This window comes from Marmota monax, unplaced genomic scaffold (assembly GCF_021218885.2).
Source record: "Marmota monax isolate L192 unplaced genomic scaffold, Marmota_monax_Labrador192_F-V1.1 WCK01_AAM20220418_F8-fsc00050, whole genome shotgun sequence".
NCBI lineage: Eukaryota > Metazoa > Chordata > Mammalia > Rodentia > Sciuridae > Marmota > Marmota monax.
The window spans coordinates 7,869,117-8,013,295 of NW_026694552.1; the positions used below are offsets into that span (position 1 = coordinate 7,869,117).

The 144,179-nt window shown below is 36.2% G+C and overlaps 1 protein-coding gene across 6 annotated transcripts; it reads right to left on the reverse strand.

Annotated features, from left to right (window-relative positions):
* Positions 1-11,766: 11,766 nt before the first annotated feature.
* On the reverse strand, positions 11,767-102,438 carry Acsl4 (acyl-CoA synthetase long chain family member 4). 6 transcript variants are annotated; one of them, XM_058571624.1, is made up of 17 exons: positions 102,281-102,436; positions 86,997-87,162; positions 75,752-75,801; positions 62,231-62,761; positions 61,825-62,002; positions 59,971-60,080; positions 52,110-52,248; positions 48,995-49,145; positions 48,114-48,237; positions 44,162-44,233; positions 40,186-40,325; positions 38,947-39,119; positions 36,957-37,031; positions 34,914-35,105; positions 32,691-32,805; positions 30,603-30,760; positions 11,767-14,627 (listed from the first exon to the last, which is right to left on the reverse strand). In XM_058571624.1, exons 4-17 carry the CDS (start codon positions 62,579-62,581, stop codon positions 14,470-14,472), a joined length of 2,136 nt encoding a protein of 711 aa, XP_058427607.1. In that variant the 5' UTR covers positions 62,582-62,761; positions 75,752-75,801; positions 86,997-87,162; positions 102,281-102,436; the 3' UTR covers positions 11,767-14,469. The 6 variants fall into 6 exon arrangements, with proteins under 6 accessions (XP_058427607.1, XP_058427610.1, XP_058427609.1 ...); XM_058571627.1 differs by having other exon boundaries at positions 62,231-62,467; positions 102,281-102,434; XM_058571626.1 differs by having other exon boundaries at positions 62,231-62,470; positions 102,281-102,434.
* Between the last annotated feature and the right edge of the window lie 41,741 nt (positions 102,439-144,179).

Sequence of the window (144,179 nt, forward strand, 5' to 3'; positions counted from 1 at the left end):
AGATCTCGTATCTTTGGTCTACAGAGAAGTCCTGAGTCATTCAGAATCTCTCTTCTCCCTACTGATGCTTCCACCTTCTCCCAGTGCTCATTGCAGGTACATGAAAACCCCCTTGCCTGCCAATCCCCCTAAAGCAATGGTATGTATTGCACCTAGCATGCTCATCAGATGGCCCCTACTGCTGGCAGCTGGAAGTTTGCTGGGGCCCCTACCGCCCTTTGAAGGGCAGTTGTTGTATTCACCTTGCCTACCACAGTGCCTGATGCACAATAAGTGCTCAGGAAATATTTGCATAGGTCTGGGTTATGCCTTCTTCCAAGAAGCTTTCCAAGTTTGAAAAGGAGTTGCTCTATGGAGTGTGTGAAACTTGGTGGTTACATGGTTTTTCAGGCAAATATATAAAATTTTAGGGCTGAGGTTGTAGCTCAGTGGTAGAGTGCTTGCCTCACACTGAGTTCAAGAAACAGCACCACATAAAAATAAATGAATAAAATAAAGGTATTAAAAATTTCAAAGATACAGCAAAATGGAAAGAATTTTATATGCACACCTTGTTACCACCTAATTTCCTCCACTGATATTTACCTATACCGGCCTTATCTATTCCTTCCCCAGCCACCCTTCCTTCCATCCACCTACCCATTATCTGATGTTGATACAGTTCACTCCCTAGCCCTTTCCTCATTTCTGTGATTAAGTAGAGCTTTATATGTGCTTATTATTCTTTTTTCCTTTTGAAGCAAAAATATATATACAATGAAATACATAAACACTGATTGTACATTTTCTGAGTTTTGACAAATGTTACCCCTACTAAATACAGACCCCTACCATCACTCAAGAAATTTCTCCTTGTCCCTTCCTGGGGAATCCCCTCCTTCCATCCCCAGAGGCAATCACTGTTTCAATTTTTCTGATATTGATTAGTTTTGACTGTCATAGAACTTCATAATAAATGGGATCATATAATATTAACTTCTTTAAATTAGATTTATTTTTATTAACACCTATTAATTGTACATGTTAATTAGATTCACTGTGATATTTCCATATATACATATAGTGTGCACTGATCGTATTCATCCACCCTTCCTCCACCCTCTCCTTCCCCCAGCACCATGCAAGTCCCTAGTAATTCCTCTTCTACTTTCAGATTGACCCTTTTTTAGTTTCCACATATGAGAGAGAACATGTGATACTCATCTTTCTGTGTCTGGATTATTTCAGTTAATATGATGTCCTTCATTTCATTGATTTTCCTGCAAATGACAGGATTTCATTCTTCATTAAGGATGAATGATCCTCCATTGTATATAAATACCATATTTTCTTTATCCATTCATCTTTTGTCAGGCACCTATGCTGATTCTATAGCTTGACTATTGTGAATAATGCTGCAATAAACATGGGTTTGCAGATATCTTTTTGTATACTGACTACTTTTTCTTTGGGTATATACCCAGGAGTGAGAGATGGAACACATAATATTTCTATTTTTAGTTTTTTTAAGGAATCTCTGTATTGTTTTTCATAGTGTCTATACTAATTTAAATTCTCACCAACAGTGTATAGGAGTTCCATTTTCTTATTTATTTATTTATCTATCTATCCATCTATTTATTTATTTTTTATTGTTTAATTTTTTTAATTTTTTTCACATCTTCATACATGTATTTTGTATAATGATGAGGGTCTCCTTTCACCAGCTATTTCCCTTCTCCTTCTCTTTCCCTCCCACCACTATTCCCTAGAGGTAATCTTCCTCCCTTGCTTTCCCTCCCAACCTCATTTTGAGTCACCCCCCTTATATCAGAGAAGACATTCGGCATTTGTTTTTTGGGGATTGGCTAACTTCACTTAGCATAATCTTCTCTAATGCCATCCATTTCCCTGAAAATGCCATGATCTTATTCTTTTTTATTGCTGAGTAATACTCCATTGTGTATAAATGCCACATTTTTTTTTATCCATTCATCTACTGAAGGACATCTAGGTTGGCTCCACAGTTTAGCTATTGTGAATTGTGCTGCTATAAACATTAATGTGGCTGTGTCCCTGTAATATGCTGTTTTTAGGTCCTTTGGGTATAGTCTGAGAAGAGGAATACTGGGTCAAATGGTGGTTCCATTCCCAGTTTTCCAAGGAATCTCCATACTGCTTTCCAAATTGGTTGCACCAATTTGCAGTCCCACCAGCAGTGTATGGAGTGTAACTCTCCCCCCCCGCCCCATCCTCGCCAGCACTTGTTGTTGTTTGTCTTCATAATGGCTGCCACTCTTACTGGAGTGAGATAGTATCTTAGAGTAGTTTTAATTTGCATTTCTCTAATTGCTAGGGATGGTGAGCATTTTTTGGTATATTTGTTGATTGATTGTATGTCCTCTTCTGAGAAGTGTCTGTTCAGGTCCTTGGCCCATTTATTGATTGGATTATTTGTTTCTTTGGTGCTTATTTTGTTCAGCTCTTTATATATCCTAGAGATTAGAGCTCCATCTGATGTGTGAGTGGTAAAAATTTGTTCCCAGGATGTAGGCTCCCTATTCACCTCACATATTATTTCTTTTGCAGAGAAAAAACTTTTCAGTTTAAATCTGTCCCATGTATTGATTCTTGATTTTAATTCTTCTGCTATAGGCATCTTATTAAGGAAGTTGGGGCCAAGCCTCATGTGATGGAGATTAGGGCCTACTTTTTCTTCTATTAGACGCAGAGTTTCTGATTTAATTCCTAGGTCCTTGATCCATTTTGAGTTAACTTTTGTGCATGGTGAGAGATAGAGATTCAATTTCATTTTGTTGCATATGGATTTGTTGAAGATGCTATCCTTTCTCCAGTGCATGGTTTTGGCACCTTTGTCTAATAATTTGTAATTCTGTGGGTTAGTCTCTGTGTCCTCTATTCTGTACCATTGGTCTACCAGCCTGTTTTGGTGCCAATACCATGCTGTTTTTGTTACTATTGCTCTGTAGTATAGTTTAAGGTCTGGTATAGTCATGCCACCTGCTTCACTCTTCTTCTAAAGGATTGCTTTAGCTATTCTGGGTTTCTTATTTTTCCAGATGAATTTCATGATTGCTTTTTCTATTTCTATGAGGAATGTCATTGGGAGGAGATCCATTTTCAAAGAAGACCGCTTTTACTTGGCCTTATATTTTTGAGGATCATCCATGATGCTGTATCAGTAACTTTTTTTTTATTACTGAGTAGTCACTAGATCACAGTTTATCTATTCATTCTTCTACTGGTGCACACTTGGGGGTGCTTCTAGTTTCTAGCTATTAAAAAGAAAGCAACTGTGAATGCTTATACAAATCATTTTGTAGACATATTTTACTTGTTCTTAAGTTAATACCTGGAATGGAAATTCTAGATTGTTGGAAAGATGTAGTTTAGTTTTATAAGAAGCTGCCACACCTTTTCCCAAAGTAGTTGTCTTTTACACTGCCACAAATAATGTATGAGGATTCCAATTGTTTGTGATTACTTTTGCGGACCTCTGCTTCAATCACATATTAATGTTGTCTTGTATCCATTGAATGCATTTACCCTTATATTTATAGAAGGGCAAAGCCTAACTGTGCTTTATTACTTAATTTCCCACAGATTTGATAACTACTAAATATTCATCCAAACTCTAAAAAGTTGCTAAAATATTAGTGCTAGCTCTATATGATAATTGCTTTTATTGAAAGTTTATATACGACAGGCACCTGTGTTAAGCTCTTTTCATTCATTATCTCAATCCTTAATGACAATTCTGGGAAATAGGTACAGTACTGTTCCCATTATATGGTCAAAGAAACAGGCCCAGAGAGGTTAAGTAATTTGGCCAAAGTCACATAGATCATAGATGGCCAATCTCAGAGTTGAACCAGAGTCTATAATCTTTATTTCCATGGCATTATAATTATAATGCTCTTTTTATAGAGAGTAGCTGGGGGAAAGTTCCCAATAGATGTTTAATTCAATCTTTCATTTTACAATTGAGGATGAAGTCCTCCATTAGTTAATGGCAGAATCCAAATCTCCTGCCTCCCTCCCATTCAGGAAACCTCCCATTCTGGTGCATGTCCGCCTTCAATGCTTTCGGCAATTCCGATTTTATTTCTAGCTTTTTAGTTGTGAAAAGGATCTGACAAGCACTTAAAGTTCTTTGAAAGAAGTGCATGAATGTAAAAGGGTAAAGTAAGGTCAATCTTCCCTTTTGGGTCAAGACATAAGGTCATAAATGAATTTGTCGAACTTGTGTCAATTCCTGTATGAACATTATCTTGAAATGTTTCTCCCACTCAGTCTTCTCTAAAAACAAGGGCAGAAAACATTATGGAGTATTCTGTGGGAAAGGTAAAGTCCCCTAAGGCACTTCTCTCTTGGATTGCCACAGCACCATCTGGTGGAAGACTGGGGTATTTTTTTCTGTTCATTTGAGAATGTTCTACAACTCTAATGTTTACTGTTTCTGGGTTAGGCGCTGGGGCTCTACATAAAACTTGGTGACTTGCTGGGATAGAGCTAACACTCTCAAGGGGTCAAGGGAAAGGGAGACATCAGGCCAGATCATTACAACAAGGTGTGGTGGAAGTGCTGTTAGAGGTCAATAGCAGAGCACAGTGCTGAAGAATAACAGCAGCTCCAGCCTCAAACAAACCTTCCTTTCTGCCTTGTCCATCTACCAGCATGTTACCTTGAGCAAATCACTCAACTGCTCTGTGTTTCACTTTCCTTATCTGAAAAATGGAAGTAATACTACAGTGCTTACCACAGGATTTTGTGGCAAGGATTGAATAAGGTTCTGCTTATGAAATACTTAGCATAGCACCTGGAACATATTAAATGCTCAATAATGGAGGCTTCGGTTGTTATTTCATTATCAACAATAAGCATATGGCACCGTAGAACCAGAGAAGCATTTAATGGTCTCAGAGAACTCAGAGTAGACTTCCCTGAAGATATGCCAACTGAGATGAATATGGAACAGGGAATAACCATTCAGTCCTTTTTCCATGTGGAAAGCAAGACATGTAACATCAGGGGGAAGAAAACAACAGGGTTCATCTCCCTTCACTCCACATCAGGACGGATGGCATAGCATCCTTGACCTTGGGTATGCCAGGAGTTTTCATGAGGGCTTCTGAGCTGGAATGATATGGGATCATTGAAGAATTATTGCAATCAGGCCCCAGACCATCAGAAAAATTGTTCCCATGGTGTTAGGCAGAGCCTGACTTGAAATTAGATGCTCACAGAAAAATCAAGACCATTTGTATCAACTCCCATCTGTTTGTTTGAATTTTGATTTTATTCTTGTGCAGTAATGCTACACTGGCTCATTATTCATCCAACGTTCTGTTACATAGGCATGATGGGGCCTGATAATTGCCCACTGCCTCAACACACCAACAACTCTGAACCCTCAGCTGCTCTGCAAACAGCCTGGCACTTACCAGTCAATATCACAGTCTATTACTATTATTCAACTCCTCAGCACACTTTCAACATTTCCTTATCTAAATTTTACTTGTCCTACAAATCCTGGACTTCCCAATTCATTCAGCCACTCATTCATTAGATGTTAGGGACAGTGAAGGAGACTGGAGATGTAAGAATGAATGATATAGTGTCTACCTTCACAAAGCTGAGGAAAGTCTGCCTGAGACTACAGACAAGAAAACCAATCATTCGGACCATGTATTATCAATGCTCTCCAAGAAGATAGGTGCATCTAGAATAGTGTTTTCCAACTGTCACACACATAGATAACATATATTGATGCGCTGAGATAAGAAGGCAACCTGCCAGGGACCTCTGGCCACTCCAAGAGATGAAAGCATCAATATCTCATGCACACACAGAATCTCTTGGAGGTCTCTGTTCTGAACCTCAAGCTAGGCCCATGAGTTTCCTCTTGCTGTCATACCACTTAGTCCTTGAAGGCTGATGGGACACTGAGGTGATATTGCTGGGGATGGATGCACACTCATTACTAGCTGGAATTTGGTAACTGTGGCCTCTTCAGCAGTAGGCTCAGACTAGAGACTTTCAAGAAAGCATTCCCAGACAACTGAAACCTCAAGGGTTCTCTGACTTTTCCAAATTCCTACATATGTAGAGTCATTACCTCAAAGTTCAGCTTCTAATTCATCACCATGACCTTCTTTGGTGTCCCCATAGCATCTGACAGGACTAAACAAGAGACAGCCCAGAAGCACTTCTTAAATGTCATGTTTTAAGTCAAAGCAAATCTAATAGTACTGGAACTTAACCGGGCTTTGAAACAAAAGTGGCTTTGTTATCTAAGAAAAGGTCAGCACCTGTCCTGTCTTTACAAACTTTTAAGAAAGTTCCCAGGTGTTAAGAGAGAAGAAAATCAATAGCTCAAGCTAACATATTTTTACAGCCTTACTTCTGGATCCTAAATCCCTGCAGTTTCAGGTCAGTTTTGGAGCTTTTCTTCTCTGAGCAAACCTAAAGGTCAATTAAGATAGTCCACAACCCTAGAAGATGGGAGTCAATAAAGCTATTTTTTATACCATAAGCAAAAGGGAAGAGTACATAAGCAGAGATTCCGTCGTGGGTGGGGGAATGCCTCTTGCAAAGAAAAAAAGACCTCTGCAGTTCTGTATCCTTCCCTTGGATTCCCTGAAAAGATTAATTCTGGATGAAAAATGATGCCACCTAGAGGAAGAATGGGGATCATGTTTTACAGATTTGTTTCCTATAGTTATTTCATCCTTCAAACAGTTACTGTCTGAACAGGAAGGCTTCTGATTTCTTTATTTGTTCCTTACCTGCTCTCGGGGAGCCACATTGCTATTTTCCTATGTTGATGTGTGCAATTTACCATCCCAAACTGATTGTAGAGCCCTATCCTAAGGAACACTGCAGACACAGCTAAGAAGAGAAAGGCATTTTTAAGAAGAGCTATTAGACATGAGGAAGAAAATTTATGTGGATATGTCTTTAGCATATGTGTATGTATATGCATATCTGATTCTGAGCTTCTTGTAACTCCATGGACTAGCAAAGAGCTGAGCAAAAGAATAAATATCTGACTTCAAAAGAATGATTTTCAGATTTCCACTGTGAAAGTCACTCTGGAGAGACACATGGATAAGTAGATTTCAACACTCTTTTTTACCCTCTTACCTTTTCCCCTATGAGTCTTTTGATGTCTTTTGACAGATTTCTTAAACCCCAAGGCAAAAATACAAATTGGGATAAGTTGGTGTTTGGCATTCCCAAGTGTCTCATCCTTTACTAGAGCCCATTTCTAATTCTTGATACCCTTAGGAGTATCTTCCAAGAAATGCCCTGGTTCTATATCTCATCCTCTCAGAATCTCTTCTTTTTAGTGTCAAAAGAAATAGGTAGCTTGAAACAGCTAGCTAGTGGAAGAAAAAAATGAACCCTACACAAACAGGGGAGGGTTGGGGAGTCAACAATTAATCAACAGACTCTGCCTCTGGCAACCTGTGAAGACAATACCCTCTTCTATGAATTGTTCTGTGGTTTAATCCTAAAGATAAGTGCTACTAAAGAAAATTGAAAGATCTAGCAGGAAGGTCCCCATTGTCCAATGAGAGAGGATGGGGCATGGGCACTGTTTTTGTTATTATTAACATATCCGAGTGATTCCCAAGTATGCGTAGGGTGAAGAACCATGCAGAGGGATGATTGTCATACTGAACGTAGAAGTGAAATAGGTGCCTTCTGTAGAGAGGGTAGGAAGCCTAATGACAATGAAATAATGCTTTCTTTTTTAAAATATTTTTTTTTCGTTGCAGTTGAACACAATACCTTTATTTTTGTGTGGTGCTGAGGATGGAACCCAGGGTCTCACACTTGCAAGGCAAATGCTCTACTGCTGAGCCACAACCCCAGCCCCTGAAATAATGCTCTCAACATGGAAAAGGAATTTTGAATTCTACCCCCAACCGAATTATCAATTAAGGTCTCAAAATTCCCTCTATTATAGGATATGTTCCATCAAAAAGAGGCAATAATCCAAGTAAAAAAAAGACATAGGATATAAGAGACAGAAAATTCAACACATGCTAAAGGGAAAAGTTCATCTCAGGAAGATGGTGACAGTCACATTCTAATGACTGTGTACCAGGGAAAAGAGGGCAAATGACCTGCACTGGAGTAAAACAGAAAGTTCTGGATTTATTCCAGGTGAAATTGTTAGAATTCTTGTTACCTGGAAGTATTGTTATTTGAAGTGCCTGGAGATCAAAACCCATAGCTTGGTGCATGCTAAGCAAGCATTCTACCACTAAGCTATACCTCTAGCCTTGGGTATGTTGAGAAAAGCATTAAGATTATTGGTGGAGAGGAAGGTGTTAAATCAGTCATAAGTACATAGAAAATGAAGCATATTGAAGAAATAAAGAAATTACACAGGGTTAAAGTGCAGGAAAGGAAAATTAATCATTTTTTCTTACTATATCTTGCAGCTTTGAACGATATAGTTATAATAATGTAAAGATGGACTGATCTTACTACATGTCTACACTTGGAGGATGAGAGGTGTGCCTATATGTAGTGAGAGGTCAAGAAATAGTGACAACATTAAGAAGCAGGGTACAATCGTGTTATTTAGATACAACATTGTCAGTACCAAAATAGCCAACAAGAATTGAAAGTGGTTGACTCTGGGACAGGGGAAATGGAAAAAAGAAGACTGGAGACAGCTATCTTTCATAGGCAGCAAAATAGCTGACTTTAAATCTGTGCTTTGTATATTGTGCCTTGTAATCTCTCTACAGGTATGCTATCCAATATGAAAATTACAAATTCAGTTCCTTAATCACACTAGCCACATTTCAAATGTTCATCAGCCACGTTTGTTCACTATTATTACAGACAGCACAGATATAGAACATTTTCAATTTCAAGGAAAGTTCAGGACAGCGGTATTTTACAGGTCATTAAATCAATTTAGTGGGCCACAGCCAGAATTTAAATAAATAAGAAATCCATGTGCATCTCACTAATGTTTTTTTTATTCATGAAAATAGCATTGTAGGGGCTGGGGTTGTGGTTCAGTGGTGGAGCACTTGTCTAGCATGTATGAGGCCTGGGTTTGATCCTGAGCACCACATAAAAAATAAATAAATTACAATGCTAATATATATATATATTAGCATTGTAAAATACTGTTTTGCATACACACAAGTGTGTGTGCACAGCATTGAGGATCACAGTAAAAAACAAAATTTGGAAGAACTGCTTTAAAAACCTTAACCCTAGGGCTGGGGTTGTAGCCCAGTGGTAGAGCACTTGCCTAGCATGTGTGAGGCACTGGGTTGGCTCCTCAGCACCACATATAAATAAATGAATAAAATAAAGTCCATCAACAACTAAAAAAATATTAAAAAACAAAAACCTGAACTCAGAAAGCCAAGGGTCAAATGTTTTCTCTCATGAGAAGGCTAGAGCAAACAAGAGGAAAAAAGTGGAGGATCCCATGCAAACAGAAGGCTGTTCAGTGGGGTAGAAGAAGGAAATATGGGGGACGGAGAGGGGATAGGGAAGGGAAGAACAGTGGAATGAAACTGATAAATTATGCTATGTACATGCAGGAATATACCACAGCAAATTCCACACTTATGTATATCTATAAAGCACCAATTAAAAAAAAAAACAATACATGTACACAAGGAAGAAAAGTAAAACAGAGGAAGAAGAAAAAAAAATATGTATGCACAGCCCTGATTAAATAACAGTGACACCGGCAGTCAATTATTTAGGACTATACACAGGAAGATTTCCTGCTTGTACACCATTATTCTTTCTTTTACCCACAAAAGGCCTTGTTTAGAAAAGAATTTCATGCGGATTACTGATATCCAATTATCTTAGTGAAAATGAAAAAAACAGATAGCCTGATTTCATCTGGTAAATTTTTCAATGCTATATTGACATTTTTTAGGGAGTATGTTGTGTGTACATGAAACTTAGTTTTTATTTTTATATTGGCCTTTTCTGTCTCTTCCTCTACTTATTTATGCAATTATTGCTATACTAAGCAGCTATAAATTATGTATAATTATGTATTTTAATGCTGAAACACATTGGATCAATGATTGAGCAGACCTTTGAACTGACACCTGGTATGTTATATTTAAATATATCAATTCTTAGGGAAAAAATAAATAACAAAAAATAACAGTGACAGAGCCCAGCATGGTGGAACATGCCTATAATCTCAGGGACTCGGGAGACTGAGGCAGGAGGATCCCAAGTTCAAAGCTAGCCTCATCAACTTAGTGAGGCCCTAAGCAACTCAGTGAGACCCTGTCTCAAAATAAAACGCAAAAAGGGCTGGAGGTGTGATTCAGTTGTTAAGTACTCCTGGGTTCAATCCCTGGCACCTAAATAAATAAATACACAAATAAATAACAGTGAAAGACTCCTTGTACCTAGCAGAATCCTCACTTCTTCTGATAGCATCCTCCACAGCTTTACATCCCAATGGGAATCTTGGGACCTAGGGATCATTTTAAAAATAAATAAAACTACTTTGGGACAGCAGTATCACAATGCAAAAGCACAGTACAATAAATCTTATGGGCGATCACATTTCCTATTTCTCCTGTCATTTGTCTTTCTTTTTTGGCAAAGGCCATTTTTAGTCCAATTGTATTCCAATGGTAAGAAGAAATTAAGATAAGAAGGCTGTTGGAAGATTGGCTCATGGTTATAAAGCTAGTGATACAATGAGCCTAGGTTTCCTGAAAAAGTAAAAAATCTTCAGGGTCAGGAAATTCTATAAGGTCTTCAGATGCTAGTCAATACTTTAGACAACCTGACTGATGAGTTCTGACTGCATACAATAATGATTATGATAATAGCTAATTAAGCTATTGTTCTCAATACTTTACATGGATTATCTCATTTTAACTCTCACAATAACCCAATGATAGATCCCTTTATCAATCAATACCATTTTTCCAGATGGAGAAATGAGGCTCTGGCATGTTAATTAACTTGCCCAAAGTCACAAAACTAGTGAGTGGCAAAAGCAGGAAATACACTGAGGCAGTCTGGTTCCAGAGTTCTAAATACCATTTTGCTAAGAGCCAAGTATATGATGCATGGCATTTTTGGTTGAAAGGTGACGCCAGCTAGCCATTGAGATGATATGATTATGTTAAGATTTGCATTCATATGGATATTGGACTCCTGCTGTTCACCTCGGCCTGCTACGGGACTCCTGGAGAGTTCCCATTGGTTGGGGAAGTACAGTAGGAGGGAGTTCCGGGGAAGGAACTTCCTCTGGGGGTACTGGGAGAACTCGGCGTGTGTGGATCGGCGATCTTCCTGGGGGCGTATAGAACATTGGCGGCAGTTTCAAAAAATAAAGTTTGTTCCTGCTTGAGTGGCTCGTGATTTTGTGCCCAGCCAGACTGCGGCAATATTTTATATATACTCCCATTTAACCCCCCAAATTAATATCTTCCTAATAACCAGCCTAAAAGTAATAGTTCTCATTTATTAGCACCTACCAATAATCCATGAAATGTGATTACGATTTGTTCTACAATATTATTGTTACAAAGGGATTCTATTCTATTTACTGTATTAAAGCAGGAGTTTTCAGTTCAAATAGTCCATACTAATGGATAGGACTTATGAAAGCTGGGTTAACTGCTTCATGTAATTCCATAAACCAAGAGAATTTTAAAGATTACATGCCTAAAAGTTTGGGTCATTTTCAAACTTATAGATTTCATCTCAATGCATAAATAAGTACAAATAGGCTTGATAACATGGGTGGATTTATTTCACAAGATTCGAGTGCAAACTTAAAAATGACAAACAAAGCTTTTCATCAAGAATAAACACAAAATCTAACAATCCTGCAATCATGCATTTTAACAGAAAGTACAAATATGAATACATTATAATTTGGAACTACATTCAAAAATTAAAACATTTCTCTCTAAATCCAAAACACCGTGCAATCTTTAACCTGTTCTCATCTTGTTACCTTAGAAACATTTGTCATATGCTATTAGGAAAACATAGGCAGGATTACTAAATCATTCTTTGTGATCAAAGAAACATTATTCTCCTTAACTTCTGACTTTTTGAATCATTCATCTGTTTTTCGGTTCTGAAAAGCCATATGATACCTCCATTCTAGGAGAAAAAAAACATGAATACAAGTATCAAGTAGGCAAGATACTTTCATTTGATTAAAGCAAAAGTCACAAGTGTTTGACTTAGAAATGCACATACTTGTAATAAATTTATTAAGTACACTGTATTTGATGACTTACACATAACTATGAACAATTTAAACAGGTATAAAAATGTGAGATCAAAATCTGTAGGCTCCAATACTTAAAAAGTCACTATGAATATGGAAAGATTTCCATTTACATAAACATGTATAGTTTTAGATGAAAAATCAGGGGGTAGTGGCATCTCCCTGGTCCCTTAACAATATTTGGATTTCGCAAAGAATTAGCAGCACCCAACCTTAAGTGTTAATTACTGTTTCTAAAGGACCTATTCAACAGATTAGTTGGCAGTGTTCCAGCTTTAGGGAGATGGGGTTGAGTAGGGATGCAAACATCTGAGATAAGATAGTATGCATGCACTCACACATTTAAAATCACCAATCTAAATGGGCTTGGGGATCACATACTGGAAAAGTTTAATAAAATCATCCTTAAAGGATTAACTGTGGGCCGAGAGTAGTAAAAGTTGATTAGTAATCTACTTGATAATAATGGTGTTTCACTCTTCAAAGGCAAGTTGGGAAGAATGAGAATACTCATACATAACTTTAAGAAAACTTACCTAGAATTTTACTTTGCAGAACACTGAACAGAAATCTTTACAAAAACCTTCATTCTTGCTTATAATACCAGATGATTTTTTCCTTATTACCACCATATACATAACATTTAAATATTTTCTTTATAAATATTTCAGAGCAAAAAGAATTCTCTTTGTTGCAGTGGTGGCCCACATCTGTACAAAGCAATGTAAGCAAAATATATATATATATATATATATATATATATATATATATATATATATATATATATATTAAGAAAAGTGCAAAGAATAACAGTATTAAGAATTTTTGCTTTTTACAGTAACTATGGTTCAAGTGTGAATATCTAATCCCAGATTTTAATTAAAGATTTAAAAAGAAATCCACACTCCATGTTACTGCACAAACATCAGTCCCTTATCAAGTAACTCTGCCCTTCTCCCAAATGTAGCATTTCCAGTTTCTAAACTCCTCACTAACAGGAAAAATATGGTAACAGTGTTTTCTTCCCTTTAACTTCCCAAAACTCATCCAAGACAATTAATCACCCGTAGGTTTGAACAAGATATTGGGGAAGTCATTCATCATAACCCGCTTTCCTAAAATTAAAGCAAAATGAAAGGCTCTCTGAAATGCAAACTACTGATCAAGAATCAAATCAGCAACAGCAAACAGATCATAAATTACAAATGTAATTTAATATGAGTACATTTTCAAATCAATCCCTGTTATCAAAGATAAATTCAGAATCTAAATCTCTTTTCCAGGTTCAGTGCTATGCAAGGTTCATAATTCTAAATACTTAAGTTTTCATCACCTTTTCTAACAGAGAAAATGCTTCCTGTTAAATTTTGATTAACTTTCCATCATTTTATTCTTGGTCTCAGTCTTTTCATTTTGTACAAACACAGAAAGGCAATTTTCAGCATTTTAAAAATTGTACTTTCCTCTTTAGTCATTCAAATAATTATAGTTACTGATCTCAAAGATTTAAATAGCTACTCAATTCCCCTTCAAATGTGTCACTAGATATTTTTGGTATGCATATGTTGTTTTATTCTTACTTTAGGCACTGTAATTATTCACAATATTACAATGACTCTACATCTAACCTATGTAACAATTGTGGTCTTAAAATAATACCTCCTAAGGTATTATTTTACCCTACTATATCATGACTGAATTTTCCCTTCAAGATAAATTTTAGTTAGAAGAGAATTTTAAAGCCCTGCAGCACTTCTGCTTTGAGTAGTGTTAATACATATTTTGTCATGCTTAATATTTAAACTTCAGAACTAGGAAGACAATAAACATTGGAAGCTGCAAATTTCCTCAAACTACATTCTACTCCAACTCCAATTTACTTCGTTCAACATCAAATACTTTGATTTATGGAAAAAAGTGTATCAAGCTTTTTTTTAAACAGAATTTCTGCTCTAAAATTAATAATACATCTAAAGGGAAATAACTTTTCAATTTCAGCTTCACTAGAACTATGCAAAACTAAGTTAAAGTAGACTCAACAACTATTGTAATCAGGAATATTTTTTTACTAGATCTTTAGAATGATACACCTACATTCTAACAGACAGTTCAACAAAGGCTTAAACTCTAGAACAGAAGAAGAACCAGGTCACCCTCTGTGCAACCTCTCCTATGAGTAGAAGAGCAATGTTTTATTTGCCCCCATACATTCGCTCAATGTCTTTGAGGTAATGGTTCTTCAGTTCCTTCCTTTTCAGTTTGAAAGCATCAGTTACCAAACCAGTTTCAGGGGTCCATGGTTCTGGGCTTAAGCGAACCTTGATTGGAATTTCAAATCGCTCCAACTTCACTGAAATGAGAAGCGAAGGGAAGGAGAAAGGGAGAAAGATGGGAAGGCAGGGAAGTAGGGGAATAAAGAGGAGAGGAGAAGAGACAAACAATTAATAAAACATGAATTTTGTAAAATTTACCTAGATGACACACGTTATGAGGTAATCTATTTAACGGTGTCGGATGGTTAGTAATGATACCACTATCTTATCATTTATTTTATATTTCCCAAAGTACTCATGAATTGTTTCAGTTAGATAGTTTTAGTCTGTGGTTATTATTTATATAAATATACACATGCATACCACACCTTCCTCTTCAGAGGATATATTTGTTGTTCCCTTGACCTGGGATGGTCTTTTCCAATATAGTTGTATGGCTCAATTCCTTACTTCCAGGTGGCTGTTCAAAAGCCACCTCCTCAGAGAGGATTTCATGACCACTTATAACAAAAGAGAAGCCCTCTTGTCTCTATATCTTCTTATGCTATGCTTTGATCAAAGTACTAACCCCCACCCAACACATTATATGTCACCCACTAGAATTCAAGTTCCATGAAAGCAGGGTTTTTGTTTATTCATAGCCATCTACAGGGCTACATCCTTAATAAATACATATAAGTTTATTAATTTATTCTACAAAAAAATAATCCTTTAGACAAATATTCTTTATAAGCTCTGTTATAATATTAAAACACAGACCAAAAAGGGAATTGTAAATATCAATTTCCTTTAAACTGATGCAGCACATGTACTTAAATTAGTCAACTCAACATACGTCAGAAATGCAAGAAAATAGGATACAGAGGTAATGAATACAGTATCCAAAAATTTTAGCTTAAGTTTTGTTGAGAGCCACAGCGGAAGGGGCCCCAGCAAACTTCCAGCTGCCAGCAAACTTCCAGCTGCCGGCTGATGATTGGCTCACAGCAGCCCCAGCAACATCTAGCTGATTGGCCCCTCGGCCCCAGCAACATCTAGCTGATTGGCTCCTCTGCGGTGATGCTCATTGGGCTGTTTCCCTGCCCTTTCAGACCACGGAGCTGCTCACTGGGGGACTTTTTTGGCTCCGCCCACGTGACCCAGCCAATAGGCCTCAAGAGCAGGAGGATTGTGGGAGGTGGAGAGAAGCTTGTGTGGGAGAGAGAGGCTTGTGGAAAGCCGGTGGTGGCAGTTGAGGCTCTGAGGGTTTTTCCTGAGAGGCTGTTTTGTTTGGCGTGTGTGGTTCTAAAAATAAAGTTAGTTTCTTTTGACAAGTGGCTCCTGATTGTGCCCAGCCAGACTGCGGCAAAGTTTTGTGACTAAATTCTTGAGTTCTTATTCCACCAAGTTAATTATTTATTTAGGGGATTGAACCCAGAGGAAGTTAACCACTGAGCCACATCCCCAGCCCTTTTTTCATATTTTATTTAGAGAAAGAGTCTCACTGTGTTGCTTAGGGCCTTGCTAAGTTGCTGAGGCTGGCTTTGAACTTGTGATCTTCCTGCCTCAATCTCCTGAGCCAATGGGATTACAGGCATGTGCCACTGTGCCCAGCCAAGCCACCAAGTTATTTATAATTAATACAAGCCCTCCTTAAAATTCTGAATGCCCATTAACAATGTTAACCTACAAATAAACATTATTTTGTATGCAATTGTTTAAAATAGCAATTGTACAGAGGCAAATATTTGCATGTTTAAAAAACTACTGAACAGCCTAGACAACTTTAGAAACAATTTCATTTCTGTGGAAAGTACAAAGAATTCAAATTCAAGGAAGTTCCTGTTCATGTCATGACTGAGTTTTATGAAAACTTTGGTAAATTAATGAATTTCTCATTAAAATGCGAATATAAAGTCAAGTATGAGAAATAATCCTTTAAATATTACTTAGAACCAACTTCCTAAATTAATGTCTGAACAGTTAGTAAAGGAACATAAACCTTGCTTGAATTAACCATGTCTGCTCTATTCATACATACAGTTACATAGAGGTGTCTGAAATATGATTGCAAGGTCACATTTGGATCTCAAGACAACAATTGAATTCTTAACTTCAGATGTGGCTCCAAAATCTTTCCTTTCATTTTAGTTTCCCTACTTACATAGGTCCTATTCTAAAGATGCTGACAAAATTAGGCAAGGCAAGCACATTATTTCAGTTGCAAACATGCTAATGAAAGCACATTTATAAGTGTTCCTGTATTTAATCTTCATTAGCTAAATTCTTGTTTAAAGAGGAAAAAGTGTGCTGCTTTAGGATTTCATTTTGGAAACTCCTAAACATTAGTTAGTACCATAAGCTGCAGAGAATAATAGACAATACAGTATCCAGTAAACAGAACAAAGTAATTGTTAAAAGTGAGAAAAATGAAAGATTATGGGAAGGAGGAACAAATATAGTTTGCATGTGAAATTTTCATCTGAATTAACTTGAATGTTATAAAGTGTGGCCTGCAGGTGGCAGCAACTATCAATTTTTATAGCCTTTGGAACTTGTTCAAATTACCTAAAAACAATTACCTTGCAGTCTTATGATACAACCTCTACCTCACACTTATATTTAAACATGAAGAGGACTACTAGGAAAGATGTAATATCTCAGAAAGACATGCTGAATACAATCCAGACTATTTTACACCATTTTGCATAATTCTCCAAAATGACAATGTGAAGCAAAGGGATAGCAAGATCAATCTTTTGTGAAACAGAAAAGCTCATGATTTATACATTCAAATCATGATTAGCATTCATTATTCAAATAATAAATTGTTCCATTACATGCTTCACTCCAAGAACAGGAAATTTATGAGGGCATATTGGGTCCTAGGGTATTTATTCTGTTTTCTGCCTGATTAAGAGGCAGCTTGAGTTTCTCTATTATTGCTTTTACAGTTAAATATGCAATGATAATTATTCAAGTAATATATATTCTGTCACTGCATTCAGAGAGTAACTAAAATAACTGCAGCATACCTCTGGTGAGTAATTTATCAGTTAAAATACTTTTTTGAAATATCACATTTTTTAAAACTTCAGGATTTATATAAAAGAATGTTCTGGAGGCTTGGTGACATTAATATGAAATTATGTATTACATCTGTAACTAACACTATATTGAAGAAGAAAACATTAAGCCACACTTTTATAGTTATAAATAACTTTTCAAATCTGATTGTGTTAATAATTGTTATTTAAAACTTTATAGTGTTTAGAGTTCTCAAAGCTATTGAGGAAACAGTAATCAATTGAAAATCTATTACTACTAACTATGTTTTTAAGCCAAAATGGAACCTAAGCAGTTTACTTTTTAAATGAATAGAAATAACAATAGCCCAGTTAGGGTAACAAGTATCTCTGATGGAAATATAAACCAGTACGTTTTTATGGGGAAAAAGGGAGTAACTTGGCAATGCAGAAAAAAAAGCCTTTAAATTGTATAGTCTCTTTGACTCAGAAACTCAATTTCTAGGAATTCTTACAAACAAAATTATCACACAAGAAAATCATTGAGTATAATAGATTCATATTACATTTGCTTAAAGTGGGGGGAAATGGGTAACTCACCTAAAACAAGGACTTAAATAGATATTCCTATACTGGAATAATATTTAGAAATTAAAAATGATATTATAATTCTATAGCTACTGACTCAGAAAATGTTAATGATGTTGACAGTTAAGTACATACGCTAGAAAATAATCTCATTACCCAAAGGAAACTATTATCAAGTGATTTTTATTTCCTTCTTTATAATTTTCTACATTGTCCAATATTTTATAATGAGTACAGGAAATCTATAATCTAAAAAATGATTACTTTTATTTTAAGAGTAAAACAATGGATTAAAATTAGATTAACAGCTTCCAATTAAACATGAAGTGTATATAGGTATTCTCTGCCCTCTCTGGAAAATAATTTAAATTATTTTAAATTCTGCACTGGATAGAAGAATTCAATAAAAATTTAGAAGATAAGTCAGGTGCGCTGGCACATGCCTGTAATCCCAGCGGCTTGGGAGGCTGAGCCAAGAGGATCATGAGTTCAAGCCAGCCTCAGCAATGGTGAGGCACTAAGCAACTCAGTGAGACCCTGTCTCTAAATAAAATGCAAAAATAGGGCTGGGGATGTGGCTCAGTGGTTAAGCTCCCTGGGTTCAATCCCCAGTACTCACCCACCCCCAAAAATTTAGAAGACAAATAGCTTAAGTATTAGTGGTAACGAACTTAGAGTTGAGAGGGATAAAACAAGTGCCAACAGAGAAGAGCATTAAAAAGAAGCAAAATGACCTCATGGTCAATTCAAGGCAAGTGCCCACTGAACCAAAGAATGGGTGACACTTAAAATAGGAGGGCTTACCCCAGCCTGTTTAGAGAATAGTCCTCTCTCACCCTGTACTGCTCTTCCCAAACCAGCCTGTGGACAGATTTATTTTTTGGAAATTTTGCAGTAGAGAGATTCTGGACTCAAGAACATTGGGCACAATACAAGAAGGGAGAGAGTAAGGATTCAGTGAAGGTAGGACGTGCTGTGCCCAACCTCCTCTGTCCCACAGCCCCTTGCTCCCTCTTGCTATAAACTGTTAGCAGTCAGGCTAATATTTCTCAGTCAAGAGATGGGCAATGTCTTCTTCAGAGAAATGGAGTGAACCAAGAGAAAAAGACACTAACATCTGATTAAGTTTTCAGTGAAGCCCAAGAAGCTTTCCAAACATTTTTTTTAAAGTACTTCATTCTTAAAAATGAATGGACAGACAAGGATCAGTAGACACTTGAGAAGCCACAATCAATTCAAGCATAAAGTAGAACTTGGAGGAAAAGGAGACACTGATAGGAGAAGGAACCACATCAAAGGAATCCCTTTAGTATCCTTAGAAGAATAACAGGCAACACATTGATTGCATCCAAAAAAGAACAACAGAGTATTATTAAAAGGAACACTGGGAAAACATGAACAATCTTTTGAAAATTAACAGTCTGAGACTGGGAACTGAGCATTCAATAGATATATGAGATGATAAAATTGAGAGACCCTGCCAGAATATGAAAAGACAAGGAGATAAAAAGAAGATGATAAAACTAGACAATGAAAAGATGTAATCCAAAGTCATATAAAAGCAGCCCCCTGCTCTCTCTCTCTCTCTCTCTCACACACACACACACACACACACACACACACACACACCATGTGCTGAAGGAGGACCATGGGAGTAAAAAAAAGCAAACAAACAAAAAGATAAGTATTTCCCAGAACTGAAGGACAGAGAACTCCAGATTGAAAAAGACCATGCCATGTCTACATAATGATAAACGATTAAAGACCTACATCAGGTCTTTAATCGTTTATCATTATGTAACTATTAGAATACCAGAAATTAATATAATAAATTTGCAAGCTTAGAGATAGAATACAAAAAGGAACAGGAACAGGAACATGGACAGAACTGGACTTTTCAGTAAGCAACACTAAAGTTAGAAGACAATGGAACCAAGACTCCAAGACAAATTATTAAGGAGAAATGATTTATAATCTAGAATTCTAAAATATATGAGGCTTTAGCTCAATGGTGATGATATAAGAAGAATGTATTCAGATGTGTACATGTATCTGAAAAATTTACCTACTGTGCACCTCTCCCAGGAAACTGCTAGAGGATATGCTTTATCCAAATGAGTGAGCAAACCAGGGAAAAGAAAGGCATAGGATCCAGGAAACAGGATCTAACACAGGAGAAAGGCAAAGGAAATTCCTGGGATGATAATAAAGGGAAGTTCTGGGGGACAAACAGTCCAAATTTCAGTGGGAGGATGAAGGGTTCCAAGAAGGATGTTGTCAGGAAAAGGAATATACAGATGTGCTCTGCTTTCCTGTACTTAATATTTTTATAACTTTATCAGAATACAGGGGAAGAAATAATAATAGGTACACAGAAAACTAAGTAGAGAGAGATGTAGTATTAAAGTCAAGAAAAACAAAAACAAAAAGTTGTCCAACTGAATTTTTTAGTTATGATAATACAATCACAATGCAAAACATGAAATTGTACTATGTATTGAAAAGGGAGTATGTAGATGAGGTAGAGAGAAGAAAGCTACGTCATCTTTTGTGGTAGGAAGTCCACAGAACCAAATAAAAAAATGCAAGACAGAGAAAGAAAAAATGGAGACAAATGCCATAGATTAAAACACTTGGGATATAACATGGAGGGCTGCTATGTGACACAATTCTTGGGATACTATTTACTATTTTAAAAACTGTGTGTGCATATTATTACACTGAAAAGAATTAAGAGCAAAACTTTAAATAGGTCATAAAACTGGTCTACTATTTGGACAATTAATTAATTTTTTAAAGAGAGAGAGATAAATTTTTAATATTTATTTTTTAGTTTTCGGTAGACACAACTGCTGGCAGCTGGAAGTTGATTGGCTCACAGCAGCCCCAGCAACATCTAGCTGATTGGCTCCTCGGCCCCAGCAACATCTAGCTGATTGGCTCCTCTGCGGTGATGCTCATTGGACTGTTTCCCTGCCCTTTCAGACCACGGAGCTGCTCATTGGGGGACTTTTTTGGCTCCGCCCACATGACCCAGCCAATCGGCCTCAAGAGCAGGATTGTGGGAGGTGGAGAGAAGCTTGTGTGGGAGAGAGAGGCTTGTGGAAAGCCGGTGGTGGCAGTTGAGGCTCTGAGGGTTTTTCCTGAGAGACTATTTTGTTTGTCGTGTGTGGTTCTAAAAATAAAGTTAGTTTCTTTTGACAAGTGGCTCCTGATTGTGCCCAGCCAGACTGCGGCATTTGGTGGCCCGTACGGGGAACGACTGAGGGTAAGTGAAACTGCTCGCCCCTGAGGGCAGGGCGAGAGGATGGGTAGCCATTTTAAGATTCCTCTTTTATTTTGCTTCACTTTTGTTTTAAGTTGCCTGTCCCTGGAGATGAGTGAGACGGAAGAAAAACCGCTCACATCTGAGGAAAAACTATTTACATCTGAGGAACAGATAGGGAGAAAGGACGGATGCCCATGTCAGGAGGATAGAAAGGCCATAATGACTTTTTGTTGTTCCCTTTTTATTTCATTCTGTCTCGGTTTTGTTTGGCGTCATCTTGTTGGGTTGTATTATAGTAGAAATATGGGATCAGAAATTAGTAAAAAACAAACTGAAAGAGTGTTAAGTAAATTGTTAGAGGAAGGAGGCATCTCAGTAAAATCAAGAACAATCAGGGCATACATTGATACAATACAAAAATGTAGCCCATGGCTTTTTAAGGAGGAGTTGTTAAATATATCACAATGGAACCATCATCGTGAAGATTTAAAAAGAATAGAAAAGAAAAGCCCAGGGACTCTGCCAGTTGGCACATTGCCATTGTGGACATTCGTATCTTGTTTGCTTAGTCCAAAGCCTTCAGTTCAGACAATGGTAGAGGAAGGAGAAGACATAATGATTCAAGTAAAAGAGAAGGCCTCTCAAGTTAGTCAGACAGAGAAAGAAAGTGTAAAACAGAAAAAGCCATCAGGGGGAAAGTTACAACAGGAGACTGCTACTAACACCTTTCTATCACCAGAGGGTGTAAGTGTCCAACCAACAGCACCACCTCTACAGGAGACTGCTACTAACACCTTTCTATCACCAGAGGGCGTAAGTGTCCAACCAACAGCGCCACCTCCATATGCTGGGAGGCCCCCAACCCCCGCAGTTGATAGTTGGGATCCTGAGACAAGGTCTCAAATATTAACATGCCCTGTATTTGAGGCAGGAGGGCAGCGATTTTACCAAGTTTTAAATTTCAAAACAGTGAAGCAGCTAAAAGAGGCTGTAACAACCTATGGTCCTCAAGCACCCTTCACTGTAAGCTTGGTCGAATCCATTAACAACTTGAACATGACGCCAGCAGATTGGGCTAATATGTGTAAAGCTGTGCTAAATGGAGGACAATACCTGTTATGGAAGGTTGCCAATGAGGAATTTTGCAAGGAGACGGCTAGGCGAAATGCAGCAGCTGGTTATCCTCAGAGAAATCTAGATATGTTGTTAGGAAAGGGACCTTATGAGGATCAGCAGCAACAAATTGCATATGATCCTGGCGTATACGCACAAATTGCTGCAGATGCAATTAAGGCATGGAAGACTTTACAAGGACATGGAGGTTTACAAGGTCAATTATCTAAGGTAATACAAGGAGCTAATGAACCTTATGCTGAATTTGTAGATAGGCTTATTCAAACAGCTACCAGAGTTTTTGGGAATACAGAACAAGCAATGCCATTACTAAAACACCTGGCTTATGAGCAAGCGAATCGTTGGTGCAGAGATATCATTAGACCATGGAAACATGAAGATTTAAACACATATATTAAATTATGTAGAGACATTAATGAACAAGAGCAAGTCGTGGCAGCTGCAGTAAAACAGGCTTTAGATGCCAGAGACATTAATGAACAAGAGCAAGTCGTGGCAGCTGCAGTAAAACAGGCTTTAGATGCCAGGCCAAGAACATGCTACAATTGTGAACAAACAGGACATTTTAAAAGGAATTGCCCCATTGGAGGAGGGTTTAACAAAACTAGGTATCAAAGGAGTAGAATACCAGGTATTTGCCCACGATGCCGTAGAGGGAGACATTGGGCTAATGAATGCCGTTCTCAAACCACCATAGAGGGTACTCCATTATCAAAAAACGAACAAGGACCAGGTGTTTATCCACGATATCGTGGAGAAAGGCATCGGGCTCCATTGCCAAAAAACGGACAGGAGGGCCCAATGCTCCGGGGCCCAAAACCACAAATATACGGAGCACTGGAGGAACCCAGCAACCCCATCATGGTAGTGCCCAGGACACATTGTCCATCAGATCCCTCATCAGACAAACCAGAGGGAGCGCAGGGTTGGACATCTGCGCCTCCGCCAGAGCAGTACTAACTCCAGAGATGGGAGTTCAAATCATTCCCACAGGGGTGAAAGGACCTCTTCCCAAAGGAACAGTAGGCTTATTATTGGGACGCAGCTCTTCTACTCTAAAAGGACTTATGATAAGTCCTGGGGTAATTGATCCCGATTATGAAGGTGAAATAAAAATTATAGCCAGTTCTCCAAAGGGTATATCAGTAATTTCACCAGGAGATAGAATAGCACAGTTACTAATAATACCCAGCCTACATGATAAATTTTCCAGTCGTACTGTAGAAAGAGGTTCCAAGGGATTAGGCTCCACAGGTGTAGATTGGGCTATGCTTTCTTTAAATTTAGATTCTCGCCCCATGCTAAAACTAAATATTCAAGGACATGAATTTAATGGGCTACTGGATACAGGTGCAGACCTTAGCATCATCTCTTGTCAAGAATGGCCAAAACATTGGCCATTACAACAAGCCACTCAAACGCTTCGAGGCCTAGGAGTGGCGACTAATCCCCATAGAAGTGCAATGGTATTAGATTGGAAGGATCCTGAAGGATGTGAAGGAACTATACAGCCATATGTATTGGATCATCTTCCCGTAAATTTATGGGGACGAGATGTCCTAGATCAATTAGGTTTGACATTAACAAATAACATCAACCAAAATGCACCCACTATTATGACTAGACAAGGTTTTAGGAAAGGAAAAAGATTAGAAAAACAAGAACAAGGTATAGCAGCACCAATACAAATAGATCAAGGAACAGACAGACATGGGTTGGATTTTCAGAAAGGGCCACTGAGACAATAAAAATTACTTGGAAATCAGAAAGACCAGTATGGGTTCCTCAGTGGCCCCTGACTAAAGAAAAGATACAAGCAGCCCATGACCTGGTCAAACAACAATTAGCAGAAGGACATATACAACCTTCTGTATCTCCCCATAATACTCCCATTTTTGTCATCAAAAAGAAATCTGGTAAATGGAGATTACTGCAAGATTTAAGAGCCATTAATAATGAGATGGTTATTATGGGACCTGCTCAATCAGGGATTCCTCAGTTGTCTGCTTTGCCAAAAACCTGGTATGTTTTAGTTCTAGATATTAAAGATTGTTTTTTTTCAATTCCAATTCATCCTGAGGATAGTCCACGTTTTGCATTTACTATCCCTGCACTGAATCATGAAGGTCCTGATCAGAGATATGAATGGAAAGTACTCCCTCAAGGGATGGCTAACAGCCCAACTATGTGTCAAATTTATGTTAACAAAGTAATCCAGCCACTTAGAAATCAAAATCCTGAACTACAAATATTTCACTATATGGATGATGTATTATTAGCACACAAAGATAAAAACACATTGCTAGAATGTTATGCCACACTTACAAACTTATTAAAAAATTATAATCTAGAGATAGCAATAGATAAAGTACAATTAAATTTTCCAATTAATTATTTAGGAGTTCTATTATCCTCAACCACGGTCCGTCCACCAAAAATTCAAATACGAGTAGATCAACTCAAATCACTTAATGACTTTCAAAAGTTATTAGGAGACATAAATTGGATAAGGCCTTATTTAGGTATACCAACAGGAGAGTTGGGACCTTTATTTGATATCCTAAAAGGTCCATCAGATCCAAATTCACCCCGAATGTTAACGCCTGAAGCAAGAAAGGCATTAAAAATCATTGAAACATATATGGAAAATATGCATTTGGATAGAATTGATATAAGTTTGCCTTTATTATTTATTGTACTATGAACAAAAAATATTCCTACAGGAGTATTTTGGCAAGAAGGTCCATTATTATGGATACATTTATCTTATTCTCCTAACACTATTCTTACTAGGTATCCTGAGGCTGTAGGACAATTAATACTCAAAGGAATAAAAGCAGCAAAGGGAGTGTTTGGAATTTCTCCCAATAAAATTATTACTCCATATACTATGAATCAAATTGATGAGTTAGCTAATGAGTTAAATACTTGGGCAATAATCATGTGCAAATCTAATGTTTCAGTTGATAACCACTTACCATCTAATCCTTTATTGTCTTTTTGGTCATTGCATCCTGTAATTTTTCCAAAAATGACAAGAAAAACACCTATCATGAATGCTCCAAATATATTCACTGATGGGTCAAATAATGGTACAGCAGCAGTCGTTACCCCTGATCAAACTTTTACATTTTTAGTACCCAAACAATCAGCTCAAAAGGTAGAGCTTAATGCAGTTTTACAAGCTTTTGTGATGTTTAAAGATTCTGTATTTAATTTATTTTCTGATAGTCAGTATGTAGTTAATGCTATAGTATCTCTTGAAGATGCTGGTAGGATTTCCCCTTCTTCTACTGTTTTCTCTTTGCTTTCCACTATACAAAGTCTAATCTGGGACAGAAAAGATCCATTCTTTATAGGACATATCAGGGCACATACAGGATTGCCTGGAGCCCTTAGTTTGGGCAATGATTTAGCAGATAAAACAACACATGACATACATATTTTTTCTACACTAGAAGAAGCTATAAATTTTCATAAAAAGTTCCATGTCAATGCTAATACTTTACAAAAGCGTTTTAAAATAACTAAGGAACAAGCTAGACAAATAATAAAACAATGTCAAAATTGTGTGACCTTTTTACCACAAGTTAATCTTGGAGTCAATCCTAGAGGATTGATACCTAACCATATTTGGCAGATGGATGTCACACACTTGCCAGAACTTGGAAAATTAAAATATTTGCATGTTACAGTTGATACTTCTTCTGGATTTTTGATGGGCTCCCTTCATGCCGGAGAAAAAACTAAAGATGTTATAGCTCATTGCTTACAAAATTTTACCACTGTGGGTGTTCCAAAACAGTTAAAAACAGATAATGCCCCTGGTTATACTTCTACCTCTTTTAAACAATTTTGCTCAACATTTGGCATTACTCATATAACAGGAATCCCATACAATCCACAGGGACAAGGCATAGTTGAAAGAGCTCATCAAACTATTAAAATGTACTTATTAAAGCAAAAAGAAGGAATTGGGAAGGGGTATATATTCCCCAAAGATAAACTTAAAATAACCCTTTTTACTCTAAACTTTTTAAATTTGGATTCATCAGGACTTAGTGCTGCAGAAAGGCATATGTGTCCAAAAAATGTACATAAGCCCAAGGTACTTTGGAAGGATATTCTAACAGGACAATGGAAAGGTCCTGACCCAGTAATTGTCTGGAGTTGGGGGTCTGTTTGTGTGTTTTCACAGGGAGAACAGCAGCCGATTTGGATTCCAGAGAGATTAACCAAGGTCCTGACCCAGTGATTGTCTGGAGTCAGGGGTCTGTTTATGTGTTTCCACAGGGAGAACAGCAGCCGATTTGGATTCCAGAAAGATTAACTAAAGCGATTTCTACAGACCAAAAAGAAGATGATTTGGCTCAAATCCATAACAACTGATATCCAAAACTCCAGTTTGGCTATTCTTACATCTGCAACAGAACCAGGATGCTTTTTTCAATATCTATTTTATTATTGCCCTTTGCCATACCATGAAGTTCTATTTTGTTTTTTGAGCTCATACAGACCTAGGTTAATGTTTTGCTGATCAGTTCTATTTTTTGACTATAGAGTTTTTAAACATTGCAATGGAGATTTCACCTGTAAAAAGTTATAAGGCCTTTACTATAATGTTATGTGTTGTATGTATTATATTATGTGTGCACACTTGTGTTTTGTGTTATATGTTTGAATGTACGTATGTCCATATATCATATATGATGAGCGCTCATGATAAAATGGATCCAAATATTTTTTTTTCACGTGATTTATATGGTTTAATTTAAATTGGGTAAACAACTGTTGAGGATTGTTTTAATATGTAAACAAAAAAGAAGGTTAACAGATCTGTTTGTTTACTTTCACCTTTCCTTTTCATTATATTTAATAATTCTCTTAAAGATAATGTAAATTGTTAAGAAAATTGTTTTCTTTTAGTGCCTTCTGTAATGTTACATAATTTTTTCTTTAGCCATTATTGCCAGAATTCCTATCTTCATCCCAGTGCCGGTGAAGACAATGTAAATTGTTAAGAAAATTGTTTTCTTTTAGTGCCTTCTGGAATGTTACATAATTTTTTCTTTAGCCATTATTGCCAGAATTCCTATCTTCATCCCAGTGCTGGTGAAGTGAAAGATAAAACCAATCTACAGCTTCTACAATAGCCATCACTGAACTGCTTGCAGAACTTGCCTGGACACATTGTGAGCTCACCTGTATGCATTGTGAACTATCTGTTGGTACAGCGAATTGTGGTAGTGCTGGAGTATTTTTGCTGATGGTGTCACCGGTGGTACAATTTAGGAGCCCTCAATTGGCTTAATGTCATGGCATTTTGCATCCTCCTCTACTAGTGATGGTCTAAAATTTGGGGGCCAACAGAGGTGAGGCAAAGAACCTCACCCCCCCACAGGTGCAAAGGCCTATCCACAAGTATGGCTGTATGCTGGACCCGTAGTCAGTGACGGGTATGATCCAATTGCAGTGGTACCAACCTAAGACAGGAGGCTGACGCCTAGAGGTCAGTTCATCCGATGACGGGTAAGGACCATATGTTGAACTGGACTGCCTAACAGGCACGGTCCCTAAGCCACATGCTTGTTGTTTAAACAGAGAGGGGGAGATGTTGAGAGCCACAGCCAAAGGGGCCCCAGCAAACTTCCAGCTGCCAGCAAACTTCCAGCTGCTGGCTGATGATTGGCTCACAGCAGCCCCAGCAACATCTAGCTGATTGGCTCCTCGGCCCCAGCAACATCTAGCTGATTGGCTCCTCTGCGGTGATGCTCATTGGACTGTTTCCCTGCCCTTTCAGACCACGGAGCTGCTCATTGGGGGACTTTTTTGGCTCCGCCCACGTGACCCAGCCAATCGGCCTCAAGAGCAGGAGGATTGTGGGAGGTGGACAGAAGCTTGTGTGGGAGAGAGAGGCTTGTGGAAAGCCGGTGGTGGCAGTTGAGGCTCTGAGGGTTTTTCCTGAGAGACTATTTTGTTTGTCGTGTGTGGTTCTAAAAATAAAGTTAGTTTCTTTTGACAAGTGGCTCCTGATTGTGCCCAGCCAGACTGCGGCACACAACATCTTTATTTTATTTGTATGTGGTGCTGAGGATTGAATCCAGTGCCTCATGCATGCCAGGTGAGCGCGCTACCACTTGAGCCACATCCCCAGCCCGACAATTAATTTTTAATCTATTTAATTTCCCAGTCAATGTTCTAGTAAGTTCTAGTAAGCAGACCATGCTGCTGATTTGAAACTGGAGACCAATCTCTTTCCTGAAGTTCTGTCAGCAGTGGCTCTGTACCTTCTGTTCTCCTGGTATCTTGTCCAGCACACCATCTATACAAGCTCTTCTTCCATCCATTCCTTAAATGCTGGTGTTGTCCAGGGACCTGTCCTCAGCCTCCTGTTTTCATTTTAAAGTCTCTTCCAAGGTTAGTGCATCTACCTTCATGATTTCAATTATTCTCAAGTTGATAGTACAACAAAGGCCTCTCTCATAAGGTTTGGATGAACATACACAATCTCCTGTTGGGAATGTTAACTCTGATTATCCAACAGGCATTTCCAATTATGTATGTCCCAATATGACCTCAGAATCTTCTCTTATAAGCTGGCTTTCCCTCCTGTATTTTTTAATTCAATCAATAATTATATCAACCTTGTCATTTGAGCTACATATCTAGGGGCCATTCTAGACCCCTTCTCACTTGCCTTTTTTATTCAAGCAATCATCAAAGCTTGCCAATTTTGCTTTCTAAACCTTTCCTGATTTCCTGGTTCAGGGCATTATCATTCCCACTCTCATTTAAATATTTACTACAGCTTTCTTAGTTAAATTAGTCTCTGTCTCAGTCTGGACCCCCCTCAAATAATATCTTCAGGCTGGCCTCCACACTGAATGCATCTGTCAGAAATGCAAATCTGACCAAATCACTAGTCTGATTAAACCTCACAATGGCTCCCCACTGCTTACAGTATTAAACACAAATATCAGAAAATGGCATACAAAGCACTACAGGTCTTGGCCTCTGCTTATCTTTACAACCTCATCTTGTACTTTTCCAGTAACACCAAAGACCTTGTTGTTCCCTGCCCACATCTCCTTTTTTCTACCTCTGTGCTTTTATTCCTAATTCTCTTTGGCTTAGAATTCCTACCCTAGTTAATTCTAATTAATCCTTAAGAATGAACTTTAGTGACAGTTCTATAAGAAAACCTTCCATGAACTCCCAGGTAAGATTAAGTACCCTCATCTCTGGTACCATGATTCTCTGTTCCTATCTCTATTGTTATTAAGATGGCTATCTCTCTTGTGTCCTCTCACTGGATAATGAGCTCCAGAAGAGTAAGAAATGTATCTTGCCAGATGTTGGTGCTGAATGCCTGTAATCCCAGTGGCTTGGGAGGCTGAGCCAGGAGGACCATGAGTTCAAAGCCAGCCTCAGCAACTGCAAGGTGCTAAACAGCTCATTGAGACCCTGTCTCTAAATGAAATACAAAATAAGGCTGGGGATGTGGCTCAGTGGTTGAGTGCCCCTGAGTTCAATCCATGGTAACCACTCCCTCCCACCCCCGCAAAAAAAAAAAAAAAAAAAGAAAGAAATGTATCTTATTAACTTTTATATTCCTAGTACCTAATACACACCTGGCACAAAGTACCCATTCAGATGTTCTCCAATTGGTTACCAATATACCATCTAACACAGTCCATTTACAGAGCCAAAGAACATACACAAATCATAGTCATAGCTACATTATCTACTAAAGAGTTATTAGCTTCTAGCTTGCAGATATAAGATACACCTATATAACACATCTCTTCAAAGATGGACTATTCCAAACACAGGCTAGATAACTACTTTATAGGGATGTTACAATATGCAATAAACAACTAGATAGGTTATTCTACTACATGACTTTTAAGAATCTTTCCAACATGGGAATTCATTACATATACTTAAGAGGTAGATAAATATTTAAGAGTTATGTATTTCATTACTAAACAAGAGTCTAATGCATATGACATTATTAGATGATTTTTATGAGCTTCAACAAACTAGCAATTTCTTACTGGCATTTGCGGCTTCTCGAATTTCTTTCAGTATTTCAGCTTCCATGGCAGGGTTATTGCAGATATCAACCCAAGTTCCTTCTACCCCCTTCTGTTGTGCCAAAAGTGTTAACTTTTTCTGATTAGGAACCACAAAACTGATCACATAGGACTGGTCACTAAAAATTAGAAAATAAAATAGAAATTAAAAGAATAGCAAAAATATTCATAAATTATTCAATGATATAATACAACAGATAATCCCAACTATATATTTCTCTTATTTGTTAATATTCATTAAGAAGTAATAAAACACATAACAATGAAATAAACACAGAAAAATAGACCAATGGACTAGAAAAGAGAGTCCAGAAGTAAAACTTTGCATCTATGGTCAATCTTCAACTGGGGTGTTAAGACAATTCAATGACAAAAGGGAAATTTCTTCAACAAATCGTGCTGTGAAAACTAGATACTCACATGCAACAGATAAAGGTGAACCTTTACCTTCCAAAATATACAAAATTAAATAAAAATGGAACAAATACCTAAATATTTAAAAGCTAAAACTATAAAACCCCTATAAGAAAAAAATGGGGATAAAGCTTTAGGGCAATGTATGTGGTATTTTGAAACCAAAAGCAAAAATTGATAAATGGGACTATATTAAATTTAAAAACTTCTGTGCCTCCAAAAACACACAAAAAAATAGAGAAAAAGGCAATCCATTGAGATGAAAAAATATCTTAAAATCTTTCATCTGGGGGCTGGAGTTGTAGTTCAGTGGTAGAACACTTGCCTCACAAATGTGAGGCACTGGGTTCAATCCTAGCACCATATAAAAACAAATGAAGGAATTGAGTCCATACACAACTAAAACAAATTTTTGAAAAATCATGTGTCTGATAAAGGCTTATTCTATAGAATATATAAAGAACTCCTACAACTAATAATAGCGATAAAAAAACAAATAGTTCAAATTAAAATCAGGCAAACAATTTAAATAAAAATTTCTCCAGAGATGATATACAATGGCCAGCAATCATATGAAAAGAAGCTTAAGAGCATTGTAATGTTTTGAACAACCAATAAAAAAAAGAAGCTCAAACAGTAATAATCATTAGGAAAATGCAAATCGAGACAAAAATGAGATATCCCTGCACACTCATTAGGATGATTATTATAAGACAAAAAAAGGCAGAAGCAAATGTTGTTAAGAAGATGGAGTAATTGGAATACTTGTGCCCTGTTGGTAGAAATGTAAAAATGGTGCTGCCACTATGGAAAACAGTAAGGCAGTTCCTCAAAAAAAATTAAAAACATAATTATCATATGATCCAGCCATTCCACATCTGGGTATATATCCAAAAGAATTGAATACTGAAGAGATTCATAGCCATATTATTCACAACAGTCAAGAGGTGGAAGGAACCCAAGTGTTCATTGACAGAATATATATATATATATATAATTGTACATTCTATGTATGTACAATAGAATAATATTGGCCTTAAAAAGAAAAGCAATTCTGACACATTCTACAACAGGGATGGATGTTAAGGACATCATGCTAAGTGAAATAATCCAAACATAAAAAAGACAAATACTGCATAATGCTTCTTATATGAGGTATCTAGAATAGTCAAATTCATAGAAACAGAAAGTAGAATGGTGGTTGTCAAGGGCTGAGGGAAGGGGGAAATGGAGAGTTGTTTAATGGGTATAGAGTTTTAGTTTTGCAAGATGAAAAATTTCTAGAGATTGACTGTCTAACAAGATACATATAATTAACACTAGTGGACTGTACACTTAGAAATGAAGATGGTGAATTTTGTCAGTTTATAACCACAATTATGATTTCAAAAAAAGAACAAAGCCCATAAAAATAAAACATTATAACACATAAAAAATATTTGAATACCTTAGGCTTTTTCTTAGTTGTTGATGATCCTTTACTGAATTCAAGAACTTTCATAGGTGTAATTTTTAAACTCTGATGAAAGTTCTAAGAGGAGTTTGATGTTATACTAATGATCATAAATAAATTCCTTTCTTATTTTCCTTTTACTATAAGTATATGAAACATAAAATGTCATTTTTGAAAGTTACCTTTTGGCAAAAGCACAGATGTTGTCAATAAGAGGACAGTTCTTCAGTGCTGCTTCTACTTTCCCAAGAGACACATATTCTCCAGCTTGTAATTTTACCAGATCTTTCTTACGATCTATAAGACATGAAGAATGTTAAGTTATTCATGGTCTGTTTCATTAAGATATGAACAATTCTATTGGGGGGGGGTTATAAAAGATCGAATCCAGGGGCACTTAACCACTGAGTCACATCTCCAGCTTTTCTTATATTTTATCTAAAGACAGGGTTTCATATTTTGCTAAGTTGCTTAGGGCCTTCCTAATCGGCTGTGGCTAGCTTTGAATTTGTGATCCTCTTTCCTAGCCTCCTAAGCCAATGGGATTATAGGTGTGCACCACCACACTCAACAGATATAAACAATTCTGATTTTCTTTGAATTTCATTGCCTTAATCTTTACTTACAAGGTACTTCTTTTAACTATACATATCAGTAAAAAAGAAAATGCCTAATTAAAGAAGTATTGGCTAAAAGCTATACCCTATACTCAAAGCTTGAACATCTTATCATAATCTTAAATATTAAAATGAAGTTAATAGAAAGAACAGAATTTTTAAGCATTAGTTTTTTGGTTATTGAGGGTTTTTTTTTTTTTTTTTGGTGTGGGGGGATACTGGAGATTGAACCAGGGTGCTCTACCACTTTTGGTCCTTTTTAAATTTTACTTTGAGACAGGATCTCACTAAGTTGCCCAGACTTGCCTCAAACTTGCCATCCTCCTGTCTCAGCCCCCAAATTGCTGGGATCATAGGCCATGGGCCACTGTGCCCTGGTGAAGCATTAGATTTAAATGGTAGCTCTGCCCAGTACTAGCTATGAGATTCTTGGCATGTTATTTAACATTTCTCATTCTTACTTTAAAAAAAAAATTAGTTGTCAATAGACCTTTATTTATTTTTTGATTATATGTGGTGCTGAGAATCGAACCCAGTGCCTCACACATGCTAGGCAAGTGCTCTACCACTGAGCCAGAGCTCCAGCCTTTCTCAGGAATATTTCTTTTATCAGGAATATTGATGCCTAACTCATACAGGATGTCACACTATATCTGCCATATAGAGCAAATTCAATATATGTTAATCCCCAATTTTCTATATTTAAAATTTTCTTTAAATAACTGTGCTCTAAGAAAGTACTGGCACAGGATGACCCAGCTTAAATAATCATCAACTTGCCTGACAACCTTTGTGTGAGCACTGATTTGCCTACCTATAGCCTGGGAGAACACTCTACAGAAATAACTTTCGTTTCCAGTGCAATTAAGACACAAGGGGAAAAAGACTTAGTTCTCAACTGAACCATGTTTCCTGGGAATTTCCCCAGTACATCAAAGTTCTAAATGAAAAACCAATTTTCCCAGGTAATCTCCATATTTGGGTCAGAAACTGTAAAGTCCAGCAACACATTGAAATGGGTCCCTAGAGCTATGATTTAAGGAACTATGTGGCTTAAAAAGGGCCTAACTGGGACTCTGCAGAGTCGTCCTTATTAGGAAGTCATCTTTTGCCTGATTAAAATGAACAGAATATTTCAATTTAAGCCACTTTTGGAATTGGTTTTTGAACATAAAGGTCTACTTCTGTAAGCTCAGTAAGGGTAAGGTCAAAGCAACTGACATTCTCAGAAGAATAGACAGACTGGTGTTTAGGATTGATATTATCATTTTCTAAGTTTAAGGGCTGGTTAGAGCCATATAAATGGGCACCAGGAAAACACACACACACACACACACACACACACACACACACACTCACTAAGATGTTGTCCCGTGGGTGGGATGGTCAAGTGTAAGGCCTAGAATAGAGTATGTTATAGTAACTAGTTCTGCAGAACAACATGTAGTTAACCAAAACATACTTCTCTTGAACTATTTTTGTTTTCTCATTAGCCAATCTTTTATTTTCCTGCCCATTTTTATTACACTCAAATGCTTCTGTAGCTGATACTTTTGTTACTGCATACCAAGGTCAAGGTACTTCTCTAAGAATTTTATATATATCAACTCATTTAGTCCTAACAGATATTATATGAGATTGGTATTGTTGTCCCTATTTTATAAATGGAGAAGCTCAGGCATAAATTAAATAAATTGCCCAAAGATTGAAACCATATAACATCAACCCTATTGATATGTTGAAATCACAAAAACTAAAGAAAAATACACGAGAAGAGCATACACTGACCTATAATCTGTAAACATCCATCAGGATGGAATTCTCCAATATCACCAGTACAGAACCATCTTTGTCCATTTTCATCCACAGAATAATCCTCTGCTGTTTTCTCTTCATTTTTAAAGTATCCCATGGAAATATTTTGTCCACCAATGACAATTTCACCTCTGGGGTTTGGTTTGTCATGAACTGTATAACCACCTGCAGATAATAAAAGCAAATCAGTTATTATTCTAAAACAAAATTTACCTTCATTAACTTTTTAATTGATGCATTATAATTATACATATTAGTAGGATTCATTATGCCATATTCATATATGCACATTATTATTTAATCAATCTCATTCCTCAGTAGCTTTCCTTTCCCTCCTCTACTCCTTCCTCCTGACCCACTTGTTCTACTCTGCTGATCTCCTTATTATTATTTAGTGCATTATATGTATAAGCTGGATTCATTGAGGCATATTTGTACATGAATAGTGTATGATTTAGTAGATTTCATTTGCCAGCACTTCCTCATAACTTCATTAATTCTTAAAGTTCTTTTGTTAATGTTTTTCTGCTGATCAAATTCTTCATTATGGAGCTGGAGTTGTGGCTCAGTGGTAGAGTATTTGCCTAGCATGTGTGAGTCACTGGGTTTGATTCTTAGCACCACATAAAAATGAATAAATAAAGATATTTTGTCCATCTATAACTAAAAAAAATTAAACTCTTCATTATTAGTTGGAAGAGTATTAGTTTACATTTAATCCGTTTTATATGAAGACTGTGGGTGTCTATAACATCAGGAGCACCAGGAAAGGCCAAACAGTAATCACCATCAACAACTACCTTCCCATGACAAAAACCTTCACCACTGAAGCTTAGGGTTCATAGAGTTCCATTATTAGCTATTCTTATAAATTTAAAAGTATTCATTATGTCAATATGATAAAACCTACTATATGTACAACTTTAAGATCATTCCTATTATATAATGCCAAAAATCCTTCACAGCAAGGAAAACTCCAAATATATTTTCAATATAGAACCCCCCTCAAACTGACATCAAAATATACCACCAGAAAATTAGAAAATAAAAGTTAAAGGCAAAAATATCCTTAACAAGTTTTACTATAGTCATTTCTCTGAATCAAGTGCCTACCAAACAACCCATCTAATAAAACAATTTTGATGCTGATGTCCAATACATGTATACACACACTACCTATATTTTCTTCAGATTTTCATTGTAAAATTGGAATGGCCTCAACATGAAAGGAAGATTCAGTCTAAAGTATAAAACTCTTGGGAATGCACTGACTTTTAAATATGATTTTTAATTTGAGGCCAGCTTGGGCAACAGAGCAAGACCCCATCTCTAAATAAATAAAAGTATTTAAAAAAATTTTTTTTGAGACACGGTCTTGTCAAATTGCTGAGGCTAGCCTTGAACTTGAGATCCTCCTCCCTCAGCTTCCCAAGTAACTGAGATTTACAGGCATGTACCACTGTACCTGGCTTCTAGCTTATTTATAAAAAGGATTCTGACCAATTTCTGTACAGTGCAAGTTTCCTCTAACTGGCTTGTCTCTATAGGTACATGTAAAAATTTTACTATAAAGATGACTGGAAGAGTGAGTTTGAAATATGAAAATCTTTGCTAGGGTCAAGATCTAAAATGTTAGTTTATGTATGTGTGAAATTAGTCATTCCATCCCCTGAAAATCTGGGTTTTCTTTCTCAGCCCCAACATCCTTGCCTGCAAAATTGAACTTCAAATGATCCTCACTTTCTTCAAACCCAGGGAAAACCTCACTAAGAATTTTTCCCACTTTCCCATCAAGTATTCCGAAGATGAGAATCACCAGGCCTTGAATATAGAGATTTTCTTTTCTTCTTGTGAATCTAAAAGTATTACTGAGTAAAAAGAAAACACAGGACATAGGCATCCATGAAAAATCACTATGTGTTCCCTTAGACAACCTAACACTTTAAAGAAATGTCTTGAGGCTTGCAATGTTTTTGGTGTATCTAGAATCACTAGAGCTTGTCATGAAATTCTTACCTTCCTGCCAGTCTTTTAGCTTAATTTCACAGCAAATGAGTGGAGCCCCAACTCTGCCAGTAGTATAGTCAGTAACTATGAAAGAAAAGCAATGAATATTAGCATACTACATTTCAGATGTATGTATTGAGAACTCAGAAACCCAGCGTCTGAAAGATGACAAAGGAGAGGCTGTAGTGACAGGAATGCAAAGGGTGGTCATTTTTCAGTGTTTCAACTCTATTTCAACAGTGTAATTTTGCCTTTCAAGATTATATTTTAGATAATTACATATACAAATCTCTTTGATGAGGATTCCTGCTCTCTCACTCATCGGCCATGTAACTTGGATAAGTTGCTTAACCTGTTTATGCTTCCATTTCTTCATATATTAAACAGAGATAGTAATTGGGCCTACCTCATAAAGGGATAAGTTGTGAAGATTAAGTGAGATAGTATGTGGATAAGTGCTTAACCCTTCTTGGCACAAACTAAGTGTTCAATAAATGTTAGTCTCTGTTAAACATAATGATCATGCCGATAATATCCTTTGTAATTTGTGATTACTGTTAGCAATAATCACGTATATATTTATAGACAGCTTATTATGCATCCACCACTATATTAAATTTTTGAAGGAAACACATAAAGGGTAAGGAAATCCTACCCTCAGAAACCTTATAAAGGAAGGAAGAAATACACATGAAACAATTGAGAGAACATTTAAATACTAAACTGCATGGTACTAATGGTAAATACAATATAGTCCCTTAGAGACTTGAAATATCAACATAAGATGAAGTAGTTTGGGAAGACTTTTATTAAAGAGTTGGGCAGCTATGAGCAGCTAACAAAAGGGCACTCAACAGAAAGGAAGAGAAACTATAGAGAGGTGAGACCAAAACTCCATGTATAGGAAAGAGGCCATGATTGGCTTACTTTGAAAGAAAAGCCAGGTATGAACATTCATGGACAATGATGATGGATAGGTGCAATAGTGCCAGATTAATGACGTCTTAAAGGTCAGATAAAAGTGCATTTAGATTTGTTACATCATCTATAAGTGAGTGAGGTAGATGGGCCTAATAAAAGAATAAAGGATGGATTTGATATGATAGAATACAGACAGATACAGTCACTGCTTTCAGTGAGACTGTCACCTCAGAGCAGCTAAAGTCATGAAAGGTAGAATGACATCGTTGGCATGAAAGGCAAGGAGTAATCTAATTAAGGAATGGGAAGATCTGATGAAAGTTAATAATATTGCAAAGTAAACATTCAGAGGATTTCAAAGCTGATACCCTGAATGACTTTAAGGGTATGATACCATTGACAAAAACAAATAATGTGGTAATGGGGAGACAGTTTGCAATAAGGAAACTGATTTTGGACACAATGAGTTTAAAGTGATAGTGAGATCATTTAAAAATTTCCTATAACCCACTGTTTCTCAACCTGGGGTAATTTTGTCCCACAAGGGATATGTGCCAAGGTTTGGAGATATGTTTCATTGTTACAGCTGGGCTAAGCAAGTTTCTACTAGTATCTGACTGCTAAACATCCTTCAACATACAGGAGAGCACTCAACAATAATTGTCTGTTTCAAAGGTTGAGAAATCCTGCCTTGGGGTATTGAAAATAAGATGTGAAAATACAGAATTTAAGACAGGAATATTTATTTAAGGGGAACATACTAGTGATACTTCATTCTATGAGTACAGTTCTCCAAAGGAGTGGTAATTTACAAAAAGAAGATTAAAGGACCAGGGTGATAAAATTTTGAAGACTGAAAATGTGGAATAAATATTTACCTGGCTTAAAATTAAAGGGAACAAGGGTACACATGGTATTCTTAAACAAACATTCACAAAACTAAAACATTATAGGCATCCAGTGAATCTGATATTATTTAAGAGATATTATAAAGAAATCATGGTTTCCAAAGGTAATTCAAATGAATTTTATTAGTAGTGACTAATATAGAATGATTTGCCACATTAACAATGCTTACCTTCAGTAACTGTCCCAGCACCACATGATTCTGTCAGTCCATAACCCTGACCAATGGGGCAGCAGAAGCAGACATTCATGAATCGGTGTGTCTGAGGAGACAATGGTGCCCCACCTGACAGCATCATACGGACATTCCCTCCCAGCAGAGCCTTTACTTTTTTAAAGAGTAACCTGAAGAGATAAATGATTTTAATACATGAATACATTATTCTTGGTGACACACTAATTCGTAAATTCTGGAAAAGATTTCTCAACTATGGTTGAACATGCAAATTTTAGAAGCATGATGGTAATAAGATGTTAATAAAGAAACAACTATTACACCTTTAAAAAATTCCAGAAAAGCTCCTAAACACCCACCCTGAGAACATACAGTATCAGGAAACTGCTCTGACATACAGTGAATAAAAGAAAATGATGTCACAGGAAAAAATATAGTTATCTTGGAAGCAATTAGTCACCTATTTTATCTTCCTTCAAACGAAATATGCTTCCCCATCCCTACACCCAGTACCACAATTAAAATAACTGTTATATTCATCTACTTGCTATACTATATTATGAATATAATAAAACAGAAAACTCTATGAAAAATAAATCTTGAAGATCACTTACTTAAGGAGTAAGTAACACTATAGAGTTGCAACAAGTTGGCAGGATTTACTGTTAGCTCATCAAATCACCCTTTATCTCAAACTAACATTACATGATGTTCCATTGAGTCACTGCTTAGAAGAAGTAGTGATTTATTCTGAATTATCACATTGTGAATGTTAACAGTACTAGCTGACACTTTTTATAAATTCAAGTGTTTTGACTTAAATGTCTATTTATTTTTCTTCACAAGACCCAATTTTATAATTAAATCTTAAGTATTTACTTGATTATTAAAATTTATTAAATTGCCAAGTTCAGAGTTCAGACTCCTGTGCTTGCTGTATAAATACTGTGGATAAAAGAGAAATTCAGCCTTAAGATGATGGTGGTAATAGTGATACTAAATTAACTTGCCATTTACTTTTTCATATTCCAGATTTAAACACACACTCACACATCCAAACACATATATTGCAGGTGCAATGGCATGAACTCATTCCCAGCTACTTAAGAGGCTGAGGCAGAAAGATTGCCTGAGCCCAGGAGTTTGAGGCCAGCATGTGGGAAACAAGGAAGGACTCTATCTCAAAAAAAAAAATAAATAAAGGCTCCAACCATAGGGACTATGAAATGTACTTACAGATTACAAAGAGGTGCATCATATCCCTTTTTGATCTGCTCCAATTTATAGTCATACCCTATCTTGAATAGCGTTTTCTGAATATAATTCATTTCTTGAACTTTACTCATAACATTCTTATAAATTCTATCCATGATTTCCTAAAAAATAAACAAAACATTTAATAATCTGAAAAGAATTACACTAACAGTGGTACAGTCTATAAATTTATTTGTGAAATCTTAGGTATATCTCTAGGATAATGGACATATTTATTTGTTTCATTATAGAATTAATTTTACTTACTTGTTCACTCGTTCAAAAAGACTAATGATAATACATATATCAAAATAACACGTTGGACTCCATACATACATATAATTGACAATCAAAAATAAAAATTTAATTTAAAATAACATAAAGAACAAGTATAGGGGTTTCCTCAGTTCTATACCCTAAGTTCATCTAACATTTTAAGAAATGTTAACTAAAGTACAGAGAATTCACTCAGCTCTCACAGAAATATTTACTTATTAACCGACAGCATTGAAATACCCAACTATGTTGAAACTAATCCTAATATTTTTATCTTTTAACTATGACCTTATGACTTGCAGCATGATAGTTGGTGTTACAGTTTCTTAAAAATCTTATGTCTCTGTAATTTAGGCATTCCTATTCCATTTTAATAAAGCAAATATAACAAAAAAAGAGTAATATTCTTACATCTATGTGGAAAATTAGAGGTAGGACAAGATTTAGAATATAAAATTCCCAGGTTAACAGGTATAACACAAAGAAAAAAATCCTAATCATTAAATGATGTCTTCTTGAAATTACTTAGCACAAATTAATAAAAAATTATTGTACAAATTAATAAAAATCATTGTACAAAGCACACCTGCTTATAAATACTTGGTTCTAAATATTTCAAGTGTCAATCATCAGTATAAATTAAGTTCTCCTACAAGGAATAATTTTATGGATGGTTATTTCAATATTTGAATAGAGTCAATCACAAATGAAGTCAGCAGAACCATTCCTCAAAAGGTTGTTTTCTCCATTTCTACAAAAGGAATCAATGATTGTATAATTGAAATATTTCTCTAGGTCTGTAACTGAGAAATCCCAATATTTAAATAAGTTTAAAATCCTATAACTATCCCTATTAAAAAACATATGGGTTCCTAAAATTCGAACACACAAAAGCAAGTGCCTGGGAGTAAGACAGATGTATGAGAATCACTTCCATTGTTTTTTTTTTTTTTTTTTTTTTTCAGTACTAGATACTAATCATGAGTGTGGAAAGGCCTCAGTGAGTAAGTAACACTATAGAGTTGCAACAAGTTGGCAGGATTTACTGTTAGCTCATCAAATCACCCTTTATCTCAAACTAACATTACATGATGTTCCATTGAGTCACTGCTTAGAAGTAGTAGTGATTTATTCTGAATTATCACATTGTGAATGTTAACAGTACTAAATAAATCTTTTATTCTCACCCAGGAATGAAACAAACTCAAAAAACAACATCTATCAAAAACTGTTCTTGGGCTGGGGATGTAGCTTAGTGGTAGAGCTTGCCTTGTATGCGTGAGGTTCTGGATTCGATCTCCAGTACTACAAAAGAATAATAATAGTGACAACAAAATAGTTCTCAAGAAGGAAATTCTTTTTTTAAAAATGAGCCTATTTGTAGAGGAGTGGAAAAAAACTAAGAGAATGTGCAAGTTTTGAAGTGTCAATGGACTAGCAACACGGAAGACTATTCAATATCTTAGGCTTGAAGAAGTAAGAGAAGGACAGTTATCACTGGAACCTGGATAAGACTGTAGCCATGGAAAAGAGCTGGTTACAGCTATTCGGAAAGGGACTACCCAACAGGTGCTTGACAACTGACAAACTCTCAAACCAGCGGGGAAGAAACTGAGGTAAGAAATGTACAGATTTGTTGCTCTCTTCCTACTCTCATTTCATGAGTACTTCTAATTAGCTGAACCCCATAAGAAATTATAAGGCAATGAAGCCCTGGTTTGTTGAGAGCCACAGCCAAAGGGGCCCCAGCAAACTTCCAGCTGCCAGCAAACTTCCAGCTGCTGGCTGATGATTGGCTCACAGCGGCCCCAGCAACATCTAGCTGATTGGCTCCTCAGCCCCAGCAACATCTAGCTGATTGGCTCCTCTGCGGTGATGCTCATTGGACTGTTTCCCTGCCCTTTCAGACCACGGAGCTGCTCATTGGGGGACTTTTTTGGCTCCGCCCACGTGACCCAGCCAATCGGCCTCAAGAGCAGGAGGATTGTGGGAGGTGGAGAGAAGCTTGTAGGGGAGAGAGAGGCTTGTGGAAAGCCGGTGGTGGCAGTTGAGGCTCTGAGGGTTTTTCCTGAGAGGCTATTTTGTTTGGCGTGTGTGGTTCTAAAAATAAAGTTAGTTTCTTTTGACAAGTGGCTCCTGATTGTGCCCAGCCAGACTGCGGCACTGGTTGGTCATCCATAGAAGTTAGCCCTCCAACATATAAAGTAAGGCAGGGAAGAAAGGGCAATGTGAAATTAGAGGATAAATAGCCTATCTGCTAACTCCTGCTTATCCTTCAGGCCTAAAATCAGGCCTGGCTTGATACCTTGGCCCTTTCCCCTCCCTACGTTGAGATTCATGAGGGAGTCCTGTACTTTAGGTAGTCAAGCCAATATATTGTTTCCCAAAACAAAATACAAAACTATCCTAAATAGACAGTCATAGTGGTTAGAAGATTTTTTAATCAGACTGCTAGAGTTCAAGTTTTGATTCTACCAAATATTAAATTTCATTCTTTATAAGAAAAAGTAGTGATAATAGGGCCCACCCAGCAGAGTCTTAAGGAGGATTAACCCGGAACAGAGTAAGTACTTCACTTGCTGTTCTTAGCATCATTTCATGATGTCTTTAGTCAGAAATCTCTCATATTTTGAGAACACCGAATTCTACAGTTCTTCTAAGTAAAAAGACAAAGGCTTCTCTGACAGATTTGAATCTTTGGTTATTTTAATTTTGAATTAGAAGCTAAAAAGACCACATATCTTCCATCTGTGATACTTAGAAAAACTTGAACATTTCATTATCTAATGTCAGACTTCTTATGTAAAAAAGTAATGCTGTGAAAGATATTAGAGTAAGATTTAAAATCCAATCATAATATAAGCAGTAGCAATATACTATCTCCCTGGGGTTTCCAAAGTACAAAAGTGCTAGAAGATATTTGTACACAAATTGGAAAGAATGTATTAGATGTTGCAAAACTTATCATTCCAAGGTTATAAAAAGCAAGATCTTGCTTTTTTAAAGGTAATATTTCACATAAGGATTTTGAATAATTCATTTTTTTTCCAATGGGAGCTATCTCAAAGTAACAGTTGTCCTTTATCACATAAAAAGGTCAGGAGGCTTGCATCTTTGACTCAGCTCTGTCACTAATCAGCCCCATAAAATTGGAAATGCTGCCTCAGTTCTCTAGGGCAGCCCAGTGTTTCCTTGTTCCTTTTCTTTTTCATTTTTTTAAGTTGTAGATGGACACAATATCTTTGTTTTATTTATTTATTCTTATGTGGTGCTGAGAGTCGAACCCAGTGCCTCACATGTGCTAGGCAAGCACTCTACCACTGAGCTACAGCCCCAGACCTCCTTGTTCCATTTCTTAAGTTAAAAGATTAAACAGGATTATCTTTAGAGTTTATCCTATCTTAAGATATTATGACCAATTATCAAACTAGGTAGTTGAAACAAAGTCATTTTCATCACTCAAATTTCAAGGATCTGCAAACACTAACAGACACAGATTTCAAAAGCTTGCCATTTCATCTTGCCAATATATCTAAGATTTTTAAGGAATGCATTTCAATAAAGTAAAATTATTTTGAAATGTACGCATATATCTAAGAGTATTACATTTTACAAAGACAAAGTGTAAGCAAGAAATTATACAAGGGATCCTCTTCTATTCATATTCATATATGGTACTTACTGGAACAGCAGCCATAAGTGTAGGCTTCAGTACAGTACAGTCCCCTTTGCTTCCCTTTTTGATTTTGCTGGACTACAATAAAGAAAATATAATCATGATCAGGGAAACCGACCTTAGCAAAAAATGTTCTAACTCAAGTATTAATAACAAATACAGAGCTACACAAGAAATTTGTTCTTCTACTGCTATAAAAAGCCAAAGTGTAAGCAATCTAGTGCTTCATCCTGAAGATTATGGCTGCTAGCATGTCTCAGCCTTCTACAGAGGAGAAACTCTGATTCGGAAGGAAGAATGAGAAGTTTTGGGGAATCAAAGATTCTTATTAATAATGTACCATCAAAATATAGCACAAACTACATTTTTGTACATTTTCCGAAAAAAGTCAATTAAAGTAAATTTAACAATAAAACAAAATCAAAGGCAACTTTCTTTGATTAATGAATAAGCAAGGACACATTTCAAAGTCATCAGTATGAGTATCAACTAACATTCAGAAATCCTAATTGGATAATATTCTGCTCAGTAAAATAGGAAGACAATGCCAGTGGCCAAGTTGGAGAGGTGTGTGTGTATATAAATATATATAAATGTGTATTTCTCTCCCTGCCTCCCTCCCCTCCTTTCTTCTTTTATCCATACATACTATTTGGGATTAGTAATATCAGATCAATAGTTAGAAAAATTGATAAAATTACTCACCAAAATACATTAAAAATAAGAAGCTCCTGAAATGCAGTTTATTATGTAAGTTTAGATGGCTAATACAGGGAAGAAGATAACCAACGCTGAAGAAGCCATGTGACCCACAAGAACCACCTGCTTGACCATACATAAGGTTCTGCTGGTAAAACTAAATTGATTTTTCTCCTGCTTTTCTTTAATACAGATAAAGGAGATTAAAAAAAAAAAACAACTCCTATGTCATATGTATGTGCAAGTGTGTGCACACTTGTTAGTGGAAATTTGTAGACACACATGCACACCATGCATGGGAAAGCCACTTTGTAGAGAGAAAATTAGCTCTTCAGTCCTTCAAGTAGAAACTGCCCCTCATGTGTTACTGACCAGTTGTTACCATAGAAAGATGTTCCAGAGAAGCAGGAGTCACAGGGAGCCATTCCTTGTTTTCTTTTTCTTTCTTTCTTTTTTTTTTGACACATCATTTTATTTTTTTATGTGCTGAGGATGGAACCCAGTGTCCATGCATGCCAGGCAAGTGCTCTACCACTGAGCCACAACCCTAGCCCCCTCATGTTTTCTTTATTATTCATAGTAATACAGGTTGAGTAGCCCTTATTAGAAATGAAAGAAAGAAAGAAGGAAATCCTCAGGACAAAAAATGTCTGATATAAAATTTTCAAGTTTTGGAATGTGTGTACACATGCATATGCATGCACATCCTCACACATTTTATATATATATATATATATATATATATATATATATATATATATATATATGAAATACCCTAGGATGTGACCCCAGTCTAAACACAAAATTTATTTGCATCTCATACACACCTTACTACATATTGTCTGAAGGGAATTTTATACAATAGTTTCAGTGCTCCTGTGTTTTGATAGTGACTTGTTATATGAGATCAGGTGTGGAATATTCCACTTGTGGTATCATGTCAACTCTCAAAAAGTTTTGCATTTTGGAGCATTCTGGATTCCAGATTTTCGGGTTGGGGTGCCCAACCTGTATTATCAGTTCATTTGTCTTATTACGATAACGGTAACCCCAGTTATGACAACATCACTATCATCTGCTAGCTTCAAATGTGGTGCCTCTAATCTCTACTTGAGGATGATTCCTAAAATTTAGATTTCTAGTAAGATTCAGATCTTTGGGGCTAGGGTTACAGCTCAGTGCTGGAGCGTTTGCCTTCCACATTTCAGGCACTGGGTTCAATCCTTAGCACCACATAAAAATAAATCAATAAAATAAAGGTATTGTGTTCATCTACAACTAAAATAAAGATTCATTATCTTTGAGTAAAGTTCATTTACAAAGTAGGAGTGAATTTATCTAAAAGGCTTCTACTGTACTAGAGCTTTGCCTAATAGACAGCAAGAACTAAGTCAGACCAGCAATAGATCCAACTATTTTTCCTTCCCCACAATGAGGCTATTGTTCTTAGAAAGGCAGTAAAAAATGGGGGTGGGGAATGGTGCTAGTCTAGGCTTCTGAACTTCCCCAAAGGGGAAAAAACATACCCAAAGCTTATGGAAATGTTTTCACATTTTTTATAACTTTATTTTATTCATTTTTTTAATGTGTTGTTGAGGATTGAACCCAGTGCCTCACACATGCTAGGCAAACACTCTACCACTGAGCCACAACCCCAGAACCATGTTTTCACATTTTAATAAGGTCTCTTAACATAAGAAATTCCCACTAGAATCTCAAAACAAAATCATCACAAATGTTTCTAAAATGTTTCCCATAATTTAAGCCCTGTATATACATAGGCCTACTCTGACTTTACTAAATCAAGTTTTATTAGTTTATTTGATAGTTTACTTATCCTATTACTATTTTGGCAAATTTTAAAGGTTAATTTGGGGCTGAGTATTAGAGTTAAATTAAATACAGCAGCACCCCCTCTTACAAACAGGTTGTATCCTCTAAAGTACAAAGTTGGTAGTTAGTTGGAACAGAACTCTTCTTCATAGCAAAAACCACTTTAAAAGGAAACTGAATTATCTTTGTGGGGTGGTAATGACTAAGAGGAAACAGGGAAATTCTACAATGTTGAGAACACTTTTTTTTCTTGCTCTGGATGGTAATGATGAGAAATCTACATGTTGTGTACATTAAATTTAATCAAGTAATACATTTAATATTTGTGCACCTTAAGTTATACATCAAAAGTAAAAAACAAAACACAGATAAAGGTGGTTAGAATCCCGAATAAATCTGAAAAAAAATCTATTTAATTTTTTTTACCTTACTACTATACAAACCTACTAATCTCCCTAAACAGGAATTTCTATAAAAAAGTTAAAAGTAATACAATCTCTAACTATTAGCACCATCAGATCCCAAATAATAGGCACTGTTGGCCAGAGATCTAAAAATAACTGCTGGGTCCTCAGGAGTGTCAAAGTTACACACAGAGTCAAGTCATTCCTACACTTACTTTATCTTTCAGCACCCTGAAATCCACAATGTTCTTAGTAGCTATTTTTCCTATACCTGGTTGAGTCTTTTCTATCACAACTATTCCAAAGAAGGCATATAACAGAACTGTGGACAATAGATGTGCTTAAAAGACATGAGTGAGCCATACCCATTGTTGGGTTTGTTGCCATGAATAACAGAGAAAGGAGAACCCTGACTCAGTATACTAAGCCAAGGGCTGTCCTTGGAGATACTGCAGTACTGTCCAATAAGAAGTTTCTGCATGGATGAAAATAATGTGTATCTATTCTGTCCAACATAGCAGCCACTGATCACACATAGCTATTGAGAACTTGAAATGTAGCTATTGAAAATAAAAAAGTAAATTTTTAAATTTTAATTAATTTCTATTTAAAGATGCAGCTAGTGACTACTGTTTAGGACAGCACAAGTATAGAGAAAATTCAGATGAATACTGGGTCAAAACTCCACATCTCCTCTAGAAGAACACATCAGTGGTCCTGGGTTAATATGTCAAAAAGGCTCAGTATATTTATATTTTTTACATTAGCTCTCCAGAGTAAAAAACAATTGATAGGAAAAGAAAAGATGAAAATATTTATTCATTTCAAAATAATTTAAAAACAGGTATCTGAAGCAATGCTAACAAAACCAAGGTTGTTTACAGTAGTTACATATTGCTCATAACAAGTATTTTTTAAGTTACAGAGAAAGTTTTAACTGAATTAAAATAACTCATGTTTAAGTAGTATGCCACCCAATATAACTTAATATTGTAACACCAATATACTAAAAAGTTTGTCACCTGGTCAGACAGTGTAAGTGGAGAAGAATATCCAATCCTACAGCCATAGGTAAAGCAAGATATCTCTGCTGTCAATTCTAGCACATGAGCCAAAGGTAAGTAGCCAATATATGTGTCCTTTGGTCTAAAATAAAATAGAAGAAACATTTTAACCACTTTTGAAAAGGCATTTTCTTATTTGTTCTTTTAGTTATATATGACAGTAGAATGTATTTTGACATATTATACATACATGGAATATAACTTTCCGTTCTTGTGGTTGTACATGACGTGGAGTTAACTGGTTGTGTATTCATATATGAACACAGGAAAGTTATGTCCAATTCATTCTACTGACTGTCCTATTCCTAGCCTCTCTTTCTTCCCCGCATCAACACCCCTCCCTCCAATCCAGTGAACCTCCACCCCCCACCTATTGTGAGTCAGCATCTGCATATCAAAGAGAACATTTGGAATTTGGATTTTTTAGGATTGGCTTATTTCACTCAGCTTGATAGTTTCCAGTTCCATCTGTTTACTGGCAAATGCCATAATTTCATTCTTATTTATGATTGAGTAATATTCCATTGTGTATACATACAACATTTTCTTTATCCATTCATCTATTGAAGGGCACCTAGGTTGGTTCCATAGCTTAGGGAATTGCAAATTTAGCTGCTATGAACACTGATGTAGCCATGTCACTATAATATGCTGAAAGTAAGTCCTTTGGGTATATGCCAAGGAGTGGGATAACTGAGTCAAATGCTGGTTCCACTCCAAGTTTGAAAAGGAATTTTAAAATCAGATACATCAATAACTTTATTATTTTAATATAGTTTAGAGAATGCTGAACACAAGCTCTGTATTACAAAAAATAAAGTTGAATAATTCTCTCTTACCCTAGTCCAGGTATCCTTTCACATTGGCCTGTCATTCCAGCTATCAAATTGCTATGATGCATCATCACTCCCTTAGGGCGGCCAGTTGAACCACTGGTATACATGACAATGGCCATGTCTGAAGGAGTTGGTCTGTTTGGTGGAATGGTTGCTAAATAAATGAAAAAGCACCATGTTTTTTTAGTTTAAAAGTTAAATTACTAAACAATAATATATTCAATGCTGCATAATGATAATACTGTATATTGATCATCAAAAGCAAAAATTCTGGTTAATTACAATTACAATTTCAAACTCAGTTTGGTTCATTTTCTGGATGCATATGTGTGTTCGTGCCTATCTGTTCATGCCTCTTCCCAGTGTTGTATACTGAGCAGTGTTGTGAGAAGATTTCCAGGACTTTGGAGAATCAGTATACACTATTGTGTGTAAACTCTTCAAGCCTCAGTTTTCCCACCTCTAAAAATGAGTCAGTTGACTAGCTCATGATTTTAACTACTGGTAGGCATTGGAATCACCTGAAGAGCTTTAACAAAATTCTATTTCTAAACCCCATTTCTGAATTTATATTCACTATATCATTCTATAGGTGATTCACTCTATAGGTGATTACATCACTCTATAGGTGATTCTTATAGATCCCTGTGGTTGAAAACTACTAGATTAGATTTTTAAGGTGATTTTAAAAATGATTTTAAAATTCTAATGAAAGACTTAAACAGCACATTAGAGCTTCCATTTTTAAGACAATCTATCACGTTAACCCAGTAGCTACCTGTCCTTCCCCAGGATACATCAAAATGGCCAAGAATGGCAGATACATCATTAGAATTAAGAGCTTATGATTATTATTAGAATAAAGAAATATCTTTGCAAAAATGATTAATATTTTATGCGTGTTAAAATAAAAATTTTAAAAAGCAAGATAGACCATTGAAACACTCAGTTTAACTTAAAATGGCTCAATCTAATGTTCTTAAAGATATTGTTATGGTTTAGATATTAGGTATCCCCCAAATGCTCACATGTAAGACAATGTAAGAAAGTTTAAAGGTAGAATGATTAGGTTATGAGAACCTTAAAATTGGTGTATAAATCCATTTGAATAGATTAACTGGATGGTAACTATAAGCAGGTAGTGTGTGGCTCAAGGAGCTGAGTCTGTGAGGGGTTGTATTTGGGGTATATACTTTGTCCTTGGTGAGAGGAGAAGTCTCTCTCTGCTTACTAGTATGATGTTCTGAGCCACTTTCTTCCACCACACTCTTCCACCTTGATGTCCTGCTTTACTATGGGCCATCTATGAACTGAGACCTCTGAAATCATGATCCCAAATAAACTGTTCTTGTAAGGTCTTTTGGTCACAGCAATGAAAAAGTTGACCAAAACACATATCCACTGTCATTGTTTATAAACCAAGCAAATTAGAGAATGTATATATCCTCTGATGAATAATTAAAGCAGCAGCAATAGACATGTTAAGCTCTCAATCTTAGCATACAACATGACACTTTCTGCATGTCCAATTTGAATAAGCATTCAAAAAAGTGTCATCATAATAGTAACTGTCTACTCAGGTAAAGTACCACAAAAATATATGTATCCTAGAGAAGAGTAGAACTAGGTAAGATAGATGGCCTGTCACATTATTGCTCAAATAAAACTATGAGGACTAATATCCCCTTAAATTTTTTATCAACATACTTTAATTAATCAGTGGAATTGGTAATCTGCTGATTAATTACTACCAATCAGGTTGTCGTAATCAAGTGCACCCCAATCTTGAAGGATCATCCTGATATTCAGAAATAATGGTTATGGGTCTCATGTTTCCTGCACATTTGTGAACAGACTTTATTCCAAACTACTTTTTCAAGGATGTTTGCACAGAGATAGTCTCTCTAAAGAGAGCAAACAGCTCATGTGCTTACTGTCCAGTACAATAAAGATAATAAAACATTTGATTCCCTAAGCTCTGAGTTCCTCTCCCATGATACAAAAGCTAATATAATACTCTAGCTACTGCTAGTGTTGTTGGTGAAAAAAACTTCATCCTTGACCTAAAAGTCTTCTGTCTATAAGAAATTTGGTAGGCTCACTTGCAAGTAGGATAAAATTTCAGACAGATTCTGTCATTTTCCACACAAGGAAGTAAGCTATGATCTATACCTGTAATTGTAAATATATGTTAATTCTCTAATGGTAAATTATTCTGAGACAGAGTAGAGGTTCAAACAATATTTTCTCCTTCCCAAATGTATTCTGTCCTCATCTAGTTCAGTATTATGACCTTCACATGTAACACAAGAAGAAAACTATTCTCATGGGGCATTAATTTTCTCTTTCCTAATGACTGACAATTTGCTACAAGGTACATTTACTAGTTTTAAATGATATACCAACTACCACCTCAGTGGCAGAATAAATCAAAGCATTAATCTTGGTGAACATCTTTGATCCTCTGAGACATCATTAAGATAGCTAGTATTAAGAATTTTTTTAAAAACTATTGAATGAAAAGCCCAAGATCTTTTCTTTTTGTGAGTTCAAAATGGAAGAGTTTTGTAAGCTACTTTTTTAAAAAAGGAAAGTTTTTCCAGATGCTGTGGCATGATCCTATAATTACCGGATTATTAACCTATAATCCCAGCAGCTCAAGAGACTGAGGCAGTAGGATTGCAAGTTCAAAGGCAATCTCAGCAACTTAGTAAGGCCCTAAGCAACTTAGCGAGGACCTAAGCAATTTAGCAAGACTCTGTCTCAAATACATATATAAAAATAAAAGAGCTGGGGATGTAGTTCAGTGATTAAGCACCCTTAGGTTCAATCTCTGGTACCAAAAAAAAAAAAAAAAAAAAAAACAGTTTGGCAAAAACTGCCAAAAGTCTAACCATCTATTACAACTCAACTATTTAGCAAATTTTAAACAATGGTTCCCTCTTGAGGAAAAAGGGAGAAAAAAATCTTAATCATATATATTTTGACAGTTTTTAAATAATTAAAAAGATTTTTTAATAAAAAATCTTTAGTGTTTTCCCTCATGTCACTTTTTTCCTAACCTATGAAATGACAAACCTTGAATAGAAAATGAATTTATTTTAACTGCTTTACTTACAGTTTTCTGGCTTGGATCCCAACTCTTCTACTGACTGCATGCTGTGAATCTCAAATCCTTCAGGGTATTCTGCTTTATTGATAGTCTTATTATCCACATAAATTATGTGTTTAACAGAACTGATATCTAACAGTGCAGTCTGTTGAATAGAAAGAAAACCCAGATATTGAATTTGGGCCTGCAACAAAAACTCAATAATCGAACATTTTCCAGTCCAACCCATAAAGACTGTGGTGAATTAAAAGAAAATTTCACTATTGAGAGCAAATATACACAGAAAGTAGAATGCTTTTATATTTTAAATATGGTACATAGCCCTTTTATCTTCAGGATGAAACTACAAAACAAAACAATTAATATAAAAATAATTACACTAATGTCTTAAGAGATGGACAATATAAAAAGATGTAATATTAGATATCAAAAATTCAAAATGTGGGAAAGAAAGAAGTAGCAGTGTAGAGTTTTCTTATAGTATATATTCTCTTTTTCTTTTTTATAATAATGCTAAGTTGATATCATTTTAAAATAGTTTGGTGGAAAAGAAAAGAAATTTTGTAAGCTTCATCATAACCACAAAGCAAAAATCTATAAATGTATGAAAAATCTATACATGAAAAAAAATCTAAAAATACATGAAAAGTAAGCAACTTGTTTTTAAACAAAAATTGATCAAGGAAGAGATCAAAAAGGAAATTGAAAATGTCTTTTTTTAGAGAGAGAAAGAGAGAATTTTTTAATATTTTTTTTTTAGTTTTCGGTGGACACAACATCTTTGTTTGTATGTGGTGCTGAGGATCGAACCCAGGCCGCACACATGCCAGGTGAGCGCGCTACCACTTGAGCCACATCCCCATCCCCTGAAAATGTCTTTAAACAAATGAAAATTAACACATAGTATACTAAAATCTATGGGATATTGCAGAAGCAGTAATAAGAGGGAAATTTATAGCAATTAATATCTATATTAAAAAAACAGAAAGAGCTCAAATAATCAAGTGATAACTGTATCTCAAAGAACTAGAAAAATAAGAACAATTCCTAAATTAGTACAAGGAAAGAAATTAAAAAGTAAGAGCATAAATAAAATGAAATAGACATTAAATAAACAATATAAAATATCAAGAAAACCAAGAGATGTTTGTTCCAAAAATATAAGAAAAATAGACAAACTCATAGATAGACTAAGAAAAAAAGGAGACTCAAATGAATAAAATCAAAAATGAAAAGGGAAATACTACAACTGACACCACAGAAATATGAAGGATCATTAGAGAATCAACTGAGATTCAACCCAGGGATGCAAAGGTGTTTCAACATATGGAAACCAAAACATAGTGCACCCATTTCAACAAAAATGAGACAAAATCTACATGTCATCTCAACAGATGCAGAAAAGGCATTCAATAAAATGCAAAATCCCTTCATAATAAAACTGCTTAACAAATTAGGCATATAATATACACACAACAATATAATAAAGAACATTTATGATAAGCCAACAGCTAAAATTATACTGAACAGTGAAAAACTGAAAGGTTTCTAAAATCTGGAACAAGACAAGGATGCCCATTTTCATCATTTTTACTCAACACAGTGCTAGAAGCCCTATCCTGAGCAACTAGAGAAAAGAAAAAAATAAAGGGCATCCAAACTGGAAAAGTAGAAGTCAAATTGTCACTATCATGACCTTATATACAGGAAACCCCCAAAACTCCACAATCAGCAAAAAAAAAAAAAAAAAAAAAAAAAAAAAAAAAATAGAGCTAATAAATGAAATCAGCAATATTGCAGGAAACAAAATCAACATACAAAAATCAGCAGAATTTCTATGCACCAGTAGTGAATTATCTCAAAATGAAATCAAGAAGGCAAACTAATTTAAAATAGCTACCAAATAAATTAAATACATACAAAAATTAAATAAGGAGGTAAGAGACCTCCACAATAAAAATTATAAAACACTAGTGAAAGAAATTGAAGAGGACACAAATAAATGGTAAGACATCCCTTGTTCATGGATTGAAAGAATCAATAATGTTAAAATGTCCATACTGGGGCTGGGGGTTGTAGCTCAGAGGTAGAACACTTGCCTCACACGTGTGAAGCAGTAGGTTTGATCCTAATCACCACATAAAAATAAAAATTTAAAAAAGGTACTGTGTCTATCTACAACTAAAAAAAAAATTTTAAATGTCCACAACCCAAAGTGATCTAGAGATTCAATGCAATCCCTATGAAAATGTTGTATGGAAAAATGAAAAAACTCTGAATAACCAAAGCAATCTTGAGCAAAAAGAAAAAGGCCGGAAGCATCATACTATCTACTTTCAAGTATCCTATAAAGCTATAGTAATCCAAACAGCATGACACTGACATAAAAACAGACACATAGACCAATGGAATAAAATAGAGAGCCTAGAAGTAAACTCAAGCACCTAGAGCCAACTGTCAACAAAGGTGCTAAGAGCACATAGGACAGTCTTTTCAAGAAACAGTGCTGGAACTACTTCTCTGATAGCAGATTAATATCCAGAATATATAAAGAACCCAAAAAACTCAATACCAAAAAGAAAAAAAATCAATAAATGTGTAAAAGAACTAAACAGAAATCAAAAGAGGAAACATAAATAACCACCAAATATATGAAATAGCATTTGACATCTCTATCAATAAAGGATATGAAGATCAAAACTGCACTAAGATTTCTTCTCACTCAAGTTAGAATGTCAATTTTATCAAGAAAACAAATAATAACAAATACTGGCAAGGATATAGGATGTGTGTGTGTGTATGTGTGTGTGTGTGTGTGTGTGTGTGTGTGTGTGTGTGTGTATATATATATATATATATAAAATAGAGTTCTACTCAAGCATAAAGAAGAATGAAAAAATGGCATTTGCAATAAATGCTAGAACTGGAAAACATCATGCTAAGTGAAATAAGCCAAACTCAGAAAAATCTAAAGGTCAAATGTTTTCTCTCATATGTGGAAGATAGAGCAAAATAAGGGAAAGATGGCAGTGGGAGAGGGGATGGGATATTGCAAGGATATAGGGAAGATTGGTGAATTAGGAGAATGAGAGGGAGAGAGGAAGGAAGGGAAAGGGGAAGAAATATGGAATGGAATCTAACAGAATCATGTTTATACACACACACACACACACACACACACACAAAAGAGAATTTTACCTTTATGTATATGTAAAAAGCACCAATCAAAAATAAGTTAATAAATGCCGCAGTCTGGCTGGGCACGATTCAGGAGCCACTTCTCAAAAGAAACGAACTTTATTTTTAGAACCACACACGCCAAACAAAAAAGCTCCTCAGGAAAACCTTCAGAGCCCAACTGCCACCACCGGCTTCCCACAAGCCTCTCAACCTCCCCCACTCCTCCTGCTCTTGAGGCTGATTGGCTGGGTCACGTGGGCGGAGCCAAAAAGAGTCCCCCAATGAGTAGCTCCGAGGTCTGCCGTAGAGGGAGACATTGGGCTAATGAATGCCATTCTCAAACCACCATAGAGGGTACTCCATTATCAAAAAACGAACAAGGACCAGGTGTTTATCCACGATATCATGGAGAAAGGCATCGGGCTCCGTTGCCAAAAAATGGACAGGGGGGCCCAATGCTCCGGGGCCCAAAACCACAAATATATGGAGCACTGGAGGAACCCAGCAACCCCATCAGGGTAGTGCCCAGGACACATTGTCCATCAGATCCCTCATCAGACAAACCAGAGGGAGCGCAGGGTTGGACATCTGCGCCTCCGCCAGAGCAGTACTAACTCCAGAGATGGGAGTTCAAATCATTCCCACAGGGGTAAAAGGACCTCTTCCCAAAGGAACAGTAGGCTTATTATTGGGACGCAGCTCTTCTACTCTAAAAGGACTTATGATAAGTCCTGGGGTCATTGATCGCGATTATGAAGGTGAAATAAAAATTATAGCCAGTTCTCCAAAGGGTATATCAGTAATTTCACCAGGAGATAGAATAGCACAGTTACTAATGATACCCAGCCTACATGATAAATTTTCCAGTCGTGCTATAGAAAGAGGTTCCAAGGGATTAGGCTCCACAGGTGTTGATTGGGATATGCTTTCTTTAAATTTAGATTCTCGCCCCATGCTAAAACTAAATATTCAAGGACATGAATTTAATGGGATACTGGATACAGGCGCAGACCTTAGCATCATCTCTCGTCAAGAATGGCCAAAACATTGGCCATTACAACAAGCCACTCAAATGCTTCGAGGCCTAGGAGTGGCGACTAATCCCCATAGAAGTGCAATGGTATTAGATTGGAAGGATCCTGAAGGATGTGCAGGAACTATACAGCCATATGTATTGGATCATCTTCCCGTAAATTTATGGGGATGAGATGTCCTAGATCAATTAGGTTTGACATTAACAAATAACATCAACCAAAATGCACCCACTATTATGGCTAGACAAGATTTTAGGAAAGGAAAAAGATTAGAAAAACAAGAACAAGGTATAGCAGCACCAATACAAATAGATCAAGGAACAGACAGACATGGGTGAGATTTTCAGAAAGGGCCACTGAGACAATAAAAATTACTTGGAAATCAAAAAGACCAGTATGGGTTCCTCAGTGGCCCCTGACTAAAGAAAAGACACAAGCAGCCCATGACTTGGTCAAACAACAATTAGTGGAAGGACATATACAACCTTCTGTATCTCCCCATAATACTCCCATTTTTGTCATCAAAAAGAAATCTGGTAAATGGAGATTACTGCAAGATTTAAGAGCCATTAATAATGAAATGGTTATTATGGGACCTGCTCAATCGGGGATTCCTCAATTGTCTGCTTTGCCAAAAACCTGGTATGTTTTAGTTATAGATATTAAAGATTGTGTTTTTTCAATTCCAATTCACCCTGAGGATAGTCCACGTTTTGCATTTACTATCCCTGCACTGAATCATGAAGGTCCTGATCAGAGATATGAATGGAAAGTACTCCCTCAAGGGATGGCTAACAGCCCAACTATGTGTCAAATTTATGTTAACAAAGTAATCCAGCCACTTAGAAATCAAAATCCTGAACTACAAATATTTCACTATATGGATGATGTATTACTAGCGCACAAAGATAAAAACACAGTGCTAGAATGTTATGCCACACTTACAAACTTATTAAAAAATTATAATCTAGAGACAGCATTAGATAAAGTACAATTAAATTTTCCAATTAATTATTTAGGAGTTCTATTATCCTCAACCATGGTCCGTCCACCAAAAATTCAAATACAAGTAGATCAACTCAAATCACTTAATGACTTTCAAAAGTTATTGGGAGACATAAATTGGATAAGGCCTTATTTAGGTATACCAACAGGAGAGTTGGGACCTTTATTTGATATCCTAAAAGGTCCATCAGATCCAAATTCACCCCGAATGTTAACGCCTGAAGCAAGAAAGGCATTAAAAATCATTGAAACATATATGGAAAATATGCATTTGGATAGAATTGATATAAGTTTGCCTTTATTATTTATTGTACTACCAACAAAAAATATTCCTACAGGAGTATTTTGGCAAGAAGGTCCATTATTATGGATACATTTATCTTATTCTCCTAACACTATTCTTACTAGGTATCCTGAGGCTGTAGGACAATTAATACTCAAAGGAATAAAAGCAGCAAAGGGAGTGTTTGGAATTTCTCCCAATAAAATTATTACTCCATATACTATGAATCAAATTGATGAGTTAGCTAATGAGTTAAATACTTGGGCAATAATCATGTGCAAATCTAATGTTTCATTTGATAACCACTTACCATCTAATCCTTTATTGTCTTTTTGGTCATTGCATCCTGTAGTTTTTCCAAAGATGACAAGAAAAACCCCTATCATGAATGCTCCAAATATATTCACTGATGGATCAAATAATGGTACAGCAGCAATAGTTAACCTGATCAAACTTTTACATTTTTAGTACCCAAACAATCAGCTCAAAAGGTAGAGCTTAATGCAGTATTACAAGCTTTTGTGATGTTTAAAGATTCTGTATTTAATTTATTTTCCGATAGTCAGTATATAGTTAATGCTATAGTATCCCTTGAAGATGCTGGTAGGATTTCCCCTTCCTCTACTGTTTTCTCTTTGCTTTCCACTATACAAAGTCTAATCTGGGACAGAAAAGATCCATTCTTTATAGGACATATCAGGGCACATACAGGATTGCCTGGAGCCCTTAGTTTGGGCAACGATTTAGCAGATAAAACTACACATGACATACATATTTTCTCTACACTAGAAGAAGCTATAAATTTTCATAAAAAGTTCCATGTCAATGCTAATACTTTACAAAAGCGTTTTAAAATAACTAAGGAACAAGCTAGACAAATAATAAAACAATGTCAAAATTGTGTGACCTTTTTACCACAAGTTAATCTTGGAGTCAATCCTAGAGGATTGATACCTAACCATATCTGGCAGCTGGAAGTTTGCTGGCAGCTGGAAGTTTGCTGGGGCCCCTTCGGCTGTGGCTCTCAACAAATAAAGAAGTAAAAACAAGATTAGTATATTTGAGGAAGGAGAATAGGGGAGGGAGGAAGGAAGAAAAAGGAGGGACGGGGATTAAAAACAAATTCTTTACATGTATGATTTTGTCAAAGTGAACCCAAGTACTAATGTATAATTATAGTGCTCTAATAAAAAAAGAAAAGAGATGGTGCTGGGGAAAATGGGTATCTACATGCAGGAAAACAATCATCAGAGTGAAACAACAATCTATAAGATAGAAGAAAATATATGTAAACTATGTGACAAGGGCTTAATATCCAGAATGCACAAGGAATTCCAAAAACTCAAGAGAATAAAAACAAATAACCAAATTTTAAAACGAGCAAAACACCTAAATTGGCACTTCTCAACAGATGATATACAATGGCCAACAAGTGTATGAAAAATGTTCAACGTCACTAATAATTAGGGAAATGAAAATAAAAGTCATAATGAGATATCAGTTAGAATGGTTATTATCAGAAAAACTAAAGACACATGCTAGCAAGGATGTGAAGAAAAGGGAGCCTTTGTACATTGTTGATAGAAATATAAATTAGTATAGCCATTATGGAAAACAGTATGGAGGTTCCTCAAACAGAACTACCATATTATTCGGCAATCTACTACTGAGTATATGTCCACATAAAGTGAAATCATTATGGTAAAGAGACACCTGCACTCCCATGGTCATAGCAGCATTATTTATAATAGCCAAGAAATAGAACAACCTAAGTGTCCATCAGTGGATGAATGAATACAGAAAATGTGATACACATACACAATGGAATGCTATGCAACCATAAAAATGAAAACTCTATTCTTCACAATAAGATAGATAGAATGGAGATTGTTATGTCAAATGAAATGAGCCAGGTACAAAAAGATAAATAATGCATGAACCCACTCACATGTGGATTCCAAAAAAGTTGATCTTGGAGTAGAATATAATGGTATTTGCCAGAGGCTAGGGATAATAAAAGGGAAAAGTGGGGGGGGGGGATGGGAAGAGGTTTAACAATGGACACTAAGTTACAGTTGGATAGGAGCCTGAAGTTCTGGTGTGTTATTCCATAGCAGGGTGACTACAGAGAACAATAATGCTTTATGTGTCTCAAAAAGCTAGAACAAAGTATATTAGAAAAAAAAGTATATTGAAAGTTTTCACCATAAAGAAATGTTTGAGGAAACAGTAAATTTAAACTGATTTAAACACTGCATAATGTATATGTGTTTTGAACCATCACATGATACCCCATGAATATAAATAATTTTGGTATTTTTATGTATTAAAAATAAAGTTTACAAAAGGAAACTTTCATACTTACCTTAAGTTTGCTTTCCAGAAGTTCAACACTAGTAATCAGATAAGAAGCCTCGGATTCATTTAGTCCATGAACTACTGCTTCTTTGCCAAGTGTGGCATATAAAGTCACAACTATGTAATTAAAAAAAACAAATATTAAATAATAAACACTTACTAGAAAGATAATATTTAAGTCAGTCCTTAATGATATGAACACTAAAAGACATAAATGCATTTCGTAGTTTAATTTTATTTCAAAGTCTCCCAAATACCCCAAAGTTATCCTTACAAATTCACAGGAATTTTTTATATATATATATATATATATACACATACACATACATACATATATATAGATAAATTTTTTTTTTGCAGTGCTGGGGATAAAACCCAGGGCCTCATGCATACTAGGCAAGCACTCTACCCCCAACCCACTCTAACTTTCTAAACCCGAACAAACCCAGAAATACTAGAAGTGTCATAACTCATCAAAAATCAGTCAACTATAATGTTCAAGGCCATCAGGTCCTGGCCAAACTCTTAACTCAGGTCAGGGCTATCCCAGCAAGAGCTCCCTTATGCCACATACTTTTATTGGTCATGGTTCCCCCAAACAGATCCATTCTTGATAAAGCTTGGGAATCTCATGTCAGAAGATTAGCCACTAATAATGTTCTCACTCTTTCCAAGAAGCTTTTTCAGTGGGTCCAATTTCTAATCTGATTAGTGACTTCTATGTCTTACCTAAAGGGGCAAAGGAGTTCTATTCCTTAGCAGCCACTACACAAAGATAATATAAACTTAAAACAAGTTTAGGTGGAATCAAAGGACATCTGCTAAACTTAAACCTAAAGTTGACATGGAAATTCAGCTCTTGGTAACAGAAACATCAACATAGTTAATTATAGCCACTTTTCACTGTTGATGATTGAAGTTGGGTTATGGGTACATATGGAATCATTTTCATATTATCTATTTTTGTTTGATATACAAACTCTGATTCTTACATTAAACCTAGGATATTCTATTTCACTCAAAAAACAATGGAGTGCTTGGTTTGTGGCAAGACATTGTTCTGGACTCAAATATTAAAAATTTCTTGCACAATGGCAAAAAAAAATGCTTACATATCAGAAACATACCCAATTTTACTTTCCATCTAACATCTCTAATACCAGTTTTCAAGATGTTACAAACCAATTTCATGTGCAAAATGGAATAAGTCAAATAAGAGGCATCTAAGTCAACCAATGAACTAGAATTATCCTAAGCAATGTTTTTTGTTGTTGTTGTTGCCTTAATCATTTTGTATATACAAAACCAAAACCCCCAAATCCTAAACCTTTCAGGCATAATTCATTTCCAATCAAAAAGTAAAATTCCACATTATACCCATTAAGATGCCAATTCTCATACTAGCTTGTACAAGGTACTATCTTTGACAGGAGTTATTGGACATCTTTTAGTCACAATAGTACATACCATTTTATAGACATAATTCATGCAAAAGAAAGGCTAAAGAGCATTTATTTTGTTTCAAAGTTTTTTGGCGGGTTGTTTTTACTTTTATTTGTTTTGTAGTGCTGGAGGACTGAACCCAGGGCCTTAAGCATGATTTTAAGCACTTTACCACTGAGCTACACTACCAGTTCAGATGACCTACTTTGAAAACAGGAGCATCTCAAAGCAATTGTTTTTGTGTGTGTGTGTGTGTGTGTGTATTGTGCTGGGATTGAACTTAGGGCTTCAGACATTCTAAGTAAGTGCTCTAACACTGAGCTAGCTATATATCCAGCCTATGGACCAATTTTCACATTTAAGCAAAGCACCCACCCCACACCAAAAAAAAAAAAAAAAAAAAACATAGGGCACTTACGAGGAAAGTTGTACTTAAAGCAGGTCTGTGCTGCAATCATCCATTCAGCTCTGGTCTCACAGAAAATGGCAATGGTGTTCTTTGGTTTCAGTCCCAATGCAGTAAGTCCACTACCAAAGTTATTCACTCTACGGTTCACTTCGATATAGTTCATCCATTTATAATTCCCGAGAATTAACTGTTAAAGTGAGACATTCTCTAATATTAGTATATTTATTCAAATAAGTAATTACAATAGCATTCAAAGTGCACAATGCCCTTAAGCAAATATCCAGAAGCCATGAAAAGTGCCTTTTGATATTTATACAGTACTGTAACAGAATGGCAGCATATTTAAAATTCCCTCAATTTATGATAAAGAAAAATGAAGTTCCTTAAAAAAATTAAAAGAATAAAAATGCTTTACCTTCTTGAAGACTTTTCCATTTGGCTGCATTTCATTTTCTTCACTTAGGATTTCCCTGATCCCAAGGCTATCCTTCTTCCCAAACTTAGATACAGCATGGTCAAATAATTTATCCAGAGTGTCTGCTCCAGGGATGTCTATGACAGCTAGTGAGTCGAAGTGTGTGACAGAGCGATATGGACTTCCAGGTTTGTCTGAAGTAGGTTTAGCTTTTATTCTCTTTGCCATAGCGTTTTTCTTCTTGGCATTGGTAAGAAAATACCATGGAATAAATATAAGGGCACTGTATATTGTTATTAACAAGTGGACAGGCAGCAAAATAATGGTGAGCACATTTAGTTTAAGTTTCATAGTGGAAAGGCTTCTAAAATGATGCTTATTTCTTGTTATTCTTTGGCTTCTGAAAGCCTTAGTTTGCTGAAGAAGGCAATAATGGAAGCAGCAATAAAAGTAGCAGTAGAGCCAAGGCAGTTCAGTTTTAGTGATACAGATAAAAGTTAGTAATCTTTGGAAGCCGACAAAAAAGTACACCTGTAGGTGAAGATAATGAACCAGGCAGAAAGCAGGAAAAAAAAAAACAAAATAAAAGTATTAACAAGTTGATAGCACAATTGATTTAAATACTCAGGTCTTTATTAGTTTATATAATTGACTTAATACAGAGAGCTGAAATAACTGGTCTGAAAGATTGGCATTTTTCATTTTTCAGTCATTAAAGACAATAAATGTTTTTCAGTGCACCAAATTCTTAATTTAATGTTTTTTAAATATGTAGTTTTATAACTTTATTTTATTTATTTTTTATGTGGTGCTGAGGATTGAACCCAGTGCCTCATGCATGCGAGGCAAGCACTCTACCACTGAGCCACAACCCCAGCCCTTTAATTTAATGTTTTCTGAGTTTTTAGGTGTACTGGTACTCTGCACATCATTCTATAAGTCAGATTGCATTCTGGTTTAGATTTGAGGTATTTCCTAAAAATCATGAGTAAGAAAATGCAAGAATGTTTAGAGGTGAAATGAGTAGGTTATGAGAGCCTTAACCTAATTAGCACATTAATTTCCTGATGTTGATTAAGTTAGTGGTAACTGTAAGCAGGTAGGCTGTAGCTGGAGGAGGTGCGTCCCTAGGGGCATGACTTTGGGATTTATATTTTGTCCTTGTCGAGTAGAGCTCTCTCTCTCTGCTTCTTGTTACAATGCCCTGAGCCACTTTCCTCCACCACACTCTTCTGCCATGATGTTCTGCCTCTCTCTGGACCCTGAGGATGAAAGTAGGATATGTATGGACTGAGGCCTCTGAAACCATGAGCACTAAATGAATGTTTCTTCCTCCAAAATAGTTCTTGGCAGGTCTTTTGGTCACAGCAATGAAAAAGTCAACAAAAACAGGTGGGTAACACTAAAGCTGGTGCAAATACATGAGTACAATATTTAAGTTTGACCAAAATTTGGGAGGGCAGAGTATGCCAATAATGAGGTTTCTCTAAATATGTGTATATGAACAAGACAGCTTTAAATTAGATTAGATTAGGTTTTGTGTCCCAAAGAGAGGATGAGCACAATTTAGGTTAATTTCTTAAGGAACAACCCAGAAATATTATTCTGAGTTCTTCATTAAGGTAAATTTCTGAAATAATGTTGAACACTATGTCCTATTCCCAAAATGGGAGCAATTGTAAAATTATTTCCCAAGTACCCACGTTGTAATCAAAATTGCATCAGTTGCTTGGGAGTAGTAGTACAAGTCTGAAGCAGCATTAAATCCTGTCCCTCACCTATTGTGTTTTAACACTTGAGGCAATTAGCACCTAAGATCCAGTGTTATTCAAAATCTGGAGGATGGGGGAAGAGGGACAGCTAAACCATTTGTTCAAATGAAAACTTATATACAAACTGCCCATATTTAATAATGAACTGGATTTGCTTTGGCTAAAGTAGGAATTAGAGATGTCTGGGAGTCTCCCTCCAGACCTCCTGGAATCTAACTCCCAAGGTGACCACTGAAGAATTTCCACTGAAGAGCACTGAGGTAATATGTAACAGAGTGCTGTGGTGTGCAGTAAAAGTAAAAGGAGTTGAAAAAAATGCAAAATGGGCAACAGTAACTACAAGGGTCTTTGTAGGGATTATATTTATTTAAGCTAGACCTTATGTTAGGCATCTGTAGATGGAGGAAGAATGAAGGGCGGTTGAGATAAGGAAATCCCATGACGAAAAATGAAGTGGGAATAAGAAGACTTTAGGGGATGGGGTATAGGTTGGTTAAATAGACTATGATAGTACAGGATATGACAGATTAAGCAAAGTAGTTTTGATTTGACTAGGCAAAAAAACGGGGACCAATGCAGGTTAAGAAAAACCATGCCTTTGTAAAGGAAGGACAAAAACATTCTCAGGGATAATATTATCCTGTAGGGAGTCAGACTTTGGGTAAAAAAGCTATTTTGGTGAGTGGCAAGGTATAGTTCAACTATGAAAATTAAAATATTAGTTCACTTCAAAGACAAATTGAAGCACATCCTTCTGCAACTTATGCAAACAGACTACTAGTCTTAATTCAATTGACTGCATGCTAGTTGTTTTTACATTGATTAGTACAAAATGGTAACCTAATCCTGCCTATGCCTTTGTTCATGTCCTTCAGCTGAGTGTGGTGAAGTGAACATGAAACTAGAAGTCACTGGGTTTCAGACCTCATCTCTGACACCAAGTGGCTGTGTAAACTTGAGCAAATCATCTTGATTCAGGATCAAATTAGATCAGTAAGCCTTAACCTCTTAGTAGATGGGCCCTTTGAGAATTCAGTGAGAATTATGAATCCTGTTCCCCACAGAAGGATCTGCAGATTATATAGACAATTCCAGCGGATAAGTTCCCTGATTTCAATTCATGAACCTGAATGTGTGACAACAACCCTGAATTAAGAATTTCTGACCTAGACAGAAAAGTCCTTCTGTTATGGTTTGCATGTGAGGTGTACCCCAAAAGCTCATGTGTGAGACAATTTAAGGTTGGAGGAGAGTAGAATCCCTGATGGGATTAACTGAATGGTAACTGAAGGTAGGTGGGGTGTGGCTGGAGGAAGTGGTTCATTGGGGGTGTGGCTATGGGGTACATACTTTGTAACAGGAATCAGGAGAGTGGAATCTCTCTCTCTCTCTCTCTCTCTCTCTCTCTCTCTCTCTCTCTCTCTCTCTCTCTCTCTCTCTCTCTCTCTCTCTCTCCGCCCCACCCCCACCCCCATCATCATATAAACCACTTTCCTCGGCCACTCTCTTCCTCTATGATGTTCAGCCTCACCTCAAGCCCCAAATATTGGAGCCTGCCTTGTATGGATTAGGACCTCTGAAACCATGAGCCCTCAAATAAACTTATCCTCCTTTACAATTATTCTGGTTGGGTCACTTAGTCACAGCAGTGAAAAAGCTGACTAAAACACCTTCCAACTTTAAATTCAATTACACACTTAACACCTAGAAATTGCTTTCTCAATCTGACAAGTCTGGTCATTCATTTATTCAAGATAGGATATGTCAAGTGTCTATCATAGTGCCTCTGGCCTTCATATACACAAGATCCCCTGATACAGTCCTCTCTTTCACTGGAAATTCCGTGACTACTCAAGTCTACAATAATCTTGCCCTTTTCTAGGTTCCTATATTATCAACCATTCAATCTGATACTTCATTGTATTACTATCATTTCCATAAAACAGGGCACCTAAGTATGCAGCACAGACTAGCAGTCCTCAACTCTGTGAAACCCAAATACCTCTTTTTTATAACAAAGATTTGGTAATTCCCCTTCATAAAACTTGAAAGATAAGACAATGAGCTAACTTACATACTTAATTTTTAAAACATAACTTCTTATTGGAAATATAAAAGATAGCAAAATTAAAAATACTTGTTTGGATATATAAATTCTCAGGGACAATATTAGAAGACAAAAAATACGTCTTCAAATATCTAAAATTTCCTTAAATACTAACCCACCCTCAAATGAAAAATTGTCATACTTGGGGCCAAAGACATACAAAGAAGTAGAAATCAATTTCTGAAAAGCTCATCATTTGGGCTGGGGTTGTGGCTCAGTGGTAGAGCACTCACCTAGCATGTGCAAGGCCCTGGGTTCGATCCTCAGCACCACATAAAAATAAATAAGTGAAATAGTTATTGTGTCCAGTTACAACTAAAAAATTTTTTTTAAAAAAAGCTCATTGTTCAGGGAGGCTGGGGTTGTGGCTCAGTGGTAGAGTGCTTGCCTAGTGCATGTGAAGCCCTGGGTTCAGTCCTCAGCACCACATAAAAATAAATAAATAAATAAAGGTATTGTGTCCAACTACAACTAAAAATTTTTTTTAAAAAGCTCATCATTTATTTGGATGTAAATTTCATTGTATGTTTTTTAGTCATTCATGATGTTGCATACATTTAATCTATTATATGTATTCATTGTTAAGTCTTGGAGGAAGGGAAATACCTTCTACATACTTTCAGTGCTTAGTACAGAGACATACTAAATGCACACACTAGGCAATGCTCAAACGACATTCAAGTGAGGGGAGACCAGAGAGATCATTTAGTTTCAAAGTTTTTAATTTTTTTTCTGGTCATGGTGAGGGAGTCATGGATCATCCATTTGAATAAAATTTACATGGATGAGAAAATACAAATATAGATAAAATAAAAAGCAGAGCTGCTCAAGTAGAGGAGGCTGTAATAGCCCCTGATGGGACTCCTTAGAACGTCCTGTTCAGCTGAGTATTCAAACCACTGATATTTTCTGATCTCTAATCTTAAAGAGAAGCAAATGAATTGTACAGCATAAACTGAACACCCAGTGCTCTTTCAGGCACACCAGTTGGCCTCTACCCTGTTTTGCTTATCATCTTAAAATCATTCTTTTCCAAAGGTTTTCTGGAGTCACACTTGGTTTACTGATAAATTCATTTCAAAAAAAGATTTGAACATTTCATTTCACTTAAAAAAAGTTTGCATGTAAGAGAATTGTGTTGAGCAGTTGATACAACATGAGTAAAATACACCCTCAAACTTTAAAGCCTGTTTATGTTCAAATAATACGTGTTCAAATGCATGGTAGGAACAGAGAGATTAACTCATGAATAACCATAGAGCAGAATATGAAAAGCCCCATAAAAGCAGAAGAAACAAAATGCTAAAGGAATTCAAAAGAGCAGGAAAATTGCATCCACGTTGGGGTGGATGAGAAATTTCAGCCATCAAGAAAGGTCTGTGTCTATCTGTTCGTTCTCTCTCTCTCTCTCTCTCTCTCTCTCTCTCTCTCTCTCTCTCTCTCTCTCTCTCTCATACATACACACACACAGTTTTCGTAATAATTGTGAAGGATGGCTACGTTTTCAAAAGCAAGGGACAATGACTGGGACACAAGGACAGTTCTACCAGTGAAAATAAATAGCTGAGCAAATGAAAGGGGAAAGAACAGCATAGGATGTTTTTGAAAAACAGAAAGTAATATGGCAAATGTTTAATGTTTTTCATGTAAACTGCTGATCCATTTTTATGGTGTAAGTCTGTGAGAAAACAATGATTTCCTAATCAACTTTACTACACAGCAGCAAGACATGTGTGTATGATGATTTTGCAACTCAAGATTGAATGCTCTGGTATGTCCTAAGGGAAGATGAATTGTATTCTGGAGAAAGTTTGATATGCCAGGCAGTTATCAGTTCTAACCTCAATGTCTGCTTTCAAGTGTGGCTTTGAACAAGTTATGAGATATGACCTGTCACTTAAAAACTTTATCAGCAGCTTCATCTGTAAAGTAGGAATACTGTTTATATTATCTACTTTGTAGTATTCCTGGGAGAATCCTTTGTTTTCTCCCATAAAAATTGCATGGGCAATAAAAATCAGTCCCCGGCACATACTCTCAACTCTTGTCACTCTCTCACTTTGCTGAACTCAACTAAACCACAACCTGGTTCAATTCAATTCTCCACACAATGTACTCACATAGCTGAATTGGAAGAAACACATTACTGTCCTGAATGTCTCACTTTAGGTTCATGGTTGCAACTTCAAGTGGGCTCTGGATGCTGCACAGAAGCCACACTTGCAGGAGTCTACTCACCGGCTCACACTTCTAGGTTTCACACCTTATTCTCTCTCTTCAGACCCCCAATGTTCCACTTCCAACCTCATTCTCAGTTTCTGACCTGGCTTACTATTTTTCAGAGAAAATGGAAATAACCTAAAAAGCTTCACAGACTCCCCTGACTATCAGCCTACTCGCATCTGTGGCCCCATGTGCTTCACTCTTCTGTGACTGTGGAGGAACTGTGTATGCTCACAGCTGAGGGCAACCCCTTCACTTGTGCACAACACCTTTGTATATACATGGTCATGGTGGTGCTGTTCTACCCCTTTGTCCTTCTCCCTCCTGCACCATTAATATTTCCTGCTATACTGTATTGTTCCCATCAGTGTTGTAACAAACTACTATCTTTCATCTTAAAAACCATTCCCTCTCTTGTACCTAGCTCTCGGTTATACCAGTTCTTCTTCTCTTTAGGACTCCTTGCAACAGTCTATGCAGTGTCTTACAGTTACCTTCGATTTTCTCTGGAATCCAGTACATGCAGGCTTTTGTCCCCTACCACTGCATAAAATTTTTCTGATCAACGTTGCCAATGACTTGCGTATTATTAGATTCAATGGTCAATTAAAGTTCAGCCCTCATCTTCCTTCACCCACTGGTAGCCTTTAACACAGTTGACCCTTCTACTTGAAATTTTTGTTTGGCTTCCAGGACACTGCATTCTTCAGGTTTTCTTATTTCTCTGGCTATTCCTTTTCAGTTTTCTTTCTTGCTTCTTCATCATCTCCCTGACATCTAAATGCTATCCTGCTCATTCCCTGAATCTCTCTCATTTATCTCCACTCAATCCTACAGTGATCTCATTTAGTCCTGTAGCTTTAAATATCATATATATGGTGATGATTCCCAAATTTCTCCCCCCCTCCAGCCTGGAAGTCTGCCTTAAATACAAATTTGTATATCCAAAAGTTTCCTTACTGAATCCATTTAGATGTCAGTTAAATACCTCAAACTTAGCATGTTCAAAACTAAGCCACTGATTGTCCTTCCACAATTCTATTTCTCCCAGTCTTGTCTGTCTCAGTATATTTCAGTAGCTTTGACCAAAAATCTTGGATTCATACTTAGCCTTCTCTTTCTCACACATTTCACCACTTCCTAGACATCAGTAAAACTTAATGGCTCTACTTAATAAATATCTAACTCAACTATTTTTCACCATTTTCACTATTGCCATCCTGGCTCAAGCCATTATCATCGCTCATGTGGATAAATTCAATAACTGATTTAATCTACCTATTTTTACCTTCTGCCCCTACAATAAATTCGAAACCCAGCAGCTCGAGTGCTCTTCTTAAAATGTAAATTAGATCATATCATTCCTGTGCTCAAAAATCTTCAAAGAGGGGCTGGGTATGTGGCTCAAGCGGTAGCGCGCTCGCCTGGCATGCGTGCTGCCTGGGGTTCGATCCTCAGCACCACATACAAACAAAGATGTTGTGTCCGCCGAGAACTAAAAAATAAATATTAAAAAATTCTCTCTCTCTCTCTCTCTCTCTCTCTCTCTCTCTCTCTCTCCCATCTCTCTTTAAAAAAAATTTAAAAAAAAATCTTCAAAGAATTGCCAAATGATTCATTCAAAAGCTAAAGTTCTTACTGTGATCTACAAAAATACATTATCTTTCTGCTACACATCAAGTTTCTTACCTCACCTCCTACTACTCTTTCCCCTGGCTCATTCTACAGCAGTTCTACTTGTCCCTTAATATTCCTGGAACATATCAAAAATGATCTTGCCTTTGTACTTTCTATTCTCTCTGCCTGAAATGTTCTTCCAAGATATCTGTGTAAGTTATTCCCTTGCTTCTTTTTTGTCTTTAATCAAGTAACTTCTCAGAGGGGACTTCTTCAGTCACCCTCTTTGAAAACCAAACCTCTGACACTTCCTTTCTTGCTTTATTTTTCTCCTTAGCACTTTTCACTAATATATAATAGGTTTTATTTTTCATGAATAATGTCTATGCCCCCATTAGAACATAATCCCCATGAGGTAGAGAGTTTATAGTTTGCTGCTGAATCCTCAGTGACCAAAACAGTAACTCTATTGCATTAGCTGTTCAATAGATTTGTTGAATAAGAAGGTACGTAGAATTTTCTGAAACTAAAAAGTAAAAGCATATATAAGTACAATAATCTGTATGCACTTAACCTTATTTTAAAATATCATTTGTGGCCAGGTACAGTAGTATAGTACATGCCTATAATCCCAGCCTCTCCAGAGACTGAGGCAAGAGGATTTCAAGTTCAAAGCCAGTCTCAGCAGTTTTTAGCAAGGCCCTAAACAACTCAGCGAAACCCTGGCTCAAAATTTTAAAAATGATTTTTAAAACATGGGTCGGGGATGAGGCTCAGTGGTTAAGTGCTCCTGGATTCCAAGCAAGGTACTAAAAAATAAAAAAGATCATTTTTATGTGCCAACACTCTAGGAAATACTATGCTCTTATAATCCTACCAGTTAGAATAAATTTGAATATGTTATTGGTTGCTTAACAGAAAATACTAGGCTGGAAAAACCACCTATTGCACAGGGTAAAAGACGGGATTGAAAAGCACAAGGGTTACACAATTTTCACTCTGTGCTTTTTATTAATGCCTTTTACAAAGGTATGCTGTCCTTCCATACACAAAAAAAGTGATACTGCCGTCCCAATGTTAGAACATGAAGTCTGAGTTGTGCTTCCTTAAGATCCGGTAATGTATTTGTCTGGAAAAGGCATCATCTTCAGTCATGGGATAGTTAAGTGCTCCTGTTGAAGTTCTTAATGCCATATGAGAACCATAATCTTAACTACTGTTGAGTGTTTACTATGGGTGAGGTAGTGTGCTTTCCTTTAGATATATTAGATATATCTAATATATATTTTAGATATATTATCTCATTTAATCCTTCAAAGAAATACCCTCACTTTATAACAGATTCATAGAGATTAAGTAATTTCCCAAAGTAAGTACAGTGAGTAGGGATTTGGGCTCTGATTCTACTACCTGTGATCCTGATCATACTAGAATAATTTAAATAGATAAGAATGAACTTTATGTATGAAGAAATCCTAGCAACAATTTCGAATATTGAACACTGATCTGTTCTACATCCTACGGCAATAACAGAGGTTAAGGTTGGAAAAAAAAAAAAAAGCTCTCAAGATGTTTGGTGAATCCTAGAAGTTTTAGCGAAAAACCAGATATAATTTTTTTGTTCTATGGTCAAGTTTAATGATAAGTATTTCATTCCAGTTAATTCAAACACTCAGAGAAAAGTTAAACACAAAAAGCATTAGTGATACATTAAGCTCCAGTACACAAAGTAAACAAATACTACATAGTAATTAAATCTGAATTTAAAAGAAGAAATCATTTCCCCCAGAAGCATGTGGCACAACACCAATTTAATAGTGAAAAAACTAATATAATGAAGTCAATTAATGCCAAGATACTTTTCCAAAAGATTTGGAAAATGAACTAAACCAAGCAAAGATCAGTGCAATTGTCAAGTTGAAACACAGCAATGACAAATACACCTGGCTTTGACATTAACCTCTTATGAAAATGTTAAAAAATATCAATTTGAAAATCAATGATTTCACTTAAGAAATCACATTTTCAAGCCCCACATTATTTTAAGACTAATTTAAATACCAAAGAGAGATATTTTCCCTTCTAAAAAGAATTAGCTGTATCAACTAAGCATTAAACCAGAAAATAATTACAAAAGTTCCAAAAGATTTTAAAAAATAAGAATACCTGTTATGCTTTTAAAAGTCATATTTCTAAATAGATGTTGCATCACCAAGGCTTTTGTAAAGGGGTGGAGTGCTTTTATAAAAATCTTGTTTCACACACACACTACTAAAAACTTCCAAATGATTTTAAAATACACAAGAGAAAGCTCAAATACTATGTTTAAAAAGAATGGTTTAAAAAGAATGGTTATATTTGTTAAATGAAATCAAACCTTAAGGAGATATATTGCAATGTAATTGACTTTATACTTTAAACTTAGAAAATGTTAATATTTTAAGACATTAAAGGCATTAAGAGTAGCTAGCAGGATCTCTATCAGCCAGTCTGCAAGATGAATTAGCACATGAAATATATATATTAGATGCCCCTCTTTAGTCTAAGTTAAAATTTTTATAAATAAGTCTAATCAATATGAAATAATTTGTACAATCAAACTTTAACCTTTTATTATAATTACTATATAGTAATTATAATAAATGCATTTTAAAACTGATAAAAAGCAAAACAAAAACCTGAGATGAATATATAGATGCCCTTTAGAAACACATAGCACTCATGCCTAGTTATTTTGACTCAAAGCATATGACGACTCTGACTGATCTTTGGGTTCGTCTCTCACAAGATTAACCAAACCTGTTTACTTCATCACCTGGAGTGATATTAACTCCTGCAGTCTCCATCCTGCCAGTTTCTTCCCAGCTTTTCCCAGTAAAGAAAGCACCTCGGCAGCCATGTTGAAGATACTCTTTCAGGCTCTAGCATGAATTCCCTCCCATAATGCCTTAAGAGTATCTCTACCATGCATCAGATGTTTTTTCTAGGTCATAAATTGTCATACTTTGGATCCTATCTATACATGTTGAAATGAGGAGATCTAGGAGCCAATGTTGCTGCCTACACACTATACATACACTGTATATGATTATGAATCTACTGCTCATCTTAAGCAATTGAGATACAATTGATTTTTTAAATATGTAGATTTCTTACATTGGGAATTACTTGTATATAATTTACCCCCAAGGTCTAAGTAACATTGAATGTAAAATTTGCTGAAAAGTGGCACCTATTGACAAAGTATGATGTTATAATTTAACTTTATTAAACATCATGAAAAAGGGAGAAAAAACAAGTTCTGGGACTTAGGTATTTGGAGAGAAACATAAATAGCTCAATGCTACATAAGGGAACCAGATAACACAATGACAATTTCAAGATTTTACACCTTGCTGCTAAATGAAACTGCCCATCAACTCCATAGTGTGACTTTGACTTCATCTGTAAAATTTTTAATTTCCTGGGTGTTTTTCTCTGTCAGACACATTTATGATTTTAACATAAGATAATCAGAAATAGGTTACAGAACTTAACTTTTGAGTTAACTTATAATAAATGTGTTTTGTTTAAGTAACAGATACACAGCGTATATCTGCAGGTTATACATCCATCTCCTATCATCTGAAATATACAATTTGTACATTGTATATGCACATATACAAAGGCAACAGATAATTTTAAAAAGCCATTTTTATGCTTAACAAAGTAAGTTGAGGGCTGTCAAATATAAGTGTACATTCAAAAATAATCTGGTAACTAGCAGTATTTCCCACAGGAATATCTTTGTGTCACAAGGATAATTTTGCAGCTAGATTTTTTTTGGCCCCATGACCTGCCCTCCCCATTTTCTAGAGAAGAGGGCAGTTTAATATGTAGGCTATTTGCCAATGTTATTTCCCAGTCAGTAATTTATACTGCTAAAAGTTACACAACAATGTAGTTGCAGCCATTTCTTACAAAATGGCCAAGTCCGTCACTACAATTCAGCTGCATAACCATCCTAATATGAAACTGTAGCATGTTTTTGAAGGAGATCTCTCTCTTCTCAACAGTATTAAATATCTTATAAGAGAAACTAATGAAAGAACTCAAACTGATAAGTCTATTGAAGATTGAAATTGTATGGCCATTCCATCAACATCAACATTCACATATCAGAAGCTGATAAAGAAAAGAAGGGCTCATATACAAAAGACAATAGATAATTTTAAAAAGCCATGTTTATTCTTAACATTTAATTAAGGGTACGTCTGACATTGCAGAAATTAAAGAATTCTCAAATAAGAAGCCATACAAAACCAAATACAAGAAGCCATGGAAAATTACTTCTAAAGTTAATGTCTCCATGTTAGGGGCAAGAATGCATTCCATGCTGTTCTCTCTCTTTATATTCATTTGTTTACCTGATAAGGGAATTATTGATTTCTATTTTGAAACATATTTGGGGGGAGCTGAGACAAAGCTATGATAATTGAAGAGAATTCTTCAAAGTGCTGCAGGATACTATCTGTAAATTCTTAAACACAATTGATCAGATATTTTGCCAATGCTTAGATATATAAGAACATTAAATCTTTTTAATTTGTTTGTGCTCAGAAATAAAAAAAAATGTTATTGGTCCATAAAAGCTACTATATCTTCTATTTGACATTCATAAGCTATTAAAATGAAAGCAATTCCCAAAAGACCAGAAATACTAGAGAGGCAGCATCAGATAATAGGGTTTTGGTTTTGGTTCAGGAACTATTGAGCTATAAGGCCTGTAACAAAGTAAATAACCTCTCAATGCCTACTTCTTCATCTGTAAAATGAGAAAGTTGGCTTCAAATTTTAAGATATCAAAGACAATTTAAATTTTTAAAAATAAAATAGTGAAAAGAAAAGATACAGAGCTGTCAATTTTTTGCCAGATATGGACATTTTAAAAAGACTCCTACCATTTACTATCACCATCATTTCATTAAATAAAAAAGAACATGTTTACTCTCAAAAATTAGAAATACATATCCTATAAGAAGCAGCAATCCTTTAAATGAAAAATGTTTTGATTTTTTAAAAAACTAATGATCTGCTGTCCTTTTCCTCATTTCACCTCAAATCAGTAAAAACTTTTTCATTAGATAGCCACTTGTCTAAAAATCAGTATTTGGGAACCACTGGACTAGGCAATTTTCAAAGTCCAAGGCTCCAATACTATGATTTTAAGTTTAGGTGTTCTGTTATATTTATTTTACTCATATCATGGGCTAGAGTAGAGACCTCAGTGAAGGACATTGCCAATACTTAAATTTATGAAGATCAGAAATAAACAAATTAGTTTGAAAAATATCCAGTAATTAGAAATAAGCTTTAATTTATTGGGGCAAGTATAAATTGCTACAGATTTGACTTCACCAATTATAATGAACCACTGATTTTGTGTTTACTCTCAAGCCAATTTTACAGATGAGAAAACTGAAGCAATGGGAAGGCAAGCAACTTGCCAAAGACACATAGCTTGTACACCTCAGCAATCAAAATTGAAATTCCAATCTGAGACTTCTTTCTAGGTATGACTCAAAGAAAAAGAATTTATTTGGAATTTAGTTACTACTTGCTCTTTTATAAGTGAGTGGCAAATGGTTTAAATCTTAGAAGTTGCACAGGGTAAATTATTTTCCTATTTTATTTTCCCAAGTATTGCATTTTAAACACCATCACAGGTAAAAAGTATCAAGATGTCAGTTAGTATCATCCCTTAATTTTCTCAAAAAGTTGATACAATTACACATCTAGAACTTCTGAACAACACATACTTACAGATTTCCTCTTTTCCTTTTAGGAACACGTATGTCTTCTGTGATTTCAATCTGCAGTAAGAGACAACATTTATGAGTATAGTGACATGAGAAATGAATCCTGTAAAAGTCAAGTGCTATTTCACATTACCTATGCACTGTAACCTATGTAAGCCAGGTACCAAAGGAAAAATAAGAAACTGTTCTTAATATCTTTCTTTGTATCTTTGATTCCCCACTGTCAGACAATACCAAGTTCAGAGATGAAAGACAACATGTGACCATAGCAAGTTATTCAATCTACCAAGACAGACTATCCCTCCTCCTAAATACCTGGAGATGTCTAGCTGTTTCCATCAAAACTTGAGTAAATATTTTCCTTTAAACAATGCAAATATAAACACAGCCCTGGTCTAAATAGAAAACTAAAGATATTTTCATCTTTCCTCAATTTATAAATAGATGATTTTTTTAAAAAATTGTTTTAGTTGTTGAGGGACCTTTTATTTTATTCATTTATTTATATGCCATGCTGAGAATCAGACCCAGTGCCTCACACATGCTAGGCAAGTGCTCTACCACTGAGCCACAACCCCAACCTTTTGTGATGAAAAGTCTGAAGATCAGTTTTGTGGTTGAGGATTAATCTTTTTTAGACAATGCAGTAGAATATTAGTTACCATCTAAACACTAATCATTCAGTAATTTAGTAAAATAAGACCCTTCATTAATTTCATATTGCTAACTTACATTTCAACACCACAGGAGTGTCCGGGCATATGATGCCATGATTCTAAAAAAACTGAAGATTTTATTCCATCCATTATCACTCACTACTACTTGCATATAATTATGTTGTGAGAATAATCCTTCAAGTATTTTTAATCTAGATATCCCAATGGAAGTCATAACAACAAATATCCACATATCTGTAATCATCATACTAACCAACTAGTATTAACTGGAATTTTCTCCTTTGGTACCATTAGAAAGATAATGGAAAGAATGATTTGTGTCCAGATCTATCACTAAAATAACAGGTGATGCCTTTTGTTCTGTTTAACAGAATTACTTTCAACCTCAAGTTAATATCCACCATCTACATTTTGGGAAATAGTATCAGCACATTTGCTTTTGCTTTCATATTACTACTAGAATAAATGCTAGCTCATATTTTAAAAAGTATAAGTCTGAACACAAATGGTTAAGACTACTGATAAACAGAAGGTAGGCTATTTAAGATTTTCTTATTTTTCTCCCATTTACTCTAATATGAAGGATGGGGAATCCTGAATATATATATTAAAGTCCAAAGAGCTCATGAGGTAACAGTTGTAAGAGAAAAACTTCATAGTTGTATATGCAAATTATATATTACTTCCACAGATAATCCTGATAATTGAAAAATGACCAAAAAAAACCACCCTTCTGTAAAGCATTTAAAGATCTGTAAGTGATGGGAGGCTGGGGGCAGGGAGGAGGGAGGGAAATACCTACAACTATCTACTAGTTTATTACATTTGGAAAATAATTCCATCAATAAAAATTTGCAGAGGATAGTCAAAACTTTACCCTTGACACTAGAGAAGTTGTGGAGGATGGTCAAGTGTCAGAAAACTCTTCCAACTGCATGAGAGGACCAGTTTCAACCTAGTCACATACAATTTCATGGGCCCAAATCAGCTGGGCAACAAGAAGCAACTCTAAGAGGTTGTTTAATGCAAACAATGATAAAGCCCAGCATAGTGACACATGCCTATAATCCCAAGGACTCCAGAGGCTGAGGCAGGAGGATTCCAAGTTCAAGGCCAGCCTTAGCAACTTAGCAAGACCCTATCTCAAAATAAAAATCTTAAAAAGGGCCAGGACTGTAGCCCAGTGGTAGAACATTCATGAACACGTCTCTGGGTTCAATCCCCAGTACCAAAAGATGGTAAAATGTTTCTTGATGCCTATAACCTTAAAGGTCATTTCCTTTTTAAAAAGAAAGAGGGGTTTGGGGTACAGTAGCCCATGCCTATAATCCCAACATCTCAGGAGGCTGAGGCAGGAAGATCACAAGTTCAAAGCTAGCCTCGACAATTTATCAAGACCCTAAGCAACTCAGTGAGACCCTGTCTCTAAATAAAAAATAAAAAGGTCTGGGGATATGGCTCAGTAGTTAGGTGCCTCTGGGTTCAATCTCCAGTATAGAAAAAAAAAAGATAGAGGGTTTGAGGGTGTAACTCAGTGGAAGAGCATGCACTTAGCATGTGAGCCCTCCTGAGTTCCATCTCCAAAATTCTCACTCTACCACCTGCTGCCGGAAGGAAGGAAGGAAGGAAGGAAGGAAGGGAGGGAGGAAGGGAGGGAGGAATGGAAGGGAAGGGAAGGGAAGGGAAAAAGAAGAAGAAAAAGGAATGAAAGTAATCTTTCTTTTTTTTAATACTTTTTTTTTGTGATGCTGGGGATTGAACCCAGGGCCTTGTGCATGGGAGGCAGGCCCTCTACCAACTGAGCTATATCCCCAGCCCTGAAAGTAATCTTTCTAAGCTAGCCTAAAGGAGTTTTTCTATACTACAGAGAAATTGGCCCTGCACTCTCCTCTCTTCCAGCCTCCCTCCTACAAAACCACACTGTCATTTACAGTCTTTCTATTAAAATAAATTGAAGAAATAATTTAATATAAAAGAACTAAGCATATTACCACCATGCAAGTTCTAGTTATACATGATCAGGGACAGTGATAATTTGGCTAAAATTATAATACAAACTTTATTCAGACTTTTCACTTTTTTTTTTTTTACTTTTTTTGGTGATATATGGAAGGTGGAAAGACTGAGCTAAGAGAATTTTTAACAAACTAAAGTGTTGGATAAGGTTTATTTCTATTTAATAATAACCTGGTAGCGTGAAAAAAGATAGTAGAGCATTGAAATTTTATCATCTTACAAAATTAGGGAAGAAGGCAACACTGAGAAAGGCCAAGTCACCAGGGACCAAAACAATATCCATGCAACTAATGAGAGTAAAAAATGATTTTAAAAAAGCAAACAGTGATACATATACAAGGCAGTGTTGTTTAATTTCAGACAACCCTCATATTTTGGGACAGACTTAAAAACAAACCAGTAATGTGTTTGGTTATGCCCTTTCTGTAAATAAGTTAGTCTGTTAGCCAATATTTTGAAAACCTTCTTCCAAAAGTAAAGTAAATACTAAACTTGTGATAGCATCTGTTGGAAATACTTCAAGCATGATGAATTGTCCTCTGGTAGTTAATGTCTCAGGGCAAATCTTAGTTTAAAATGAAACATTTCAGAAAAGAGTGGAAAAATATTAAGAAACTTTCACATAATATTCAAATCTGAAAGTAGATTTTGGCAAGTCCTCTTTAAAGCAATTTCCTAAGCAATGATCTTATATAGGTTTTATTTTAGAGAAGTATCTATAATATATAAACTGGCAAATACTTATGGGTAAAAACTGTCATAGTGGAATGCAATTCAAAGTTTAATAGAACTATCAAGAAATAATATAACAGTAAATATGATTCCATTATACTATACCTATGTTTGAGTGTTATGAATTCAGAAAAATTAGCAGCATGAACACCAAATATTTAGGCAAGTTACTGCTGTGTGGTGATTACAAGTTAATTTTATATACTTTAATATTTTTACACATTTATATATTCCAAATTTTTCAGAAATAAAAAGTGTGTACTTACAATTAAATATTAAATTACAAAGGAACAAAAAATGTCTCACTTAAAACATGACTTCACAATTATCCTATGCAAACTCTTAGAGGGTACTGCTCAGACTTTAAGCTATGAAAGAATCTTTTCTTTCCCCTTGAGAACATTTATGTGTATAAGTGTTCCTGGAAACTGAAATGATCATAAGATTGTGGTTCGCTTGATTCATAAATATTAAAATATATTAATAAAATATTAAAACTGAAGTATAACTACCAAAAAATTATTGTGTACAGTATAAAAACTATAGAAATAATTCTAGACTGTAATAGACTAGAATGCTGTTTCATGGAAAAGTTAGAAACTTTTTTTAAAAAAAGAGTTTTAAAGCCAGGTACAGTGGTGCATATTTGTAATCCAGGAGGCTTTGGAGGACAAGGCAACTTAGTGAGCCCTTGTCTCAAAATACAAAATAAAAAGGTCTGGGGAAGTAGCTCAAGGATAAAGCACTGTAGGTTCAATCCCAGTACTGCAAAAATAAATAAACAAACAGACAAACAAGTAGAGTTTTAATATTTATCCAAACATTACAAAATATATTAAATAAAGGGAAAGTACCTGTTTTATTTGATTAGAAATAAATTTGTCAAGTAAACTTGAATCCTTTTTTCTAAGCATTTTAATTACACATACACAATTTCAAAGCAAAAATTAAGTCATATTATCATATAATCAAATCATACACATTTGCAACTTGCTTTAAAAAAATACAACTCTCTTACATGTCTTTCCATTTCAGAGAACACAGATACACCATTTATCAGTTCTGTGGTATTCCACTGTATGACCATATCTCCATTAAGTCTAACCAATATTTTCTATTGGTGGACATTTTGGGTTTGTCTGATTTCACATTGTCAGAAATATAACAATGAGCATATTTATCAACACATTTATGCCAGTGCCACTATAGTATATATTTCTAGCAGAACTACTCAGTCAAAAGGATATGATCTTTAAATGTTTATTCTGTTAAAAAACTTCCTTCCAGGCCTAGAAATAGTGATACCCCAGTGGCAATGAGCATATCCAGCAACTGGATCTTGATTTTCCAAATAATATTTCCCAGTAAAAGGAATAAGAAGGCTGGGGATATAGCTCAGTTGGTAGAATGCTTGCCTCATATGCACAAGGCCCTGAGTTCAATCCCCAGCACCAAAAAAAAAAAAAAAAAAAAGGAACAAGAGCTCTTTGGAGTAGTCAATTCCAGAGACAGGGAGGGGGAAAATGCAATATGAGCCTGGTATAGTCTGGTGCCAGAAAAAAAATGCTTAAAAAAAAAGAAACATGTCAAAAAGTCACAGGGGCCAAACCTAATGGTAAAAACTGATACAATTTGGGCAACAAAATAATGATAATATTAGATTATACCCCAAAGAATAAGATAATATTCATAATTCCTAGTCCTATAAATAAATGATTGGCTAAATAAACAAATGAGGCAAAAGGGACAAATCTTCCTTACATAAGAATTCTAATTAATAAATGTAGAAGAAATAAAAGAAATAGAAAATCTCCATCAGAACATCACAGGAATAATTGCTACAAGAAAAAATTAAAAACAGTGAATGCTAACAATGGTGAGCAAAAGTTAATAGTTGAAATTGGATACTGCATAGTTTCAAAGTATCTCCCCCACGTATTTTATTATTGTTTTAATAAAATATAATATAAATATTAGTATCACTTTGTTGCAAAGGGAAAAATAGTAACTCTTTTTTTTTTTTTTGGAAAAACACATTGACACCATCTTAAGCAGGAAATCAAAGCTACCATCACCAGTTAGTTATAAGGGACATCAACATTATGCAAACTTTGGCAGGATGCACTAAAAAGAGCACAATGATATTTTGGTTGTATTCTTGCTCAAATTTCATAATCTCAGGCCTGGGGTTGTGGCTCTGCGGTAGAGCACTCACCTGGCATGTGTGAAACCCTGGGTTCAATCCTCAGCACTACATAAAAAAATAAATAAGTGAAATAAAGGTATTCTGTCCAACTACAACTAAAAAATAAATATTAAAAAAAATTCATAATCTCAGCCAAGTTATGAAAAATACCAAGAAAAACCCAAGTTGGGGACATTCTACAAATACTCTTCAAAATTGTCAAGGTTATGAAAGACAGAGACTGAGGAACTATCATGGACTAAAGGAGACTAGGGAGACAAATAATGCAAGGTGGGACCCTGGACTAGATACTGGAACTGAAAAGGGACATGAATGTAAACACTGGTGGGACTTGAACAAAATCTGTAGTTAAATTAATAGTATTGTACAACATTAACAGTATCATTACATAAAATGTAAAGATTAGAGGAAGGTGAGTGAAGGGTCAGAGAAATGGCGTGCTATTTTAAAAACTCTAGTAAAAATCTAAACTTTATTTCAAAAATGAAAAACTGTTCTCAGAAAAAGAACACACTATTTTACATTACTGCCAGCAGCATATTAATGTGCATATTTCCTCACATCTGCTCCAACACTGGATTAAACAGCATGTTCGATGCCTAATACATTTTTATTTAAATTTTTTCACTTTTATTCAATGACTATCCAAAAATATTTCACTATATCTAAATTTCTCATATTAGGATCTTGCTCAAGACCTTTGCCAATTTTTCCATTTAATTATTCGTTGTTTTGTTGATTCATTAAGAGCACTTTGTATATAAATGAAATAAGCCCTTTTAAATACTGCAAATATTTTCCCAGCATAGCTTTTCTCTTCATTTTGCATGTTTCTTTGGGACAAATAAAGCTTAGTAAGTTTTAAGTAGTAAAACGTAACTCCTTTCTAGCTTCTGGGTCATATACTAACTTCAAGTTATAAAACCATTCGTATTTTCTGAATATATGATTACCAGGTCAAAGATTTTTTATGGGATGTGGGTGGTAAGGTGAAGGTAGGAGGAAAGTCTATTGATATATACCAGAAATTACTTTGCAGAAAGGTTGTACCTATTTATACTCCCATCAGTACCACTGACTATTTTACTATGAAATATTTTTATTATTTTAATAGACAAAAATATCTACGTTGCCTATACTCTACCCCAAAGAAACCATTTATTGCCTTTAAAACTATGTCATATTCACATTCTCTGAAGTTCTCTTTCTTCATGCCCTTTTTTAAATCCAGAATTCTGCTTAAAATCCATCTTTTCTGGGACACCTTCACTAATACCTTAAGCTAAAATTTCTGACCTTCTTTGAACTCCTAATGATTCTAATTAGTTCTTAAATTGTATTATATTACCTTGTATTATGACTTTCTCTTAATCGCTTATCTAAAACTGTAAGTTCATTTGGGGGGATGACTGTGTCTTATTATCTCTATACCCATTTTTTCTTGTAAATAGTATCAAATGTTTCATGGAACAAATAACACTGAGAATATACAGAATATACAGAATATACAGAATATACAGCTGGTTTATCATTTGTTTTATCACAGTTCATATCTACCTTTCACTTCATTTGTAACTTTTTAAGCTAGAATATTTTTCAGGTTTTCAAATCAATAGATATTTTTGGAAACTTCTTGTAAGTACAGTTATATTGTAGACAAAAAGCTACCACTGTTATATTTTAGAATAATGATAATCTATTGTAGACAAGCAAAATCCTTAGTTCTACTCAAAAATCTACATATTAATCTTTTGAGCACTAGAAGGACAGTAATGTGAGTACATGTAGGTAAGTATAAGTCTATAAAAAAGGCAATATTTCTTTGCATAGTTAAATCTGCAGTACTGATAGTTTCACTTTGCCAGTTTTGAAGCAATGCTTGTTTATATATTAGACCCATGTTTTCATCTAAGCTCAATGACAGTCTAATTTGAATGCCAAAACATTCAACCCTAGGAAATAATTCCATTAGCATTCATTTTGTTACATAACTTCTCCATTAATTAGTATAGAGATAGACATAGACCTATCAAGTGCCTACTATGAGTGCCAAACTTCACCTGGGATGGGAAAATAAACAGCATGCAGTCAAATTCCACTACTTCCTAACAAAGTTTAACTAACAAACTAACAGAGTTTCAGAGCCAAAATAAGCATAAAAGTGAAGTAATGATGTCATTAACATCAATAAGTCATGCTTTTAAGGTCCATCTAAGACATAATTTGACTATTCTGAAACAACAACTAGGAGAAAATTTTCAATAGACGAAAATTGCTTCCACAGTGATAATTCTTGACTCAGGGGATCAAGAAACTTATAATAGTGATTTTTAAATATTCCTGACAAATAAAATGCATAATGGTAAACACTAAACTTACCAAATCTCTCCCTTTCAAGTTTATTCAGGAAGTGTGTTGATACGAGTAAATCTGAATTTACAAGGCTTTCATTAAAATATTAGAGACCTGAATAATACTTTAAGGAAATGCTTGCCACTTTAGTGATCTTGACCAGGAAGAATTCCTATAACAATCATGACTTCCCACATAATTTGTATAATTTTGGCCAGAAGTTATGCTTTGTTTTTAAAAGTCATAAAACATGAATATTAATAAGTATACATACAGAAATGATGAATATAATGAGCGGCAAATATTTATGGCATAATAACTTTTTGGGGAAAAAATCACATTTTCCCCTATAAATTATACAAAAAAAAGGAAAGATATACATTTTTAAAAACATAGACTCCTAGAATTAAAACATAACCTGATTCAATGATTCTCAAACTATTACCTAGGGCTGAAAGTTCCTTACAGTTCTATTATGTGAAATATCACATCTCTACTTTTTATTTCTGCCATGAACAATTTTATTTGCTAAAATAGCATGGGCTGGGAATATAGTTCAGTTGGTAGAGTGCTTGCCTTGTATGCACAAGGCCGTGGGTTCGATAGCCAGCACACACACACATACACCAAAAAAAAAAGCAATGCACTGAGGTTCCATCAGAACTATTGCCAATTAAAAATAAATTACTCGGGCTGGGGATGTGGCTCAAGCAGTAGTACGCTCGCCTGGCATGTGCGGGGCACTGGGTTCAATCCTCAGCACCACATAAAAATAAAGATGTTGTATCCACCAAAAACTGAAAAATAACTATTAAAAATTCTCTCTCTTTCTCTCTCTCTCTCTCTCTTTTAAAAATAAATAAATAAATAACTCGATCCTGTCAAAAGTACATAAAAAGGAACTTTATATAATAAAGTGTTGACAGAGTGGGAATTGGTACGTGTTTTATAGAAAGCAATATGTGTTAAGAGCTTTTTAAGTCATAACCTGCTAATTTCACTTCCTACTTCTAGGAATATCCTCAGGAAATAACGAGACACATACACAAAAAACAGGGAATAATCATCACTGTGGTATAGATAACAGGAAAATTAGGAGCAATCTCAAATCCCCAAAAGGAGATTGGCAAGATAATGATGCACCATTATCAAAGATTATTTAAGGATATGAGAAAACATGGAAGATACATGAAGTGAAATTTATTTAAGATGAAACTGAAGATACAATATCAATTTTCTCAGATTTATATGGGCTATAATTCAAAATGTCTATGAGTTGTAGAATTATAGGTGACTTTTAGTTTATATTTGTTCTACATTTTTAAAAACTTCTACAAAAATGTTAGTTTCATCAATTAATAACAAAGTAAAAAATATAGCATCAGGTTTTCAATCTCTTCTAGTATATGTATGTGCGTGTTGATAAGTGATCATGAATATGGCTCAAAAGATGTTTGGCCCTACTCTGGAGGTAAAGTGACACCAAAAGTTGACTTAAACTGTACTGAGGAAAGTAGATTACTTAGTTTTTAAACTAGACTCAAAGTAAAACAATCTGTGCAGCTAAATAAAATGATGTTTATTTTTTCTTATATAACTACAAAGTTAAATGATTCTGAAGGCTAAGCACCCTTGCTGTCTCCTATAACAAAATGTGACTAACAAATATTAATAAGTATTAGTAAGAGATGGGCAATATCAAAAAGCCAGACAATCATGAATCATGAAGGGTTCCACATGTAGATAAAATTATAATTTCTGAAAGACAAAAATTTCACTTATCCTATTCAAACAAACAGGAACTCAAATGGAGGATGATACTGGTATAAGATTAAATAGATACTGCCCCATTATACTCACATGCTTTTATCTCATAATGAAAAAGTTTTCAGCTGACCAGAATTAGTCTCCTACAGGGTATGAAGCCTAACCCTAGAGAAGGTATCTCAAGCAAAAAGGACCAAATAAGTATAACTCCTTAAACGCCTGTCATAGTTATACCCAGACTGTTGCTTTCCACATTGATGATCAGAGGATCTATGAAAGGAGGAGATTTAGAAGTGAACTCTGTCACTCCTTTCTTGTTTACAACATGGTCTCTGGGAACAAAAACTCAAAACTTCAGAGGATATCATCTTACCTAAGATGGTCCTGCTTCAGAAATTCTAATCAACTATGATATCACATTACAAATGTGTACCAGCTGACTTCATAATGAAGGGGAATGGAGAAAAGGCTGAATCATTTCTTTTCCTCAACATTTTCATTTCAAAATGTTTTGGGAAACAGTAAAGTTATCATTAAGTAATCTTATTTCTTGTAAGGCCTACACATTTATGAATGTGTCCTGCAATAGCTTCAACAGGGCCTAGCAACATGGATTTCACAACACTAAGTATCATTAAAAAGAATACAGGGCTGGAGATGTGGCTCAAGCAGTAACGGCGCTCGCCTGGCATGCGCAGGGCGCTGGGTTCGATCCTCAGCACCACATACAAATAAAATAAAGATGTTGCGTCCACCAAAAACTGAAAAATAAATATTAAAAAATATTCTCTCTCTCTCTCTCTCTCTCTCTCTCTCTCTCCCCCCCTCTTTTAAAAAAAGAATACAGTTGATATATATATATATATATATAATTTCACTACAGTATACAATAATATCTTTATTTAAAACTTATTGCTTTTAAATTTAAAAAAAAATAAAAATTAGAGTCAAAAAAATTAATGCTTTTACTCCAAAGTAAAGGGAAATTGCTCTGTGGATGATGGTTAACTCAACTGCATTGAGCCAGTGCTTCTGAAGTAAAACAAACTTAACCTCTGGATGAACTGGTTTAAATGAAAGTGATCACATTTCCCAGCTTGCCAAATGCTGGTTTACACCTGTTGTCCAAAAGAATTATCAAAGACCCTCTCTTTTGCAGAAATATCCTAGTAGTGATTGTAGTTGTACCCCAACTCTTCCCACAGAGAACAAGACAAAAAAGTATGACTTCCAAGTACAAACTCCTCTTTGAATCCTAAGTCACATGATAGACAAATAAATGAAAGCACTAGGTATATGACATTAAACACAGACAACCAAAACATGACTCCAAATGTGTCAACAATATCAAATTACTATTAATTTTAAACAGTTTATTTACAACTGAACAGTTAGAATCCAACTAAAATCTAGATTAACACCTTAACTATTGACTTTCTGAAGTCAATTCCTAATCTTGAAAATATATAATACATTATATTGGGCACAGTGGCACACACCTGTAATCTAAGTGGCTTGGGAGGCTGAGGCAGGAGGATCAAAAGTTCAAGCCAGTCTCAGCAACTTAGTGAGGCGCTAAGCAACTTAGCAAGACTCTGTCTCAAAATAAAATATAAAAAGAGCTGGAGATGTGGCTCAGTGGTTAAGTGCTCCTGGGTTCAATTCCTAGTATCAAAAAGAAAAAAAAGTATAATTTAGTACAGAATAAATCAGATTCACTGTAAGAAAATATCTTCATTTACAGGATTTGGTTTATATGACTTTTTAAAAAGAGTATAATTCTATTTAAAAAGTTGTGTTCACCCTTTCATTTTAGAAATCAGAGAAAAATATACTGCCATATTAACTTTAGCATGCAAAAAAATCTACACTTGCAAGGAATACATATTTTTGCTAATTAAAATATGTAAATATATAACCAGTTATAATTTCCCATTATGACTTTCTGGAAAATATGGGTGAGCAATCTTAGAGTTGCATATCAAATGAAGTATCTGATTCTCAATCAGATACATAAAAGATCAAAGCAAATCTGAACTATTTCTAAATTAATCCAGAAACTGCAAGCTCCAACTCCTGGAATAGTCTTTCTTTTTTAAAATGGCTCACGGCGGGGGGGGGGGGGGGGGGGGGGGGTGGGGGGGTGGGAATACTACAGATCAGCAGGAGCTACGCTTCAAATGGTAAGGAGGTGACCATTCAGGTTTCAAATACAACACCATGTCTTAGCTGAGAGGCAGTCCATATGGCAGCCTGGGTTCAATTCCAGGCTGTGCCATTTACTAGAGATGAATGACCTAGGGCAAGTTAACCTCTTAGCCTAAATTGCCACAACTATAACATGGAGGGACTACTACTATGTACTGGGACTCTTGTAAGGTTTAAAAGAGTTAAACTCATAGCCCTAGCCATTATGAACTTGTTTCAGTTTCTCAAAAGCACCACCCTTAATCTCTCACCTCTCCTTCTAGCACATACCTTTTACTCTGTCAAGAACATTCTCTACTCCTTTTTTCTTGCTTCCTTTAGGTCTTAGTTTAAATGAAATTTGTACTAAGCCTTCCTTGACCTCCTATTTATTTATGTTGGCTACATCTGCTATTTATGATCAAAGCACCCTATAGCACTGCACTTAAACTTTTCTAAATTTCTGTTCCCATGCTAGGCTTTACTTCTCAAAGAGAAAAATCATGTGTGTCTTGACCACTAAAGTACCTAACACAGTACAGGTTCAGAGTAGGTGCTTAATAAATATTCCTTGAATAAATATGGAATGAAATAATAAATTATACAATGGAGAAAAGAAACCAAAGAAGGATTTTAAGCTAAATCTTTCACTCTAAGTGAAAGTTTATGCTTCTTCACATTTGAGATATATAGGACTGCTTCCTCTCATACAGCAAGAGGCTTGCCATTAAACATGACAAGTATCCATACTCTGACCAAGTACAAACTTTATGCCCATTCTGCTTATGAAGAACTATGACTTCACAAGCAGAGCAAATAACAGTCTCTTCAGTGTGTTTACACTTATTATTTCATGCCCCATATTCCAAAGCATCTATTAAAATAAGGATATCACAGCAAAATTATAAGGCTAGTATATCTCCCTGAATATTATCAGCTATGCCAAATGAAATCCTTGAGCACCAGTGTCACAGGTGGTGAGAAGAAAAGGAAAGTGTGACCATGATCACAGAAAAGCATGTAAAAAGGGCGGGGGGGGGGGGCTGATATGGTGGAGTAAAACATTCAACAGCTTGTCTAGAGGGTGCCACTAGGTGGCAGTAGTGCCCCAGAGCTTAGGTTGAAAGCTCACAAGTCTGTCGTCATTACTTTGATTGGCAGAAATAATTCACAGGAATTCAAGTTCCCTCAGTCTACCATCAACATAGGGTAGAATGTTGTACTTATCAGCGCCTCCTGGAAGGTAGCTCACTATGATTCTCAATGAAACAAGAAAAGAGAGAAGGGGATAACCTAGAAAATTTTTTCAACCTTTAGGATGAACCACATGAAACTGCCAACAGCAAAAAATCTGTTACATACAAAAAAAAAAAAAAAAAGGCAGTTTCAAATGGTCAACCTAACACACAAAACCACACATATTCAAAATCACTGGCCTTTTGAGAAGTCACTTACTGAGGGGCACATGTCATATTTCTCTGGTTTATTAAGAAGGAAAAGGTTGAGAACACCTACATGCATGGTTGGTCTTTTACTTAAAGATATCAAGAATTAACTAAGCAAAAAAAATTGACATAAAACGATATCTAAGGGTAGAGAATGAACCATAATAAAAACAGTGGATGTGGAAAGAGAATAGGATCCTCAAGAAACTGTTATACTGTGTTTAAAAAAAACAAATTAAAAATGGTATGCAAAATACATTTTGTAAACTAACTTTTACAGAAGTTCAAATAGTTTGCAGGGGAATGGATTTATATTCTCCACAAGAAAAAAAATATAGAAGGATATATACTAAAATATCAGTTGTCTTGATACAAGGATTATAATACTGTGTTTGCTTTTTATCATTTTATCTATATATGTTTTCTAAGATTAATACATACAAAAGTTTGGAATCCTGGAATAAGAAAAAATTGGTAGAAAAATATGAAAATTCAAGAGAATTCTAGAGTTAATAGTATTGTCCCAGAGTTACATTATGCAATATGTTAACATTAAGGGAATATAGGTAAAAATTATATATCAGAACTCTGGACTATCTTTAACACATTTCTGTATATCTAAAATTATTACAAAATACGATGGGCATGGTGGCACATGCCTGTAATCCCAACAACTCAGGAGGCTGAGGCAGAAGGATTGCAAATTGGGGACCAGTCTGAGCAACTTAGCAAGGACCTAAGCAACTCAGAAGACCCTGTCTCAAAATAAAAAATAATAAAAAGGGCTGTGAATGTGGCTCAGTAGTTAAGCACCCCTGGGTTAAATCCCTAGTACCAAAAAGAAAAAAGAAAAAAATCTAAAATAAAATGTTAATTTAAAAACAAGCCATTTAGTAATATCACATTTTTTTAAATATGGAAGTACAAACTAAAAACTTTTTTAGAAACTTGAAAAATCCATATTTTTTTATACTGGGGATTTAATTCAAGGTGCTTTGTCAATGGGCTATATCCCTAGCATTTTTTTATTTTTTTAGAGAGAGAGAATTTTTTTTAATATTTATTTTTAGTTTTTTTGGTGGACACAACATCTTTATTTTTTATTTTTTATGTGGTGCTGAGGATCGAACCCAGTGCTGCGTACATGCCAGGTGAGTGTGATACCGCTTGAGCCACATCCCCAACCCCTAGCATTTTTTTAATATTTATTTTTTAGTTATAGGTGGACACAATGTCAAATCCAGTGCCTCACACATGCTAAATGAGTGCTCTACTGCTGAGCCACAACCCCAGCCCCATTCCCTAGCATTTTTTATTTTTCATTTTGATGCAGGGTCTCATTAAGTTGCTTAGAGCCTCACTAAGTTGCTGAGGTTGGTCTTGAACTTGTGATCCTCCTACCTCAGCTGGAGGATCCTGAGTAGCTGGGATTACAGGTGTGCACCACCACATCCAGCTTAGAAGAATCAATTTGATTAAGCCATCCCTATATTTTAAAAAAAGGCATATAGTGGAATAAATCTTTGACAGTAAGTCACTATTCCTCCTATCATTACAACAGAAAATTGTAAAGACAATTACATCATATGTCTTTTCCTAAATACAAAAGTGATGTTACCCTACTGGGCATAGTAGAGTCATTGAAACAGGAAAAAAAATGGTTAAGTTTCATAAACATCATAGCTGAAGACTACCCATCATAATAACACACAGAATAGAGGACAAAATATACCAAAGACAATCCATTTGGTTCACAGTATTCTTAAAAATCTATTTTTCCAAATTCTGGGTAGTTATAAGTGCATATGCATGCATTTGTTCAAGAAATATTCAGTGAGTATTACAATGTTTACACTCATGAAGTTTACTATTTGATAGGCAATATTTAAAATGGACAGAATAGAAAGCTAAATATATATATGTAGAATAGGAAATGAAGGTCACCCAGGAGGCACTCCTCAACCTTCTAACAATCTAGACAATTATAGGCTTTTTAAAAATTTAGTAATAACAGCTACCCTCCACAATTATCCAGTTATACCTGTTACTGCTTAGGTATTTGCTGGCTTGCCTAAAAGTGGATTTTCTTTTCTAAGTTTCTTCAGATATTTGGGCATGAAAAAGTATGCAGAGTAAAGGATGAAAGTGAGGTTCTAAAAGAGACCTAAAAGGGACCTTCTATTCTAAAAGAATAGAGGAAAGAAAAACGCAGTGTCAAAAAGCACAAACAGAAAAACTAAAAGATCCTGATCAATCTTATCTACAGACTAGCCAGCTATTACACTCTTGTCTGATTATTTTATTCCAGCAAATGTGAAATTTGGAATAGGTCAGTTCCACTATAGAACACACCCAATGGAGGTTTCAGTACCTAAGTACGTAAAATACCTCAATATATGCACAGTTCAGCACAGTGCCAAAATAAGAACTCAGTGCTAGGATTATAGCTCAGTGGTAGAGCACCTGCCTAGCATGTGCAAGGCCCTGGGATCCAGCCCTAGCACTGCTAAAATAAGAACTCTAAGAAAAGATTAAAAGAGAAGTACTGGAGTACTAAAACCCCAAGCAGATCAGAAGTGTTTTTTCCCCCATCTAATGAAATACCATTTAAGGAAAAGGGAGTTACATGTCTCCAAACAAAGGTCAGTAAAGGAACCTGCTGCAATTTCAAGTGTTGATATTTCCTGCTGGTAGATATTGCCCATAAATCCCTAATGCATTTAGCTTTTGCTGAATAGGCAATGTATAATGCCTTTAAGATATCCATTTGCAGTTATTTCTACGATTATTTAATCTAAAATATATCATCTTTAAACTAGGCAGTAATTCAATACTTCTTGAAGCATCTGTAACCAATGTCAACAGCAATAAAAGATAAGAACATAGTTTGCTTTTTCATCTATATGAAGCAATCTGCTGCTCACTCTTCTTCAAAGGCAAAACCAAGGTCAACACAGAGGATGGTTTTGAAATGTTTCCTCCTACCATAAATCATCTTGAGCTCTGTTGGTTATGTGAGAATATCTTACAGGACAGACTTTTTAAAAAAGAATAAGGAAAGGTATCATCGAAATGCTTTTAACACCCTTATCTTATGGTTTCTAGGACTGCTATGCCTGAAAATAAAAAAAGAACAATACTGAAGTTCAGAGCCTGGTGCCAAGTCCAGTCAACATGGTAATCTTTCAGCAGCAATGTGGCAGTGCCAATAAAAGCAGGGGGAAAATGATGTAGCAGTAAGTAGCAGGACGTGGCCAAAAAACTTGGCCAAAACTCAAACTCCTAAAATTTAGATCATTCCACAGGACAGTTTTATCCAACCCAAATAGGTAACCCTACAACTTTCAAATATCATTGATTTTTCTTTAACTTTGGAGGTAGATGTCAACAGCATAGTTTACAGTTTAAGAATTAATCTTCCATCTTAAATTCCTCGTCACTTCTCCCAATGAAAAAGAAATGTTTTCCCATGATTTTATGACAAAATGTTATATCTAGAAAAGACTAGACAAATAATAAGACCTTAAGTGCTTATTACCTTAGCTAGGAATGATGTCAAAATTTAGAGAAATCACTGTAAGTTGAAAAACAATGTGTGTAACCAAAGTCAGTTACTCCAAAATGATTGCTTCCATCTTATTAAAGTCACTAAAGCAGCATGTACGTATTGAATAACAATAATCCCACTTTTGATAAAGAATGATAGAATTCTAAATCAATTTTGCTAATGTTCACTGACAACTGATCATCAAATTAAAAACTGCAGAGCTTCTCAATATATTACTTAGCTTAAGGATCCCATAGGTACACCTTGGTTTTTAAATATGTCTTTTAAGTACGAGCTGGATTTGAGATTCCTGGTTTTCAAAACTCAAGGAGCTCCCTGGCTATAGACGGTAAATTCAATGCTACTTCCTCTACATCTTCAGTAATGCCCTAATATAGCATCCACCTCCTGTTTCCTGCTGGCAGTGTCCTGAGAAAGATAACCCTTCAAACAAAGGTGGGGGAGGAAAGTGGTCAACAGCCTTCCCAAGTTGAGGACAATTGGAAACAAGATGTGAGCAGACAAATACATTGTCCATATTATACAAAGTATAGTCCTTAGTGTTAGGGCTTTTGTTTTTGTTTTTGTTTTGGAGAAAAAACATCAGTATTTGAAAACTGTGTTAGGAAAAAATCCCCAGTTTTCTATTAGCATTGTAATTATATAGGTCAGTCACTCCATAGAAATATTTCAGGTAAACAAACAACAATGGTTAAAAATGCAGAGTACCACAGGGATAAGACAGGGATTGGGGAGCTACCCCACCACTGGAACTTCTTCCTCCCAAGTGCCAGAGCTGTCACCTTTATAGAGCACTTATGTTTATTTATACTTTATTATTACACCCCTACTGAGCTAGGATTCAAGACAGCTGGCTGGGCTGGTGTAAGTGTCTTTTTAACTCTACTAACTATTTTGTAATCCTGGGACTAAGAATTACCAATCATTCAGTTTTTAGCCAAGCAAGTCCCCAAAATAAATGCAATGATATGGCTGACCTGTTAATAGTAATGTTGGTGAACTCCATTTCAAAAAAGGAATACAAAATAAGACAGGGGCATTCACCATGAAGATTTTCATTTTACAATTAGTTGTCTCTTATAAAATAGCCTGTACTATAATACCACTTGTAATGAAGTATGGTACCCACCAAATCCATGGGAGATACATTCCAAGACATTCTTCACATGCCTAAAATTGTGGCTAGCACTAAACTCCATATACATTATTTTTTCCTAAACATACATATCTTTGATAATGTTTAATTATAAATTAGGCACAAGAAGAGATTGTGATAAAGATAGGATAATTATCACAGCATACTACAATACAAAGAATTTAAAACTTATAAACTGATTATTGCTGGAACTTTCTATTTGATATTTTTAGACTGGTTGATTGTGGACAACTAAGACTGTGGGTAACTGAAACTGTGGAAAGTGAAAACCTTGGGTAAAAGGAACCTCCTGAATTCTCTGAGGGCTATTTCCTAAAGAAAGCTTCTCTCCTACAAATATTTTAAGATTTATTTTTTTTGGAAATCAAGATAATGTTAAAAACCAATGTAATTATGTTAATAAATGAAAAGAACCTGCTTCCACATAAAAATTCTGACCTAAAACCAAAATCTAAGTAAAGTGGTTACAAATTTCTAGGGAAATTTTTGAGTTGCATAACATCCTTAAGAGGTCAGTCATTTTGCTTAAAAAATGTATAACATGTACCTATGTTTGAATGAGAATGAGAATGCTGACTATTTGGGGAAATAAGAACTATATGGATTCCCAATTAAAGGTTGCATAATTCATCAAAGTTGCACCTGAGCCCTGACTTTTCTAGCTCCCAGGTTATGGAAACAACTTGCATCTTGGAAACTCTTAACTTACTCAGTAAGGAATTGTTTAGGTGCAGAGGATCCCAATGCCTTCTAAAACCATTTTGGGCTTGCCTTGCTACCTGACACTTTCTGCACCCCAAATATTCCACCAAAGACTTTAAAACATCCTATAACATTGTAATTGACCTTTGACCAATTTCAGAAAGTGGTGATTCCAAATTGTTGGAATACTTGCTTTTCTCTTTTCTGCCCTATTTGTCTAAAACACATTCATCTGACAATTGTTATGAATACTTCTGTTCTATCCTTCAGTAAAGTTATCCTTTTTCAATTATTCTTTTAGGCTACTTCTCAACTTGGTATCTTCAGTGGTTATGTGGAACACAGCATCTTTTGCTTGGATTCATTCCATGCAATATTAGTGTGAGCTCTCTTCTCAAAGTCATGACAAAATTTTAAGCTCATTCACCAAGTTCCTGTTTCCTGTCTGAGGGAACTTTTTAGCTTTCAGTTCATATGAGAAATAGAAACATATTCTGAGCACAGTGAAGGATCACCATCTTCCTAGCAGTAGCAGCTCTGCCCACTTCTTTAGGTTTTCTTTGAAGACACCTCAGTCAGGTACCCTCAGGGGAGTGGTCCTTCAAAACCTATCATTACTTTCTTACAGTATTAATAGTTTAAGCACACATTAAAGGTAATAAACAAAATACCTAAGAGAAAACAAGTATTTCATCATGCCTTTCCATTGTATTAACATCTAACAACCACTAGAATCCACTATTAACATTTTCAACACCTCTTTAATAATCTAATCACACATCCCCTTCCCATTAATCAGCTGAGAAATAGGGAACCTCTACCCTGACTCCCCTGTAAAGTCGGCTAACTTGGTAGCACCTCTGAGAGAAAACTCCTGCTATAAAATCAATTCTGAAAAGGCCAAGATGCATATAGTCTTGCAAAATAGAGGCTGTTTCCATCATCATAACAAAAATATGAGTGGCTAGGCAGATCCTTAATCATATTAACACCTTTTATAAAATGCACAATTGAATTTGTGGAAAAAATGATTAAAGGAACAAAAAGTCTTCATCACAAAACAATGTATTTTTGCCTTTAAACCCCACAGCATAAACCCAGAGGATATTATGGGCCTTCAGTGGATATGTTTAATAAATGCCTATAAATGATAAGAGAAAGCGGTATACAGACATAATTGCCCAAATCTATCCTGGTTCTCCATCACAGCTCTGCTCTTCATTTTCTAGAGGTATATACAGAAGATGACTGACATTGCTACAGATACCTAGATTTTCTTTACTCTTGTAAATTGTAAAATAATATAACTTTGCCATAACTTCAAACTTCAAATAATTTAAAAGATACTTACAAAGCAATGTGAGTGTAAAACTGTTTTGATTTCTACATTAATTTTACACAAATATATTATAGTTGTCCTAGCCATACCTAGTTAGTATTTCCCTTAGCAACTTGTTTCCAACTCTTCCTAAAACACTCAATTGTTTCAATATAATGAAGCTTACATAACAGAATTGTGTTTTCTTCAATATATACCCACTCCCCAACACTACCCCCACCCCAATATAAGATCCAAACCCCAGACATTGTACTACTTCATCTGCAAATTTTCAGTAAGAGCTCCAAATCTCCCAACTTGTGTTTGACCAGGTTACAAAATATTAAACAAATTACATGTTTTAAAAAAAAAACATGTACAACCACACTATACAGGTTAAACAATAAAAACATCTTGGTGTACAAGAACACTGGAATGCTACAAATTAACCTACTAATAGCAAAGTTTCAGTGATAGGAAATTGAACATCCTCATTTAATGTGGTGATTCAGGTAAGTGGAAGTCAATTAAAGTTTCTATTGCATATGTGGAAGCTATTTCTCTCTAGTCTCACATTTACTTTTTCAACTTTCTAAGATGTCAGTCATACTTTCCAAAAGTACTAAAAATATGTACTTATATTTTTAAATATATCTTAATTTCTTTGTATGATAAGAGGTGGGTATCCATTTCCTTCTGAATGTATAAGCAAGGGTCTTAAATCCATTTCCAACAACACTGGGCATTTAAAAGAACTAAAGTGTCAACTTAACTTACAAAAGAAGGAAGCCAGGTAAACAAAATAGTAGACAATAGACAAAGTTCAGTTTGATAGCTTCATACTACTATATCTTTAAAGATCACATAGCCATTTCAGGAGCAAACGTGCTGCCCTGCCTGGCTTACTAATTACCAATCACTGTGACTCACAATTAAGATTACTCACAATTAAGATTACTCACATTATGATTGCATAGACCTCTAGTTGTCATACCTGTAAATTTACATTCACATTAAAATAACTAACACTTCAACAATAACAACAAAATTAACCTTTCCAACTCTCTATGCATGCTTTACTAAGACCACTAACTTTGTCAAGAAAACAAATACAGTTTTCTGAATCACAATAGCCCCTGACAATGTAAACAAAGAGTTCAAAAATTCAAGGCAAAGTCTGTTAAATTTCCTTGATAACATAGGAAAATGATAATTTATAAGGTTGATTTATCTCTGGGATCAAACTTTTTCTACAAAGGTCCAGAGAGTAAATAAGTTTATCAGGCCATAGGTCCTGTTTTAACTCTGATGTTATATTGTGAATACAGCCTGACAATACTTAAATGAATGGATGTGGCTGCATTCCAGCAGAGTTTATTTACTAAAACAGGTAATGGGTAGGATTGGCGCCACAGGGAGCATTTTCCTGGTATCTACTTTAAACCAATGTTGATCTTCTTCAAACAGGAATATATTACACTAGCTGCAAACATAATTGAGCAAATATGATAACAGTGAAGGGACAAGTGATAATTTCATACCACTTTGCAGAAATCAATATTCTCATAATTAATCACTAACTCTTTATATAAGCTCTTATGAGTACATATCTTTATGTTTTTATACTAAGGACTGAATCCAGAGGTGATTTCCCACTGAGCCACATCCCCAGACCTTTTGGGGTTTTTAAAATTTTTTTATATATTTATTTTTTAGTTATAGTTGGACACAATATCTTTATTTTATTTATTTATTTTTATGTAGTGCTGAGGATCAAACCCGGTACCACACATGTTCTAGGCAAGCACTCTACCACTGAGCTACAACCCCAGCCCTAAAATTTATTTTAAAAACAATTAAAATGAATGCTAAGTGCAACTGTAAAAGGAAAATATAGAATTTGACCAGCCAGATTCAATAATCTTTTATTCATTATTCTAATAACAATGAGAAAAGCTCACCAATATATGGTTATGATTCATGATTACTCAAAATGCAGAAGTAGACTTTCAAAGTATGTTTAACTGAGAACACAAAAATTTGTTCCTTGGGTTACTTATCAAAGTCTTTGATGAGAAAACTTACAGTTTTGCCAAAATACTTTTAATTTAGAAAGTGAAACCAAAAACCTTCTTGACACATCATGTGTCTGTTTATTTTAAAATACACATTTTTTTATGTTGTGTGTGACAGCCTGGTGAAGTAGATGTCATATGTTTAAGGTACAAAAGGATGGGAGCCATTTTAATAAAGTAAAAGCATTTGTGACTATTCACATACTAAATTCAAGGCCACTTTTAAACAAAATATATTTGAGCTCTAGGATTACTGAAAGAGAAAATGCTCACATTGCTTACAGAATAATTGATATTATACAGAGGGAAATAAAATTAAATAAGAAAAGTATGTAAGATCCCTTGACACCAAAAGCTTAGTCCATAAAAGGAAAAATTAATAAACTGGACCTCATCCAAACTTAAGCCTTTGTTCTGGAAACATCTCTGTGAAGAGGTTGGAAAGACAAGCTACAAACTAAAAGAATATACTTTCAAACCACATATCTAAAGGATTAGTATTTAAAATATATAAAGAACTCTCAAAAGTCAACAGTTAAAAAATGCAAATAGAAAATGAACAAAAGGCATGAACGGACATTTCACTAAAGGGGACCTAGAGATGGCAAATGAGCAAGTGAAAAGACATTCAACATGATTAGCTATTCAAAAATCACAAACTAAAATTATGGGAAGATATTTTATAAACCCATTGGAATGGCTAACTTAAAAAACAGTGACAATGCCAAATGCTGGCAAGGATGAAGAACACTCATACATTGTTAATGAGGATGTAAAAAAATCATACAGCCACTGTAGAAAACAGTTTGACAGTTCCTTAGAAAACTAAATATGCAACTATCAAACAACCCAGCAATTGTTCTTTTGGGCAATTAAACCAAAGAAAGGGAAATTAATGGTCACAGAAAAATCTGTATGTAGTATTTCATAGCCACACCCCCCAAAAAATAAGATCCCAGAAACAGCAGATATCTTTTGAGAAGAGAATGATTATAAACACACATCAGTACTAGGAAATACTACTCAGCAATGAAAGGAACAAAATATTGATAAAGCATACATTCTCTACATGAATCTCGAGGAAATTATGCCAAGTAGAAAAAAAAAAGTTTGTTTCAAATGGTTACATACTGTGTGATTCCATTTATTTAGCATTCTTAAAATGACAAGACAACAGATGTGGAAAACAGATCAATGATTCCCAAGTGGCCAGGGAGGTAGGGAGATGTCTGTAGTTTGCCTCTGGTGATCATACCAATCTACAAAAGAGTTCACATTAAAACTGGTGAAATCAGCTGGGCTTGATGACACACACCTGTAATCCCAGAGGCTGAGACTGGAGGATTGCAAGTTCCAGGCCAACCTGGGCAACTCAGTGAGACCTTGTCTCAAAATAAATAAATAAAATAAAGAGGGCTGTGAACTCAATGGTATAGCATCCCTGGGTTCAATCCCCAGTACCACCACCAAAAAAAAAAAAAAAAAAAAAAAAAAAAAACCCACTGGTGAAATCTGAATAAAATGGACAGATTGTATCTATTTCAATTTCTTGGTTGTGATGTTATAACATAGTTATGCATGATGTTACCATTATATATATTATATGTATCCCCAATGGTAACATCATGTATAACTATATTATATATATGAGACAATCTACAACTATGTCAAAATTCAAAGTCAAGAAAAAAAGAATATGTAAGACAAGTCTTTTTTGCTAAGGGCTCAGCAATTGAAAGTCAATGAAGGAAACAAAAGTAATTCTGAATAGTCTATAGGCTATAGTTAATACAATCATCTCCTTCCTTATGGAACCTTAACTTCCCCCAGGATTTTGTTTACGTCTCTGGTTTGGTTCTTGGTTTGGTTCTTGCGTTTTGTTGTTGTTGTTTGTGGTACTGGAGATCAAACCCAGGGCCTCACACATGCTAGGCAAGTGCTCTACCACGGAGCTATATCCTTAGCCCTCACTGCCACTTTCAATAACAATTAAATGCACATACATCTGTCTCTTCACAACCACACCACCATCCCAGACTACATACTAAAAAGTAGAGGCTGTCTTCATAACCATAATATTTTGAGGGCCTGGCACAAAATAAGTGACAGATGAGGGAACAAGATAATTGAGTGAATAAACACAATGAATGAGATGTTTGCATATTCTTTTAAAGTTCTCAGCCAATAACAATTATAAGGCAGTATGTACACATTTCCTTACAAATTTCTAAAAGCAATGGAAGTTTAAAAAACAGTGGTGTGTGTGTGTGTGTGTGTATACCTTTCATTTACAAACAGAAGTTAACAATATGTCTGACTTTTGTAAAATGCTTCCCAATTTATAGACTTCCACATATAGTAAGGAAGTCACTAAGTTACAATGAATTAGGAATTAAGTATATTTAAATTGAAGCTAGCATATGCAGACCTTTGAGGAAAACACTCTAAATAGCAAATGATATATCAGGATTTATGACAAAGCCTCATGTAAAGTGCATCACACACACACATATTCATCATATCTGTTGAGTATGAGTACAGAATTCAAATTGAGGAACTTCCAGATTATTCTACCAACTGTCTGAAGACACTTTAAAATGTGAAAACCAGGAAAGGTAAAATGACTTGTTCAAGGTTACAAATATAAGTAGAGCTGGAACTAGTACCTGAGCCTCTCCAGAGTCCCAACTCATTTTCTTCTCACTGAATTGGACAAGACTCTTCTTTGTCCACCCATCTCATTCTCTGACCCAAACACTCAAACAAAAACTTAATCTGAATCATTTGTGGGTTTTTTTTTCAAATAGGGGTTTTCCAAAACACACAGAGACACACACACATACACAAAACTGAATGTACTCAAAGTTAATTGTTGCATTACACTTTCCATGGATTTTTTTGGGTGTCAAATTACTTATGGTCTGATAAGGCACTCTAGTCTAAGATGGAAGTGTACTGACATTTCAATGTTTCATCTGCCACCTAAATGGCAGAGAGTGTTAATTGTAACAGGAATCTCACATGTCTAAGCTTTTAACTCAACTGAAAAGATCAGTTATTTTACAATTTAAGGAACAGAACTTACACCATTAAAATCTTGTTTATTGGCAGTACATTTGCTGCGTTATATCTCAAGAACATTTAATACCGTTGTTAGAAGCAAAATAAAAGAAAAACTCAAGTTACAAACAATGATGGAAAAGTTTTCTCGGGTTAAATCTCCCTTATGCAGCAACATGTTAATAAGCACTAATTTAGAGGTACAAGAATAAAAACACTAGAAGGAAACTTAGTTATGCTCTACACCAACGTCCTTATTTTTGCAGAAGAGGAAACTGAGCAGTTGATTAAACAATTAACCAACAAATCAAACTGCTTAGTTTTTCAATGGGGTTCATTTCAGTGTTATTTTACACTTATTCTGCATTTCACCATCATTTCTCAGAGTGAGGATGGACTTTTTTTAAAGGTGAAAATAGCGAATAAAACAAGTTAATTTCAAGAGGGTGAAAAAAAATGCCATTGAAGGAGGAGATGCTGGAGTAAAAAGAGAAATGACGTCTTATTTCAAATATGTAACGGCTTGATGGGCTTACGCAATGAATCATATTCTCCTAGGCTTTTCTGTGTCTATAGACTTCAGCCACAGTTCTTTTGGGTACTCAAATGAGAGGAAGAGGAAGTGAATAAAGCTAATACTAAATACACAGCAGCAAGTGAAGGCAGGGATGTAGATATAAAGGACGGGGTTGGGGGGGGGGGGGGGGGAAAGCATGCTTTTGCTGGAATCCATCTGTTTTCTAGCATCACCTTTTAAAGGTATAGATGTTAACAGGATATCGGCATCTCTCAAATTCGAGAGGGCGGATACTTCTGTAGCCAGAAGGACCCCTGGCTCTCAGTTAGAGAGTGACTGGGAGGGGACAAAATGGAGCTGAGGTCTAGGGGCGCCCTAAAGGTCGTTTGGAGGTCTAGCAAGCAGTTGATGTGCTCCTCTCAAAAGGGTCATGGCAAAGACTCATACTCCTATCAGGACGATGACTTCTGGCCTTGGGTCACGATGAGCGGCAAAAAGAGGCAAGCCAATTCTCGAGGACCCCAGCCTCTACCAAAGGTGAAGATAGTGACCTCAGGAATTTTCCTGGCCTCAGGAGAGGCGGGAGGGTAGATTGGCCGGGCTCGGGAAGAAAGCGAGCGGATTCGGGGGAAAAGGAATATCCACCTAGCCTCCTCCTGGCTCAGGTGAGCTATGCTAACCCCCAGGCAGCTGGAGCCCAGACACCAAAAGGCAGGAGTGCCGGGGCCGCAGCCTTGTTATCAGAGGTTACTCACCCAAGGCGCTGCCTTCCACGTCTTCGCAGCCGGCCGGCGCCTAGCCCTCGGGAAGCTCACGAAAGGGAGCCGCGTGCCCGCGAGCACTAAAGCAAGGAGGGGCGCGCCGCGGAGGCCAGAGAAAAAGCCGCAGCAGCGGCGCGCGCACCCGGACAGCCGGCGGGGGCGGGGCGCGGCGCGAGCCCGGAAAAGACGCGCCTGGAGGGGCGGGAGGAGCGGGGGCACGCGGTGGTGTGGCTGAGCCGGCCGAATCGCAGGCGGCAGACGGCTCGGCCCACCCACATGCCCGCCCCCGCTCGCCCGGGACGTCAGCCGAAAAGGCGGAGCAGAGCGGGCTCCAGCTGTAAAGGAAGGGTGCTGAGGGGGCGCGGAGGCGGCTAACGGCTCCTTGCGGGTTGCCGATGCTCTCCGACTTGCTGGCAGTGCTGTCGAGTGTGTTTCCAATGAGCCTTGTGCGTAATTGCGGAGAGATGCAGAACCGGCCCACGCCCACACCTGCTTCGGCGGACTCCACCCCAGGTTGACAGTTCCCTTGAGGTCGTTTGCCAGATTCCCTATAAAGAGACTCATCTTTGGACTTCATTGCTCTTCCTTACAGAGAGACCTTAACACTCTGACTGAAGGCATTCCTTCTTCTGGAAGCCTGAGCTAATGTTTCTCATCCGTTTATCTTGCCTCTCATTGCGTCAAGATCCCCACTCCCGCCCGCTAATGAAATAATCAGAAGGATGCAGGGTTTTCACGTTACGCCTTCCATTTCCACGACCATGTAATGGCAAAAGAACTCAGAACTGATAAGAAAAAGTCACTGCAGCACTGTGACATCTTAATGGCCCTGATCATTGTGAATAAGCCAATCCTACAAACGCCTTTCCCAAGAGATTCAAGAAATTATACTGGTAAAAATAAAATTCCAGCGAACTGTCTCAGGACTTCAAAAGGGACAGACGAAACTACAAATGAGCCAGGACAAACTGCCAAGAATATATCACAAACGAAACAAATGTCAAGTATTCTTCCAGTTCCCTGGTGCATAATGGTGGACTAGCTTCCTCTTCCTGCTGATAATGGGCTTTTCACTTTGCTTGCTATTTTCCATTTCCCCATAGAATTACCAGATATGCCTCACCCTCTCAAATTACAAACTACAGTACTTCTTAAAAGTGCGCATCAAAACCATCTGGAGCTCTTGTTCAAATATGGGTACCTATATAACCCCCATATGTTTTGATCAGGATTTGAGTAAGACTAAACATTTTGAGTTTTTAATAAGCATCCCAGGTGACAAATCGGGGGCTAGCTGAGAGTACAGAGCTACAGTTTTTGTGTGTTATTGCTCTAAAGCCATAGTACGCATTTAATTTCCAACTGACCCAGTCACTTAAACATAATTTGCCTATAAATATTGCTGAGGCAGTCATGCAGTTTCCTTTTTCAAGATTGACCTAGAAAGTTCAGGACTTCAAACAACAGGTTTAATTGTCATCTTTAATTTTATAAGATCTTGTTATTAATCCCAGAAATAGGTAATCGTTTCTCAGGGATAAAATTCACTGGTTACATAGAGTGTACAGAGAACTGACATCTGTAGTGGGTTAACACAAAAGTTGGAAGAATGATCATCCCTGCCCTCAATATACTTAGTAGAAATAAAACAAACACAACATAGACCCAGTATAACACAAAAATCAATATGTTAGACTGAGATGAAAAAGAACTTGTAATTAAAGGGTACTTTTGCCAGTTTCCTTTATTATTATTCTCTTGGCCCAGAAATTTTCATTTAGGTAATTCATCTAAACATTGAGTCCTCAGTTTTCTGAGTTTCCTCCAACTTTACAAGATACAGGGGAAAGAAGTAACCAGAGCCTGATGATCCTTTGTTGTTGTAGTTGGTTGTTTGTCTATGTGTCTACAATATATGTATATGCATATGTGCATGATATAAATATATTTATCAGACCAACAACACTGTTTGTACTTTCAAGATCTTTATTATTTAAACTATTATTAATGCCCACAGTTTGGGCATCTTTATTACCTACCATATCTCACCTTTTCCTTCACATTTAACCAGAATGAAGAAGAAAATCTTTAAAAAGGAAACCAAATATATCCGCCCTATTTCCAGCTCTTCCTTTTTCACGTTTTGGAAGTCAAAACAAACCTTTTATTTCTTGTCATCAAAAAATCTCTGACAGGCCTAGGGCTGTAGCTCAGTGGCACAGTGCTTGCCTAGCATGTGTGAAGCACTGGTTTGATCTTCAGCACCACATTAAAAAATAAATTAATAAACAAAGATATTGTATGTCCATCTACAACTAAAAATATATTTTTTAAAAAATCCTCCAAGAAGCCAGGTATGGTGGTGCACGCCTGTCATTCCAGTGGCTTGGGAGGTTGATGCAGGAGGATCGTGAGTTCAAAGCCAGCTACAGCATCAGTGAGGCACTAAGCAACTCAGTGAGACCCTGTCTCTAAATAAAATACAAAATAGGGTGGAGGTGTGGCTCAGTAGTCTAGTGCCTCTGAGTTCAATCCCAGTACCAAAAAAAAAAAAAAAAAAACCCTCCAAGAACTACCACACAAGAGCAAAATATTCCCCAGGCAGCTGTCAAACATTTCAGAGAAAACACTTGTACCATTGTTTACTAGTTAGGAAGACAGAGATTACCCCTTTTTAAAAGATGGAGAAACAGATGCAAATAAAATAACTAGTAACAGAGCCTGGATTTCCTACCACACCAGGAGGCTTGCTGTTACATCAGCCTCACTAAGTAATGCATCCGCCCAGAACTATCAATTCAGTTAGAAACTGAATAGATAAATATATGGAAATGGAAGATTTAGGGAAATATACAGTGCTATTGAAAAATACAACATAAAAAATACTGAAAACATGAAAATTAAACTTTCCAAAGCTACATAGAATTTAACAGGACCACTCCATTGGCAGGCACTGATATCTAGGCCTTGCCTATTTTGCTGTTCTGTAACAAGAAGCTGAAACAGATAGCCAGACTGCTCTTGGCATTAGTTATTTATGGAAGAACAGAAAACAACTGTTCTTCATTAACTGTATAATAAACCTTTGCGTGCTAATCCTTATTCACAGGCTTGTAGAATAATAATTCAACTACAAGCAGTAGGACTTTATAATATTTGCATAGACAAGTTATTGTTAGGGTCTGCCATTATCAAAGCTTGTTTTTTGCAGCACTAATAACCAGTACCAATACTGTCTTTAGTGGTGTGTCTGAAACAACTAGTGAAATCAGAAACCTAGGCAGATCTTACTGTGAATATAAATAACTTAAGCTACTCCTTTCAAAAATGGACGAAGGAAGGGCTGGGTGTAGCTCAGTGGTAGAGCACTTGCCCAACCACACTTGAAACCCTAAAATCAATCTTCATCACCACAAAGGAAAAAATATAAAATGGTCAAAGGTGTAGTAGGTAGTCCTAAATATCAGTTTGGAGAAATGATTAATTTTTTTCAAACAAACATTTCCCTACATTCCAGTTCATTTTACCAGTTTTAAAACTAATTTGAAAGACAAAAACTAATGGAAAGACACTAATGACCCTGAATGGGAAGATGCAATATTATAAAGAGTCAGGTCTTCTCAAATTAATCTATAAAGTCAGTGAAGTTTATTTATTTATTTTTTATTATTTTTTAGTTATCGGTGGACACAACATCTTTGTTTTGTTTGTATGTGGTGCTGAGGATCGAACCTGGGGCGCATGCATGCCAGGCGAGCGTGGTACCACTTGAGCCACATCCCCAGCCCCAGTCAGTGAAGTTTAAATCAAGATCCTAGCATGGTTTTAATGGGACTTAATTTCAGTTTCTCTCATGAAACTCATTCATTGTCTTTTTAAAGCTAATTCCTATCCCCCCTAAATAAAATTCTCCGCAATTATCCTTGAAAATTGCCTTAGCAACCTTCCCAAAAAGAAAAAAAAAAATTCTATTGTCCACAAGCCAAGATGGAGTGAAATATGCTGTGATTGGCATTAAAACCTGCAAGAATGTTACCTTATATGTTTGCCCACTCTTTGTAATAGTTGTGGCCTAGCAATGTTAGGAGAAATAATAGAGCATCAGCCTCATAACTCATCCAAATTTTTCTTTCTTTCATATATAAGAATATTCCAATATGTGCCATTTTTAAATATTTAATTTTTTAGTTGTAGTTGGACACAATACCTTTATTTTATTTTATTTATTTATTTTTATGTGGTGCTGACGATTGAACCCAGGGCCTTGCACACACTAGGCAAGTGCTCTACTGCTGAGTCACAACCCCAGCCCCCCCCCCCAGTATGTGCCATTTTTAAAAGACCAGTAAAATAACAAAAATTTTAAATGTTCCTTACCCAAAATCATCAACTACTAGAGCTGGGGGCCTGAGGAGCAGAGTAGCAGAGGAGAAACCATATGGGTTTTGGTCTTAGGCCAGCCACCCTAGAACACATTACATGACTTCTTTCTTAACCTCAGCCTTTTCATTTGTAAACTGGAAAGAATAATGGTACCTTACTCATAAGGCTTATCTGAGGGAAAATTAAATGAAATTGTGCTTATAAAACACCTGATTTATGGCAAGTGTATAGAAAATGTTGGCTATTTATTACCAAGTTCAACCTCCTTGCTTTACAGATTGGGGGGGGGGAGTACATTACAACCAGAACAGTCTTTCCCCATATTCTCTTATTATCATGTAACTCTCATTAAAGCTAAGGGCTAAAGTTCTTGAGAAGTGGTCTATAGCCACTTCATTCACTAAATCACTGTCTAATTTCCAAGCCAATCCTCATTCCCTTCAATCCTTCAATATTCCCTTATGCATTCTATGAAATGGACAAATCCCATATTTATATCCAAATATTCACTCTACTTGAGCCTTCAGAAATATATTTAAAGCAATCCTTCTTCAAACTTAAATATTGTAATAAAACTGTCTGATTCATTTGGATTCTACATGATGCCTGGCATAAGCCAAGTTATTGTTATTCAAATAGAAATCTTAAGCAACATGTTAAAATAATACAAGCCACCATTCATTGAGCATTTACTATATGCTAGCTTATACACCAAGCACATTGCATGCATTAGTTTATTTAACCCTCAGAAAATCCTGAGGTCAATATCATTATTATTTCACAGGAAAACATGCATATAAATGAATAAGTAATATTTTACACATCCATCTCAATATCACATAAATACACCTAAAAGAGAAGCAAAATTTCATTTTGTAACATCTTACTTCTATATTAGATCAAGTGTGAACCCCTCTCATGAGATGACGTTTATAGCAAATACTTTGAAGGTGAACCCATATATTTTAAGGGAGTCATTTTTAGCTATTATGTACACTAATCCAGACCACCTATAAAAACAACTTTCAGTATTTATGAAATAGTTAAGCAAATCTGAGTTTGTCATCACAGGGCAAAGATTTAAGCAAGTGATCTAGATCAGTTTATGACTCAGTTTCTCTCTTTAGCTATATTGAGTTATGGTGAAAATTAGCCTCTATGTAAATAAAATGTAGTCCAGCTCTTTGTAGCTGTATTATCACTGTATATGGACTTAATACATTCCTCAAATGATATTTATAAAGTAAACTTTCAAGAGCCTCCAACTCAGAATGTATGAGTGCCAGTTTCTTCATATCCTTGCCAAATGCCAAATTGGAATATTAACAATTTAAAAATCTTGCCAATCTGATAGGCAAAAAAAAATGCTACCTCATTGTTGCATAATTTGCTTTCATTAAAAAATGTTTAATAACATTCTATATCTGTTTATAAAAGTAATAATTACTCATTGTTGCAAATATGGAAAAAACAAAAATATGTAAAGAATGATTTTTAAATTTACACTTCTAGCACCCTGAGAACAGCTGTTAATATTCTTTTTTGGAGGGGGGTGGGGAACCAGGGATTAAGCTCAGGAGCATTTGACCACTGAGCCACATCCCTAGCTGCCGCAGTCTGGCTGGGCACAAATCACGAGCCACTGAAGCAGGAACAAACTTTATTTTTGAACTGCAGGAAAACACTTCACACAGCTCCCGGGGAATCCTCCCGAATGCCACGCGGCTCGTCCAGGAACCCCCAGCTGCAAATATCTCTCCCGGAAATCCCTCCTCCTGCACTTCCCCAACCAATGGGAACTCTCGGGGAATCCCCGGAAATCCCCACAAGAACTCCAAAATAGTGCGAGAACTCAAAAGTTGCGGCAGAGGCGGATAGTAATGCCTCACCTGTCAATCAATACTGTTGGCAAAATGCCAGGGGCCATACAGACTTGGCCGTGGCTCTCAGCATCTCCCCCTTTTGGTTTAATTAAACAACAAGCAATGGGGCTTAGGGACCGTGCCTGTTAGGCAGTCCAATTCAACATATGGTCCTTAGCCGTCATCGGATGAACTGACCTCTAGGCGTCAGCGTCCTGTCTTAGGTTGGTACCACTGCAGTTGGATCATACCCGTCACTGACTACCGGTCCAGCATACAGCCATACTTGTGGATGGGCCTTTGCACCAGTGGGGGGGTGAGGTTCTTTGCCTCACCTCTGTTGGCCCCCAAATTTGGCCTTGGTGCCAGTGGGAGGGTGAGGTTCTTTGCCTCACCTCTGTTGGCCCCCAAATTTTAGACCATCACTAGTAGAAGGGAGGAGGATGCAAAATGCCATGACACTAAGCCAATTGAGGGCTCCTTTGAAAAATTTTACCACCGGTGACACCATCAGCAAAAATACTCCAGCACTACCACAATTCGCTGCACCAACAGATAGTTCACAATGCATACAAGTGATACATAGTCCAGGCAAGTTCTGCAAGCAGTTCAAAGCAGAGGAATCTGTCAATATGTCCATTTCCTCCCAAAGTAAATCAACTCCTTGATTGAGCATTACTTGTTGAGTTATTATTCATTGATGCATCAGTTTATACAGTTTGTTGTGATAACTATCGAAGAAGCTGTAGTTTGGTTTTATCTTTGTCTTCACTGGCACTGGGATGAAGATAGGAATTCTGGCAATGATGCTAAGAAAAAAATTATGTAACATTCCAACAGGCACTAAGAAAACAATTTTTTGAACAATTTACATTATCCTGAACAGAATTATTAAATATAATAAGAAGGAAAGGTGAAAGTAAACAAACAGATCTGTTAACCTCCTTATTTGTTCACATATTAAAACAATTTTCAACAGCTGTTTACCCAATCTAAATTAAACCATTAAAATCACGTGAATAAAAAAATTCGGATCCATTTATTCATGAGCGCTCCTCATATATGATATATGGACATACGCACATACAGACATACAACACAAAACAGAAGTGTGCACACATAACATACAACACATAAGACAATAGTAAAGGCCTTGTAGCTTTACCTAGGTGAAATCTCCATTGCAATGCTTAAAAACTCCACAGTCAAAAAATAAAACTGGTCAGAAAAACATTAACCTAGGTCTGTATGAGCTCAAAAATAAAATAGAACTTTATGATGTGGGAAAAGGCAAATAATAAAATAAATATTGAAAAAAGCATCCTGGTTAATCACTGTCGCAGATGTAAGAATAGCCACACTGGAGTTCTGGATATCAGCTGTTATGGATTTGAGTCAAATCATGTTCCTTTTGGTCTGTAGAAATTGTTTTAGTTAATCTCTCTGGAATCCAAATCGGCTGCTGTTCTCCCTGTGGAAAAACACAAACAGAACCCCACCTCCAGACAATCACTGGGTCAGGACCTTTCCATTGTCCTGTTAGAATATCCTTCCAAAGTACCTTAGGCTTATGTACATTTTTTGGACACATATGCCTTTCTGCAGCACTAAGCCCTGATGAATCCAAATTTAAAAAGTTTAGAGTAAAAAGGGTTATTTTAAGTTTATCTTTGGGTGATATATACCCCTTTCCAATTCCCTCTTTTTGCTTTAATAAGTACATTTTAATAGTTTGATGAGCTCTTTCAACTATGCCTTGTCCCTGAGGATTGTATGGGATTCCTGTTATATGAGTAATGCCAAATGATGAGCAAAATTGTTTAAAAGAGGTAGAAGTATAACCAGGACCATTATCTGTTTTTAACTGTTTTGGAACGCCCACAGTGGCAAAATTTTGTAAGCAATGAGCTATAACATCTTTAGATTTTTCTCCGGAATGAAGGGAGCCCATCAAAAATCCGGAAGAAGTATCAACTGTAACATGCAAATATTTTAATTTTCCAAATTCTGGCAAGTGTGTGACGTCCATCTGCCAAATATGGTTAGGTATCAGTCCTCTAGGATTGACTCCAAGATTAACTTGTGGTAAAAAGGTCACACAATTTTGACAATTATTTGTCTAGCTTGTTCCTTAGTTATTTTAAAACGCTTTTGTAAAGTATTAGCATTGACATGGAACCTTTTATGGAAATGTGTAGCTTCTTCTAGTGTAGAGAAAATATGTATGTCATGTGTAGTTTTATCTGCTAAATCGTTGCCCAAACTAAGGGCTCCAGGCAATCCTGTATGTGCTCTGATATGTCCTATAAAGAATGGATCTTTTCTGTCCCAGATTAGACTTTGTATAGCAGAAAACAAAGAGAAAACAGTAGAGGAAGGGGAAATCCTGCCAGCATCTTCAAGGGATACTATAGCATTAACTATATACTGACTATCGGAAAATAAATTAAATACAGAATCTTTAAACATCACAAAAGCTTGTAAAACTGCATTAAGCTCTACCTTTTGAGCTGATTGTTTGGGTACTAAAAATGTAAAAGTTTGATCAGGGGTAACTACTGCTGCTGTACCATTATTTGACCCATCAGTGAATACATTTGGAGCATTCATGATAGGGGTTTTTCTTGTCATTTTTGGAAAAACTACAGGATGCGAAGACCAAAAAGACAATAAAGGATTAGATGGTAAGTGATTATCAAATGAAACATTAGATTTACACATGATTATTGCCCAAGTATTTAACTCATTAGCTAACTCATCAATTTGATCCATAGTATATGGAGTAATAATTTTATTGGGAGAAATTCCAAACACTCCCTTTGCTGCTTTTATTCCTTTGAGTATTAATTGTCCTACAGCCTCAGGATACCTAGTAAGAATAGTGTTAGGAGAATAAGATAAATGTATCCACAATAATAGACCTTCTTGCCAAAATACTCCCGTAGGAATATTTTTTGTTGGTAGTACAATAAATAATAAAGGCAAACTTATATCAATTCTATCCAAATGCATATTTTCCATATATGTTTCAATAATTTTTAATGCCTTTCTTGCTTCAGGCGTTAACATTCGGGGTGAATTTGGATCTGATGGACCTTTTAGGATATCAAATAAAGGTCCCAACTCTCCTGTTGGTATGCCTAGATAAGGCCTTATCCAATTTATGTCTCCTAATAACTTTTGAAAGTCGTTAAGTGATTTGAGTTGATCTACTCGTATTTGAATTTTTGGTGGACGGACCATGGTTGAGGATAATAGAACTCCTAAATAATTAATTGGAAAATTTAATTGTACTTTATCTATTGCTATCTCTAGATTATAATTTTTTAATAAATTTGTAAGTGTGGCATAACATTCTAGCAATGTGTTTTTATCTTTGTGTGCTAACAATACATCATCCATATAGTGAAATATTTGTAGTTTAGGATTTTGATTTCTAAGTGGCTGGATTGCTTTGTTAACATAAATTTGACACATAGTTGGGCTGTTAGCCATCCCTTGAGGGAGTACTTTCCATTCATATCTCTGATCAGGACCTTCATGATTCAGTGCAGGGATAGTAAATGCAAAATGTGGACTATCTTCAGGATGAATTGGAATTGAAAAAAAAAAACAATCTTTAATATCTATAGCTAAAACGTACCAGGTTTTTGGCAAAGCAGACAATTGAGGGATCTCCGATTGGGCAGGTCCCATAATAACCATTTCATTATTAATGGCTCTTAAATCTTGCAATAATCTCCATTTACCAGATTTCTTTTTAATGACAAAAATGGGAGTATTGTAAGGAGATACGGAAGGTTGTATATGTCCCTCCGCTAATTGTTGTTTGACCAGGTCATGGGCTGCTTGTATCTTTTCTTTAGTCAGGGGCCACTGAGGAACCCATACTGGTCTATCTGATTTCCAAGTAATTTTTATTGCCTCAGTGACCCCTTCTGAAAACCCAGTCCATGTCTATTTATTCCTTGATCTATTTGAATTGGAGCTGCTATGCCTTGTTCTCCTAATCTTTTTTCTTTCCTAAAACCTTGTCTAGCCCTAATAGTGGGCGCATTTGGATTGATGTTATTTGTTAATGTCAAACCTAATTGATCTAGGACATCTCGTCCCCATAAATTTATAGGAAGATGATCCAATACATATGGCTGTATAGTTCCTTCACATCCTTCAGGATCCTTCCAATCTAATACCATTGCACTTCTATGGGGATTAGTTGCCATTCCTAGGCCTCGAAGCGTTTGAGTGGCTTGTTGTAATGGCCAATGTTTTGGCCATTCTTGACGAGATATGATGCTAAGGTCTGCACCTGTATCCAGTAGCCCATTAAATTCATGTCCTTGAATATTTAGTTTTAGCATGGGGCGAGAATCTAAATTTAAAGACAGCATAGCCCAATCTACACCTGTGGAGCCTAATCCCCTGGAACCTCTTTCTATAGTACTACTGGAAAATTTATCATGTAGGCTGGGTATTATTAATAACTGTGCTATTCTATCTCCTGGTGAAATTACTGATATACCCTTTGGAGAACTAGCCATAATTTTTATTTCACCTTCATAATCGGGATCAATGACCCCAGGACTTATCATAAGTCCTTTTAGAGTAGAAGAACTGTGTCCTAACAATAAGCCTACTGTTCCTTGGGGAAGATCCTTTTATTCCTGTGGGAATGATTTGAACTCCCATCTCTGGAGTTAGTACTGCTCTGGCGGAGGCGCAGATGTCCAACCCTGCGCTTCCTCTGGTTCCTCTGATGAGAGATCTGATGAATAATGTGTCCTGGGCACTACCCTGATGGTGTTGCTGGGTTCCTCCATGGTGTTTCTGGGTTCCTCCAGTGCCCCGTACATTTGTGGTCGTGGGCCCCGGAGCATTGGGCCCCCCTGTCTGTTTTTTGGCAATGGAGCCCGATGCCTTTCTCCACGATATCGTGGGTAAACACTTGGTCCTTGTCTGTTTTTTCATAATTGAATACCCTCTATGGTGGTTTGAGAACGGCATTCATTAGCCCAATGTTTCCCTCTACGGCATCGTGGGCAAATACCCGGTATTCTATTCGTTTGATATCTAGCTTTGTTAAACCCTCCTCCTATGGGGCAACTCCTTTTAAAATGTCCTGTTTGATCACAATTATAGCATGTTTTTGGCCTGGCATCTAAAGCTTGTTGTACTGCTGCTAAGACTTGCCCTTGTTCATTAATGTCTCTACATAATTTAATATATGTGTTTAAATCTTCATGTCTCCATGGTCTAATGACCTCTCTGCAGCAACGATTTGCTTGGTCATAAGCCAGTTGTTTTATAAATGGCATTGCCTGTTCTGTATCCCCAAAAATTCTGGAAGCTGCTTGAATAAGCCTATCTACAAATTCAGCATAAGGTTCATTAGTTCCTTGTATTACCTTAGATAATTGACCTTGTAAGTCTCCATGCCCCTGTAAAGTTTTCCATGCCCTAACCGCATCTACAGCAATTTGTGCGTATACGCCAGGATCATATTCAATTTGTTGCCGTTGACCCTCATAAGGTCCTTTTCCTAACAACATATCTAGATTTCTTTGAGGGTAACCGGCTGCTGCATTTCGCCTAGCTGTCTCCCTGCAAAATTCCTCATTGGCAACCTTCCATAACAAATATTGTCCTCCATTTAGCACAGATTTACACATACTAGCCCAATCTGCTGGCGTCATGTCCAAGTTGGTAATGGATTCGACCATGCTTACAGTGAACGGTGCTTGAGGATCATAGGTTGTTACAGCCTCCTTTAACTGCTTCACTGTTTTGAAATCTAAAGCACGGTGAATTCGCTGCCCTCCTGCCTGCTCAAGTACAGGGCATGCTAATCTTTGAGGTCCTGTCTCAGGATCCCATCTATCAACTACGGGGTTTGAGGGCCACTCAGCTATCTCCATAGGGGGAGCTGTTGGTTGAATTACGCCCTCTGGTGATAGAACGGTGTTAGTAGCAGCCTCCTGTTGTAGCTTTTTCCCTAATAGCTGTTTCTCCTCTAAGCTTTCTTCCTTTAAATTTTCTTCCTCTGTCTGACTAGCTTCAGAGACCTTCTCTTTTGCTTGATCTAAAATGTCTTTCTCCATGGTCTGAACCTCTAACAATTTACTTAACACTCTTTCAGTTTGTTTTTTACTAATTTCTAATCTGTTATAAAGATAACGCAACCCAATAAGATAACACAAAACAAACCCGAAACAGAATGAAACAAAAACGGAACAAAAAATCGTTGTATCAATTTTCCTATTTTCTTGATATGTGCATTTGTGGTCTATTTCTATCTCTTCCTCAGGGGTGAACAACTTCAAACCTTGAGCCAACCATTTTTCCCAATCTGCCTGAGAAAATTCTAGGGATAGGCAGCTTGAAACAAACACAAAACAAATCAAAACAAGAACACATTGTTTTTTAAAATGGTCACCCATTCTCTCGCCTTCCCTTAGGGGCAAGCAATTTCACTTACCCCGAAGCTTCAGACGTCCCCACACGGGCCGCCAATTGCCGCAGTCTGGCTGGGCACAAATCATGAGCCACTGAAGCAGGAACAAACTTTATTTTTGAACTGCAGGAAAACACTTCACACAGCTCCCGGGGAATCCTCCCGAACGCCACGCGGCTCGTCCAGGAACCCCCAGCAAGAAATATCTCTCCTGGAAATCCCTCCTCCTGCACTTCCCCAACCAATGGGAACTCTCGGGGAATCCCCGGAAATCCCCACAAGAACTCCAAAATAGTGCGAGAACTCAAAAGTTGCGGCAGAGGCGGATAGTAATGCCTCGCCTGTCAATCAATACTGTTGGCAAAATGCCAGGGGCCATACAGACTTGGCCGTGGCTCTCAGCACCTAGCCCTATTTTGTATTCTATTAGAGACAAGGTCTCACTGAGTTGCTTAGCACCTCACTAAATTGCTGAAGGTGGCTTTGAACCCAAGATCCTCCTGCCTCAGCCTCCCAAGCCAAGCCACTGTGATTACAGGCCTGTGCCACCATGCTGAACTAAACTGTTAATATTCTGAAATTCCATTTACCAATTTCTTCTTTTTTAATAGTAATTTTTTAGTTGTAGTTGGACACAATACCTTTATTATGTTTATTTTTATGTGGTGCTGAGGATCAAACCCAGGGCCTCACACGTGCTAGGCACATGCTCTATGGCTCAGCCACAACTCCAGCCCACCCGTTTCTTCTTAAGCATGTTTTTTTTTCCTTAAAATTGGAACTATTTTATAAAGATAGTACGTTTTTTTTTTTACTTAATGTTAAACATGAGTTCTCCTGAAAGTTTCTTAAAGTTCTTTAAAGACATAAAATTCAAGAATGTGTAACACTCTAGCATTTGAGTGTCACGTAACATATTTAATCATTAATACTCCATTGTTTGTGGAACATTTAGGTTGGTCCCCCAATATTTCTGTATTAATGGTAAAATACATACAAACATGCTTTAAAATAAATTTGTATCTCTTTCTAATTTATTAGAATCCCTAGATGTAAATTTACTAAATTAAATTATATATTTTAGGTAATTGACTCATCATCAAATATTCTTCCTCTGATTTTCAAGGAAATTGAAAATAATTTATAGTTATAATTCTGTTGATAAGAAGATCACCAGTAAGAAAACAAACTGATGCACTAGTGCTATAAAATAACAAAGGTGGGGCTGGGGTTGTAGCTTAGCGGTAGAGCACTTACCTTGAACCTGTGAAGCTCTGGGTTTGATCCTCAGCACCATATAAAAATAAATAAATGAAATAAAGGTATTGTGTCCAACTACAACTAAAAAATATGTATAAAAATCACAAAGGCAGTTTTATCTTTTGTAGAAGAACTGGAAAACTTTAGTGTTATTGGATATGTCATTCTTTTTTCTTACATCTCCTGAATTTCCAGTGTTAGTTGAACAATTTCTCTCAATGCCAATGTTATACAATTTTTTTCTTAAATTGTCTTGAAAATTTTTAATGTTTAATTTTTTAAAGTACATCTTAGGACTACATCCGTTTAGAAATTACTTTTGAATATGAAGAGGCAGGATCCAATATATTTTCTTCTATGGATATGGATATGTAAGGGTGCAGAAGTACATTATTTTTAAATCATAATTTATCCCAATGATTTGATATAATATTACTATGATTAAATTTGTATAAATAATTATCTATGTATTCTCTATACTCTTCTATTTACCTACTTTATTTATATAATATCATAATCACAAAAATGATTTCAAATAAAAAGTAATGATTCTTTTTAAATTAATTTTTATTTATATATGACAGCGGAATGCATTACAATTCTTATTACACATATAGAGCACAATTTTTCATATCTCTGTTTGTATATAAACTATGTTGACACCAATTCATGTCTTCATACCTGTACTTTGGATAATGATGTCCATCACATTCCACCATCATTTCTAACTCCCTGCACCCTCCCTTCCCCTCCCACTCCTCTGCCCTATCTAGATTTTCTCTATTCCTCCCATACTCCCTCTCCCTACCCCTCTATGAATCAGCCTCCTTATATTAGAGAAAACATTTGGCTTTTGGTTTTTCTGGGATTGGCTAACTTCACTTAGCATTATCTTCCCTAACTCCATCCATTTTCCTGCAAATGCCATGATTTTATTCTCTTTTATTGCTGAGTAATATCCCATTGTGTATTTATGCCACATTTTTAAAATCCATTTATCTATTGAAGGGCATCTAGATTGGTTCCACAGTTTAGCAATTGTGAATTGTGCTGCTATAAACATTGATGTGGCTGTGTCCCTGTAGTATGCTGTTTTTAAGGCCTTTGGGTATAGACCAAGCAGATGGATAGCTGGGTCAAATGGTGGTTCCATTCCCAATTTTCCAAGAAATCTCCATACTGCTTTCCATATTGGCTGCACCAATTCACAGACCCACCAGCAGTGTATGAGTGTACCTTTTCCCCCATATCCTCGCTTATTGTTGTTTGTATTCTTTTTTATTTCTTTAAATCTAATTTTATACTTAATAGCTGCCATTCTGATTGGAGTGAGACCAAATCTTAGAGTGGTTTTGATTTGCATTTCTTAAAATAAAAAAAAAATCTTTAAAAAAGCAATCAACCTAAAATAAATCATGTTTCAGGTCAAGTAAGAGGTCATTTCTTTCGTTCAGGATTTGAGTTGGGGAGATTTTTATAGGGTTACAATATTTTAACATTCTACTGGGGTCAGGTTCAGGGACACATGCTTGTAATCCCAGTAACTCTGGAGGCAGAGGCAGGAAAATCAAGCTCAAAGCAAGCCTCAGCAGTTTAGCAAGGTCCTAAGCAACTCAGAGAGTCACTGTCTCCAAATAAAATATATACATATACATATACATACATATATATAAGGGAAGACTGGGGATATGTCTCAGCAGTTAATCACTCCTGGGTTCAATCCCTGGTGTTACCGCTGTTTACCGGTGACAAGTCCTTGCTTCCGCAAATGCTGAAGTATAACACCAGAGAAGCAGCCGAGGTAAGTTTAGAGTAGAAAGTAGAAGCTTTATTAAAGGACAGCAGAAAGTCTTCTCCCTGGAGGAAGAAGGGGACCCAAAAGGTGGAATCCTTGGAAGGGGGAGGTCTTCCCTTTTTATATCTAAGGTCTTCTTTTAGTCTTCCCACATTCACGTCCTTTGTTTCACTCCATCCTGCAGCGATAAAAAGCAGGTGGGAAGGCCAAAAGGTGGGAAATAGGTGGACTGGAGCTGTAATCTGGGCAGGAAGGGCCTGGGGCGGTTTTGGATTAGCACTTCACTGTTTGCTGGGAGCTGTTTCATTAACAGTTCTTTGGGATGGGTTCCGAGCCTTGGGGACATTAGCATTTCAATTTCCCCAAGTGCTGCTCTGGTTTCCTGGACTCCATTCTCTATAATGGTCTCTGGTTTCTTTATCTTACTCGACCTTAGACCCGATTTACCTAACTACACTAACTACCTATCTTTAAATCTGGCTTCACTGGTACCCAAAAACAAACAAAAAACATTTTACTGGGGGCGGGGAAAGCGGGAGGATTAGAGAGCAGAATTAAACAGAACACACTAACCTTAAAAGATTCTTCAACTTTAATTATACCCCCTTATCCCTACTCCATACTATACACATTTACATATATCCATACTATATATCACAGCATTGTGTAGAAGCTGCTGCTTTTTTTCAGAAATAAACAAACTGACCTAAGGTTCAAAGAAAGACTCAAACACAGAAACACAAGAAAAGCATTGAGGCAAAATATACCTGTAAAGTAACAAAAATAAATAAATGAGAAGTAATAAAAATATCAGGAACAGGAATGTAGGAAATGCAGATAATAATTATCTCCTGATAAAAGTTCTCTAATAGTGAATTTTGATAGAGCCTTTATCTGCTGCAGTGTTCAAATGAGTAAACCACTAAAATTGGAAATGAGCAGTACTAATGCATTGATCATGTCAACTACACTCATCTGAGATGACAATTCTTGTCCTTGTTATTGGCAACTGTGGTTTCTGATGAGGAGTCGGGAGAAATGACCAACCTGAGAAGGATTATGTTACATTTAGGTACATAGAATGGGCTGGGTATAATCTTGGGATTAAAATAAAAAGCCAATGGGAATTAGTTGACCTGGAGCTCACTGGATCCTATCTTAGAAGGCCTGTAGGAAAACCACTATAGTGGCAGGGTAGAACCACCTCAGTGTGTATTATGATTTTCCAACAAGTGAAGGGGAGGAAAAGAGGCATCTCAAAACCCAGTGCTGGGCTGGGGCTGTAGCTCAGTGGTAGAGTGCTTGTCTAACAGTGTGAGGCACTGGGTTTGATCCTCAGCATCACATAAAAAATAAATAAGTAAAATAAAGTACTGTCCATCTACAACTATTTTTTTAAACACAGTGTTTTTCTATGGAAAACAAAAATGTCAAGGTGTCTTCACTTGAGGTCACAGAATTTATGGAATGAAAGACTGGAAAAGTTCAGAAGATGAGAAATACTTTAGCCACTGACTGGGGAATAGAGCTATATCCTGTCTGAGCCAGTCATGCTGTGTTTTATAAACAAATATCTATGACACACATTGCAAAACATAGATTAAGAAACCTTGAGGCAGAGGGAAGATCATCACATGTACAAGTGTTGGTCAGGACAAGCAGAGCATGACTTCACACTTGAAACTTCGTGTCCCTGGGCCCAGTATTCTGTTAATTCAGATTTGACAGAAGCAAGCAATTGTTTTACTTTCTATACATAAAAGCAAATGTTTTACTTTCTATACATGCAAACAACAACAAAAACAAAAATTGCATTTGCCTTTGAAAGTTAAAGTACCTAACACATACATTTCTCAAATACAATTTTAGAGCTGTAAAAGACTTTACAGATTATGTAAGAGTTCAGTTATTTCTTTATTTACAAATGAGGAAACTGGGGCTGCAAGAGGTTAAGTAAATTCATGCATGGCTATAAACCTAGTTATCTTGGTGCTGAGGACTAGAAGAACATAGATCTCCTGACTTTTGGTTGAATGTTCATCCCACTTTATCCACATTGCTTACCTCATAACAATTTCCCAGAGGGTTTACAATTTAACTGTAAGCCGAATTACTATAACCACATTTGTTAACATACCCTGGTTTGTTTGGATAAAATATCTTCAGGAATATCTAAGGAAAGCAGGAAAATATGATCTGTTCAATTTATGTGGAATGTGTTTGAGGAAACAAGTGGAATTTTTGAAGGGAATGATGATTTCTTATCTTTGCACAATTTGTTAAGGAAAAAACCCAAACTTTTCAAGTTTCTTTGTCTGTTGACCTTAATGTGCTTAATCTAATCATTGGTAAAAGTTTACTACAGGTGGTACCTCCTTCATACCCAATGAATTGAGTCAAGAGGTTAATATTGAGTTTTCCCCATCAGCCATTACTTTTCTTATTTCCCTTCTTCCACTTTTATGTCATTCTTAATATTTCATTTAATTATATTAGCAAATATTTCAGGCCTGTAATCTTGACATCAGAAAGGAAGTTTCCACTGTTGCAGAAAATGTGAGATATCTCAAAAAGTTAAACAGAGTTACCACATAACCCAACAATTCCACTCCCAAATATTTATCCAAAATAACTGAAAACCGGTACTCAAAGACATTTGGGGCTTCTGCCAAATACAATTTTGTAATACTAGCTTTCTCATTCTTTGCTTCTGAACTTCCATTTTCTACACTACATATTAAAAAAACAGAAAGTTCAGAAATACTCTAAAGTGAAAAATAATCAATAATGAAAATGACCAACAAACATATAAAAAGATGCTCAGCATCACTAATCATCAAGGAAATACAAATCAAAAGCACAGTGAGATACCAGTTTATATACACTAGGGTGGCTATAATGATATAAGAAAACCCACCACTAAATAAAAGTGTTGGCAAAGATATGGAAAAATCGTAATCTTCCTGTATTGCTCCTAGGAATTCAAAATTGTGCGGTTGCTTTGGAAAACAGTTCAGCAGCTCCTTAAAAAGTTAAACACAGAGATACAATTAGACTCCTAAATATTTACCCAAAGTAGCTGAAAACGGGTACTCAAAAACATATACACACATTTTCACAGCAGTACTATCCACAAGAGCCAAAAGGTAGAAATAGCACCAAATGTCTCTCAACAAATAATTGGGCAAATTGTTATATTCATACAAAGGAATTTTTTTCATTCATTAAAAGAAATTATCTAGCCAGGCATGGTGGTGCAAAACTGTAAACCTGGCAACTCAGAAGGCAGGAGGATCATGAGTTCAAAGCCAGCCTCAGCAACTTAGCAAGGACCTAAGCAACTCAGTGAGACTCAGTCTCTAAATAAAATACAAAAAAAATGGCTGGAGATGTGGCTCCTGGTTTAAGTGCCCCGGAGTTCAATCCCTGGTTCAAAAAAATAAAAAATAAAAAGGAATGAAGTACTGATAGGTGCTACAACATGGATGAATCTTGAAAGCAGAATGTTAAGAGAAAGAAGGAAGACACAGAAAATGACACATTTTGTGATTCCATTTAGATGAACTATCCAAAATACATTTATAGTGACAGGAAAGTAAAATAGTAGATACCAGGAGCTAAGAGGAAGGGAAACATTGTTTAAGGTGTAAGAAGTTTTACTTTGGAACCAAAGGAAGATTTTTGGACTAGATAGGGATGGTGGTTTTACAACATTATGTGTACTAAATTTCACTAAATTGTTTATATTCTTTAAATTTTACCTAAATAAATTATTATTTAAAAAAAAAATAGGAGTTGGGGTTGTAGCTCAGTGGTAGAGCACTTGCCTAGCATGTGTGAGGCACTGGGCTCTATCCTCATCACTACATAAAAATAAATAATTAAAATAAAGGTATTGTTTCATTCTACAACTAAAAAAATTTTTTTTAAAAAATCTGCATTGAAAGCACAAAGCAAAAGATTGTAAACCTTATTTTTTCAAAAGTTCATGAAATGAAACATCAAAGAAGACACTGCTGATAGTAATATCTCAGAAAACAAAATGGAATCAGTTAATTAAGTTCTCTTGGTAAAATTTGTGTTGAATGAGTTATGGGGTGATTATCTTGCTCATTTACCTCGGTTTATTTTCTTTTTTTATTTGCTCTTTTTAGATATACATGAAAGTAGAATGCATTTTGACATTATACATACATGGAGTATAGCTTCCCATTCTTGTGGTTGTACATGATGTGGAGTTTCATTGGTCATGTATTCATATATAAACATAGGAAAGTTATGTCCAATTCATTCTACTGTCTTTCTCATTCCCATCCCCCTCACCTCCCTTCACTCCCCTTTGTCTAATCCAATGAACTTCTATTATTCCCTTCCTTCTTATTGTGTGTTAGCATCTGCATATTAAAGAGAACATTCAGTGTTTGGTGTTTTTAGATTGGCTTATTTCACTTAGCACTATCATCTCTAATTCCATCCATTTAGCAGCAAATGCCTTGGCTTGTTTTCTAAGAATGAATGTCTTCTGTATTTGCTTTGGACAGTAACTTCTACAATTTACTAAAGTAGTATTTTTGTTTTTATCTAGTATTGTGTGTTTTTCTGCATCTCTTAAATAGGCAAGAACTAAGCATGAAATTTAAAAATTTTGTGTACCTGGGATTGAACCCAGGAGTGCTTAACCACTGAGCCACATCCCCCAGCCCTTTTTATGTTTTATTTTGAGACAATCTTGCTAAGTTGCTTAGTGCCTTGCTAAGTTGCTGCTGTGGATCCTCCTGCCTCAGTCTCCCAAGCCACTACCCATACTGGTTGAAATTTTAATTGTTTTTAAAAAATTCAGTGCTACATAATGTGATATAACAAGTATAATCATTTTATAATCTAACCAGAATTGCACATTTTCTAGTATGTTCCTAAATGATGTAGCATAAAAACATAAATGATTGTTTTAAAATAATTCATATTTTAAAATTTTGCTCTCAAATTTCCATTTTGAAAAGGCTAAAGCAGGAAAATGTTTTCTGTAGGCTGGGGGTGTAGATCAGTGGTACAGCATGTACTTAGCATGCTAAAGGCCCTGGGTTCAATCCACAGCCCCCCCCCCCCCGCCCATTTTTTTTCCTGCTGAATTTCCAGAAATTTAAAATCTTTACTCCAAATTCATTCACTATCTTATTCAGTCATTTGGCAAATATTTATTTAACTGTGAGCCCATAGCAGGGAATGGGGCACACAGATACAGTGCTAAAATAAAGAGACCTAGTCACTGCACTTAGGAAACTTATATATTGAAGTAGAAGACAAAAAATAAGTTAATTCCAGAATGTGATGTGTCATGGACAAAATAAAATGCGAACATGATATCAAAAGTGTGATTTGTGTAGAGGTGTACTATAGAGTGATTTGGAAAACCCTTGCTAGGAAGGTTATGTCAGTTGATATATACACATGATTAAAGGGATCCAGTCATGCCAAGGTCATAGGGAAAAGTGGTCCAGGCAGAATGGTAATCTAGTGTAAAAGCCATAAGGGTAGCATGGACTTGGACTTTGTTTATCTCAATGGATCATGGAGAACCAAGGATCGGAATGGAAAAAGTTTGGGAAGTGAAAATGAACTGTTTTTTCAGAGTATTATTAGTAGTAGTATTAGTATTAGTATTATTCAAGGTAAGAGATCTGATTTTACTTAAGTACATCTATGCTCAGAAGTAAGCATAATAATCTGGAATAGCAGTAGCTAGAAGAAGGTTGGTGAAACACACACACACACACACACACACACCACCACCACCACCACCACCACCATTAAAAGGTGATATGCCACCAGACACAGTGGTTTTCACCTATAATTTCAGCAACTCAGGATTCTGAGGCAGAAGAATCACAAGTTGGAGGCCAATCTGGGCAACTTAACAAGACCCTGTCTCAAAATAAGAATAAGAAAGAGCTGGGAGTGTAGCTTAGTGGTAGAGTGCCCCTGAGTTCAATTCTCAGTCCCATGAAAAAGAGGGATATGCTAAGATAGAGATATCCCTCTGGTTATGAGATATTAATTTTATCAACCTGAAATACTGTTTTCCTTTACTTTAATACAGGGTTATTCAACCTTGGCACTATTGACATTCAGGCTAGATAAATATTTGTGGACTTGCCCTGTACCTTGTAGCATGTTTTACAGCATAGCAGATTCTAGTACCATCCCTCTCTCCAGGTTGCAAAGATGTTGCCAAATGTCCAGATGTTGCCAAATCTCTTCTGGAGGACAAAATTGATCCTGGTTGATAACACTGTTCTAGTGAGAGACAAGGAAGTAAAAAATGTGCTATAGAGAAGGTAGAATTTGACAAAAATGGCATTTTCTTTTTAATTTCACATTTCCCACTTCCAGGCTCATTCCAAAGCATCTCTTGATTCTCCTGCCTCTGGAACACATATACTGATGCCAAGTAAATATTCAGTATATTCATCCAGTGCAGACTGCCAAATTATACACATGAGCCAAAATTTTTCCTCAATAACAGGGTGGGTGGAAGATATCTCTGGATTAGAATAGTCTGGGCAGCTGCCTTAACTTTGCAGTTCATTTTGTTTATACAGAACCTTGGAGAGACTAAACCCTCTACATATCCCCAGAACATCAAAAGAATTATTTATTTTAAATATCCTGACAAAGTTTTTTGAAAATATATCTTTGATTTACTGACTGCATTATTAAAGGTAAAGTTTTACTTCCATATCCAACATCTCTTAGCAGAGTAGAACATCAGAAACTCTAGAGTAGGGTTTCTCAATTAGGGAACCATTGACATTTTAGGCCAGAGAACTCTTTGTTTGGGGGATCTATCCAGTATATTATAAGATATTGAGCAGCATCCCTATTCTCTGCCTATGGAATGTCAAAAGTGCCAGGCCCCTCAACAAATATTATAATAAATACCCAGGAGTCCATACTAATATTAATAAATGATGGATAAATAAATGAGAGAGGAGACATATTTCCCACTTACAAAAACTCTAAATGATTTATGTTGATACACTTTACTTTTTTAGGAGAGAGAGATAGAAAGAGAATTTTTTAATATTTATTTTTTAGTTTTCGGCAGACACAACATCTTTGTTTGTATGTGGTGCTGAGGATCGAACCCGTGCCGCACGCATGCCAGGCGAGCACACTACCGCTTAAGCCACATCCCCAGCCCTGATACACTTTCCTTGAAGGAATAGAGAATAACTCCTCCCCCCTTTAAGTGAGGGCTCCACAAAGTGATGTGCTTCCAAATAGTACAGTATGGAATAGGGGGGAAATAACTTCAAATAGAGAAATCTCACAAACACTATCTTGGGCAGATGGCCAAGGTTAACATAATCAGGAATGTCATGTGGATTGCCCTAGATATAAAAATGGCAACTCACTTCTATGGCCTTTTCCCTAAAATCCCACAGTCCCAGTCTAATCATGAGAATGACACTAGATAAATTCCAATTGAGGAACATTCTACAAAATACCTAATCAGTACTTCTCAAAACTGTCAATATCATCAAAAACAAGGAAAGTCTGAGAAATTGTTACAGCCAAGGGAAGTCTACAGAGATGTGAGAATTACATTTAATTTGGTTCCCTGGATGGAGTCCTGAAATTGAAAAAGAACATGTGGTACCAACTATATCTGAATAAAGTTTAAACTTCAGTTAATAACAATGTGTCAGTATCCATTCCTGTTGAAACAATGTATCACCTTAATATACTTATCAATATGGGGAAAACAATGGAGGCATACTGAAGTGTTTGTAGTCAGTTTGCAACATTTTTGTGACTCTAAAACTATTCTAACAAATTGTTTATATAAAAAATATCTTCAAAAATATTTCCAAAGAGCCCCTAGAGGGCAAAAGTCTCCTTCAATTATGCATCACTGTTCTAGGTGGATCTAGCCATTTGCCATTTTGCTGTAGCACTCTCCACCCTTTCCAATAATTTTACTAAATCCAGGTTCTCCATGTTGTCAGAAACTCTTGATATTTAAGAATTCTTACAAGTGTAAAATCTCCTGTGTCTCTACCCATACATTCCAGAGCTTTCCTCCTCTTCACTCTTGTCTAGCAATTTGCAACATACCAATGGGAGTAGGGGTCCAAAATCACTTCCCTCATGTGTAACACTATGTAAGAAATTAAGTCTGTAAATTTTTCTACTTCCCGGCAACAGTTCAGTATTGAGGTAACAGTTCACTATTTTTTTTTTCAATTTGAAAATGTGCACACTGAGATGATGAGTAAAAAGGATTACTTGGACTTCATCACTGTTGGAATAGCTGTAGTTCCTATGTGATACCATCTTTATATTAAGGCTGCTTTGCCCTGGAAAGATATTCCACTGATTTATGGAACATAAGACTTCAAATGCAGATATGAAATAGAATTATTTAAGGTAAAGAGGTCTGCCAAGTCATTCTTCAGTTTCTATAGCATTTTGTCCTAAAAAAACATCTTCACTAGTAGTCGTGAGTATGCTAATTTCTTTCCTAGGGTTAAGTATGAAGGAAGAAAATAGTGTGACCTGATATTGAATTAAACCTGAAAGAGTGAAATATAGCATTAAGAAAGAAAAACAAGTAGAGTTGCTATCTATTTCACAGTTTCTTCTTTCTGAAGTGGAGGTTTCTTTTATATGCTCTTCCTGTTTCCACCCAGCTCTAATAGCAACATAGCCTATGTTTTATTACATGTGTGCCAGGATGTCTTGGCTGGACTGAAGCTAGTACTAGAACCTGAGAGGAATAAGGTGACACTTTCCTCTATTCCTTCTTTTACTCATCTGCATAAATCTGTATACATGAAGACTTTGAGGTCTGAGCAGAAGACATAAATGCCCCCAAATCCAACCCTGGGGGCACCCAGAACAAGGAAAAGAAAGTTGGAAAGAACACAGACAAAGGTAGAGCATTGGTACTTTGGCTGACGCTTTGGATTTGTGGGGAAGAATAGGTAGCCAAAACTGAGAGAACCATTTTCATGAAAGATTATGTCTGTTCTGTGCTCAAATAATGCTGTTTATGGTTAAGATGACAAAATTATCATAGAGTTGGATGAGAGGCCCAGAGCCTGATAGCTCAGGGGCTAAAAACTGGGAAGCCTGAATACAATCCTTTTCTTTCTCTCTCTCTCTCTCTCTCTCTCTCTCTCTCTCTCTCTCTCTCTCTCTCTCTCTCTCTCTCTCTCTCTCTCCCCCCCTCTCTCTCTCTCCTGGAGACCAAGTCCTCACACCTCACACATGCATTCTCTACCATAAGCTCCATCCCTATTTTTTTTTTCTTTTCTAGGGCTCAATTTGATGAAAAACTTAGTCTTCTTAAATCTGGCTTGATCTTAGAAGAATACTGCTCCATATAAGAGTCATCGCTTTCTTTCAAGGTCTTAAGGAACCCTATTGTTTTCATTAAGATTCATTCAAGTTATCATGTCTAACATCATAGTAACTGGCTATAGCTCTGATGCTCTATAAATTCTCTAGAATTAGTCTTCCTCAGATAGCCTTCTAAGTCAATGAGGACACTCCTTTCTCAGAAAAGTCATCTAACTTTATTCCCCTCCATAAGCTGTAAATATCCTTTTATAAACACTTTCCACAGGGAGTCACTTGCATCTTTGAATGACTTGCATTTCTTCTTATGAAAGTCGATCTCTTCCACCTGTTACTTTGCTGAAAATCCTGACTTTTGCAACTTAGGGAAAACTACTATTATTTTTTTCCCCTGTCTCAATCTTTTGGAACTGTTTGGTCAATGTGGAAAACAAGCATTCACAATTTTTGCACTGAGGCAAGTAGAGAAAAAATCAGTGACTACCAATATTTCCACAATATATTATCAACTACTAAATGATTTAGAAACACAAATATTCTGAACTCTAACCACATGTTCTATTGCCTGAGAACTTAATGATCCATATAAGACCCACTTAACATTCCATAATAATATAGTCAGTTATAATATGGATGCTGGGATCCTGACCATTCCCCTCTATCACTAAGAAATTGAAAAAAAGGTTGTGAATTAGGTTCATTTTAATCAATGGCAGCTAGGGCTCATAACCCAACAAGGAACCTGGAAATTGGTCTTTGTACTAAACTTCCAATTTGCTTTACAATGAAAGTGTAATTCATATAAGATCCAAGTGTTTCTGTCATCTGAGTGTATGCCATGGAAAATATTTACAAGATGATGTGAAAAGCATCAAGAAAGTGAATATCAATACTGCTGAGATCATATGCCAGCATATGTCATGGAAATTTAATATAGCATCCTAAGATATTCATGAAGATAGGCAACTGAACACTAGAGTCAAATCCTATTGAGATAAAGCAGAAAACCACAGTCAGAAAATTGATATCTTAGAAAATTTAAGCAAGTAGAAATAGTGTTAAAGCAACATTAATTAATCATCAGAGTTGGGTCTTGGGTTTCTTTAATAACTATGTCACAACTGCCTTGAAGAAATCCTTAAAATAAAATGACAAACCAAGATCACCAAAAAGGAAAGCTTTGAATGAAGTTAAGTAGAATCATACTAGATCTGACATGTATTACAATACTTTCCACATAGCAAGCAGAAGTTGGATAACTAAACAGGTAGCCTCTTTTCCCAAGGAAATGTTGTAAAATCAGAGTAAAGAAAGGCGGATTTCCCCTTAAACTATAGAAGTTCAGACATTCATAGCAGTAAATGCTTCAATGTGGCAGACAATAGTCAAAGAAGTCATTAACATGCAGAAGCTGCTACGTGCCTTCCGCTGTGGGGCATATGAAAGCCACATATAATCTCTTATTGAAGAGACAAGACTTGAATACATAAAACAGAGGAAGTTATAAAACAAAGAGGCAAAGGCTGTGGAGCAGCCTAGAAGCATCAGAAGTCCAAAAAACTCTAAAGTAATAGAGGGTTTCAGAGAGATAGCAGAAAGGATGACAGTGCTTCTCTGGAAAAAGAGACAATATGGTCAAAGGCAGAGAATAAGAAAGAATAAAGACAGAATATGCATGTGAGGAAGAGTGAGAAGGCTGTGTGGGAGATAACAGGTTGCAATGTGGTTAGAACTTTAGAGCTGTAAACCATGAAAGACCACAGAAATAGATTTTCTTATACACACTAGTATACAGAATATTGCATCACTAATGAAATTTCCGGTTACTCTTTCACATGTGGATGACTCTGCCAACAGTGTTTTCTTTTAATAATACAAGGGGAGAAGGTGATCTTGTAGAAATTAAGTGAAATAAAATTTTTAAAAGAATGGCTTGAGATGTAGTCTCAGTCTTCTTAAAGCAAAACATTATTGTTTTCCTCATTAAAATTAAAGTTCTTTTATTACCAAAACAAAACAAAACACTAAACTTTACCCAGGAAGAGTAACTCTTTGATCAATTGCACAGTTACTGTACAATGAAGTGTCTACCTTTCTAGCCTGCTAATATTTCAGTAAGCAACCCACTCTTTAACATAGATTAGATTATTTTTTTTCTATTTTGTATCTAAAGAGTTGCAGAGATAGCATCTACATTTGTGTTATCACAAAACACAACAGACATTTCTGATTTCCTGACCAGCATATTCAGCATATAAGGAATTTGGAAGTTGCCACTCTGTCCTAATAACAAGTAAAAGAACTAATTGAAAAATCAATGACTCTTTTTAGATATGTCAGAGAAATAATATCATAGGGAAAACTACTGGCATCCAAACTGGAGAGACAGGTGGATCTAGAGAATCACAACCTCCTGTGCAGAAAACCATGAGCAGAGGCCTCCACAGGAACTGGTTCAGGGCAGGAAAAGCTAAACCTGTAACTGATGAATTGCTGTATTCTTAATATGAACATGGCAATGATCTAATAATTCCTTTATGAGTTTTACCTCCTGGAATTCTACCATTTTCTCATGGTGAAGATCAGAGTAAAGTCCCCTTAGGCATCTAGTAAGAGGAAGGACAGAGTTACTTTTTGTTATTTTTCACAGTGCTAGGGATTGAACCTAGGACCTTGAGCATCCTAAGCAAATGCTCTACCATTGAGCTACATCTTTAGCCATTTTATTTTATTTTATTTTTGTATGTGGTGCTGGGGATCAAACCCAGTGCCTCACACATGCTAGGCAATTACTGAGCCATAACCCCATCCCCATTTTATTTTATTTTGATACAAGGTCTCACCAGTTTGCTCAAGCTAGCCTTAAACTTGAGATCCTCCTGCCTCATCCTCCAGAGTAGCTGGGATTACAGGCATGACATACAAAAAATACACCATGACCAAACACCATATACTAGATATATAAGCCTGGTGCAACATTTGAAAATCAATTAATATAATCTATTGGGCTGGGGTTGTAGCCTAGTGGTACAGCACTTGCCTAGCATGTGTGAGGCACTCTGTTGAATTCTCAGCACCACATATAAATAAATAAAAATAAAAGGTCCATCAACAACTAAAAAATATTTTTAAAAAACATAATCCATTACCTCAATAAGCTTAAGAAAAAATCACATGACCATATCAATAGATGCAGAGAAAGCAATGAATAAAAACCAATCCCATTTATGACAAAAATTCTCAGCAAACAACAACTAGAGGAAAACTTCCTCTACTTGATAAATCAATTTTAAGAAATCCTATAGCTAACATCACAACTTAATGGTGAGAATCTAGAAGCTTTCCTATTAATATCAGAAACAAGGCAAATATATTCCATCTCATCACTCCTTTCCAACACTATACTGGAAGTCCTAGATAATGAAGTAAGATAAGAAAAGTTGTTCATCATGGTGGCACACACCTGTAATTCCAGTAACTTGGGAGACAAGACAGGAGGATGGCAAGTTTGAGGACAGCCTAGGCAACTTAGTGAAACATTAACTCAAATTCAAAAAAAGAAAAGAAAAAAGGGCCAGGGATATAGTTCAGTAATAGAACATCCCTGGGTTCCAACATAGAATAAAGAAAAAGAACACTAATGTAACTATAAACTCTGGGTGATAATGATGTGTCAAAGTATAGTGATCAATTGTGAAAAATGCATCACTTTGGTACAGAATGTTGATAGTGGGGAGGGTGTTTATATGTAGGATCAGATGTACATGGAAACTCTACTTTCTGTGTAATTTTGCTGTGAACATAAAACTGGACTATAAAATAAAATCTATGTGAAAAGGGAAAAGCAATGAAAATTATTTTAATGGCACAATTAGATGATATTCATTTAGATGATTTACATGAGAAATTCCCATAGCAAAGCTGTGTGTATTACTCTCATAACACTGGCATTTAGTTTTACAGGAGCCATAACTAGGTCTTTTTTTTTTTGCCACCATAAACCATGCTTTTACAACACATAGGTAGTTATTTGAACTTGGGCATGGATATGGAATCCAGTGAGAGTTTAAGGAAGGCTAAAAAACTGAAAATGTTTATTACTTTGACTTCAGAGGAGAAAGTACTGACCCGGTATACATAACCATATTCAGTCATTCACTCAAGTATTTATTAAGAGCATACTATGTGCTAGGCACTGTGGTTGACACTAGGAATCCCATGGTGAGTCCTTATTCTCAAAGAACTAACAATCAAGTGAGCAGACACAGATAATAATCAAGTAATCAGGACCCAGGTCACCAGTTTCTGAGGTCAGATGCCCTTTGTTCTTTCTTTGGAAGAGCAGCCCCTGGAGCAGCTGGAAAGAGTCCTCAAAACAGAAGAACTTGGGCTGGGGTTGTGGCTCAGTGGTATAGCACTTGCCTGGCATGTGTGAGGCACTGGGTTTGATCCTCAGCACCACATAAAAATAAATAAATAAAGGTGTATCAACAACAACCAAAAAACAAACAAACAAACAAACAAAACAGAGGAACTCCTTTGCTATGCTCCTTGACAGAATAGGAAACTGGCCTGGCTGTCTCCAGATTGGAATCATAAGGCCTTATGGAAAGAAGGGCTTTTCTAAGGGTCAGAGATGTGGTCCCTGCCAAGGAATGAGAGGGCTAGAGCTCTTCCATGGTAGCTGCCACTCCCAGGTATTGATTGATATTTTCAACTAAAAAAAAAATAATCAAGTAACCCTGCCATAATTAGAAAAGGAATGGTGACAAGTACTACAAAGCTATAGTGTACAGTTATCTGACACCTTATAGCAGCTAGATTGACATACACATGGAGATCAAGGAAAGCTACCCTGAAAGAATTACTCAAAAATCAATCTGAACACTAAATAAGAGTCAGGTGAGAGGGCTGGGGTTGTAGCTCAGCGGTAGAGTGCTCACCTAGCATGTGTGAGGCACTGGGTTCAATCCTCAGCACCACATAAAAACTAAATAAATGAAATAAAGGTATAAAAAAGAATTAGGTGAGAAAGACAAGAACAAGTATTCCATCAAAACAGAGAAATCAAAATATGCAAAGGCCCTTTGTGAGGTAGGAGCATGGTGACGTGAAAAACTTAAAGGCAAATGTAACTGTAGTGTGGAAAGTAAGGGAGCTGAAGATGAGGCTGGAAAATAAGTACGTGCCACATGATGCAGGGACTTATAGGCCACATTAAGGAACTTTGTGTTTATCACAGAAAGTAACAGGAAACTATGAAGATTTTAACATGAGAATTATATGGCATTCCTTATTTAAAGATCATTCTGGCTGCAGTGAGAACAAATTGGAAGGAAGCCATAGTAGATGTGGGTAGATTAAGAGATACTGCAGGAGTCTAGGAAAGATGTGATAATACAATCAATGATGGAAATGGAGATGGAAAGAAGTGGGTGTAATCTGAATATTTTTTCAGGAAGTAAAAAGATATGTTTTGGGGTAGAAGAAAAAGTAAGGAGGTATCAAAAGATCCCTAAGTTCAACTATGTAGAATGATAGGGCAAGCCACTGAGACAGGGAAGCTTAGACAAGAACCAGGCTTGAGAAGCAAGTTTTGTTGAAGATGGCTTTCTGACATAATATAGAAGAAGTCAAGTAGGTAGTTGGATATATTGTTCTGTAGGTCAGATGAGAGGTTTGAGCTGGGAATATGAATTGGTAAGTTCATCTGCATGCGAGTGGTAATTAAGCTGTAGATATAGATAAGCTTGCCTAGGGATAAAGTATACAGTAAAGATGGAAAGGGGAATTGAGGACTGGGCCTTAGAAAATGCCAGCATTTGTAATGAAAAAGAAGTCATAATGATACATGGATGATTTTTTTGGGGGGGAAGCAGGTACTGGAGATTAATCCTGGGGTACTTAACCACTGAGCCACATCCCCAGCCCATTTAATTTTTTATTTAGAGACAGAGTCTCACTGAATTGCTTAGGGCCTCACCAAGTTTCTGGAGCTAGCTTTGAATTTGTGATCCTCCTGCCTCAGCCTCCTAAGCTGCTGGGATTACAGACATGCACCACCACACCAGGCTTGGATGATTTTCTCACTTCTGAAATTCTGAAATCCTGAATTCTTTTTTTGCCTGGCCACCCAATTACTAGATGCTGCCCAATAAATAATTCTTCCCTATTTAAATGAGTACTTCCTGTGTCAAAGGGGTCTGTGCCATTTTGGAGGAGGGGTATTTTCACATTTTACCAAATACCAATAGGGAACTGCTAGCAAATATACTGTATATTAAGAATATACTTTCAGTGTTTAATTTGTTAAAATATTGAGCAAAATAAGTAGGACTCGAGAGCTGCTGTGGTCTTCCAGAGAAAGTTCTCACCAAAGTGGGTAAAGAGATGACTCCTTGACTATTGTGATCTATAAGGTGGTCAGGTTCCTATGTGCCCAGCCAGAGAACAGAACTATGCTTTCAAAGTATATAGGCTTCTGGCCAATAACCCTGCTGTGGGAGAAAAGGAGAAAAGAAGAAAGACAAAGGGGGAAGAGATGGAGGGTAAGGGGGAGGAAAGGGCAGGTTGGTGGGAAGAAGATGGAAGAAGGGAAATAAAAAAGAAGCAACTTTCCTTACTCCTTTGTTAGCTCAATTCTGTACTTCATATTTTCATACCCTTGGGAGCTAAGAGAAACAAGTTAATAATTTGGTTTATTTAACATTCTGAACTCTGAGTCAAAAAGTTACTCAACAATCCTTTTAGTGGGCAATGAGGAGATAATGTATTCAGAGTCAGGAGTCTGTGCTTTTGATAATGAGTCATAGAACTGAGTAATCTCAGGGTAAACTATACAAACTTTGTTTTCATATCAGTAATACCACCTGTCCTCTTTATCTCTTGGGGTTGCTAATGAGAGTCTGATGAGATCACAACTTTAAAAGCATTTTCTTAAATGTGAGACATAATCATGCCCCAAATAAGTCATCTACCAAGGACTAGTCTATCTTGAGTATTACTTTGTTACATCGTACATGTATCAATTCCTGTTCTTGTTTTCCCAACATGTTAAAAATAAAGACTTCTAAGCTACTAAGATATGTGCTAGCTGCTTCTATCACTGCAATTAAATATCAAATTAAAACGATGTTTTATTAATCAATGGTCCAGTTCACAAAAGGCAATTCTAAAACAAAAACTATAAAACTAAGATTAGTTTTTATCATAACACAATTGCAAAAGCCTTGACTTAGCCCACTGGCTCATATAGTATCTAGTTGCCAACTATCCCTCTGACCTCATCTTGTACTGTTCCTGCCCTTCTTGCGGTGATTGACCCCTTTTGGCTTCCTTTTGTTCGTTCAATAACCCAAGTGCTATATTAGCTCTAGGCCTTTGCATTGCTTTTATTCACTCAGAATGCCATTTCCCCTGACATCCCCCACTTCATTCAGTTCTCAGTTAATGGTATATGCTATACACTATACCAAGGCTTTCCTTAATTGCCTTGTTTAACTACTCTAAATATCCCATCTAAAGTAGCATGCAACTTTGCCATCCACATCTGTCTCCTTCCTCCTTAGATTTGTTTTGTTTTATTTATTTATTTATTTATTTATTTATTTATTTATTTATTTTTGGTACCAGGAATTGAACCCAGGGACACTTAACCACTGAGCCACATCCCCAGCCTTTTCACATACTACTTTGCCTGGTTTAAGTAGAAGATTTTTTCCAGTTTGTTCCATTACAATATACTTAGCTCTTAGAATACAGGCTGACACATAATAGGCACAATAGATAGCAGTTGAATGAAAGAATATATTCTTATTATTTTTCTGGCTGGCAAAATCCTTCTTCACACAGCACCTTGCAACAATGAACCTAAGGAATTAGAATAAGACACTAAAGCAGCAAGATGCTTTTCTGTGTGTGATCATTTGGCAGATTTTCCGAAAAATGTATGTAAAATAATAACAGGATTTTACATGGTATTTTCACCTAGCAAAATCCATGAATGCCGTCAATCAAAGTGGGCTATAACTACTTTTGAATAAATCTGGCTGTTTTTAATACTCCTGCAGCTTCACAAGTTCCTCTATCAGTAAAAGAGTATGGGCCTATTGTCACGAACTGACAAAAATAACCTACATTCCTCATTTTTATTTTTATTTTTTTACTACCAGGGATTGAACTCAGGGGCACTCAACCACTGAGCCACATCCCCAGACCTTTTTTGTATGTTTTTTAGAGACAGAGTCTCACTGAGTTTCTTAGCACCTCACTAAGTTGCAGAGGCTGGCTTGAACTTGTGATAGCACTGCCTCAGTCTCCCAAGCCATTGGGATTATAGGCGTGCACCACCACGCCTGACAAACTACATGCCTGTTAAATTTGTTACCTTACAGAATCAAGTGTGTTGGGAGCAGCTACTAGAATTAATTTTCAGGATAGATTAACTAATAATCAATTTCTGGAATATAATAAAACTACTAGTACTGAAATAATGTTAGTTCATTGTATCACAAACCAGAGAATAGAGGACATTCAGGCTGGGGTTGTAGCTCAGTGGTAGAGCACTTGCCTGGCATATGTGAGGCACTGGGTTTGATTCTCAGCACCACATAAAAATAAATATCTATCTATCTATCTATATAGATAGATAGATAGATAGATATAGATATAGATAGATATAGATATAGATAGATATAGATAGATAGATAGATAAAGGTATTGTGTCCATTTACAACTAAAAAATATTAAAAAAAACTTCATTGTTACCAATGCTGACCCCAAATGGTGCATTTATTATCGCAGAAGGCAGAAGCAAAACATTGTGTACAAATTGAAAAACAATATGATTTGTCTGTTGGTGGAGAGAGTCTTAATTTTGTTAGAATTTGGACATTCTCTCTGAGACTATATCTGAGATCACATGACTAGGGGAAAAAGAGGTCTGTCAGAGTATGCCACTGAACTAGCCTGTGCCTAGAAGAATAATAAGTAAAACATGGAATGAAAAAATAAAGCTAATCACTGGTTGTGGATGAAATCATGACAGACTGTTCTGACGTAGTCTGTTAAGTCATATCAAGAAAACTTGATAAAATAGTTTAGATTTTACAGTCACATTTTGTTCAATGAAATATGTTTCCACTTTTTTTTTTCCAGTACTGGGGATTGAACTCAGGGGACTCTACTACTGAGCTATATCACCAGTCCTTTCATTTTTGATTTTGAGATAAGATCTTGCTAAGTTGCTGAGGCTGGCCTTGAAATTGTGATCCTCATGCCTCAGCCTCCCAAGCCACTAGGATAACAGGCATATGCCACCATGTCTGCCTTGTTTCCATTGTTTATAAACTTTATAGAATATGGCTTGTTGATTTAGTTACACAGTTAATCAAGTACTATATGCTTCTATGTTCTATTTTGTTTACATGGAAGAAGTAATCAAAGTACTGAGATATTTATACTTCCTCTTAAATACTCAGAGGTAGCCAGATCCCTTGGCAGTGAAACCAATACCTGGAACTATTTCCTCACTCATTGGCAATGTCCTATGTTGAAGTAACACCTCTAGTAGAGATCTCTTTGTCTTTCTCCTCTTCCCCTCAATGCCATCTCATTTTCAACAACAATAAAGACATCTATTGAATGAATTTTATGTGTCTGGCACCCTGCTGAGCATTAGGCTTTTTAAAACATTTTTACGTTTTACCCACAAACCTCAAAACTCTGAATGGTCCCACTTGGAAATGACAGCACATAAACTCTCTTCCAATTTAAAAATTGGAAATAGGTGGCTTTTGTGGAGAAAAGTCTTGAAACAGAATTGCAGAGTGGTTAAGAGCATGGGGTCTTATCAGAGTTCTCATATTAAATTTCTGCTGAGGTAATTCCACAAGCTGTATAACATTGGTATGTTGCATAGCCTTTGTATGCCTTCATCTGTAAAGCAGTGATAATAATAATATTCTATACACTATAGAGTTGTTGTGAAGAATGAATGAGACAACTTGTGTAAGGTGCTTACAACTGAGCCTAGTATGTTAGAAAGGCTGAACAGAAGCCCGAGTCATTACTCAGTGATAGAGCACTTGCCTAGAATGAGTGAGGCCCTGGGTTCAATTCCACCACCAGAAAAAAAAAAAAAAAAAGAAATGCTAAGTAAATGGAAGCTATTATTGTGCAAGGGACTCAAAATTGTCGGGCTCTTAAAGGGAACCCTGGCCACAAATCAAAGGACATCTTTTGTGAAGATGGTGTGGACAGAGTGTCAGTTACCCAATATAATTTTGTGTCCATTCCTCATCCACAATGATCATAATAGATGTGTAACTAGGAGGTCCAGTGATACATTGGAAGTTAAACACAGATAGAAGACTTAAAAAAAAAATCCATACATTTCTGTCAATTGGCTAGGCAAACTTTTTCAGTGAAGAGCCTGATGGAGCTATTTCAATCTTTCCAGTCTAGACAGTCTGCATTGCAACTACTCAAGGATATTGCTGTGGGGCAAAAGTAGTCATTGACAATATGTAAGGGAATGCATACAGTTTGTTCCAATAAAATTTTATTTATAAAAACAAGGTATAGGCTAGCTCATGGGTCATAGTTTGTCAACCTCTGCTCTAAATAATTATCTCAGCCTATCAGAGTAATAAGGCCACTTCAGATAAGTTACCACAGAAAGCAAATGAACTGCAGAGGAGATGAAGGGAATGAAAAGAATTTAAGAAATGGAAAGATATGTGACAGCTCCTCCATGCCCTCCCCACAATCCCAAATTGTCTTAGAGACTTTAGATGACAAAGGAGCATTACACTCCATCTATTCTCTCCTTCATTTAGCATATATTTGTGCTGGGATCTATAATGCTCAGTGATAACAACCTAGGCTCTGCCTTCACATCACTTAAAATCCTGTTAGGTGAGGACAGGGACAAACATAGGTCAAATAATCTCACAAATAAATGTAAACCTGTGCCTATGCTAGGTCCTACAAAAGCATGTAGAAGGAGGCTTGTTCATCACAGAGGTCATTGCAGCTCATGGTAGGCAACTGAATCTAAAACTGGAGATGAAATCTGATAAGTTACTCTATTATGCAATAGGGTAGGGATCAGTTTAAGGAGAAGGAAGAACACAGGCTCTTTGAAAGAATGGTGTATTCAAAAGATGGAAATAAGGTCACTATGACTGGAGTTCAAAGAGCCAGATGGAGCATCTTGGAGGATGGAACTGGAAAGGTAGGTAGGGAAGGACCAGGTAGAAGCAATCAATTATTTATTTATTCAGCAAATATTTACTGAACAGTAATCTATGTCAGGCTCTGTGGACACTGGTGAATGAGAATGGCAGATACTAAACAAATAAACATTAAAATTTATAATTACAGAGCTCTGCCACTAGAAGTTCTATGCCCCAAAACTTTGTCTTGTGACCTGATATATTAATAAATATTGCCTGGCCTCCTCCTAAGATGTGGTTCCAATTTAATCCAGTGTCTAAGTTAGAACTACATACAAATGTATTAATTAATCTTTGTTGGACCCATGGGTAGATTTGCCACACCACCACCAGGACTCAGTCTGTGAAGCACTACAACGGATATCACTTTCAGTTTAGTAATGAGCCACCAATAGTCTCTTATTGGGTGTGGGATTTCAGACAGATGTCATCTCTAATGCTGTCCATACTGACAAGTCTTTACAACTTACCACTAACTATAGCATTGTGGACAATACTGTGACATTAAATGAGATCTGAGTATTTGACATACTAATTGAATTGTTTAAATATGAGCTTGCTTTTTTTTTAAAGCTTGCTACCTGCTTTTCATACATATGGATTCTTGTGGTGAACTCTGTTGACATATTCCAGCTCACATTATAAACCCTCAGAAGTATGATAATTACAAGGTTAATAAATACTTTTTGGTATTGATGACTATGAAAACTAACAACTTTTAAACAACTTCAAAATTATTTCATTGCAATGATATTATTTCACTCTTAACTCTTAGGCCTAATTTTTTCTATGAAAGAAGGTGATTAAAATGTTATGGAAAAAAATTGTGCTTACAGGTAAAAAAAAATGTTATGGAAGGATTTGCTTTATACATAGCTGGGGTGGTAACTATTCACTACTTGATGATAATCTCAATAGGCAAATGAATTATTTGGTGATCTCTACTGGAACAGTTTACATCCTCAACATGTAGTCCCAGAGATGTCTGGGGATTTCCATAACTCTTTTAGGGAGTTGGAAAGGTCAAATTTGTTTTCATAGTGATAGTGAAATATCATTTTTCTTCCAGAGTGTTGATACATGTATCAATGGTGAACAATAGTGGCTAAATTGGTGGTACTATAGCATAGATCAGGGCAGAGCACCAAACTCTCCCAAACTCTATTACTAGTCATAGTGAGGAAGTGGATTATTTCACTATGACTAGTAATAGAGTTTGGGAGAGTTTGGTGCTCTGCCCTGATCTATGCTATAGTACCACCAATTTAATTTATTAATTTAATTAATTTATTAATTTAATTAATTTAATTCAGTGCTTAACCACTGAACCACATCCTCATCCTTTTTAAAAAAATATTTTATTTAGAGACAGGGTATTTCTGGGTTGCTTAGGGCCTTGCTAATTTGCTGAGGCTGGCTTTGAACTTACAATCCTCCTGCCTCAGCCTACCACACTGATGGGATTACAGGCATGTGCCACCACTGCTCAGCAGTCATTATGTTCTTTATTACCATGGATTACCAGAAAAAGAAATTTCTGACTTTCACTTAAAAATCTTCTTGACAAAGCAATAGACATAATTGTGTTTCATTAAGATGCCATTTTTTAACACTCAATGGGTTATTTTAATTTTTTGATAAACTAACAAATATTTGCTTTAATGCCTGCCTTGATAATCTAGATAGTTATAACTCACATAAACAAAGGACCTTTGGGGTCTACAGTACTTTTTAAGAGTATAAAGGGCTCCTTAGTCCACAATGTTTGAGAACTATTGTGCTCTAAGCTTTCTAAACATCACTCTCACCAAGACAATCCTTTTTAAACTATGGGTTGTACACAAAGTTTTCATTTCTCTAGGTCTAGATCTCCTTTATGGCTTCTCAAAAATAATCGCTTAAGTTCTCTAAAATAACTTTCTAAAATTCCTTAAACACTCTCCAGTTTGTTTCTCTTCACTCTTTCTTAGTTTGGTGTTTTCAGAAGAGCAAACTGAACTTTCCAGAATTTTGGTATAGTGGACTTTTAATTCTGTCTCCCCACACACTTTCCCTTTGTTTTTTTGCCTCATAACATTTTTCCTTTCCTTTTGGAGACCTTGCTCTTTATTCCTTTTCTTCCTGGTGAAGCTGGCAATCAGGGAGCCCTCACCTCACCTGACCACAAGGGTGGAAACACAATCCATGCCTGGCACAACTACAGCACTGCATTTCCTAGGAAAAAGAGATTGGTCCAAAGGAGAGGTTATATAACCTTATCTAAGTGAATTGGAATCCTTAGCTAAAAGTGTCTGAAATAAATGTAGCTGAATATATAGAGAAAGCTTGTCTACACAGTGAATCCAAAGAAAGACAAGAAATGTTGAAGGAAAGTTCTGGCAAATGGAGTCATTATTCTCATCTCTGAGGCCTTGGTTCCTGGCAACTCTTTTTTTCCCTTCAACTCTGCCAGGTACCATGCAGGTATGTGAACAAATAAATTCTCTTTTGTACTAAAGTTACCCTTCCAATTGAGTTTGGAATAATATATTTCAGGAAGTTCATGTTTTGACTTCAGCTTCCTTATGGGAATATTATTAACTCCTCACTTCATAGGATGGGAAGATTTAATGAGACAATGTTAAAACACATTAAAAACTATAGAGCATTGTGTAAGTATGGAGTAAAATAATTGTTTTCTTTTTATACCCAAGTAACAAGCTGGCTAGCCTTTGCTGCCTAGCAATTATTTTTAGACGACTAAGTATATTCATCTCAAATCCTTGGGGTCCAAGAATGGCTTAAAAGGCCTTTGAATTTACTCTGGATGTCAAATGAAGTTTAGAAACCTTTTCTACCAGAGTTACCTTATCTAGAAGGTTCACCCTGCAATGAGGCCAGTTAAGAATCATGAGCTCCTGGGAAAGCAGTGACTATTCAAGGACCTAGAATTAGCTCTCAGAGGACTTCAGAATTTCCCAAGTGAAAAGAGGTGAGGGAAAGAGAGACAGAGAGATGGAGAGATCTTAAATAATTAACTCTTCCTTGAGGTTCACTCAAAAGAAAATAAAGAAGTCAAGCTCAGAAAGTTTTCAAAGCATTATCACGTTATCCAAAGAGGACCCCCACACAATTAAATGTCCCTTACTAGGAAGCATAAATGAATGAACCTCTCCACCCCAAATTTCCCCCTCCCCCCAAAAACAAAGCTCAAATAGTACAAGAACAAGGTTAGGTGAATTATCAATGGCATATGGAATTAGGGGTCTAGGTGGGGGCTAAATGCCACAGGAGCATTAGCAGCTTCTACAGTTGCTCCCTGGCTCCAGGTTCCAAAGGTAATTTAGTCAAGTATTTTCTCACTGTGGCCTAAGTTAGTCAGTATTCTATTGACTCAGAGTCAGTTATTCTTGCTTACTGGTGGCTGCATGACACAAGGAAAAATGTGATGCTTCCTAGGAGACACTCTTTGACTTATTAAAAGGTTGACTTCCCCTTAAATGACTCTCTAACATTTCTCATTGTATCTGTAACTGCATTTGAATGTGTGACCTCAGAGAAAGCTTGCTTCCCACGAGGAAGTGGATTATTTCACATTCACAGCAAGAGAGTGGCAGCAGCAGGAGAGTCATTTCATTTGAATTGTTAAAATAGTAATCCTGCCCCTTCATATAAATAAAAACTCAAAGACAGGTGAGAGAAGCACTTGCAATTTACATTCCAGGTAAACATGCACCATTTTTACTCATTGTGTGAGGATCAAGAATGGCTTTTAATTCTGAATGAGGATTTGATAATTAACATTCTTTGTTTCATGTTAAATTCAGCCAGACCTGCCAGATGGCTTTGTTTCTAGGACAGGTTGTTTTCCTCATCATTCAGCTTTCTTCTTAATATAATGATGTAATAAATCTTCCATTGTGGTAGCCCTTATATTCTTTTCCCTACCTCCCATCCTCCCATCACTGGTGAGAAATCATCGGGATTCAAAATCATTAAAATCAAAGATGAACGTAATATAATACCTATTGATACTCTCTCCCCAATGTGTCATCGAACTTATATCCTCTATTAAAAAAAATAATCTCTGAAATCTTGTGGTTCACCTGTTTCAATAGACAGCGTTTCCTTTATAAACCCATATAGGAACAGACTTTGAAGTGCCTTTAAGTTAATTTGGAACATGAAACCTGTAGCTTTACCAGAACAAACTGGAAAAAATGAAGTTGGTTCAGTTTACCACAGAAAAGGAAACTCTGCACCCCAGTGAGGCCAGAGGCACACTCTAAACAGTCCCTGTAACCCAAACTGCCTCCGTTTTCGCCCTATAGACAAAAGACCATAATGGTGAGAACAAATCAGACTTTTTATTAGCTCTGCCTTATTGAAAAGAGTGTTTGTTTGATATGGGGAAACACTCAGTTAATGTGTTATGCCATTCAGATGAGTTTTTATAAGTATATTTTTAATAATTAAAATAAGTGGATTTAGCTGGAAACTGGAAAACTGCAGAATAGGAAATGCCAAGGGGGATGAAGGTTGGAACAGTTAGCCACTTCTCTGACAAGAATAAATCTCTGCTTAACCCTGTTACAAGGCCATTTGGCACACTTTGCTTCCTGATCTAACTTAGCAGGTACTTTCTAGTCTCCAGGGCACTGCCAACCTTCCCCTCCCCTCCCAACTCCAACTTATTCTAGTAGTTTGAATGCCTTCTAGGCCTTCTCTTATAGTAAATAGAACTGATATTTTGGGAAACAATATTTAGTACCACTGAAAAACATTGCAATTGTTCATAGAGACAGACTTGGTAATCCACTGAGTCTAGACCTTTTTTTTTAAATATTTATTTATTTATTTTTAGTTTTCGGCAGACACAACATCTTTGTTGGTATGTGGTGCTGAGGATCTAACCCGGGCCGCACACATGCCAGGCGAGCGTACCACTTGAGCCACACCCCCAGCCCCGAGTCTAGACCTAGGAAATGAATCAATGTAACATTTATTGCCAAATTCTGCAGACCCCTTGGTTCACTTGCATAGATTTGTTCAGTCTCTGTGTGACAGAAAATATAACTATTATGAAAAGGAAAATGGAAGACAGTGAAGTTTGAGTTTCTTCATGCAGTTTGTGGGAATTATCTGCCTTCCTTATCAGCTGTCTCCACCTCTGTTTGATAAATCTACCCATTGCTCTATTGGGTTTTAGGAAAACAATCAGCAATACCTATCTTCCTAATTTGATAGCAAGTGAGACAAAAACACATAGCAGATAAAAACATCAGTAATACAACTGACTGGAGGACATAGCTAAAATGTACATCCTCAGCTTTCTTTCTGATACCATCCCTTACCCTTAAATTAGGGAGCCTCACCCATCTAGTCACTTGCATAGAGGGACAAGCTCAAGCCTGCCCCACAAACTAAGATCAGACCACAATAAAAACCTAAGTAACTAACTAAATATGGCAAAGCAGAGCATTCTCAGTTTCTTTTTCAAAAACCCATTACTTGGATGAGTCTTTCCTATTGATAGAACATAAAAGAGGGGCAAAGAGAAAGA

What these genes read in the sequence shown, in the direction of transcription:
- Acsl4 (XM_046420793.2), bottom strand. Translation starts at nt 62,581, where the DNA reads ATGAAACTTAAACTAAATGTGCTCACCATTATTTTGCTGCCTGTCCAC. An exon ending in GGGATCCAAGCCAGAAAACT is followed by an intron (nt 49,146 to 52,109) that starts GTAAGTAAAGCA and finishes TCATTTATTTAG; the next exon opens with CAACCATTCCACCAAACAGA. An exon ending in TGGATGTTTACAGATTATAG is followed by an intron (nt 32,806 to 34,913) that starts GTCAGTGTATGC and finishes CATGTCTTATAG; the next exon opens with ATCGTAAGAAAGATCTGGTA.